This window comes from Bos grunniens, chromosome 15 (genome assembly GCF_055505025.1).
Source record: "Bos grunniens cultivar Pamir isolate PY7600 chromosome 15, Bosgru_T2T1.0, whole genome shotgun sequence".
Classification (NCBI taxonomy): Eukaryota; Metazoa; Chordata; class Mammalia; order Artiodactyla; family Bovidae; genus Bos; species Bos grunniens.
This window is the reverse complement of record NC_141179.1, coordinates 29,957,843-30,097,843: the sequence shown is the minus strand read 5'-3', so window position 1 is coordinate 30,097,843 and position 140,001 is coordinate 29,957,843. Positions and strand designations below refer to the sequence as shown.

General features: G+C 49.7%; 4 protein-coding genes and 3 long non-coding RNA genes across 26 annotated transcripts; 3 read left to right on the top strand and 4 right to left on the bottom strand.

The window, feature by feature from the left end:
• Positions 1-771: 771 nt before the first annotated feature.
• On the bottom strand, positions 772-10,996 carry FOXR1 (forkhead box R1). 3 transcript variants are annotated; one of them, XM_086339585.1, is made up of 6 exons: positions 10,427-10,996; positions 3,350-3,424; positions 3,011-3,255; positions 2,546-2,772; positions 1,315-1,553; positions 772-850 (listed from the first exon to the last, which is right to left on the bottom strand). In XM_086339585.1, the coding sequence occupies exons 1-6, from the start codon at positions 10,485-10,487 to the stop codon at positions 822-824; spliced, it is 876 nt and encodes a 291-aa protein (XP_086195711.1). In that variant the 5' UTR covers positions 10,488-10,996; the 3' UTR covers positions 772-821. The 3 variants fall into 3 exon arrangements, 2 of the variants coding, with proteins under 2 accessions (XP_086195711.1, XP_086195712.1); XM_086339586.1 differs by having other exon boundaries at positions 3,086-3,255; XR_015141945.1 differs by lacking the exon at positions 2,546-2,772.
• Positions 10,997-20,316: 9,320 nt separating this feature from the next.
• Positions 20,317-23,261, bottom strand: UPK2 (uroplakin 2). 2 transcript variants are annotated; one of them, XM_086339582.1, is made up of 5 exons: positions 22,452-23,261; positions 21,843-21,977; positions 21,518-21,656; positions 21,206-21,276; positions 20,317-20,824 (listed from the first exon to the last, which is right to left on the bottom strand). In XM_086339582.1, exons 1-5 carry the CDS (start codon positions 22,525-22,527, stop codon positions 20,688-20,690), a joined length of 558 nt encoding a protein of 185 aa, XP_086195708.1. In that variant the 5' UTR covers positions 22,528-23,261; the 3' UTR covers positions 20,317-20,687. The 2 variants fall into 2 exon arrangements, with proteins under 2 accessions (XP_086195708.1, XP_086195710.1); XM_086339584.1 differs by lacking the exon at positions 21,206-21,276 and having other exon boundaries at positions 20,686-20,824; positions 22,452-22,606.
• Positions 23,262-37,933: 14,672 nt separating this feature from the next.
• LOC147357557 (uncharacterized) lies at positions 37,934-43,863 on the bottom strand. 4 transcript variants are annotated; one of them, XR_015141942.1, is made up of 3 exons: positions 42,989-43,740; positions 38,509-42,579; positions 37,934-38,012 (listed from the first exon to the last, which is right to left on the bottom strand). It is a non-coding gene; the product is annotated as an uncharacterized LOC147357557 (long non-coding RNA). The 4 variants fall into 4 exon arrangements; XR_015141940.1 differs by having other exon boundaries at positions 37,934-42,579; positions 42,989-43,863; XR_015141941.1 differs by having other exon boundaries at positions 37,934-38,778; positions 42,989-43,863.
• On the top strand, positions 42,315-43,968 carry LOC147357556 (uncharacterized). Its single transcript, XR_015141944.1, has 3 exons — positions 42,315-42,453; positions 43,625-43,738; positions 43,847-43,968. It is a non-coding gene; the product is annotated as an uncharacterized LOC147357556 (long non-coding RNA).
• Positions 43,969-46,935: 2,967 nt separating this feature from the next.
• BCL9L (BCL9 like) lies at positions 46,936-75,324 on the top strand. 6 transcript variants are annotated; one of them, XM_086339576.1, is made up of 10 exons: positions 46,936-47,673; positions 53,882-53,944; positions 62,451-62,552; positions 63,792-64,177; positions 64,870-64,989; positions 67,972-68,182; positions 68,338-68,422; positions 68,523-70,806; positions 71,243-71,524; positions 71,959-75,324. In XM_086339576.1, exons 3-10 carry the CDS (start codon positions 62,527-62,529, stop codon positions 73,050-73,052), a joined length of 4,488 nt encoding a protein of 1,495 aa, XP_086195702.1. In that variant the 5' UTR covers positions 46,936-47,673; positions 53,882-53,944; positions 62,451-62,526; the 3' UTR covers positions 73,053-75,324. The 6 variants fall into 6 exon arrangements, with proteins under 6 accessions (XP_086195702.1, XP_086195704.1, XP_086195701.1 ...); XM_086339575.1 differs by having other exon boundaries at positions 46,937-47,673; positions 53,882-53,937; XM_086339577.1 differs by lacking the exon at positions 46,936-47,673 and adding an exon at positions 48,093-49,038 and having other exon boundaries at positions 53,882-53,937.
• On the bottom strand, positions 74,711-88,704 carry CXCR5 (C-X-C motif chemokine receptor 5). Its single transcript, XM_086339581.1, has 2 exons — positions 87,682-88,704; positions 74,711-77,895 (listed from the first exon to the last, which is right to left on the bottom strand). Exons 1-2 carry the CDS (start codon positions 87,736-87,738, stop codon positions 76,828-76,830), a joined length of 1,125 nt encoding a protein of 374 aa, XP_086195707.1. The 5' UTR covers positions 87,739-88,704; the 3' UTR covers positions 74,711-76,827.
• LOC147357553 (uncharacterized) lies at positions 82,878-127,965 on the top strand. Of its 9 annotated transcripts, none has more exons than XR_015141933.1 (5): positions 82,878-83,219; positions 84,465-84,564; positions 96,333-99,464; positions 99,999-100,075; positions 127,787-127,965. It is a non-coding gene; the product is annotated as an uncharacterized LOC147357553 (long non-coding RNA). The 9 variants fall into 9 exon arrangements; XR_015141934.1 differs by lacking the exons at positions 82,878-83,219; positions 84,465-84,564; positions 127,787-127,965 and adding exons at positions 95,408-95,961; positions 120,242-120,348; positions 120,475-121,402; XR_015141932.1 differs by lacking the exons at positions 82,878-83,219; positions 84,465-84,564 and adding an exon at positions 95,408-95,904.
• Positions 127,966-140,001: the final 12,036 nt, after the last annotated feature.

Here is a 140,001-nt window from a genome sequence, read left to right as displayed (position 1 = left end):
GCTGTACTCTAGAGCCAGGGAGCCACAACTACTGCAGCCCGCCCACCATAGAGCCGGTGCTCTGCAACAAGAGAGGCCACCACCATGAGAAGCCCAACCACTGCAAACAAAGCGTGATAGTGCAAGTTGCTCAGTCCTGTCCGACTCTGTGAGAGTCCTTTGTCCACAGAATTCTCCAGGCCAGAATACTGGAGTGGGTAGCTGTTCCCTTCTCCAGGGGATCTTCCTGACCCAGGAATCAAACTGGGGTCTCCTGCATTGCAGGCAGATTCTTTTCCAGCCTAGCTACCAGCCCTTCCTTACTTGCCACAACTAGAGAAAGCCCAAGCACAGCAATGAAGACACAGTGCAGCCAAATATAGTTTTCAAAAAGAAATTCTTCCCTCTCACCTTTCTCATTGCTACCTCGTGGCCTCCCAGAAGGTATTCCCTTCAACTATTCCATAAACGATACATTTCCCTAGGCCTCTCCTCACTGTCCCCAGCTGATTACATCCACTCCTGTGGGTGGGTGGTGATTTGGGGGGCCCTTTGCAGGGCTGGCTGCTTTATGCTAGCCATCTTCCAAGAAAAAAAGATATCTCGAACAAGGTTGAGTATTTTCTTCCTTTGAGGAAAGAAGAGTATGGGCTCCCTTTGCTGCACACCAGGCAACCGGCCCATTGCCTCTGGAGCATCCAACAGCTCTGAGGGCAACCCATGTCCAACCTCAGAGCTGACCTGCGCCTCCCGTGCTACCTCATCCTCAGACCACACACACACACACACCAGGCTGCTGCAGATTCTTTAATAAGGCATGGGCTGATGGCTGGTTCTTGGAACTAAAGGTCAAAGAGTGAGGACATCACATCTGAAAGGAAAGAAGAAAGTCAAAGGGATCTGTCTGCCCCCTGCAGCTGCCCTTCCCTAAGCCTGGACCTATCTCTCACGGCAGATGACGTACATACTTCTCTCTCAAGCTCAAATGCCACCTGGTCTCCAAGAGAGGAAAAAGCCCCCTTTTGCAGAAAATCTCCCATACCATGTTTCTCACATCGTGTGGTCACCACTTCCCCAGGCTGCGGGGCTGTGAGCAGCGCCAGCTGTTTCTGCCTCAGCTCCTGATACCTCACGTTCCATGTTTGTGTAGGTGAGGACCCCTCAGGCAGGCACCACCCCAGCATCTCAGAACACCTCTGGCTTCTCCCCTTCCTCCAGAAGCTGCCCCCCAACCTCCACCTTGGTGTGACCCTGGCTCCTTCCATGCACACCCAGCCTCAGGTCAGGATCTTCAGGTCCCCTCCCCTGGGCCTCAAGTGTGACAAGGCCTCACACCTGGCTGGCTCATGCACTGCTGGATCCTTTCCAGCCGGGTGGAGGCCAAGGCACGGGCCTCTTCTGCAAAGCGGCGGTGTCCCTCGTCAGTCAACTTCCAGAGGCAGGATCGGGGCCGTGAGCTGGCCCCACCCTGCATGCTGACCGGCACCTTCTCGAAGCTGTCTCGGAAACAGAGATTGTGACGCACGGTATTCTTCCAGCCTTCCGGAGCCGTCCGGAAAAAGGGGAAATGTTGTCTGCGGACACGGAGGAATGGTAAGGAGAGGGGTGGTCTTTCTGGGAGATGCGTCTCCTGGAGAACATTCTCACCCAGGGGCCAGAAGCCCTCAGCCCTCCTCTCAAGGTGGTGAAGCAGAAGCTGGCGCACGAAGCACTGTGCTGACCAGGCCTGTGGCTGCGCAGCTGGTAAAAGCCTCACCCTCTGAACTCAGTCCACTGCCCCTACACTCCCGGGCTCGCTTTCCTTCCTCCCTCCCTCCAAGGGCTCAGGACTGACAACTGGAACAGAGCTGAAATCAGGCCAACAGCTCCTGTCAGAGGAATCCTGGTCAAGGAGGACACCTCTTGAGGATTAATATTCTGTGACTCTGACTCTAACAAAGGGAAAAGGTCTGAAAAACTCATACTCATGGGTACCTGACTGTCAGAAAGCAACGTAAATCCTTTCTCAGCTCGGCTTCCCCGGGTCCCTGGGGGACAGGCCGTGCCAGATTAGTTTAGTCCAAAGGGAAAACGTGAGAAACTGCTGGGGGATCTTGAGAGGGAAGATGAGAGAATTTATGAAGCAGGTGAAAATATGTTTTGAAGAACTAAGATAGGGACTTCCCTGGTGCTCCAGTGGTTAAGATTTTGCCTTTCAATGCAAGTAGAGCAGGTTTGATCCCTGATCAGGGAGCTAAGAGCCCACATTCCTCATGGTCAAAAAACCAAAACATAAAACAGAAACAATATTGTAACAAAAACTTAAAAAAAAAAAAAAAAAAGAACTAAGCTATAAAAAGGTTGGAGTCTCTTAGATGTGAGGGGTGGTGGTGGCTATCCTGTCTATGTGAGGTGAGGACACATATTCGGGGACAACCTGGAACCAGAGCCTGGGGACAGAGAGGAATCCTCTGGGATACATATGGGGGAGCTGAGGCAGCAGCCCAGGGCCCCGGCCAACTGGAAGGTATCAGAGCAGGGCCCTGCCCCCTCCCTTCGCCCTCCTCACAGGGCCCCCTGCACATACCGAGTGAAACTGTAGATCTGTTGCACGTTGAGGCCACAGGGGGCACTGTTTCTTAATGCCAGTGCAATTAGGTGGAAGTAATTGAGAGGGGGCCTGGACCAGAGCCTCCCCTCCTGGCTGTTGGCTTGCCGAAGCCTCCGACTCTGGAGGGGGGCCGGTTTGTGAGAGGACGGGAGAGCCACAGAGGAGCGGTCATCCTGGTCCTCAGCCTCCTTCTCTTCTGTGAGCTGGAGGAGCACAGAGTAGGAACTGGTCCTGACTCCATGGTCTCAACTCCAGGGGTGCGGTGGCAGGAAGGGGTGGTGGGCCAGGGCCACCATCTGGGCTTCTCCCCAACCCAGAAGACGGGGGGCACAGCTAATTTCTGAACCCATTAACCCTTTGTCAGTCCTAAGAAAACAGAGCCCTCTGCTGCGTCATCCCTGGGCCTACCCCCTGCCTAGAGCCCACCCCAGAAATCCCTACCTCCCAGTTGCTGAGGGAAGTGGCAAACCGCTTCCAAGGGGAACACTGGTCTCCAGGGGGTGACAGCAACTCCACCTCTGTGGCCTCCGGACATTTGGCAAAGTCTTCTTTTGGGACTGGCTGAGGGGAGGGAGCTGTGGTTGTCAGATTCTTCCCCTTACTGGGTTCTGGGACCTCCAGCTTTCCAGGGGGGAACATGATGTTGGGGTCTACCCACATCCACAGGTTGGGCTCAAAATCTGGACCTGCAGTAGAGAAAAAAGGAGACTGTGGCCCATAGCTCAAGGACTTTGGGTGTCCCACCCAGGCCACAGGGCCATGTCACTTCCCTTCACTCACCATCTTTATCAGGGTTGGGTTTTTTTTCCAGAGGTAACATTGGTGGCTCAACTATTCGGAGTTTATATCTGGCAACTGGCAAAAAGAAAGAGAGTCAAAACATCCTAGAATTTCCATTGTGGCCCCAGAGTCCTGGGCCTTGAAGCCTCCCTGGGAGGTGGCTGTGGGCCCTGCCTGGGAAGCGATGTCTTATTCTATGGGTTTCCCCTTACCTCTCTGACCTTCTCATTATCCTCTGCATTCTTCTCACCCTACATTATGTCCTTGAACCATTTCATTAATGCCTGTTACTTCAGTCAGTCACCATCTATAAACTCAAAGCTTCCATATCTTTATTTCTAGCCTAGACTTCTCTGCTAGCCCTTAAGTATAACTGTCTATACAGTCAACAAGGTCAAAAAAGTCAGATACAACTTAGTGACTAAACAACACCACACATATATATGTATTCTTTTTCAGATTCTTTTCCATTATAGGTTATTACAAGATACTGAATATAGTTCCCTGTGCTGTACAGTAGGTCCTTGTTGGTTATCTATTTTATATATAGTAATATGTATCTGTTAATCCCAAACTCCTAATTTATCCCTCCCCTCACTTCCCTTTTGGTAACCATAAGCTTGTTTTCTATGTCTGTGGGTGGAAATCATTCTTGTCTCCTCTTTCCTCTAGAGCCACACCCAATCAATCACCAAGTTCTACCATCCCAGTCCAAGCCTGTAACCTAAAAGTTCTGTTTACCTTTTCTTTAACTTATCATATTGCAGTTTTGAGCCAACTCATTGGAAAAGACCCTGATGCTGGGAAAGATCGAGGGCATAAGGAGAAGGGGGCGACAGAAGATGAGATGGGTGGATGGCATCATCCACTCAATGGACAGGAGTTTGAGCAAACTCCAGGAGAGAGAGAAAGACAAGGAAGCCTGGCATGCTGCAGTCCAGAGGTGCTAAAGAGTTGGACACAACTGAGCAACTGAACAATTGCAGTTTTGAGTGATCTCCTAAAACGTTAATCCAATTTTTCCACCCTTCACTGTAAACCTTTGGATGGCTTTCCATTGCCATTGGGCCAAATCTAAATTCCTTAAGATAGCCTATAAGGCCCTGGCTCCAGGCTCTCAGGCTCACTCAGTTGTGTCAGACTCTTTGCAACCCCGTAGACTGTAGCTTACCAGGTTCCTCTGTCCATGGGATTTTCCAGGCAATAGTACTGGAGTAGGTTGCCATTTCCTTCTCCAGGGAATCTTCCCAACCCAGGGCTCAAACCCGGGTCTCCCGCATTGTAGACAGATGCTTTACAGTCTGAGCCACCAGGGAAGTCTAAGATAGTCCATAAGGCCCTGGCTCCAGGCTCTCCACCCATCTCCAACAGACCTTACCGAGGAAGATCCTAGGTCTTCCCATAAGCTGTTCCCTTTTTCCTGGAAGCCCTCTTCCTGCTTGCCTCATTAATTGCTACTCACCCATCAAGTCTGTTTAAACATCTTTCTAAAGCAGCCTTCTCTGACTATCTGTCCAAACACTCACATAGCACACATTTTATTCTAACTGCTTGCTTAGAGTCTGTCTCCAGGTCTGTTTCCCTCACTGCCTGGGACATAGGAGGAGCTCAATTTAAATTAATGAATGGATACATGGTAGGCTCAGAGTAAATCAGGTATATATTAGAGCTAGCTGTGTGGTATGAATCTGGCTTCTGGTCCAGTTAGGGGGAACTGCTTTTGTCTCCCTCATTGTCCCCATGAGTGTCATATTACAGAAGAATCTAGGTCTGTGTCTGGGAAATGATGATATACTTATTGGAAAGCTCAGTCTCTAGAAAGGAAAAAGTAGTAAGAGATGTAATAAAGAAAAAGGAAAACTATAATCATTTACAGGGAAAATAGATTAGCATAGAAAACTATATAAAATTGATATAGTAATAAAAATTATTAGAACTAATAAGAGTCCAGCAGGTTTGATAGATATAAGAGCAACATACTAATCACGACTGTTCCTCTATACCAGCATTAAGAAACTGGAAAATAAAATTTTTTCCAAAAAGATGCTGTTTACAATAGCAATCAAAGTTATAATGTGGACCTTTATGTGAAAAAAATGTAATTACTATTTGAAGACCTAAAAGACTTCAATGAAGTAAGACATATAATACATATTATAAAGATGCCAATTGGCTTCCCAGGTGGCACAGTGCTAAGAAACTATCTGCCAATGCAGGAGATGAGGGTTCAATCCCTGGGTTGGTAAGATAACCCATTCCAGTATTCTTGCCTGAGAAGTCTCATGGACAGAGAAGTCAGAGCAGGCTATAGTCCATGGGGTCGCAAAAGAGTCAGACACTACTTAGCAACTAAAAAACAATAATAAAGCTGCCAATTATTCTCAAATTAACCTATACATTTAATGCAGATATTATAACACATAAATTAGAAGGGTCTGCACAGTAAAACTCACAAGGGAAAAAAAATCAATAGATAAGAAACCAGAAAAAAAATAATCTCCCAAACTCTCAATTCTCTGACAGACAACTTCTACAAATCAAAAAATAAAAAGCTAAGACAAACCTGTTTGTGGGTAAAAGATACGAATCAGTATTCAGAAGGAGGGGATACCTGAAGACGCTCAACCTCACTCGTCAGAGGAACACAATGAAAGAATAAGATAATACTTTACATGGAACTGACAAGAATTATAAAGACAGGCAAAAAAAAAGCATTGGCAAAGATGCAGCAAAACCAGATCCTTTATTACACTGCAGATCTGAATAGCAACTGGTACAGGTGAAGAATAATCAAGCAGCACTATAGATTACTGTCTGCCACTGGGTGTGTCTATTCTAGTTAACAGAGGAATTTATACACTAATCTTCACTGTTGCCATCATCTACCAAACTCTGGTCCACTCATTTAGAGAAATTTAGCTCCTGGCTCACAGTCACTAAAGCTACTCCTGCCTTAAATCTTGGCTATTTCAACTGATACATAGATGATTCTCCAAAGACCCTGGCCTCGAAGTTTTTTGAATTCGTCTGCTCCCCAAATTTTGCCTTCCATCCCAATATAAACAGTCCTTCTCATTGTAATAACCTGAACCAGTAACTGCAACCTCTCCATAACCTCATTGCTGCACCCTGTAAAAGGGTTGCATCACCTCCCCTTTCCAGCCATCTTCTTCTCAACCCCAACCATCTTTTGATACCAGTGATAACACCAATCCACTGATCTACGGCTTTGGAGCACTGGTTTGGAAGAGCTGGATTTAATCAGGGTTGTGGTTTGACGTAGCAAGTGTTCCAGAGCCAAAGGAATTGACGTGTACGCAAGAGAGTGATTGTGTTTGACTGCGGGATTCCAGGTTAAAGAGAGGACTTCCTAACTCCACTCTTTGAGAGCAAGAAAAATGGTGACAGGATCAACAGACTGGTAACCTCAGCGGATCAAAGGATAAGGTCTCTGTCTCTTCTGTCCTTGCTCTAACACAGGTGGCTCTGTGCCTCCTCAAGCATACACAATGTACCTATTTTTTTTTTTTTTTTGTCAGCGGGGAGTTCTTAGAGGTTTGTGGGATCTCAGTTTCCTGACCAGTGGGCAAATCCAGCCCTGGCAGTGAAAGTGCTGAGTCCAAAAAACTGGACTGCCAGGGAATTCCTGTCTCCTCTCTTTCCTGATGCTGGGAAAGATTGAAGGCAAGAGAAGAGGGAGACAGAGGATGACATGGTTGGATGGCATCACCAACTCAATGGACATGAGTTTGAGCAAACTCTGGGAGATAGTGAAGGACAGAGGAGTCTCACGTGCTGCAGTCCATGGGATCGCAAAGAGCTGGACATGATTTAGCAACTGAACAGCAAGAGCAACAACTCTTTTCTGTTATTAATTTCTGTCTCTGGACCATATCAGCATTCAAATATGCTGTTAATTCTCTGATCTTATTAAAAAGAAGAACTTGTTGGGACTTCCCTGGTGGTCCAGTGTTTAAGACTTCACGCTCCCAATGCAAGCGGCTGGGTTTGATCCCTGGTCAGGTAACCAGATCCCAAATGCTGCAACTACAGATCCTGCATGTGTCAACAAAGGCCAAAGATCTCGCAAACTGCAACTAAGACCCAGTGAAGTCAAATAAATAAATACGAATATTAACAAACAAGAATTCTTGTTCCCACTTTCTGTGCCAGGCCAGTACTCCATTTTTGCTTGCTTTTGAGGCAGAACTCCTTGAAAAAATTGTCTGTATTTTCCGTCTTTACTTCCCCTCCCTTCCACTCTTATATCCTTGCCAATCAGACTCCTCCACCACTCCCCCGAAACCACAATGCTTAAGGTTGCACTCCACCAAAACCATATTATCAAGACTCTGCTTTGATAACTCCAAGTCAGCCCATCCCTGATCTGATCTCTCCTGTAACCACTCCTTCTTTGAAACACTTTCTTCATTTGGTTTCCAGGAAAAGACAATCTCAGTTTTGATTCTCAATGGTCATTTCCTCATTTCCTCAGTTTTTGTTGGTTATCTCTCTTCTCTCCAATCTCTTTAGAATGGAATGCCCCCTAGGGCTCACTCTATTTTCTCCCCTTAAATGCCACATGTGTATCAAGGACTTTCAAAATTCCTCTCTCTCTCCACAATTAAAACATATCTACCAGCTTACTCAATATTTCTACTTGGATATCTAAGAAATATCTCAACCTTGGCATAGTAAAGAACAGAATTCCTGGTTTTCCTCCCCAGATCTTCCACATCTCCGTACAAGACAACTCAATCCTTGAACCTGGTCAGCCAAAAGCTCTGGAAGAGTCATCCTCTAATCTTTTTTTTTTTTTTTAACATAATACATCCAACCCATCAAGAGAATCCAGCTGGTTCCTTCTCACCACATCCTCCACCACCACCCTGGTGGTCCAGTCCACCATCAGCTCTTGTCTGGATTACTACTATAGCCTCCTAAATAGTTGCCTGGTTCCCAGTCTCTCTACACTTCAACCCAGCAGCCACAATGATCTTCTCAGACTATAGATCATTCAGGATAAGCTGTGTAATCTGCAAGTGAAAAGTGAAAGTGAAGTCGCTCAGTCATGTCCGACTATTTGTGACCCCATGGACTGTAGCCTGCCAGGCTCCTCCATCCGTGGGATTTTCTAGCCAAGAATACTGGAGTGGGTTACCATTTCCTTCTCCAGGAGATCTTCACGACCCAGTGTTTGAACCCAGGTTTCCTGCATTGTAGGTAGACCCTTTACCCTCTGAGCCACCAGGGGAGTCAAATGTAGGGTTCCTTGTTCAAAAATTATTAAAAATCTTGACAGTGATGGCAGGACATTAAACTCAGTATAAACACCCTATGTAATGGCACAGGTCACTCACTATATTGGCAATCAGGTCACTCCACTGTTCTAAACTTTGTCAACCGTACTAATCTTACTGAGTCAACCCTAATGTCCTGAGAGGGGAAGAGGGCTCTTCCTGACCTCTGCTCCACGCTCCACACCCTCTGAACTCTTCTCTTTATTTACCTTGATCCAGCCTCACTAGCCTCTTTACGAGTTCCTCAAACACTCCAGGCATATTTCTTTCTGAGAGCTTTTTACATGAGCTATTTCTCCTGCTTGAGAAACTTTTCCTCTTAAGTATGGTCTAGCTCACCATCTCACCTCCTTCAGCGGTGCTCAAATATGTTCCTGGGACTACCCTGGTGGTCCAGTGGTGATCCATTGGCTAACACTTGGTGCTCCCCACGCAAGGACCCCAGTTCAATCCCTGGTCAGGGAACTATATCCCACATGCCGCGACTAATATATATAATATATATATATATATATATACCCATACACACACACACACACCATGTGTGTGTGTATATACATATTAATATAAACTGCCTGTGTGGTCTCAGTAGAATATCAGCTCCATGAAGAGTTGTCTCTTTTGCTCATGGTGTATCAAGAGTGTCCAGAATAGTGCCTGGGAAAATTGGAGGTGCTCAATTAATATTTCTCTTTTTTTTGGCCATGCCTGTGGCATGCAGGATCTTAGTAACCAGGGATTGAACCCGGGCCCCCTGAATTGTGGAATCTTAACCACTGGACCACCAGAGAAGTCACCTGATAAGTAAATATTTCTTGAATCAAGACACAGGAATGTTCAGCATTACTCATGGTGACAAGGAGTTCCAATGGAGTTTGTGTCTCCGTCAGTAAGGAAAATTAAAATACAAAAAGATAATATATGCAGATGATAGAATATCACACAGCTATCAGAAATGATGAATCAGATCTTCATTTAGCAACCCCAAATTACTCTCAAAAACAATGTGAATGGGGGGACGCAAAGAGTATTATGTATAGTAAGGTTACCTATAAAAGCAAAATAATGCTAAACAGTTTTCAAAGATACATTTGTCTATAAAGACATTAAATGGATTGGGAGTGTGGGAAGTGAGGAAAGAGGGTGGGGACTGAAGGAAGAAAATGAGTTAATCCAACTACTCTGCCCAAATAGATGGCAGTCATATATCAAGAATGTAGTAAGCAATTACCTCAACTCTCAATACCTGAGAAACACCTGAGAACCCCCAAACTAAAAAAAAAAAAAAATTTAAAGACAACGGTCAACTATCCATTCAGCAAATACTGAGCGGCTCTAGGTGTCAGACAATGTATTAAGAGGGGGATACGGCCACAGACAAAATTGATTTTAAAAATCTTTTTAAAGAGAAAGATGATCGAAATCAGTAGTGGGCCCAAACGGCCTGGGCGCCACGGAGAAAAGGCTGAAAAGAGACCTAAAAGTTTTGCGACGGCGCCCGTGAACGAGGGTGGAAAAGCAGTGTTCGGGCAGGCCCCTGCCTTCCGTGGGCTTCCAGTCGAGGATGGGGCCCCCTCGCCTCTTGGGAAAAGTAGGGGCGGGGCAGGGGCGCAGCAAAGGGGGCAAGGAGTCCAGAATCGCAACATCGTAACGGGGCCCGTGAGGGCGGGCGGGGAGGAGGTCCAAGCGCCGGAGCCTCGGGCCTGGCGCGCCCATGAGCGCCCCCCTCAGCCGTCGCGGCGCGCCCATCCCCCACGACCCCGTCCAGGACACTCACGGTTCTGTTCGGCTAAGGGCAGGTGCGACGTGGCGAAGGCCAGAAAGGACTCGTTCCCCATGTCCCAGTCCAGCAGCCCCGGGACCTGGCCATGGAGGCTGGCCCAGAAGTCGACGTGCTGCAGTTTCAGGTCCACGGTTAGGAGAGGAGGGCCAGCCAGCACAGGGTGAGAGAGTCGGGAGAGACTGAGGCTGAGGCCTGGGAGGCACGTTCTTAAATCCCCTGGTGCTGATTGACTTGAGTGGAGCCCGCTCAGGTGTGCCTCATTTGACACCCTCGACCTCTCGGGCCTATACTGAGCGCCCCCCCACCCCGCCTTTTCCACAACCCCTCACGCTTTCACTTTGGGGTTTGGGGACCTTGGGGATTCAGAAGGGAGGGATCCCAGGCGCTCTTTCCCCTCTACATTTACCCCAAGCTCTTTTTTTATTTGGTAAATCAGTCTACCAATCAAGAATGATCCTGTGATGGTATTAGTAGCTACTTTCTAGAAGTTTGGAGGATTTCATGGTTTATCCAAGATCGCATCTGTAAGTGTAAAGTGGAGATGGAATTAAATGGTGGTTTTTATTATTTTATGTCATTTTTTTGGAATGGTGATTCTTAAATTTTGTTTTTCATACTTTCAAATTTACAGAAAAGTCCCAAGACTGCGATAAAAAAATTCCAGTATACCTAATTGGTTAAGTCCTCTAACCAATTATACCAATTATTAACATTTTATCAGATTTTTGTTTTTCTCTCTGTGTAAGACATACATTATCTTTTTCTGAACTACTCAAGAGTAATTTGCTGACATCCTGCCCCTTTACCCATAAATACTTAAGTGTGTATTTCCTGAAAACCAAGATATTGGTTTATATAACCAGAAAATCAGAAATGAGAAAATTAAAAAACTTAACAAGGATTCAATGAAAGTGAAAGTGACTCAATCGTGTCCAAATCTCTTTTTGTTTGTTTTGTTTTGATAGGTAAGGAGTAGATTTATTCAGATTCAGAGAGAAGCACACTCCAAAGACAGAGTGTGGGCCATCGCAGAGAGGAGTGCAGCTGTGTCTGACTCTGTGACCCAGGCCAGAATACTGGAGTGGATAGCATTCCCTTCTCCAGGGGATCTTCCCAACCCAGGGATCGAACCCAGGTCTCCCGCATTGCAGGCAGATTCTTTACCAGCTGAGCTACCAAGGAAGCCCTTATGGATTCAATACTGTATTTAAAATACAGATCCTATTCAAATTTCACCAATTGCTCCAATAATGTGCTTTATATGACTTTGCTTTATTATCTAGAATCCATTTCAGGATCATGCAAGGCATTTAATTTTTATGTCTCTTTAGCCTCTAATCTGGAGTAATTTCTCAGACTTAAATCTTTCATAACATTGGCATTTTGAAGAGTACAGGCCATTTATTCTGTAGAATGTCTTTTAGTTTAGGTTCCTGTTTCCTCATAACTAGATTATGTAATTTTGGCCAGAATGTCAGAGAAGAGATGTTTCCTTATTAGTACATCACATTAAGAGACCCGTGATGTCAGTTTGTCTCATTATTAGTGGTATCCATTATGTTTTTCAACTGTGAAGGTACCTTTTTTTTTTCTGTTTTGTAATTAGTAAGCAATTTGTGGGGACCTTGTTTCTCATCAAATTTGTACCCACTAATTCTAGTGTCCATTTATGATTCTTGCCTAAATCAATCATTACTATGATGCATGTGAAATGATTTTATTTTATATATATATTTTTGACTGCACCTCCAATCTTGTGGGACCTTAGTTCCCTGACTATGACAGTGAAAGCACTGCGTCCTAACTGCTGGACTGCCAGGGAGTTCCCTGATTTTTCTAAATCTATCGTTCTATCTCCATTTATTTTAGTTGGCATTTTTTTGTAAAAGCTTCCCTGGTGTCGAAGTGATAAAGAATCCACCTACCAATGCAGGAGGTGTAGGTTCAATCCTTGGATCAGGAAGATCCCCTGGAGAAGGAAATGGCAACCCACTCCAGTATTCTTGCCTAGAAAATCTCATGGACAGAGAGGAACCAGAGCGGGCTACAGTTCATGGGGTTACAGAAGAGTCAGACGGGACTAAGCACAGCACAGCACATTCTTTTGTAAAGAAGAACTTTTCTTTATCACATATTTGTTCGTTATCAGTATGGACTCAAAGGATTGATTCTTATGTTACAGAAAGTGAAAAGTGAAAGTGAAGTCGCTCAGTTGTGTCGGACTCTTTGCAGCCCCGTGGACTGTAGCCTACCAGGCTCCTCCATCCATGGGATTTTCCAGGCAAGAATACTGAAGTGGATTGCCATTTCCTTCTCCAGGGGATCTTCCCAACCCAGGGATCAAACCCAGGTCTCCCACATTGTAGGCAGACGCTTTACCGTCTGAGCCACCAAGGAAATCATATGTTACAGAGTGGATTATAATTCAGTACTGTATTTGTTTTATCCTTAAATTATTCATATTTGGCCAGAGGGTGAGGCAGCCCCCTCTTTGTGCATTCTGGGTTTTCCCATCAGAGCCCATCCACCTTGTACTGTGTTGCCAGTTGCTTGCTTACTAGACTGGAAACTTTGAGAGTAGTACCTGGCATGTAGGAGACCCTCAATAAATGTTGTTTTAACTATGGTGAAAACAACAACTTTTAAAAAATTTATTGGCACCCTACCTTTAATATCAATAATAACAGTAATTTTATGATAATTTCCCTAGTTATAAAAATAATACATGCCTGATACAGAAAACTTGGAAATGTAGAAAGCACAAAGAAAAACACAAGAAAACAAAAATCATTCTTGTTATCCACAAGAGATAATAATTAATTACATTCTGATGTATAGTATTCCAATCTTTTTCCTGTGTTTCATTTTGTTTTATATAAAAAGTTATTGTAATGCATCTACCGTTTTATAGCCCCTTTTAAATTAATGTATCATTTGAAAATGTTAATATCATGTAAATCATATCTCTGATGAGGTTAACACCCAGAATGTATAAAGAAATCCCACAAATCATCAAAAAATCCAAACAACCCAGTTTAAAAATGGGCAAAGGACTTGAATAGACATTTCTCCAGAGAAGAAATACAGATGTCCAATAAGCACATGAAAAGATGTGCTTTTATATCATTAACAGTAGAGAAATGCAAATAAAAACCACAGTGAAATACTACTTCGTATCCATTGGGATGGCTATTATAAAACTAAACAAAGAAAATACAGGAAATAACAAGTGTTGACTAGGATGTGGAGAAATTGGAATCCTTGTGAATTACTGGTGGGAATGTAAAATGGTGCAGGCTCTCAAAAAAAAAAAGAAAAAAATAAAAGAATTACTCTATGATCTAGCTGTCTCATTTCTTGGTTAATACCCTGAAGAACTGGAATCAGAGGTTTGGATAGATATCTTTATACCCATGTTCAAGACTGCCTATTCACAGTATTTAAAATGTGGAAACAGGGAATTTCATGGTAAGAATCTGCCTTGTAATGTAGGGGACTTGAGTTGCATCCCTGGTTGGGAACCTAAGATCCCACATCCCTGGGGCAACTAGAGAGAAACCCACATGCCTCAGTGAAGAGCTCACAAAAGATCCCCTGGGCTGCAACTAAGACCTGAGGCACCCAACAGATGTATTTTAAAGATGGTTAAAGTTGTAAATTTTAAGTTTGTATTGTGTGCTTTGTCACTCAGTGGTGTCCGATTCTTTGCCACCCCATGGACTGACTGTAGTGCAACAGGCTCCTTTGTCCATGGGGATTCTCCAGGCAAGAATGCTGGAGTAGGTTGCCACTTCCTTCTCCAGGGGATCTTCCTGACCCAGGGATTAAACCTGCATCTCCTGCATTGGCAGGCAGATTATTTACCACCGAGTCACCAGGGAAGCAAAGAATGAATGTGCTGTGCTGTGCTTAGTCGTTCAGTCATGTCCGACTCCCTGCAACCCCATGCACTAGAGCCTGCCAGGCTCCTCTGTCCATGGGGATTCTGCAGGCAAGAATACTGGACTGGGTTGCCTTGCCCTCCTCCAGGGCATCTTCCCTACCCAAGGATCAAACCCAGGTCTCTTGCACTGCAGGCGAATTCTTTACTATCTGAACCACCAGGGAAGCCCTTTATGTTTGTATTATCATGATTTTCAATTCAGTTCAGTTGCTCAGTCACGTCCAACTCTTTGTGACTCCATGAATCCCAGCACACCAGGCTTCCCTGTCCATCACCATCTCCCGGAGTTCACCAAAACCCATGTGCATCAAGTCTGTGATGCCATCTAGCCATCTCATCTCTGTTGTCCCCTTTTCCTGCCCCCAATCCCTCCCAGCATCAGGGTCTTTTCCAATGAGTCAACTCTTCGCATGAGGTGGCCAAAATATTGGAGTTTCAGCTTTAGCATCAGTCCTGCCAATGAACACCCAGGACTAGTCTCCTTTAGGATGGACCGGTTGGATCTCCTTGCAGTCCAAGGGACTCTCAAGAGTCTTCTCCAACACCACAGTTCAAAAGCATCAATTCTTTGCTGCTCAGCTTTCTTCACAGTCCAACTCTCACATCCATACATGACCACTGGAAAAACCATAGCCTTGACTAGACAGACCTTTGTTGGCAAAGTAATATCTCTGCTTTTTAATATGCTATCTAGGTTGGTCATAACTTTCCTTCCAAGGAGTAAGCGTCTTTTAATTTCATGGCTGCAATCACCATCTGCAGTGATTTTGGACCCCAAAAAAATAAAGTCTGACACTGTTTCCAGTGTTTCCCTATCTATTTCCTATGAAGTGATGGGACCAGATGCCATGATATTTTTCTGAATGTTGAGCTTTAAGCCAACTTTTTCACTCTCCACTTTCACTTTCATCAAGAGGCTTTTTAGTTCCTCCTCACTTTCTGCCATAAGGGTGGTGTCATCTGCATATCTGAGGTTATTGATATTTCTCCTGGCAATCTTGATTCCAGCTTGTGCTTCTTCCAGCCCAGCATTTCTCATGATGTACTCTGCATATAAGTTAAATAAGCAGGGTGACAATATACTCCTTTTCCTATTTGGAACCAGTCTGTTGTTCCATGTCCAGTTCTTCCTGACCTGCATATAGGTTTCTCAAGAGGCAGGTCAGGTGGTCTGGTATTCCCATCTCTTTCAGAATTTTCTACAGTTTATTGTGATCCACACAGTCAAAGGCTTTGGCATAGTCAATAAAGCAGAAATAGATGTTTTTCTAGAACTCTCTTGCTTTTTCCATGATCCAGCAGATGTTGGCAATTTGATCTCTGGTTCCTCTGCCTTTTCTAAAACCAGCTTGAACATCTGGAAGTTCACGGTTCACGTATTGCTGAAGCCTGGCTTGGAGAATCTTGAGCATTATTTTACTAGCGTGTGAGATGAGTGAAATTGTGAGGTAGTTTGAGCATTCTTTGGCATTACCTTTCTTTGGGATTGGAATGAAAACTGACCTTTTCCAGTCCTGTGGCCACTGCTGAGTTTTCCAAATGTGCTGGCATACTGAGTGCAGCACTTTCACAGCATCATCTTTCAGGATTTGAAATAGCTCAACTGGAATTCCATCACCTCCACTAGCTTTGTTCGTAGTGATGCTTTCTAAGGCCCACTTGACTTCACATTCCAGGATGTCCGGCTCTAGGTGAGTGAGTGATCACACCATAGTGATTATCTGGGTCCTGAAGCTCTTTTTTGTACAGTTCTGTGTATTCTTGCCACCTCTTCTTAATATCTTCTGCTTCTGTTAGATCCATACCATTTCTGTCCTTTATCGAGCCCGTCTTTGTATGAAATGTTCCCTTGGTATCTCTAATTTTCTTGAAGAGATTTCTAGTCTTTCCCATTCTGTTGTTTTCCTCTATGTCTTTGCATTGATCGCTGAGGAAGGCTTTCTTATCTCTCCTCGCTATTCTTTGGAACTCTGCATTCAAATGGGAATATCTTTCCTTTTCCCCTTTGCTTTTCGCTTCTCTTCTTTTCACAGCTATTTGTAAGGCCTCCTCAGATAGCCATTTTGCTTTTTTGCATTTCTTTTCCATGGGGATGGTCTTGATCCCTATCTCCTGTACAGTGTCAGGAACCTCTGTCCATAGTTCATCAGGTACTCTGTCTATCAGATCTAGTCCCTTAAATCTATTTCTCACTTCCACTGTATAATCATAAGAGATTTGATTTAGGTCATACCTGATAGCGTATTGAAAAGCAGAGATATTACTTTGCCAACAAAGGTCCGTCTAGTCAAGGCTATGGTTTTTCCTGTGGTCATGTATGGATGTGAGAGTTGGACTGTGAAGAAAGCTGAGCACCGAAGAATTGATGCTTTTGAACTGTGGTGTTGGAGAAGACTCTTGAGAGTCCCTTGGACTGCGAGGAGATCCAACCAGTCCATTCTGAAGGAAATCAGCCCTGGGATTTCTTTGGAAGGACTGATGCTAAAGCTGAAACTCCAATATTTTGGCCACCTCATGCGAAGAGTTGACTCATTGGATAAGACCCTGATGCTGGGAGGGATTGGGGGCAAGTAGAACAGGGGATGACAGAGGATGAGATGGCTGGATGGCATCACCGACTCAATGGACATGAGTTTGAGTGAACTCTGGGAGATGGTGATGGACAGGGAGGCCTGGCGTGCTGCGATTCATGGGGTCACAATGAGTCGGACACGACTGAGTGACTGAACTGAACTGAACCGAATGGTCTAGCGGTTTTTCCTACTTTCTTCAATTTAAGTCTGAATTTGGCAATAAGGAGTTCATGATCTGAGCCACAGTCTGCTCCCGGTCTTGTTTTTGCTGACTGTATAGAGCTTCTCCATCTTTGGCTGCAAAGAATATAATCAATCTGATTTCGGTGTTGACCATCTGGTGATGTCCATGTGTATGGTGATGACCATGATTTTAAAAATGTTTATATCATCCCCCTACCCACATCCATTTGACAGAACTCTAGAAGCAGAGCGCAGGCAGGAGGGAAACTGAAAATTAATAAATAAATAATGTATATATCAGTAATTTCCAAACTTTGCTGCATGTTGGAATCCCCTGGGGATCTTTAAAAAGTACTAATGCCTGACTCCCACCCTCAGTCATTCTGATTCTGGTGTAGGATATGGCCTGAGTGTTGGGATTTTTAAAAGTCTCCTGCTGCTAAATTGCTTCAGTCGTGTCTGACTCTGTGAGACCCCATAGACGGCAGCCCACCAGGCTCCCGCATCCCTGGGATTCTCCAGGCAAGAACACTGGAGTGGGTTGCCATTTCCTTCTCCAATCTCCTGGATGATTCTAATGTGTGGCACAGTTTGGTTCCCTGTGTGGTGCTCTTGTTGTTGTTGCTGAGTCGCTAAATCGTGTTCAACTCTTTTGGGACCCCATGAATTATGGCCTGCTGGGCTCCTCTGTCCATGGGATTTCCCAGGCAAGAATACTGGAGCGGGTTGTCATTTCCTTCTCCAGGGGATCTTCCCAACCCAGGGTCTCCGGCTTGACAGGCAGATTCTTTACCACCATTGGTCACCTGATACGAAGGGCCAACTCGAAAAACACCCTGAAAGACTGAAGAAAGATTGAAGTCAAAAGGAGAAGCAGGCAGCAGAGGATGAGATGGTTAGATAGCCTCCCAGACTCAATGGACCTGAATTTGAGGAAACTCCAGGAGATAGTGGAAGACAGAGGAGCCTGGCATGCTGCACTTCATGGGGTTGCAAAGAGTCAACAAGACTTAGCTACTGAACAACAAGGACAGCTGATGCTCTGCCCACAATACAAGAAGAGTGGGCACCATACCTCCCTTGGCTGGTCCAGTTAGGATGGGAAGAAGGGCCTGATGGATTCTCCCTGACCCTCGTTCCTGACTTCAGGCCTCAGGGGAGCTGGACCCACCCAAACTAAGGAGGGTCCCGTGTTCACCTCCTGTCATCTATCATGACACTTATTGAAATTTTATTTACCTGTTCACACTTCGGGGAATCTCTCTTCCCCTAAATTCTCTGTAAGTTCCATAAGGGAGGAAGAGTGTCTTTTCACAGTTTATTTCTCGCACCTGGCACACAATAAATGCTAAGTTAGTGTTTGTGGAATTAATAAATGCTGTTGTTCTTCTCTTCCATTGCCTCCCTCTCCAGGATCTTCTAGCTCTGTGTCATTTATTATTGCATTTTCAGAATTTTTGGCACTTTTCCTAGCCCTCACCTTCTCTTCAGGGGCTTGTTGATTCATCAATTTGCTCACTTGTTCTACAATATGTATTGAATATCCACCATGTCCCAGGCACCACAAAGGTACTATAGGCCCTTGGGAGCAAAGAGACAACTCTCAGGGAACATAAAGTCTGGAGGGAAGACCACTGAATAATCACATAAACATAGTAATAAACAATAGTAATGCCATGAAAGACAAAATGGGAGAACCCAACCTAATGGTGGGGTGGAGGTCAGAGAAGGCTTCCCTGGAGAAGCTGGGTTAACTATGCAAATAGAATGGAATTGAGGGGGGGGTGGTCTTAAAAGCAGTGTAGGCCTAAGGAAGGGGCTTCTGTGTGGCTCAGATGATAAAGACTCTGCCTGCAATGTGGGTGACGGAAGTCTTCCCTGAATTGGGAAGACCCCCTGGAACAGGAAATGGCAACCCACCCCAGTATTCTTGCCTGGACAATCCCATGGACAGAGGAGCCTTGTGGGCTACAGTCCATGGGGTTGCAAAGAGTCAGACATGACTGAAGCGACTTAGCACACACACAGGCTTAAAGAAGAGTCTGTGCAAAGGCCTCGAGGCAAGAGGGAACGCAGGACATTAGAAGGGATATAGTGAGAGCTGAGGGGTAGTTAGGGGACAGACACCGGGCTGGCCTTGAAAGTCACCACAAAAATTTTGGTCTTTACCCTAAGAGCAAGGCAAAGATCACTGATCCTTAGAAGGAATAACATACTGGAGAGAACACAAGTGACCACTCCCACTCTTTCCCCTTGGTTACTCACAGTACCACTTTTGCACCCTCTGGCAGGGTGTTCCACTTCTTCTCTCTTCTCCTAGTGCCCTTTAGCCTGTTCTTCACTCCCCCTGTAATTGTAACCCCTCTTCCCCGCTCCCTGCCCCATCCCCAGCACCCTGTCCTTGGGTTTCACTCTGGTAGCCTTCTGGCTTTTTTCCCTTCACTGTGCTGGTTATTCATCATGATGAAGAAAGCCAGGGCTTTCTCTAGTTGCAGAGCACAGGCTCTAGAGTGCTTGGGCTCAGTAACTATGGTGCTTGGACTTCTCTAGTTGTGGGATCTTAGTCCCCCCAGGGATTGAACCAGCTCCCCCTGCATTGGAAGGCAGATTCTTAACCACTGGACCACCAGGGAAGTCCTGGCCCTCTGGGTTGTTTTTTTGGTCAGAGCCTCTCTTTCTGCAGCACTTCTCCTTGGTCTCCTGGCTTTCACAAAGGCCCTCAGGCCTCTGGGTCCCATGTGGTGGACCAGCCTCGGCTTCACTCCCACCCCAAGGCCCTTGGATGGTGTAAAACCCACAGTCCAGGTGTGGGTCTGAGAACTCTGACTCTTGGATTCTTATCTCATCCACACCTTCCTACTTCCTGGGAAAAGTAACTTTGGGGTTCCAGGGCAGAGAGAGGACTGGGAGCAGCCGCAGCCTGGACATAGATTCTATACGTTTGCCCATAGTGAAAGTTAAGTGAAAGTTGCTCGGTCGTGTCTGACTCTTTGCGACCCTATGGACTATACAGTCCATGGAATTCTCCAGGCCAGGATACTGGAGCGGGTAACCGTTCCCTTCTCCAGAGGATCTTCCCAACCCAGGGATCAAACCCAGGTCTCCCACATTGTGGGTGGATTCTTTAGCAGCTGAGCCACTGGGGAAGCCCAAAGTGGAGCCCATTGAAGAGAAACACACACAGCAACGTGGCATCAGGCTTTATTGTAGGGGCTAAATTCACTGGGGGAGGGAAAAATTCCTGTCTGTCAGGGGTAGAGCGGTTAAAGAGGTGAAATGGGAGAAAAACCAATTCTGACAGGAGTGGGGTGAGGGCAGTAATAGGGAGTGTTGGGCCAAGGGGACACCTTAGGGGATGAGGAGGGGACGGAGGGAGAAGAGGGCTGTAGTGGAGAAGGGAGGGGAGGTGATGGCACTGAAGGATCCCAGGCCTGGTGCCTGTGGCCTGGGAGCAGGCCGTCTTCTCAGCAGTGGAGATAAGAGCAGACGCAGAGCCCCGGGCTGAGAACACAGACAGTGCCTTGGACTTGCTGCCTGCTCCCCGGGGCTGTCCTCCTCACTTGCGGGCGCCCAGTGCTAGGGCAATGATCAAGCCCAGAACCAGCAGGAACATAGCGACCGAGAGCAGCACCGTGATGACCACCATGCCCCCTGTCCGGGCCATTGCCAGCCCAATGGATTCTGCCTTCCTTCCTGTCAGAAGAGAGGAGGGAGGCAGTTCTAGGCAGGAAGGGCCCCCACCCTGCCCAAGGCTCCCAGCCCAGCCCCTCATCCATTCATCCAGCCAGCCATCCCCTCATCCGTGTATTCATCCAACCAACCAACGAATCATTAGATAAACATTTATGAAGCATCTCCTACGTGAGGCACCGAGGATTCAGAAATTAATCGGACACGGTCACTACCCACAAAGTTTAGTGGTGCAGGGAAATGTGTCAGCAGCCACTTAAAATGCCAGGGGCTCAGTGTGAGGATAGAGGAAGGAAGAGAAGCTAAGGGAGGATAGGAAGGGGCAGGTGGGGGATGGGGCAAGAGGGGCCAGGGAAGGCTCTGGGGCCCTGAGACGTTACTCACGAGGAAATGTGGACATTGGGATTTCTCTGCTAGACTCGGTGGATGCCCCCTTTGTCACGAGGTAGGAAATGCTTTTGCGGTGAGGTTCGGGAGAGGAGAGAATCCTCAGTCAGTGTCCAGGACTTAGAGTATGAGGGAGTCCAGGCCTCCCACTCCACAGCTGTGCCCAGGAGAGGCCTGTTCTGGTAGCTGTGCCCCCATTCTCTCCCCCATACTCACCACATCCCACCACCACCGCCACCAAAGTCAGGGCCCAGCTCCTCTTCCTATAGCCCTTCCCACCCGTGCCCCAGGCCCGGGCCTGGTACTTACTAGTATTTGGTTCCTGGTGCCAGGTTTGTCACCTGGTATGCACTGAGCCGGGTGACCGTGAAGCCAGACCCGCTGTCCACCACGCTCACCAGCTCCCTGCGTCCGCGGCACGGAGGCACCACGAAGCTAGATCTCACCACTGGGTGGGAAATTGGTGATGAAAGGCAGGGACAAGCCTCGAAAGGCCCCAAGGAGAAGGGCAGTATTTAGAGTATGGATGGTGGGGAAAGGGGGTCAATAGGAAGGGAGAGTGGGAGGAGGGATGCCTGAGTATCCTGGGAAGGGATCTATGGGCACTAGGGGGTGCTGGGAGCGAGAAGCAGACCTTTGCTGTCATTGGCTCTCCGGACAGTCAGTGTGGCGTTGCCCCCTGTGAGGTGACATGGGGGCAAGGCAACTAGCAGGCTTTCCGTCATCACTGGGGACAGCAGACCAGAGAGGCTTGAGATGTTGAAGTCAGCTAAGGGGCCAGGAAGGAGTTCAGGGGAGGATCAATTCCTTTCTCGCCAACAGATCGGCCACCCCACTCCACCCCTGGGGGTCCTCTCTAAGGATGAAGAGTCCCTTCCACTCTGTGGTCTGTTTGCGGAACACGAGTCTTTGCCCGTATGACCACCAGGTGGCAGGCTTGGGCTGCAGAAGCTGGGTACTCCTCCAAGCCTCCAGATGCAGGGGTGCTAGGAGAGGGCAGCTCCCAACCCCACCCCTGTCCAAAGCCTTGGTCTCTTCCCCACTCCTGCCTGCCTCCTGAATCTGGAAGGGAACAGGAATGTGCCCTGGGCCCAGTGACTGATGCCTGGTCACCGCCGTCACCAGTTTCCCAGCCCCAGCTGGCCAGACCAGCCCCTCTTTGACAGCCCTGGAAGGCACAGTTCCTCCTCTCCAGAACCCCCCTTCCAAGCCCCTCCCCAGCCTGGCCAGAGATGGCAGAGACCTGCAGCCCCGGGGACCAGGACAGCCAGCAGAATCAGGATCCAAGACAAGGTCCACACAGGCCACGGAGATGCCATCGCTGGGCTGGGAGCTGGGGTGGGTGCTGGCGGGCTGTGACTGCCTAAGGCAACTGAAGCCCTTCCCCTAGGGCTGCCTGATTTTGTCTTGGCGGGGTGGGAGGAGCTCGAGGGGAATCCTGCCCAACCTGCCCCTTGGGTACCAACAGCCTCAGGGGAGGCCCCCAAACAGGTTTTTCAGGATGGGGAGCTAGCCCTCAGGCCAGGATGGGGAGGGCCTGGCTGGATCTCGGTGGCTTAGTCACCGCAGAGGGGCAGGGGAGCTGAGGTGGGGGTGGAAAATCCTTCTTCTGGGACACCCACATGTAAAAGCATTCCCGCCTGCAAGGGCATCTGGAGCCCGGCCTGTAGAGGACCACCCCCCCATGTGGTGGGGGTCTTCCCAGGAGGGTGGCAAGTACTGAGTTTGCCCTGGTGTGTGGAGAGAGGGGAGTCACCCTGAGGGGCTCCTGAAAGGGCCTTGGCTGGGCAGGAACGGGAGAGAAACAGAGAAACCGGCAGGACAGGGTCGGGGCATCAGAGCCCAGGGCCTCAATTCTTGGCATCCACTGAGGCCCAAGCACTGAACTCTGGGAGGGGCAGAGGGAGGGGTATGGGTGCCAGGAAGCACACAGGGCTTCCCATCCTCCAAGGATGCCATGGAGGCCTTCCAGAGATCGGAGAGGTGGGCACTGACCTGCCCAGTAGGGGTGGGGGAGGCATACCGTCAGCCTTGGTCAACAACATTTGCAGAACTGTTTGAGAATAAAGGAGAGAGAGACGGAGGGAGAAAATGAAAGAGAGACACAGCTTCTCCAAAGGCCCTCCCACCCCTGTGCTCGGTTAGAGAGCCCTCAAGGAGTTGTGAGCAGAGACAACAGACAGGAGGAGAAAGCACCTCTCCTGGGCCCGGCAGGCGCTTTGCTTGCTCTACACTCAAGCTCACCGCCAGCCCGGTCGGTGGACGTTATTGGCTCCTTTCGTGGATGTGGAAACTGAGACTCAGAGCCACTTGTGGAACATGGAATACTTTGTCAGGAGAGGTCGTAGATCTCCACAGGGAGCATTTATGTGTGTCTTTCTGCTCCTGGAGCCACTCTGGCTCCCCCAGTCCCAGAAGAGGGCCAGGGTCCCACCAGGGAAGTGAGGTGCTGGTGAGGGTGTGTCCGTGAAAAGGTCAGCTCCTGTCCTGGGGTTTGAGCAGGGGGTGACAATAAAGACCAGATTCCTGGACCAAAGCGGAGAGTGGGAGGGCCTCAGACCAGCACTTCTCCAAATTGAATGTGCATGTGAATCACCGGGGATCTTATTAAGATGCAGTATCTGATTCAGTGGGTCTGAGGTGAAGCCTGAAATTCTGCATTTCTAACGAGCTTCCAGGTAAGGTTGATTGATGCTAGCCTGGGAGGCACACACTCGAGTCACCAGGTGCTCAGTATGGCCTCCTTCTCCGCCCCCGCCCGTACACACACACTCTGGATCCTCTGCTGGAGATCAGGGTCAGGTGTTTTTCCCCTGTCTCCCAGCAGAGGCTGCCTTTGGGCGAAGAAATGAATTCTGTTTTCCCTGCGCCTTGGCTTTTGTTCCCTTTTAGATAAGATCCAATCATAATTCTGCAAAATGAAAGAGGATCTTTGGCACATTGAGAACTTTGGAGAGAGGGAACAGACTAAATGGTGGAATTCCAGGGTGAGGGATCTTCTTAGTACTCTTCAAATCCCATCCCCAGCCAGGAGGATGTTTACACTTGGGCTTGGGAGAGATCACTTCCCATCTCAGTCACAAACCAGCAGCAGAAAGGAGAAGAGGTTGGGTTTATTGCAGACTGGGTCATGTTGTGTCTACTCCTAAGCTCCCATCTCCATCTGAAATTATGAGTGGGACAGAGTTGGGTAGGGGAGGACAGAGCTCTGACCAGATTTTAAAAGGATAAGAGGGGCCTGTGCCTTTAAACCCTCCTTTCTCTCCCTTCAGTCCTCCCCCCTTCCCCACCCTTGGCCCTCCCCAGGTTTCTGGAGGAGCTGAGAGTTGCGTCTTCTCCCTGCCCTGCCGAGCTGCTCACTGGCTGCTCTGGAGGCTGTGCTTTGGGGTCTCCATGGAAACCATTAGTTGCTAAGCAACTGGAGCATCATCTGTGCTGAGCTCTCGCATCTAATTATCCCATCACAGCCGCGGAGAAGGGTTTGGGGAGCTGAGAGGAGGGGGAGGACAAGCACAGGAGCAAGAGGATAACTCTTTTAGCAGAGCAGATTCATTGACAACGCTGAAGTCATTTAAAGCCACAGCACTCTTGTTCCTCTGGAGGATTTCCTCATGGCTTGGAGAAATCGAGCCAGGGCCACAAATGCCTGGAGTCTCTCTCTTGGACCCACTCTTTCTAGGCTGTCTCCCTCTTGGTTTCTCGATTCTCAACTCACTCAAGTTTCCTCCCTTGCCTCCTTCCTTCCAAATAGCAAATAGTTATTAAATACCAGTTATGTCCCTGGAACTGTGCTAGGCACCAGGGATATGAAGGTAAGATAAATTTTTGCCCTCGAGGAGTTCCTGATTGTTCTATTCTGCTCCAAAGATTAGCTCCTGAAACAGACCTACTCTTTCTAAACTGTGGTTCTTTCTTTCTTCCTCTCTTTCTCCCTTCATTGCTTCCTTCTTCCCTCCCTCCCTCCCTCCTTTCTTTCATTCTTCTTAAATTGAACTATGGTAGTTTTGCAACCAAAAGAGCTTGGATCAGAACCCAGGTCTGCCTGATATATTATACTTTTGTTTCTCCTTTGGCAATGCCAGTCTTAGTCACTTAGAGGAGCACGGCCACTTGGTTTTGTGGGCATGTCAACCTCTGATGGGCACTGCCATGGAACTTTAGGTGAGTCACTTTGAACCTCAATTTTCTCACCTAGAAAATGGAAAGACTCTTTCCTTACCATTTGTCTAGCAACATATGGCAGATGTAAAAATGCTTTAAAAATAAAGGTGCAACAGGAATGTAGAGACCATTGTCAGAATCTATAGTAGCAGACTGGGGGAAACCCTGGCAACTTGGATCTAGAGGTCAGATGCAGTGCTCACCAAATGTTGGTCCAGTGATGAATGGTAGAGCATCTGTCCTTGAGATATGAGGCTGGAAAAGGCTGTGAGAGTCAGAAAATCTCAGTTGTTCAATGGTAGAATGCAACTGGATGCGTCTTTATTATTTTTTTCTAATATTGCCCATGGCACAACGACTTCCCTCAAATCTTTCAGCTTTCTGACCTTGACCAAGTTAACTACCTAACTACTCTGAGCTGCAGTTTTCTCTTCCGTAGAAAGGGTATAAAATCTGTCTCATCAGGATACTATGACTATCACTCAAGATAATTTATTTAAGAGTGCCTAGCACTGTATCTGGTTCAATAAATATTAATTTAAGTAATTTATCTTATCCTCTCTTTTTTATTAACCCTTGGTGCAAAAGAAGACTAGAGGCTCAGAGGCAATAAATAACATTCTGAAGGTCTCAGAGTGAGCAAAAAATGAGGTGGGATAGAATTCAGAATTTGCTTTTCCAACCATGTCATTGATGTAAGGGCTTCCCTGGTGGCTAAGTGGTGAAGAATCCGCCTGCCAATGCAGGAGATGTGGGTTCAATTGCTGGATCAGTAAGATTCCCTGGAGGAGGAAATGGCAGCCTGCTCCATTGTTCTTGCCTGAGAAATCCCATGGACAGAGGAGCCTGGTGGGCTACAGTCCATGGGATTGCGAAGAGCTGGACATGATTGAGGGACTGAGCATGCACGCATTGATGCAAAGGAGATGGCTGGTCAGGAAAGGTAGTCTGGGATCAGGGTAGGGGGTGAGTGACTGTGGTGGATCAGCTATAACACATGTACTGAAGGGGTACCAGGCACGAGGGAACAGCCTGCTCACACACTTATTCATTCAATAAATATTTGTTGAACAACATCTCTGTGGTGGGTATTACACTAGGTAATGAAATACAGAGATGACAAGACACAACTCCTGCTCTCAAGTTGCTGATTTTTGGAGAGTTGCTGAGTTAGCCTTCCTAAGTGGAAAGGGATATTCCAAAAAAAGAGAACAGTACATGAAAAGACTCAAAGATGTGAATTATCCTGACACCTCCTGGAACTGTGAACAATACATCTTGGCTAGAAAGACGTATTCAAGGATGAACATGGTGAGAGCTCTAGCCATCGGTTAGGCCACCAATGGCTTTGTAAGCTATGCTAAGGAGCCTGGCTTTTTTTTTTTTTTAGATTTATTTACTTTTGGCTGTACTGGATCTTTGTTGCTGCTTGCAGACTTTCTCTAGTGCGGCGAGCAGGGGCTACTCTGCAGTTGTGGCGCGCAGGCTTCTCATTGCCGTGGCTTCTCTTGTGCAGCACAGGTTCTAGAGTGATGGCTCAGTGGTTGTGCTGCACACGCTTAGTTGCTCCGTGGCATGGAATCATCTCTGACCAGGGATCAAACCCATGTCCTCTGCATTGGCAAGTGGATTCTTAACCACTAGACCACCAAGGAAGCCAGGAGCCTGATTTTTTTGCTGAAGAAAACAGGAAGCCTGTGAAGAGTTTTACTTGTTTAAAGATCTTCCTGGAAACAGTGTGGGGAATGGATTGGTGGCAGGTAAGAGACTGGTTCATTGTGTCCGGGTTGGTCTATGTGGCCAATAGAATAGGACAGAAACGACAGTAGGTCACTCCTGAGGCTCCGTCCTAAAAGGCATTGCACCTGCCCCCTTGCTCTAATGGACTGCTCACTCTGGAGGATATGGGAGCACCTCCATGGGGAGGTCCACGTGGCAGGGACCAAGCAATGGCAGCCCACTCCAGTACTCTTGCCTGGAAAATCCCATGGACAGAGGAGCCTGGTGGGCTGCAGTCCATGGGGTGGCTAAGAGTCAGACACAACTGAGCAACTTCACTTTCACTTTTCACTTTCATGCATTGGAGAAGGAAATGGCAACCCACTTCAGTGTGCTTGCCTGGAGAATCCCAGGGACGGGGGAGCCTGGTGGGCTGCCGTCTATGGGGTTGCACAGAGTCGGACACGACTGAAGCGACTTAGCAGCAGCAGCAGCAGCCAAGATCCAAGGAGAAACTGAGGCCTCCAACCGACAGCCATGTGAATGGGTGAGCTTGGAGACAGATCCTCCGGACCCAGTCAGTCCTCCAGGTGACTGTGGCCCAGGCTGACACCTTCACTGAAACTTCACGAGACAACCGGCTAAGTCTTACTCAGATTCCTGATTCTCAGTAAATGTTCGTTTTTATAAGCCACTAAATTTGGAGATTAGCTGCTATGCAAGAATTGATAACATTCTTTCCTGGAGAATGCCACGGACAGAGGAGCCTGGTAGGCTACAGTCCATGGGATCACAAAGAGTCAGACATGACTAAGTGACTAACACTTTCACTTTTTTCACCAATATCTTGGGCAAGTCAGATGACAGCGATGTTTTCATGTGAAGTGACGTGAAGTGAAAGTATGTAAGTCTGGAACACAGGAGAAAAGTCTGGAACACAGGAGAAAAGTCTGGGATGAAGAAAGGGAAGGTGGACAATGGCTAACATCATAAATGTAAGGACTTCCCTGGTGGTCCAATGGTTAAGAATCTGCCTTGCAATGCAAGGGATACTTCCCTGATCCAGGAAGATTCCACATGCCAAGGGGCAACTAAGCTCGTGAGCCACAACTACTGAAGCCTACATGCCCTGGAGCCTGTGCCCTACGACAAGAGAAGCCACCGCAGTGAGAAGCTCTTGCACTGCAACAAAGATTAGCCCTTACTGGCCACAACTAGAGAAAGCCCACAGCACCGCCACACAATAAAAAATAAACAATTTTTAAAAATCAGAAATGTGGAAGAGTCCTGGAAGACAGTGGTGGAAGGGAAGGATAAGAAAGCCAAGTACAGAATACTTGGGAACCCAGTGTCTAAAGGACAGATGGAGTGAGAGGAGCCGAGGAAGGAAGAACGAGCTTTAGGAGAAGAACCGGGAGAAAGTGGATGGATGGTTTTGCAAAGGAAGTGTCAGACGGTATGAAGGTCAGGATTGGAGTCCAGGACTCAAAAATGTCCCTGGGGGACTTCCCTGGGGGTCCAGTGGCTAAGACTCTATGCTCCCAAGGCAGGGGGCCTGAGTTCCATCCCTGGTCAGGGAAGTAGATCCTACATACTGCACCTAGAGATCCCGACTGTTACATCTAAAACCCAGCAGACCCAAATAAATAAATATTTTTTTAAAAAATGCCCCTAGGCCTAGCATCTTGAGGGGTGTTGTGTGTCCTTCAGAGCGGGGCAGCAGCCAGATAGGAAGAGTTCAGGGATAATTGGGAGTAGGTGGAGTTAGAACTGTGTAGACCTCTCTGAAGAAACTTGGCTGCAAAGGGAAGGAGACAGATAACCAGAGGGAATTGTGGGTACAACCCGGAGGGAACAATCTCTTCTGTTTTGTTTTTAAAGTTGAAGAGGGAATTCCCTGGTGGCCCAGTGGTTAAGACTTCATGCTTCCAATACAAGGGGCGCAGGTTTGATACCTGGTTGGGGAAATAAGATCTCACATTATTGTGCCGTGCTGTGCCTTGCCATGCAGCCAAAAAAAATTTTTTAATAAAGTAGAATAAAGCATGTTTAAAACATAAACTAAAGATAAAGAGAACGGAAGGTATAATTTATGGGGAGGGTCCTGGAGGAGGGAGAGAAGATGGCACTCAGAAGTGGAGGTATTAGCCTGTGGCGGTAGGAACGACACTTTCCAGCAGAGAAGAGAATAGGAGCAATGGTGCAGAGAAATCTTATACCTTTGGCGGGGGCGGTGGGGGGGGTGCAGGGGTGGGGAGAAATGGGTTGGGGAAGGCTGGGAGATGAAAGAAGAAAGCTAAGGGAGCTCCCTCCTGAATATCTCTGCTTTCCCTGGAAAGTAGAAAGCTCACTGGGGAGGGAGGTTTGGGGCCTGAAGAGCTGTTGGGGGAGAGGAAGACACAGCTACCAAGAACCCTGAGGAAGACTGTGTTTGGAGGAGACGGACAGCTGAGAGTGGGGACCACTGGTCTTCAGGGCCACGGACTGTGTTAGTCAGGGTTCTCCAGAGAAACAGAACCAACAGGATGTGTATATATAGACAGATTTATTTTAAGGAATTGGCTCATGAAGTTGTGGAGCCTTGGCAAGTTCAAAATCTGATGGGAGAGGCGGGCAGGTTGGAGACTCAGGAAAAGAGTTGCAATTTTGGAGTCCAAAGGGAGTCTTGTTGGCAGAATTCCTTCCTTCTAGTGGGGAGAGGGTGGAGGTCACCTTTGCTACATTAGAACCTTCAACCTTCACCCATATTGTGAGAGAATCTACTTTACTCAAAGTCCACTAATTTAAATGTTGCTGCTGCTGCTGCTGCTAAGTCGCGTCAGTCGTGTCCGACTCTGTGCAACCCCATAGACGGCAGCCCACCAGGCTTCCCCGTCCCTGGGATTCTCCAAGCAAGAACACTGGGGTGGGTTGCCATTTCCTTCTCCAATGCATGAAAGTGAAAAGTGAAAGTGAAGTCGTTCAGTCGTGTCCAACTTTAGCGACCCCATGGACTGCAGCCTACCAGGCTTCTCCATCCATGGGATTTTCCAGGCCAAAGTACTGGAGTGGGGTGCCATTGCCTTCTCCGAATTTAAATGTTAATCTCATCCAAAAAACACCATCACAGAAATATCCAGAATAATGGCTTGACCAAATATCTGGGCAACATGGCCCAGCCTGGTTGACACATACAATTAACCATCATACAGACCTTGACATGTTGGGAGTTTTTCAAATTACTCAACAGCTGGAATGTAGAAATGATAAAACTGTCTGGTTGTGGTGACTCAGGGTTAGGGTTTTCAAGGCATGGAAAGTTGAGGGTATTGGCAAGAGTGGCGGGATGGAGAAAAGATCTAGGCTGGTTTCAAGAAGGAGCAATAGATAGGACAGGAAAGAGGATGGAAGGATCGGGTGTTCAGTGAGGTCAAGGTAGAACAAGGCGTGGGAGAGGCGAAGGAGCAGGGCTTCGTGGACGTGGCAGGAGGTGACGTGGGGCTGAGGCGGGACTAGGTGGCGGCTGAGGAGACAGAGCCAAGGTCTTCACTGCAGCTGGATGGGATCAAAGTGTTGTGAGGCTGGCAGGGGCTGCAGACCCGGTGTCTCCAGGGTCCAGGCAGATAACAGAAGTAGTAAAACCAGGTGGGTGAGACTGGGGCCAACCGGAGAGAGTGTAGCAATACGAACTCTGTCTACTGAAAGAGTTGCTCTGGGGAAGGGGGAACATAGTATGGTAACGCCTCCGCGCTTTTTCAGGAGAAGCCATAAATCTGAATTTTTTTGTAAAATGATCATATTTTTAAATTTTAAACTACGTATATATTAGGAAAATGCATTTTGTGAGCCAAACAATATATACCTCCGAGGCCAGCTTTGCCCTGGGGTCCCCAGGTTGTGTCATCTGGGACACAGGATGTTGGAAAGGTATTTGAGGCTGGGGCAGAAAGGCTGGAGGGTGTGGAAGCAACCCTTCCAGGGGTTGCTTCTAGGGGTTCAGTGCAGCCAGTGGGTGGGATCCTAGGCAGGAGGGTTTGCAGTGGAAGGAGTGGGTGCAGAGGTGAAGGAGCAACTGCCCTGCCACTTCCACAGACAGCAGGAGCCTCCAGCAGGGTTTGAGCAGGGAAGTCGCATAATTCATTCTAGTTGTAGAAAAATTACTGAAAGAGTAGGTGGAGGCTTGATTGTGGGGTAATTAAGCTTCTCCTTAGGCTGAAGGAGAGCTAATCCATACAAGAAATAATGATGGCCCGAATTAATTTATTCAATAAATGTTTATTAAATGCCTTTGCATCAGTCACTGTGCTAAGTGCTGGACATTCAGAGGTGAACAAGACATTGTGCTCCCTTAAATTATGGCCCAGTGGGAGATACTGAAGAGGCCACTACTCACTGTATCAGGGTTTTAGTGGAAGATGTAACAATAACAGCTATTATTTATTGAGTACTTACAACATGCCAGGCACTGTACTAATCCATTATGTTTATTTTCTTGTTTATCCTCATGACAACCTCTATTAATTATTGTCCTTATTTTATTTTTTATAATAGTTAAAAAATATTTATATATATGGCTGTGCCTTGTCTTACTTGCATCATGAGGAATCTTTTATTTGTGGCATGCAAACTCTTAGCTGTGGCATATGAAATCTAGTTCCCCAACCAGGGGTTGAACCAGAGCCCCCTGCACTGGGAGCGGGGAACCTTAACCACTGGACCACCAGGGAAGGCTCCCTCCTTATTTTATTAATGAGGAATCTAAGGTCAGAGAACTTAAGTGACTTGCCAGAGAGACACTTCACAGAAGGGGCCTGGGCAGTTCCAAAGGGCTTCCCAGAGGAAGTGGTGATTAAGTGAAGACCTGAAGGTTGAGTAGGAATTAGCAGTGTGAAGGCAGTGGGGGAGGAGTGGAGAGGGGAGATTGTTCTAGGCTGTTAGGGACCAAAGTTAGGGAATGGGCCCATCAGTGGGGGGCAAGGTGGGGGTGTGTTAGAGTGGATTTTGAGAGAGTCACTGGAGAAGTAACTGGGATCAGATAAAAAGTTTTGTAAGCCCCATTAAGCAATTTTAGTTTTTTAAAATATGATTTATTTTTGGCTGTGCTGGGTCTTCATTGTTGCACGTGGGCTCTCTAGTTGTGGTGAATGGGGGCTCCTCCAGTTGCGGTGCATGGGTTTCTCATTGCGGTGGTTTCTCTTGTGGAACTCTGGCCCTAGGGTGCTTGGGGTTCAGTAGTCATGGTGCATGGGCTTAGGTGCTCCAAAGTATGTGGAATCTTCCTGGACCAGAGATTGAACCCGTGTCTCCTGCACTGCAGGTGGACTGTCAACCGCTGGACCACCAGGAAAGTTCTAAGCAATTTTAATTTTTATCCTAAGGCTAAAAGGAAGCCCTTGAAAGGTTTTAACCTGGAGAGCATCATGATCAGATTTGTATCTTATAAAGATGGCTTTTGCTGCAATACAGAGATTTTGTTGGCTGAACAGCTGGGAGATATTTTGGACATCTCTGATATGCTGTGGAGATAAGATTCCAGGCAAAAGATGATAGAAGAGGAGATTTGGGGGTGATGGTTGGGCTGGGAAGGCTGTGGAGAGGGGTGAAGAACAGAGTTAATTAATGATGCTTCCCAGGTCCTGGCTGGGGCATCTGGGTGGAGGATGGCAGCGTCACTAGCTGGGCATGCGTCGGGGTGGGAGGGGCAGATTTGTGGAAAGGGGGTGGAGATCACTGAACTTGCTGAGTTGAGGTGCTGGAGGACACCCAGGTGGAGTGTATGGAAGGTGGGCGGGTGCGTTTTCTGGAGCCCCGAGGGTTGTCGGCTCAGGTGTAACAGCTGCAATCTTGGAGAGAAGGATGTGCCAAGTAAGAGGACAAGGTCAAGGAGAGAAACTAGGGAACACCAATACTATGGGCAGAGGAACAGAGGAGCCTGCAAAGGAGATTGAGTGCGTGAGTGCACGCGTGCTCCGTAGCTTCAAATGTGTCCGACTCTTGGCGACCCTATGGACTGTAGCCCGCCAGGCTCCTCTGTCCATGGGATTGTCTAGGCAAGAATACTGGAGTGGGTTGCCATTTCCTTCTCAGGGGAATCTTCCTGACCCAGGGACTGAACCTGAGTCTCTTTTGTCTCCTGCATTGGCAGGTGGATTCTTTACCTTCAGTGCCAACTGAGGAGACTGAGAAGCTTCCCAAAAGGAAAAGAGAAGAACCAGGAGAGGTATCCCAGGTACAGAAAGGAGAACATTTCTAGGAGGCATGCTCCCCATCTAGTTGGTGCTCAGCAAATAAAGAGCCATGACGTGTGCTCTTTGCATGTGGCAAGTAGGAGTCATGGGGACTGCTTCAGACTAGGGGTACTCCTGAGTGAGGGGGACTGGGCTGGGCATGAGGGTGTTGAAGGCTGGCAGGTCTGGGAGGAGTTGGGTCTGAGGCTCGGCAAAGGGCTAGTTGACCAGACAGTCTGGGGAGGGCTGGTGTGAAGGAGGACACCGAAGAGGCTTTTTCTTACCCCCCACCCTCCTTCAGTCCAAACCCTTTTGGGTCTCGAACCTGTGGGGTCAGGAGGGCCATCCTGGATGTTGGTGGCTTGTGGAAGAGATGGTGTGAAATGAAGCAACAGAAGTGCGTTGATCTAGATCAGCTTTCCCTCAGGCCTCAGGAGGAAGGAGCTTTACCCCCGCCCCCGCCCCCCTCCTCAACCTCCTCTACAGGGGTGGGGGGCAGGGACCTGGGATCTCCAGCTCAGAGACAAGCTGGAGCCATTACAGGCACACACACATTATACACACACACACACACACACACACACACTTCCTGGTTAGGGTGTGGCTCAAGCCAGCCCCCAGAGAGAGTTGTTTCAAGGTAGCCAGGTGGGCCAGAGGGCCAGAATCCCCTTGAATCCCAGGGCACCCTCCTGAGGGGGAGGGGTGGTCTTGGCAGAACTGCCCAGGCCACAGCCCCAGACTTGGCCTTCTCCCACCTCCCCAGGCCCTGTTTAATATGCGCATCAGCTACGGTGCCCTTTGCAAAACTGTTATTTGTACAGAAGCCCGAGGGAGGGGGAGGGAAGCCGCGCCCCGCTTCGCCCCCTCCAGGCACTTCACTTGCAGGGACCTGCAGTCAAATACCAGCCCCCGGTCCCTCTGGCTCACTAGCTCAGAGACTTGCAAACCGAGACCGCCGGTTCCCCGGCTCCCCACGTGGCCGCACTGGAGTTCCCCCGCAGCACTGCCGGAAATGGTCTGGCCTCTGCGCTTCCCCCACTCCCACGGTCCTCCCCGCCTCAGCCCGTCCTCCCAACCTCAGCCCTTCCTCCCGACTCCCGCAGCCCCGAGCTCAGAGCACCCCGGCGCCTCCCACTGAGCCCAGAGTCTGGCCGCTGTGGTGTATTTTCCTCCGGTTTCCCCAACTCTATCTCTCAGAACAGGATGAGAGCCCCTAACTCATCTACCCCTCCCCTCCCCAGCCCCAACAGCGCCCATCCTGCCCCGTCCAGTCCGAAGGGGGTGCAGGAAAAGCCAGGGACCTCGACACAGGTTCTACAAGGTAGGCAGAGGGCTAGGAAGGGAGGAAATGGCTTTGGAGGAGATAGGCTCCACTGTGCCCCACTCTGGCTGCTGCTTGCCAGCCTGGGGCCTTGTTCGAAGTTTCCTGCCTACCAGTGGAGGCGATCAAATCTACCTCCAAGGGCTGTGCTGCAGACGTAATGTAACAACGCCTGAGGTGCCCAACACAGTGTTTGGCACATAGTAGGTGCTTAAAACAAGTTCCCTACCCTCTCTTCACTGATGAAGAGTTAGAATGACAGAAACTAGGGTCTATGGAGCAAACTCTCCAAGAGCCTAGGAAGCCCGGGGTAGAGGGGTGCCTGGGGCCCTCCTTCACTCCTCGCTCCCCACTGGCCTCCCCACTGGCCACACAAGACCTCTGAGAAAGGCATTCCTATGGATTAAGGAGGTCTGGTGGGGAGGGCCTGAGGTGGGGACACTGTCTCTGGATCTTGAGCAACCCCCCCTCTTCACTCCCCCAACTCATAATCCAATTTATATTCCTACTCCCTCCTCTGGACCCATCACCATGGCAACAGTTTTCTCAGTTGCACTTCATCAGTTTCTCAGCAAATCTTTTTTTCTGCCCCCCTCCTTGAGTCTTGTTTTCTCTTCTATCAGTCTGCCTTTTCCTGTACCCATGGTGCTCACCTTTCCCCACTCCCCCACCTCCCCCACCCCACCCTTCAGCTTTTCTGTTTCTCTCTTGCAGCTCACTTTGTCCCTGCCTACCCCTGTGTCTACACCTTCCCCTTTGTCTTTTCCTTCTCAAGTCCAGGATTATAGCAACAAGCTAGAGTCTATTGGCTGGACAAGAGCTTGAATTCCTTCTGACATCAGGGTAGAAAAGCAGAGGGTTGTGGAGGGACACAGTTTGGGTTCCCGTGGGCTCTGGACAGAGGTCAGTGATGCGAAGGTGGATGGAAGGTCTCCTCTCTATTCAATTCTGACCAGGGGGCAGGAAATGGGAGTAGGGGCACGGGATCAGACAGTTTCTTCAGTCCCAAACAGAATCAGTGTGGCTCTGGGAGGTCCTGCATGGCACAGTTCTTGGTTCACTTCCCAACTCACCCTCAGAGACCTCACGCCATGCCTACAACACCCACTGGCATGGGGTGTGTCCCAAATACATGAATCTGGCTCTGACTTCTCTCCAGGCTTTACTCAAGTCTCTTACATCCTCGGGGTCAGAACCAGGGTATACATCTCATCATGCTTGATTCAACAACTCTAACCATGAACCTGTCTTCTGAACACCATCACCCCTCCTTACAGTACTTCCTCATCACCACCCAGTGTAAAAACATTGGTGCTACCTGTGAGTCCTCTCTCTCTGCCATCCTCCATATGTAACTAGAGTTCAAGAGGTATCAATTCTTTGTAAGAGGAGAATCTGCTTCTATCCCTGTACCCTTTCATCTAGATGACCTGAGACCAAGTGCCCAGTGAGTCATTTGGGGCTCTCCCTAGAGCCTCATTCTCTCCTGGGCCTCCTAGAAAGATAGTCTCCTCTTAGAAACCAAACCCATCTGAAACATGACTTTCTTCTCTCCTTTTTTTGTCTACCTGATTTGAGTGTGCGTGCTCAGTTATGTCTGACTCTTTGCGACCTCATGGACTGTAGCCTGCCAGGCTCCTCTGTCCATAGGATTTCCCAGCAAGAATACTGGAATGGATTGCCATTTTCTAGGGGATCTTCCCTACCCAGGGACCAAACCGACGTCTCCTACGTTGGCAGGTGAATTCTTTACCACTGAGCCATCTGGGAAAGCCTGATTTATTGAACACCCATTATGTATTAGGCTCTTCATATATGTCATTTAATTTAATCTTCACCCTAAACTATAAAGTAGGTATCATTTTACAGAAGAAGGAATTGATGCTCAGAGTGGTTAATTTGTCCAAGTTCTACAGCTAGTAAGCAATAAGGCTAGGACTCAAGTCCAGATCTGTGGAGTTCCACAGTTAGTGTTTTATTCTGTTGCTATACCTATAGTCTGCTTCCATGTCACTCTTCTACTCAAAAACTCTGTTGTGGTTCTGAGCCTTCTGACTTTCTTAATCTTCTATTAGGCTTGTGAGGTTCATTATGATCTGACCCATTCCACCTACAAGACCCTGGATCTTGCTGCTTCTCAGTATGACATGGACTGGTATCAACCAGGAACATTTGTTTGCTTTAGGACTTGCTTTCATCTCTGTCCTGTTAAATATTTTTTAGATAGTGTATATGAAAATATAGTATCACATTTCACAGAGATAAACCTCAAGGTATAGTAAACGCTTTGAAAGACAGGGTAAGGATCCAAATATCATCTCCATGCGTAGGATGGTAGGAAAACCTAACAAGATGAAATGATCAGAGATCTGTGTAAGATCTCAGCAACACACAGAGACTACACGTGTCTTAGAGGCAGTTCAGGTAAAACAGAATCGGGGGGGTTAGTAAATTCAGTCCGAGTCATCATCGTAACATGGTCACCAAAAGTGAATCCAAGTTTAAGCCATATTAATAGAGGTATAGTTTTTGGAATAAAGGAGAGGATTGATAGTCCTGCTTTACTTTAAGCAGGCCAGGTGTCATTGTGGGCATAACATTAGTGAACTGGGAATGTTTAGGCCAGAGAAAAGAAGAGTCTGAAATCATTAAAGCTTAGATATATGAAGGGCCAGGAGGTAATTCATGGACTAATGAATAGAGACCACTAGGAGATAGAATTCAGCTCAAAGGAAGGAAAAACAGATGTTCGTAAGTGGAACGGACTGTCCCATTACTAGAGATATTCATCAAGATGCTGATATACTGCTTGCTTGGGATGTTAACAGAGAGTTGAGAATCAGCAAGAATTAGAGTTAGGTAGTTGGTCTTTGACAGAGAAGGCAATGGCAACCCACTCCAGTACCTCTTGCCCGGAAAATCCCATGGATGGAGGAGCCTGGTAGGCTGCAGTCCATGGGGTCTCGAAGAGTTGGCACGACTGAGCGACTTCACTTTCACTTTTCACTTTAATGCATTGGAGAAGGAAATGGCAGCCCACTCCAGTGTTCTTGCCTGGAGAATCCCAGGGATGGCAGAGCCTGGTGGGCTGCCGTCTATGGGGTCGCACAGGGTCAGACACAACTAAAGCGACCTAGCAGCAGCAGCAGCAGCAGTTGGTCTTTGAGACCCCTTCCCACCAGGATCTGTGATTCCTCCTGCTTCAGCTCCATCTGCACCCCTCACCTCTGTGCTCCCTGGTACCTGAGGTCAGTTTCCTGTTTCTCTTCCATGTCGACCAAAGGACGAAACCAGTGCAGGTTGCATCAACCCCGCATCTTTTAATGCTTTAGCATCTTTTATTGTTCTTTAGTTGTCCCCATTTTATAAGCTTCTTTAGGGCAGGTGCCTTTATTATCTGTTACAGGATAAAAACTTATTAACCAATGACTGTTCTCAGACTCCCTCTGCCCTGCAGCCCCTCACCCCCGAGATAATTTTATCCCTCATTTGTTGTTGGAAATCTTGTCGTGGCCTGCTCAGGGCTTTTGTAACATAGAGCTGGGAGAATAGGAGGTGACAGATAAGACTAGAGAGACAGAAGACAGGTAACTTTCTTGTGTGTTAGGGAGAATCTGGGTAATGGGTGAAGGAAAAAAGGAAATAATGAAACCTGAGAGGCTAAGCTACTCTAGGAAAAAGTAAAAAGAAGGTGACTGGTGAAAGAGACAGAAAACCTTTTTGAATATAAAGAACAGAGAGAGGCAGAGAAGGGGACTGATTTTGGGTTTGCAGTGAGCAATTTAACAAGGTTTAGCAGAATAGAAGAGGAAAGGGAATTTGAACAAGATGTGCTGTAGGTTAAGAACTGGACCACCTTCAAGAGATAAAAGTAAATACTGCTCTGTGGTTACCTGAATGGGAAGGAAGTCCAAAAGGGAGGGGCTATATGTATACATATAGCTGATTCACTTTGCTGTACAGTGCTGTGCTAAGTTGCTTCAGTCCTGTCCGACTCTTCAGGACACCATGGACTGCAACTTGCCAGGCTCCTCTGTCCACGGGATTCTCCAGGCAAGAACACTGGAGTGGGTTGCCATGCCCTTCTCCAGGGGATCTTCCTGGCCCAGGGATCAAACTGGAGTCTCTTACATCTAACCTGCATTGGCAGGTGAGTTCTTTACCTGTAGTGGCACAGAAGAAACTGAAAGAACATTGTAAAGCAACTATAGTCCAATAAAAATTTAAAAAAAGAAAAAAAAAGAGATACAAGTAAAAACTGTGATTCCTTTTCAAGATTATTCTCGCTATTTTGGACCCCAGAATACACTCAGGCTACACATTTGTCACTTTCATACAACCTGGCATGGTATCAAGGTATCAGAGCCTGCATCAAGCAGCACCTAGTTTCTGCAGATAGAGCGGACATAGTCCTGGGGTTATGGGGTCCTGCAAAAAGGCAGAAAGTGAACTGAAAGTGTTAGTTGCTCAGTTGTGTCTGACTCTTTGAGACCCCATGGACTGTAGCCTTCCAGGCTCCTCCGTCCATGGGATTTTTCCAGGCAAGAATACTGGAGTGGATTGCCATTTCCTTCTCCAGGGGATCTTCCTGACCCAAGGATTCAACCCAGGTCTCCTGCATTGCAGGCAGACTCTTTACTATCTGTGCCACTGGGGAAGCCCGAAAAGGCAGAAAGGTTTAAGCTTTTACCCTACTTCAGAGTTATAGCTTTAAAAAACACATCCTAATCTGAGATTTCAAGTTACAAATGCTCCTGGAGTTAGAATTTGCTATAGGTCTCGACAGATGGTGAAAACAAGGCCCAGGGAAGTTAATCAACTTGCTCAGAGTCACAGAGCAGATTTTAGGCCTGGGAATATGCCTGGCCCAAGGCTTTGTCTACAATCCTGGGATGCCTTTTTAGATTGAGTCAGAAATCTACGTGCATGTAAATAGGGTCATGATGAGAGAGGAAAGGGTGGCTGGGAGACTGGGAGTTCTGAGTACCCCTCCCTCTGTTCAGAGCCATGTACCAGGCTCTGGGGGATGTCCAGATAAGGAGGCCAAGCCTGCCTTCCCAGATCTTATGGCCTCACAGGGAAATGAGCCAGACGCAGGAAGAAGTCCAATGGAAAGTTGGAAGCAAGTGCTGCAGTGGTGTCGTGGAAAGAGTCTGGACTGGGAGTGAGGAGACCCGGGCGCCCCTTCCAGCTGTCACTCACCAGCCATGTGATTTCAGGCCTGTCCTTTTACCACCCTCTGCCTCAGTTTCCTTACCTCTGAACATCCTATCTCTTCAAAATAAAAGCTCTGTGGTGCTACATGGGCTTCCCTAGTAGCTCAAATGGTAAAGAATCTGCCTGCAATGCAGGAAACACAGGAGATGCAGGTTCCATCCCTGGGTCAAGAAGATCCCCTGGAGAAGGGAATGGCAACCCACTCCAGTATTCTTGCCTGGAGAATCCCCATGGACAGAGGAACCTGCAGTCCATGGGATCACAAAGAGTTGGACATGCCTGAGTGAGGGAAGAGCAAATTAATGCAGCTTCATTATATTGATATTTAGGGGGTGCTGTCCCCCAGGGCTCACCCCTTCTAGCACAACCTCAGAAAGGTTCTTGCTTTGAGTTGATGACAAGAATTAAATGTTCCCAGGACTCACAACTGCCAGGCAACCTGGTAAGTGAGTAGGAGGTGACTCAAGTGGCTTTCTCTAGGCCCTGCCTCCACCAGCCTTTCCTAGGATTATGAACTCTGCCTTCTATTCCCAAGCTGGCCAGAGCCACGTGATTGTTTTTCTCTGAACAAACTAAGCCTGCTATTTAACTGCTATCTTCTTGATAAAAAAGAGCCTGGAGATAAGCGCATCCAACTCCCTTGTTTTTTGAAGAAACTAAGGTCCAGAGATGAGGCTGACTAGTCCAAGGTCATATGCTCTTGGCTTTCCAGCTAGTCTCCTTTCTTTTGGAACTTGGAGAACTTAATAGAAATGGATTGTTGGGGAATGTAGCCTTGGCGATCTCTCTCTTTTTTAAAAAAATATTTATTTATTTTTAAAATTCATTTTTATTTTTATCTGGCCTGCGTCTTTGCCACTGCGCATGTTGGCTGGTGAGCAGGGGCTACTCTGCTAGTTGCGGTGGGCGGGCTTCCCTTGTTTCAGAGCAAGGGCTCAAGAGCACTGGCTCAGGAGTTGGTGCACGGGCTTAGTTGTTCCGCTGCATGTAGTATCTTCCCAGACCAGGGATCGACAAGCAATAAAACCCATGTGCCCTGCCTTGGCCTTCAGATTCTTAACCCCTGGACCACCAGGGAAGTCCTCAATAGATATTTTTTGAACAAATAAGTAGATGTCAGAGAAGGATTCCTGGAGGAGTCAGGTATCATAGCCTCCAAGTAGAACAGGATTGTCCTTGGTTGGGTGAACTGCTTATGGGAAAGGAAGTCTTAGATAGAAGATAATGGGAAATGGGGGAGGGAAGGAAGTGAGGCAATTAGGGGGAAAAATGGAGAAAGGAACCCTTGAAGGTCACAGCCTTTGCTAACCTGGGAGGGTTTCTGGGTAGAGGGGAGGAAAGGTGTTAGCCCTGCCTGCGATAGGAAGAAATGGTTGTCAGCACCTCAAATCCATCAAGAGGCCTCCTTAATGGAGGAGAAATCTGAAGGCAACTGAGCTTGGGGGAGGGACACTGATGGGGGAATCATGTAGCTGATAGGAGTGTTGAAGCCTGGCTAGAGGTCTGCTTTTGCTGCTGGGGTCTGGAGGGAAGCAGACTGCAGGGAGTTCTGGGAAGGCCTGGGACATAGAAAAGAAGATGAGGGACAGCTTCCCTCTACTGCCCCCCTTCATTAGGCTGAGATTCTGGCAGGATAGGGTGTCTTCTATTTTTTCCTATCCTCCTCCAGGTGTCTGGGCACCTGGGACCCACAAGTAGAGTCCCTAGGGCAAACATCTGGAAGTTACTGAGGCAGCCTGATAAGTGAGGATGGCATGGCAGGGATTGTGGAAGCTCCACCAGCCTCCCCAGAGCATCCTCTGTCTCTCCGAAGGTGCTGCTCCTGCAGAAGGAGTACTCGAGCAGTCTCCAAAGTTTTCCTTCCACCAATCCCCACCTGAGTGCATCTTTTGCCAGGGACTGCTAAGCCAGGTGTAGCCACCAGGGGGCAAAAGAGCAGCCCTGAGGTCAGCGTCCCTCCGCTTCCCCACAGGCACACCTGAAGGCCAAGATGGGCGGTGCCTCACCTGGCTCTCACAGGGCGCCTGGGAGCTCCGTTAACCCCTTCCTGCCTAGACTGAGGCACTGCCTTCAGGCAGAGTCTTCCTTGCCCGAACTGGGCGCGCAAATCTGACGGCGGAGGAAGTGCTGCTTAGGAGAGGGGCTAGGGTGGAAGTGAAGTCAGGGTTTCGGCTCCTCGGGCTCTTGTCCTAGCTGGGGCTGGGGGAGGCTAGCATTCCCCGCCTCGGTTGGGTAGCTACTCCCCGCAGATGGGTGAAGGCGCCCTCTGGAATCCAAAGAGGCCCCGGGCTGCGGTCACCTGTGCGGGGCCTCGCGGGCGGGATGAGAACGCCGAGGCCACCACGGCACCCAGACTTCCGGGTTCCCTGCAGCCTTCTATCAGTCAGGGCTCTTTGCAGCAATTAGTCGGGGTGGCGGCGGGAGGGCGGCCAAAGGGAGGAGGAAGAGGCACCGAGGGTTAGGGTGGCGGGGGAGGGTAAGACAGTTAAGATTTGGCAGAAGAGCGGACTGGGTTACGCAGCTCTCAGGTGCCGGTTTTTGTGGGTCGCTTTTCGAAGATTAGGCAGCTTTCCAGGGCTCTGACAAGACCGAGTTCCAGAGACTGCGTTCTGGGCCACAAGGTGTTAAGCCGTGGGTGGGAGTGGGGTCTGGAGTCCCTCCCTCTTGCCCTCTCTCACAAGCGTCACCACCTAGGAGTCCACCGGGCTGGCGCTCAAGGAGTTAAGTCTGCCTGCAATCTGCAAAGACTGGAGCCAGGGAGGGGGAGGAAGGGGGGAAGGAGGGGGTAGAGGACAAGGGTAAGCAGACTGCAGGGAGACAGCGCCAGGAACCCCCTCCCCAGGGACCTGGCCCCTAGGCCCCCAGCCCCAAAAGAGGCCCTGCCCTCCCCGGGGTCGTGCTCTCTCCCCCGCCGCCCTGCCTCCGCCCTCCAGCTTTGTGTCCCCAGGAGGGTGGGCTGCAGAATTTCCAGCCAAGCCTTGGCTGCCTGCTCAGTTTTTCCAAACCCTCCAGTCGGGGAAGGAGGGAGCCCTGTCAGGATAAGAGTCCCTCCCCCACTGCCCCTGTCGCCCCCTTTCCCAGCCTCCCTCTCCCTGCCCCCGCACGTTTTCCAAACTCCCCCAATCCGACCCTGGTCCCTACGCCCCCAATCCCCACCTCTATTGGCTCCCAAGTTCCAAGTTCAGGTTGGAAGGGGCCAAGTGGGTCCCACAATTCTGGAGAGGCGCTGGTAACACCGTACTCCTCAGGCCAACCCTGAGACCTGCTGGGCGCCCGCCGGACTCCCAGCCTGGCGCCCGCCCCGTCCCAGGACGTGGCCCCAAAGGCCACCGGGGAGGGCGGCCCAGGGGTCTCCCGCCCCGGAGTGGAGGCGGTGCCGGGGGCGCCGGTGGAGCTGGGCGGCGGGCCCTGTGCTGCTGGTGCCAGGCCCTGGGGCAGGCTTCGAGGAGGGGCAAAGTGTTCCGAGCTCTGGCACGGCTCTGTCCAGCAGGTCTATTATATAATAATCACCATCTATCAGGAAGCCAGGCAGCTGGAGTGAGTGGAGAAGCCAGGATGCCCAGATCCGCTCCTTCTCCAGGGCTCAGGAAGGTGTCTTCATCAAGGTGGGGGGTGTGACTGCAGCCCAGAGGTGAAACCAAGTTGGGGGTCTAGGGGCAAGTGAGGGGCGCTGGGCAGTCTGAAGGCGGCCCCCACAAGCCCCGCCCCAGGAAGCTGACTGACAGTGCTCTGAGCCAATGATTGAAGTCACTGTGGGGGTTCAAAGTTAACCCTTTCTTGGATTTTTTGTAGCTTAGGGGATAGAGTCCCTTCCCAGGAACTGTTCCCCAGTTCAGAATTCCTCCCATCTGCCCGAGATCGGCGATGAGTACCAGCTGGAGGGTCCTTTCATCCTCGTCATCCCAGGTAGAAATCTCAAATAATCAATAGCCCTAACACCGCCCACCCACTACCCCCACCCCAAAAGTTAATTGCATTACAAAATGTTGTTGTGTGTACACGTTGTGGTTCCAGAAACAGACCCGCATAACGCTGGCTCACCCACACTGCACCAGGAACAGGCACTCTCACACAACGATACCCGTGCCCGAACTTCCACCGACACTCGCTGACACACCTGTGACACTCCTCGTGACATAGTGACACAGAGATATGGGAAAACAAACGGTGATTCCCCGAACTTGCCAGTAGAGGGAGCCACTCTATTCCAGCAATGGGCCACCGGCCTCTCTCCTCTCCTCCTCGCTCTCTCCAGGGTTCCACCCAGAACTCGTGGCTGCCCAGAGCTGGGGCTCCGCATCCCAACCTGGAACCTACGCTGGGGCAATGAGTCACAGCCCCACCCAAGGGAGTGCTCTACATGGCACCTCCACGGACATGCCGAATACACTGGAACTTACAGTGTGCCACAATTAACTGACCCCTTGCAACATGGCCATCATTCCCTGCTACAAACATTGTTTTCTGGACCTGCTATGAACCCACATGGTGCCAAATAGATAATCAACCCGTGTGTCTTGTCATGTATGTAAATGGGAAACTGACCCAAGTAATTGAATGGACCCTTCCTTCTAACAAGCAAATCTTCTTTGAGAAATAACCTTCTTGTCTTGTGGCTCATCTTATACCCTCAGGACCTAGAGAGGGGAGAGGAGATGAAACCCTACTTCTATGGGTCAGGTACCATCCTAGGCTCTGAGATCTTTTATACCAGAGCTGAGCCTCTCTGGGCTTTAGTTTTCTTTTTGTTTAAGTGAGAATAATACCTACCTCATAGAGCTGTGATGATTCAATCCCTGACCCAGCTTGATCTTAGCATAGCAGATAATAGATACTTGTCAAAGTTTTGTTGATTGGCTCAAAGCAGGATCAAGAGATAATGTGTATGAAAATGCTTTGTAAATGTCAATGTTAGGCACCCACAGGGAATGTTATCTTCTCTCAGGGTTTCTCCCCCTTTTCTACCTGTGCCTCCCCAGACCTTGCTCAGCGCTCAACTCCAGGTACCATCAACCCATCAAGTGAGTATTTCAGTCAGTTCAGTACAGTTCAGTCGCTCAGTCGTGTCCGACTCTTTGCGACCCCATGAATTGCAGCACACCAGGCCTCCCTGTCCATCACCAACTCCCGGAGTTCAGCCAAACTCATGTCCATCGAGTCGGTGATGCCATCCAGCCATCTCATCCTCTGTCGTCCCCTTCTCCTTCTGCCCCAATCCCTCCCAGCATCAGAGTCTTTGCCAATGAGTCAATTCTTCGCATGAGGTGGCCAAAGTACTGGAGTTTCAGCTTTAGCATCAGTCCTTCCAATGAACATCCAGGACTGATCTCCTTCAGAATGGACTGGTTGGATCTCCTTGCAGTCCAAGGGACTCTCAAGAGTCTTCTCCAACACCACAGTTCAAAAGCATCAATTCTTCGGCGCTCAGCTTTCTTCACAGTCCAACTCTCACATCCATACATGACCACTGGCAAAACCATAGCTTTGACTAGACGGACCTTTATTGGCAAAGTAATGTCTCTGCTTTTGAATATGCTATCTAGGTTGGTCATAACTTTCCTTCCAAGGAGTAAGTGTCTTTTAATTTCATGGCTGCAATCACCATTGCAGTGCTTTTGGAGCCCAGGAAAATAAAGTCTGACACTGTTTCCACTGTTTCCCCATCTATTTCCCATGAAGCGATGGGACCAGATGCCATGATCTTCGTTTTCTGAATGTTGAGCTTTAAGCCAACTTTTTCACTCTCCTCTTTCACTTTCACCAAAAGGCTTTTTAGTTCCTCTTCACTTTCTGCCATAAGGGTGGTGTCCCCCTGCATATCTGAGGTTATTGATATTTCTCCCGGCAATCTTGATTCCAGCTTGTGCTTCTTCCAGCCCAGCGCTTCTCATGATGTACTCTGCATAGAAGTTAAATAAGCAGGGTGACATACTCCTTTTCCTATTTGGAACCAGTCTGTTGTTCCATGTGCAGTTCTAACTGTTGCTTCCTGGCCTGCATATAGGTTTTTACTGGATCCCTATTATGAACCCAGCACTTGAGTGCTGTGGGTTTATGTAGAGGCATGGAAGGCATGGTCTGGGCCCTCAAGAATCTTTGGGGCAACGACATGCACACAGGAGAGTGAAGATAAAACATGCAAGTAGGTACTCAGCTGGGTGACATAGATGTAATAGGTGGTCAAAAGAGTAGGAGGTCAAGAGCAGGGGAGAGCTCAGAGGAATCAAATCGCATGAGCAAAGGGGCTTGCTAGTGTCCTTCCTTCCTGAAGTGTCCATGCTTATTCCTTCTTGGTATTAATTCTGGGTGCTTGGGTACAGTGGGATCCAGGGAAAGTGCCCTGGGATAAAGAGACCCAAACTCTAGTCCTTGGCTTGCCACTTTCTATCAGTGTAACCCTGAGGAAGTCCTTAACTAATGCAAGCCTTGGTGTCCTCATCAGTGTGCGGGGGCCATAACATTTCTCACAGGTTTGTGGCAAACCTTGATATAACATATGTGAAATGCTTTTTTAAAGCCCTTTACTTCTTTTTCATTGGATCTATTCTCCTGTAAGGTCTTGGGTGTTTTTGCATAGCACTTTGGGATAGAATTCTTTTAGGAAAACAAAGGTTTCATTTTCACAAATACTTTATTAGTATCCACATTGCACTCTGCTGAGGATTGAGATGAAAAAATTCAGTCCTCATCCTCAAGGACCTCATGGTCTACTAGGAAAGAGCGATGAATAAAGTGAATAAAGAGATGTTCAGCGCATGATGAATGTGGGTGGGTACGATGAAGAGGGGACTTAGTGGAGTGTGTGTGTGTGTGTGTGTGTGTGCGCGCTGTGGGGTGGGGAGGTCTAGGCAACTCCCACTGCTTCCAATCAGTGTAGATAGGCAGGTAGGCTTGTCAAACCTCTCCCCAGCCTGAGATGTTGTTAGCACGTCTCCTGCCCAGTCCTTGGGAATGGGGTGGAGGGAGGGAGAGAAACCCCCACCCCGCCCCCCGGCCAACCAGCCTCCCGCTAGCCGGCCGGGCGCCTTACCGAGTCAGACCACTGGGAGGCTGGGGGAGCCGGGTTGGGCGAGGAGGCGAGCGAGATGGGGGAGCTCTTATTTTGACAGGGGCCTCTCCGGGCTCTGGTATGAAGGCAGAAGGAGGCAGCCAGAGAGCCCCGATGCTTATTCAGGCTGGGGAGCGGAGCCGAGTGGAGGGGCGCGCGAGGCTCCGGCAGCGCAGGGGAGCCCGGGGAGGCGGCGGCGAGCGGCGGAGCCAGTGGCCGGACATGCCCCGGACTCGGGGCCGCTGCACCACCGCCGCCGCCCGGAGCCAGCCGGCCGGACACCCGCACGCCTGGGTCCCCCGGCGCCGCGCCGCCCGGGGGCTGCGACCCGGACCCTCCGCGTCCGACCAACAATAAGCGCCCAGACAGACCCCTCCCCGCCCCGCGCCCGCCTTCCCCGCGGGCCTCGGGGAAAGTGAAAGGAGGAGGCGAAGGAAGGAAGGAAGGAAGGAAGGGAGGAGGAGCAGGAGCCGGAGCCGTGAGGTTGGGGCCGAGACCCCAGCCCCGAGCCCCGAGCCGGGCGGGTGCGCGCGCTCTCCCGCCGCTGCCCGGCACCCACGACCATGCTCCGCGGTTGGGAGGCAGGAACCCAGGCTCCCAGCGACCCCCGGATACCCACTCCCGGGCCGGGCTGGTATTGAGATCAAGGCGTCCAGGATCAAAAGATCACCACCTGCCCGCCTTCCTCCGCACCTCCAACTGGCGAGCAGGAGGACCCCAATCCACCCACCGACCCTGACCTGGTCATGGCGTCCAACTCCGGCCTGGCGTGAGGACCCCCGACCCGCGCGAGGTGAGGGGTGGGCTGGGACGGAGGGCGAAAAGTCATGCCAGGCCAGCTGAGGCGCGAGGAGGGAGATCCAGTTCGAACTGGGGAGGAGGGACACAGTTTGATTGTCTTTGGCCCTCTGGCACGCACCCTCAAGCTGTATAAGGGGTGGGAGACGCCCCCAGGGTTAGCGGAGGCTACTCTTGGGTCCCCAATCAGGTTGGCAGCCCCAGAGCACAGGGGGGAGGGCTTAGGGGCAGCCAGGGGACCCTGCCACCCTAGCGCAGAGAACAAGGCCGGCCTTGGGCCAGCTGGAGCAGCAACCCTGCCCTGGGGGCTTCTGGGAGTTGTAGTCCCCCTCTCAGGCTCGCCAACCCCTTGGGTCTCAGCCCCCAGCACTCCTCTCCTGGCTGATAGGAGCCTCCGGAAGGAGGTGCACTGGGATTGGAGATTGCTGGGGGTCCCCCTCTGCCCCCAAGCACTGTCTAGGAGCAGCAGGGGCTGTGACTAGAGAAGTCTCCCCAAGACTCAGTGGTGTGGGCTTGGTTGGGGGGTGGGGCAGTCACACAGTTCCTTGGAGGTGTCTCTGCACAGGCTCAGAGGAGATGGCCCCTGCCTTGGTCCCGAGAGCTCTTGGGAGAGTAATGTGAGGAAGAGAAGGGAGGCTTAGGGCTTCTTGCTTGGCTGGAGTATGCCCTGTCCCAGGGCTGTTGGAATTTGGTTTCAGGGGACACTGAGGTCCTCTTAGGAGCTGAGAGGGAGGGTGTCCCTGACGGTCAGGGAGTTTGGAGGGTGTCTCTCTGGAGCAGGGAAGCCAGGATCAGCTTCTGTCTGTCTGTCCAGCTTCCTTCCTTCCGGGTTTTTCTGACACCCCCTCCTCCCTCCTCCTCCTGTTTGTCTGCTGCTTGGGGTGCGGGTCTGTGTCTGTGTCTGGGGGGGCCTCTGCTGCATGGAGGAAAAGTGTTATTCTGGGAGAGGTGAGCGGGGCATGTGATTGGGCCCTGGGAAAGGGGCTTGGAGGCCCCCTTGATCTTTGGCCTTGGTTTCCTGTTTTACCTAGGAAAGCTGTCTTCACACAGTGTCTGCTGTAACCCTGCTGATGTCTCTGGAGGAGGGCAGCTCTCTGAATAAGACCTGCAGGGTGGGTGGGCTTCCGCTTCCCTTGCTCTCCCCCGGCCTCAGCCTCTCCAAGGATCAGCCACTTCTTCTGGGCTGGGGCTGCCTGGCTTGTCTGCTGCCCCCCAGCACTGGCTTGGCTGCCTTCTCTAGGTCAGGACCGCGATTTCATGGCCCCAGGGGAAGAGCATGTTCAGGCCCTGTCTTTCTGGTATCAGCTCTGAGGCGCCTGCTGCTAGAAGCCTCAGGACAGGATGAGAATGGGAGAGAAAGGTAAGGAGCAGGGAGGTCTGGTATCAGGACGGAAGGTGCTGCCCTCCCTCAGCTGATCAGGCTCCTTGGCCTTAGAGCACCAGGCCTGGAAGATCAGCCTTCTGGCCACTTCCCTCTGGAGGTTCTCTGCTGACCTGTGTTGCTCCAGATTGGGGTGGGGCAAGGGCTAATGTTGGGGAGCACTCTCTACTGAAGGAGAGAATATATATAGTCTTGGATCCAGAGTAACCCCTGTGTTTGGGCTAGCAGGGCCCTCACGCTGGACACGGCTTCTGGAGGGCCATATGGAGACTCACAGTGAGTCTCCAGGTACTGAGGTTGAGGGTCCAGGTGGGAAGAGATGACAGAGTCCCGGAGAGGGACTAGTGTTTGTGATCACAACAGTGATGATGTGGGACCTAGTGAACTTGGCTTTTTGAGTCTGTGTTGGGCACTCATGCTTTCTTTGGATAGTTTCTGCCTCCCAGTTTCTGGGTACGTGAATTAAACAGGAGCCCTGGGCTGGGGACTCAACTTCCATGAACAGGCAGGGCAATAGCCTTCTGGGCACAGGCCTAGTGGGTGGCAGTGTCGACTCAGCAAGGCTGGAATGCCTGGCACCTGCTTTAGATTAAAGGAGATGCCTGCAAAGGGGGCTGCCTGCCTGCAGGGGGAGGGGCTGGGATGGAGCTCCGTGGAGCCCAGGAGTTGGGTGGAAGGAAAGGACCAGGGTTGCAGGCAGCTCTGGCAGGAGTGGAGGGAGCCACCCAGAACAGCAGCCCCACCTCCAGGGAGTCTAAGGCGGGAACTGGGGGCCCTCCACACGGCCTCTGGCGCCACAGGCTGCCACTCTGTCCCAGCGCCCTGGGGGGGCAGCTGCGGGGAGCCAGGGTGTCTGGGTGTCCAGTCTGCTCAGGACTGGAAGAGGCTTCCAAGGAGGGGGGGTGTGCTTTGGGGTTCTCCTTGGCCTGATGCCACGTTGACTCTTCTAGGGGCTCCTGGGTTGCTGGTAGTGAGGCACCCCAAGAGCCTGGGCACCCAGGGGTGCCGGAAAACAGCACCCTTTCCCAGTGCCAGGAGCCCTGGGCTCTGCTAGGTTGCCGACTTGTGGGGGAGGGGGCAGAGGGGATGACACCGTGGGAAAGTGGGCAGCCGTGGGAGCCAAGCGGGTACAGGCTGGGTGCCGCGGGCAGGGAGCCTCTGCCAGGCCTGCTCTCCCCGGGGTGGGGCTGGTTGTTCCAGGGACTGGCTCAACCTGTTGAGCGCCTGGCTGCTCTAACCTGGCATCTGTGTCCCTGCCTGCCAGCCCCACCGGCTGCCCACCTGCAGCCACACTGTGGGGGCTGCCCCCGAGGATCTGGGGCCAGAAGGCTCTGACAGGCCAAAGGGCCAGTCAGGGCTCCTCCAGAGGCTCTTTCAGGGTGTGCCGAGTTTCCCCAGGTCCTACTCTCTAACTCTTAGAGCCGGGGCTGAAGCCAGTTGGAGGGCCAGGTAGCCAGAGGCTAGGAGCAAAGGGGCTAGGTGAAGAAAGCCACAGCGCTGGATCTGCTGCTGGTCACTCAGGCCGCCCTGAAGGCAGCCTGGAGTTACCGCCTGGAATTTCCTCCGCTGGGTGCCAGGGCCGGGCCTCCAGATCCCACCCCCAGCCTGGCCTGACCTCCCCTCCTTGGGAGAGACTTTCCCTGGGGGTTGGGGGAGGGGCTGTAAGGACATTCTGGTGCCCTGGGAGGAGAGGGGTGACTTCCTGGGTGTGGGGGTCTGTAGTACTGTGTCAGCCACCTAAATAAGGGCTGGCCCTCCCCATGGAGAGGAGGAAGCTCCGGGTTCCCTGGGAGATGTCCCCCATCCTGACCTGAGTGTGTGTGTGGGGGGGGGCCTGGGTCCCAGGGAGGGTCCCTGACCCGCTGCAGGCCCTTGCTGTCCTCCCACACTCTCTGCCCCGTAGCTTGAGGCCTGCCTCGGGGCTCTGCTAGCCAGCAGCCAAGGGGAACCAGCTGCCACTCTGCGGGGGAGAAGGTGGCCACCACCGCCCCCAGGTAGGGGGAGGGGCCAGGCAGTCTCCCCTGCCCGCCTTCCAACTTCTCTAGTCCGCGCCTTCCAACTTCTCTAGTCCGCGGCTGGAGCAGAGGCCTCCCCTCCTCCGCCTCCTTTCCGCCCCGGGCCCTCCCTGCTGGGCCCTGGCCACCTGCCCCTCCTAACCTTGGTGTCCCCAGGGGCCGGGATGCCCTCTGTCCAAGTCCCTCCTCCCACAGGCTGGTGGCCCTGTGCTGGCCTGTCTTCCCCTCCCCCCACCCCCAGCCTCAACTGAGAATGGCCCTGAATCCAGCATTTCCAGCATTTCGAAACCAGGATTGTTTTGAAATCCCTGAGCACTTCTCCACCCTCCTCTGACTCCCCTCCTCCCCACTAGCCCAGAATTTAGTGCTCTAATCTGGCTTCATGCTGTGCATTGCCTGGGTGTGTGTGAGAGAGAGAGAGAAAGAGAGTTTGTGCTAGCACATGGCCATGTGCATACTACTCAGTGTCTCTGTGTGTGTGCATAGTATATTCCAATGTGGGTCTACCTTCTGTCAGCAGTTCTGTGACCGGCCGACGTCATTTGTGTTTCCTGGGCCCCCTTGGGCTTTCTCTATGAGTGTGGGCACTTCTGTGGGTCTGAGGGAGTCAGTTTTGGAGAGTTTGTGTTATTTTAAAGAGGTATCTTGGATGTGTGTGTTTGGGGGTTGTGTCCGTTTCTCTCTCAAGTACACGTGTCAGAGTATCTGAGAAGTGTGTGTGCCCGGGGTTGTGTCTTTGATGCATGTGTGTGTGCACACGCGCACACTCTGTGTGCTCTGTTCCCGCCTCTTTCCTCCTCCCTTGGAACATGTCTGGGGGTGTAGCCACAGGTCTCCCGATGGCTCCCTGGGACATGAAGTCCTCTGTCCTTTGAAAGGGAGGTTTCCTGGAGGAAGGCCAAGGCTTCTGGCAGTTCTGTGGTCCTTGGAGAGAAAGTGCGCAGTGGGGAGACTTTGGGATAAACTGTCCCCAGGGCTGGACTCTCCTCCTCTGCCGTCCCCAGACACCCGGCATCTCAAGGGGTCTGATGCTCCCAGTCCATCCTCTTCTTGTCCTGGTGCTGTCGTAGGGGCTGTGACAGGGAGGCCCAGTGCTCTTCAGAAAGGCATGGGGGAAGGGACTTAACCCCCCGCCCCTGGGGTGGCTTGCTTCATTGGAGACAAGAAACAGCCAGCCTCACCAGACCTGGGAGCTTTCAGAAAAGTTGACTTAGCTAGTTAGGGGCAGACAAAACAAGACACTCATGTTTCCAGCCTGAGCAGAAGACAGAGGGGCCTGGTCTCTTGGGGGGTTATACCACCCCAAAAATATGAAACATTGGCTGTGGGGCCAGCTGCCATTGTAGCCTTGACCCTGAGAAGTCCTTCTTGTTCTACAGTCCTTTATCGTGTTCTACAGGATGAGGGGTTGTTAGGGGGAGCTTTCTTTCCTTCCTTCTTCTTTTTTTTTTTTTTTTGCCAAAGCTAAAATTGTGATGGTCATGTCTGCATGGGACACAGGCACTTGGAATCCTGATGCCTCGCTATGACTCAGTTTCCCATCCTGGGACCTCAGGCTATAATTGACGACTTTCTTCTAGAACCACTTGTAGCAAGTCAGTGAAGAAGAAGGGGGCTGGGGCAGGGGCTGGTTGTCGGAGTCTAGGGCCTAAGGAGACAGCAGCAGAGGTGGGCAGAGAGAGAAGCTGTCTCCTTCTAACCCCCCTTCCCATGGCCTCTGGTCCCAGGACCCGGCGGGAGGAGGGGAGGGGTAAAGGCACAGGTTGGTACAGTGCTCAGTGACCCAGCAGGGGGAGGGCCTTGGCAAGGAATCTTCAGTTTGTTTCTCAATCTCTGTCTCTGAGACCTGCGCATGCACGTCACTGCAGACACCTTCAGGAGATGAGCCCAGAAAAGTCACCCAGGTGATGGTAGGACAGGGTGGTACCAGATGGAGACAGGTGGTACCATGTTCTGGCAGGCATGTTATGCTTGCCCCCTAGAATGGGCAGTTGGGCCCAGCACGAGGTTCCCTCCCCAGTTCCCCTGTCCTGGGCCTGGGCACACCACAGGCTGGAGAGGGTTAAGTCTGGTTGGCAGGGACAGCGCCCCCCCCCCCCCCCACCCAGTGCAGTGAGAGAGAGAGGGAGGGGTAGTTAGCAGCTTGCTCTAGTTGGCTTCTTTCCCAGAATTCTTCGGAAAAGAACTCCCCTTTGACCCCCAGTACAAACTGAGCCGAGCCACCAGCCTCCCTCCCGCCTGCCTGCCTGTGGGAGCTTCACCCGGCCCCCTCCTACTGAACTGCTATGCCCGATTCTCTCCCTCCAGGCCCTCCCAGCTAGGCCCAGTCCCCAGGACTTGAGTCTTCCGGAGACAAGGGAGACCACACAGGGACAGAGGACCCACACCATTCTTTTCCCTGACACAGGATAACCCCGGGGTGGTGGGTGCTGGAAGCTGGGGTCCTCAGGCCTCTCATCCATCCCTCTACCCGAGTCCTCAGGCCAGGACGTAGGAGTCCTGCCCACCCCACCCCCGACCCTGGGGCTGAGCCCTAAGGCATCTCCAGGGCCTTCTCCTTTCCTGCTTCCAGGGGAGGGAGGGGGAGCCGTGCGGTGGGGCGGCTGGGTCAGGCCTGGCTCCCGGCCAATCCACAGAAGTCGTGGAGGGGGGGTGGTGTCCGAGTAGCTCAGGGACTTCCTGGAGCTACAAGCCTGTCTGTGTACATGCTTAGTGGTGTGCGTGCTGGGGGTGGGGCTGGGGTTCTGGGAGGAGCAGGGGTAGAGATTGCTGGCCCGGGGCTTCGAGCTGTGACCCTCTCTCCACAGGGAGCCCCAGCCCCGACCGCACCCTTGAGCCCGAGCCCGACACGCGTTATCCCGAGGTGAGAGGTCCGTGTGCTTGTGTGTTCTCACACCCTCCGCGCTCAGCTCTGCCTGCCTCTGCCGGAGCCTCCTGCTTGGCTTTTTGTCTTGGGCGCCCTCCTCCTGGCTCTCTGCCCCTACTTCTCCTTTCATTCTCCTCCCCCAGAGGAGGGGGTGCTGACAGCTTACAACCTGGGACCCAGTGGGGACGGGGGCGGGGCCCTGGCAGGAAGGGTTAAAGCGCCGACCGCAGCTCCAGTGAAAGTCCCAGCCGGGGTGGGCGGTGGGGAGCCCCAGCCCAGTCACCCCTGGAGGGCAAGGTATGGTTTCTTTCCTGGTCATCCCAAGCGCCTGCTACCCTCTGCCTGCTGGCTTTGGCCTCAGCTGGCTGAGTCAAAGCCAGGGTGGCCACCAGCCACGGTAATGTGGTTTCTGTCCTGACCCCTAGACACACACGCGCGCACGCGCACGCATGCACGCACGCAGGCACACGCACACTTTCTCCCTACTGCCACCCCACCCCCTCCTTGCCCCCTCCCTCCCTCCCTCCCCTCCTTCCCTCCCTCCCCTCCTTCCTTACTTAGCAACAACTCCCTGAATTCACAACAAACACGCCTGTAGAATCCCAGACTGGGGAAAGCTGGAGAAAGTACAGGACTGGGAGGAGGCACTTCTAGACTGTCCTCAGGAGGGGAGGGCTTCGAATCCCCCCACCCTCCCTGTTGGAGGCAACCACCCGCCAGGGACTGGGAGGAAAGAGGTCCTGCTTCCAATCAGGCAATGAAAACACTTGGGGGCAGCGGCCAGGTGTGGCCGAGAGGGTGGGGGGCAGGGCTGAGACTCCACCCATCACTAGTGGAGTCCCACTTGACCTTTGACCCCACCTGCAAAGTGGGAGGGGCCACAGACTCCTGCCTCTGGGCCTCTCAGCAGGGGCCTGTGCTATTGTCATGGTAACTTGCTGGGCTCCCTCCCCAGACTCTTAGGGACCAGGATGGGTGACGGGTGACGGGTTGGGGGTGGGCGGGGCTGGGGTGGCCCAAGAACTTTACTCTCAGAGCCCCAGCGGGCCAGGCACCTGTGTTGAGGGGGCGGGGAGTTGTGGCCTCTCTTTGATCTTGTCCCTGGGTAGGAACTGTGGCCTCTGGCTAGGACCTGGTGCGCATCAGGTTTGGAGGGAGTCTGGAATGAGGGAGTGAGGCACCATTCTTTCGTCAGAGCACAGAGGGCTGCTGCCAGGGCGAACTTGTATTGTGAAATGGTTAAGAGCAAATGGCTGGAGTATCTGGGTGCAAATCCTGACTCTTCTAAGTTTGGACTATCTGCCTTAGGCAGTTATTCAGTGTCCCTGTGCCTCGGTTTTCTTATCTGTAAAGTGGGGATAAGAGACTTTTCTTGTAGAGTACTAAATTAGAGAATTAAATTAGATAATGCCTGTGATTAGCAGCTTGATGTTACAGGGTAAATGCTCAATAAATATTAGAGATTTTCCTAATTATTATTAGTCATAGGAACTCCTGATCCTCCCAGAGGCTTTAGCAAGGGAGATGGGGGTGGGGAAGAAACAGCCTTTCCAGTGCTTGAGACTCCTAGATTATAATACCCTTCCAGACCCACCTTCTTGCTGCCTCAGTTTCCCCACTGCTGGTGCTGGCAGGCATCATGATTGCAAGCTTGGGAAATAGCTGTGGGCCTACAGAAGGGTCTGAGGGCTTAGGGCCTGCCTACCTCCCCATCGCCCAGCACTTCTCAGGGCTGAACCCCTCCTCCCGCAGGCTATTAGCTCAGATCAGCTTCAACACCCCTCCCACCATCCCATCTCCTGCTGCTCTGTTCCTTTACCAGGCTGAACAGCCATTAAGACACTCTGTCCTTCAGTGGCTTAAATGGCTGCCTCCTCTCTTTCCTGGCCTAAGGGGTCTGGGATCTTCCTTAGGGAGAAGAGTAGCAAGGAGGAGCTGTGACATGGATGGCAGCTGTCAGGCTTGCCTTGGGGCCCAGGGTCTACTGGATTCCCTGTACCCTGCCTGGGCATTTTCCCTGAATGTGGCAGGGCAATGCCAAGGTCTGTGATATGTGTAGAAGCCCAGACAGGCAGGCCCAGCACCTGCCGCACACAGATGGGCAGGAAGTCCATCCTGAAGCCCAGAGGAGGGCTGGGGTCATATCGGCATCCAGAGGACACCCCCGGAACCCTTTCCTCTGCTGCATGGGTACATGTGGGCAGGGCTGAGAAACGTTCTGTTTCGACCCTGTGTGCCCTGGGGCAGGTCAGGGGAGAATGCTGAGTGACTCTGGGTGAGCAATGCTCCCAAAGGCCCTGGGATGACAGCAGGATGATTGACGGGCTAAGGCTTGGGAACTTCTGGGTGAGGATCCCAGGACAGGGTAGCAGGCATGCCGGCCAGGAGGGAAACTCTACAGACACTTGGTTTGGTCTTCTCAGGAGTAAAAGTGATCAGATGTGGCAGAGTGCCTGGGATTCCAGGACTCCTGGGGACCTGCTCTGGCCTGGTACTAAGGGGGTTGGGCTGGAGCCCCTGGCTCTACTCACCACTTCTTTCTGGGAACAGAGGGATCTCCTCCCTTCCATGGGCCTGGGAGTGAGGCATCAGTGTTGGCCTGAGCCATGCCTGACTGCTGGGCCGGCCATGCTGCCTTTGCCCAGCCCCTGGGGCCTGTTCCTTGGGCAGGCTGGGGCTATTTTTGGGATCGGGCTGGGGCTCTGGGGCTGGTTTCAGATGTTCCAATGTGAACAGGAGAAAATGGGAACAGATGGCTGGAGGGTTCCAATCAGGGGGTCCTGCTGGGAGCAGGTTATTTTTAGGGCCTTGTTAACCCTTTGGGGGCTATGGAGCCACCCCAAGAGGGACAGCCCTCTCTAGCTGAGAAGAGGATAGGTCTTCTCTCTGGACCTCTACTTTCAGAACTGTGTGTCCCAGTTGCTCTTCTTACCTTCTCAGACCCTCCACTCTTTAAAGAGGCCCATGGCAAGAAAGTAGGCTCCTGCTTCCTCCCAGCCTAGACCCTGCAGGGAGACTGCCAAGGGGTGGGGGTGGCTGGTGGAGGGGATGTGGCCACTGTTGAAAGGAAACTCCCCTTTGCTTTTCTCCTGCTGTCTCCTGAGACAGCCCTATGGCTAAGAGAGTGGATAACTGCTCTCTGGATTCATGCTCTGGGTTTGAATGTTGATAAACCCAGTGAGGCCCAGAGGAGTCCTCGCCGGGGGACCTGACCTCTGTGAGGACAGAGGAGGAGCCAAGTTTTTATACTTGATACCACTGAGATGATGCCTGTGGGCCCAATGTCTTGAAAGTCACTCAGTCATATCCGACTTTTTGTGACCCTATCAACTATAGCCTGCCAGGCTCCTCTGTTCACGGAGTTCTCCAGGCAAGAATACCGGAGTGGGTAATCATTCCCTTCTGCAGGGGATCATCCTAACCCAAGGATCGAACCCAGGTCTCCTGCATTGCAGCCAGATCCTTTATCGAATGAGCTATTAAGAGCAAATCTCTCGACCGTGCCCATCTTTACCAAATGCCCATGGATTTGGGTGCCACGTAGGAGATAAATAAGGGGGCATCATGGCCCAAGGTGGTTTGTTGAGGGCCATGTCACAGGCATTCTGTTGGCTAGTTTCGCTATTAGCATCTCACTTGATATACTGAGCCTCATTTTGCAGATGAGGAAACTGAGGCTCTAAGGGCTGAAGGGACGGATAAAGTCCTGTCATTCAGAGGGGGTGGGATGTGATTGGCAACCTTGTCAGCCTGACTACAAGCCCACTGCTCATTCCACTGCATCACTCATACTGCCTGCTGTGTCCTGGCCCCAGAGGGCAGCTAGGCTGCCAGGGCTGGGCCTCCTCCGGGAGCTGAGCATAGGAACTGAGGCCTGGGGGCAGGGGACCCTGCCTGTCACCACTCTCACAATCCCCTAAGCCCTTCTGGCCTGAGGGTGCCAGGACTGACACCAGAAACCCCATTTGGCCTTCCTGTCTTCCCTGCAGGAGGATCACAGGCATACATCCTGTCTCGTCAGCCCCCACCCCCACCCCGTCCTGGTCCACATGCCCCTGCTTCCTGTAGGGTCATGGCAGTCTGGATGGCAACGTGGGCAGAGCTGGAGGGCTCTCCAGGTGCTGCCGGTGCCAGGAGTCTGGGCCCGGCCGGCGAGGTGAGGGCTGGGAGGATGTCTGTCGCTGGCAGCACCTGGGGAGAGAGCCGGCGGGCAGGCGGGCTCTGGGTGAGGTCCCGCCCCTGGTGCGCTGCCTGTGCCAGCAGCCTGCCCGCACTCCGCAACTCCCACAATGGCCCCATTGTTCCCAGCCGCCAGGCAGTTTGGAGGAGGTTCCTGGGCCACCCCTAACCACCCCCCCAAAAAAGGGTCCGATTAACCCCTTGGAGGATAGAGGCCAGGTGAGGGTCCCCAAGGAGCTACCCTGTCCATTCCTCTCTTCTGGGGATCCGGGCTGGGGATGCCACCTCCTACCACGTGTCCGCAGCAACAGGGCACCTGGAGAGCCCGGGGTCCCCCACAGGGGAGGGAGTAGCCCCTAGACCCTCTCCCACCCCCATGGTGGTGCAGGTGCCAGGGGGCAGGAAGTGCCAGAGGGGTGGCAGGCGGAGACCAGATATATTTGGGCTGGTGGGGCTAATTCCAGCCACCACCTCCTGCCCTACTGGCTCCTGAGCGCCTTTCCTTCCTGTGAAACCAGAGCTGGGTTGGGCCTAGCTCAGGATTTCGGTGGATTTAAAGAGGCAGCACCCTCCCTGGCAGCCCGGCTTCCTCTCCCCCTCCCCAGGTGGGGTCTGGGGCCGAGAGAAGGCTGGAGAGCCTCTGCCCCTCCCTTGCCCCGGGCTAACCCCTGGCCCTTGCCCCCGCTGGGGTACCAGGCTTTTGGCACTCCTTTCTCCCAGAGCTTTGAGCGGGTGGGGTGGGCGGGGGTGGGCTGTGGTTTCCTGTGTTGGCTGTTTGTGCCTGGCCCAGAGTGCCCGCCGCCTGCCTGGGCTTCCTGCCCTGTCTTGTTTCCTTGTGCCCCCCACCTCCTCCCCCGCCTCCCCCCTGGGGGAGGGAGCAGCCAGGGATTGGGCAGTAGCCTTTGGGGGCACCCCATGCCAGGCTATGACTGCTTCTTGAGGCCTGGCCACAGGGGCCCTGGCTACCAGAGCCAAGTGAGGCGACCTCCAGCTTGTCTAGGCAATGCTACTTAGCCTGATGGTCCCCACAAGGGCAGAATCCACCCCTCACCCCTGAAGCACCCTTCAAAGACCCCAGACTGGAGGGTCTGGGGCCAGGAATTTCCATGTCCCAGAAGGGCTGGGGTTGCCAGACATCACCCTGGGGCTGCAGGTGGGGTAGGGCTGGAAACTCCCAGACAAAAATGGTTGATTTGCATGGTCTCCTTTGGCAGGAGGTGGGGGGAAGTGGGGAGAGCTGCTAGGAACCAGGGTGAGGGGAAGGCCCCCCAACCCTGGAAGTCCCCACACAGAGGGTCCCCAGCAACACCTTGGTTCTTGAGCAGATTTCCTGCTGGGTGAGGAATCCTTGACCTCCCCACCCCGCTGAGTCACCACCTCAGGAAGAGGAAGTGACCTGAGTGATACAGGAGAGCTTCTAGGGACCCTGGAGAAAGGGGACTCAGGACCTCGTTGTCTTGGGGGCTGCCTCTCCCTAGGTCAGTGGCGGAGGATCCCACGCCTAATACTCCCGGCAGGTCTCTATTGTTTCCAGCCACACAGGGTTCCTAGCTGCCCATTTCCTCTCTAGGGGTGTCTGCCCACTGCCTATGGAAGCATGGACCCTCCAAGCAGTGTTCTCAGTGCCTCTTTGTGGTGGTTTTGAGCTGGGCTTTCAGACCGGTGTGCTGGTAGGCAAATCAAGCTGAGGCTCCCAAGTTGGGAGCCACTGAACAGAGGCAAGTGTGCTATATGTGGCAGTTCTGTGCTGAGCAGGGAGCTGGCCTGTCCCACCTGGAGGCCCTGGGCATCCATCAAAGCCTTCCTGATCTCCCTCCCCCAGCTGAGGTCAGGTCCACTTTGACCCTTAGGTCACTGCTTCTTACCCTCCCCCCCCCCCGCCCCCACCTGCCCCCCAACCTTGCACCAGGAGGGCAAGATCTCAGGCAGGCTTTGTTTCAGCAGCCTCCTGGGCTCCATTCTCATGGGTCTGCTCCGGGCCCTTCACTCAGGTGACTGGTACCTGCTCCCTGTTTGTGAGCATGTCACTGATCCTCACCCCACCCCATCCCCTAAGAGGAGTCCAGGTCTGTGTTTGCAGAGCTGCATCCCTTTCACCCGTCTCAGGGGGCTCCTGGCCTGGTGCCAAAAAGCCCCCCTCACTTTGTTTGTTCATTCCTGCCTCCATCCCCAGGGCTTTCCAGGTCTCTTCCGGGGACTCTAAATATATAGAGAAGGAGGGTCTCTGTGATCTGGCGAGGGTTGCTGAGGGGCAAAAGGGGGAGGTGTGAGATGGGAAAGTCCTGACTCATCTGTACTTGACTCAGCTCGTCCTGCTGGGTGGGAGCGAGGGGGTGGAGTTCTAGAGGGGAGGGCGACTGGAAGATTCTTCTGGAGAGGAGCATTGGCCCCACTAGGTACCCTGGACACGATGAATTTTCTAACAGCCCCTTCCCAAGTTACTAAATGCCCCAATATTTGAAGCTGTAAACAGAGGAAAGTGGGTAGCCTTTGCCCTGCTGGAAGCCCATCTGTCTGATGCAGGCACAAAGTGTCATGACTGGAGGGGAGGACACTGCGGTGTAGGGGAAACACCGGGGAATAGGGTCTTGGTAGGCCCCTGTAATGGTCATGCGACCCATGGGCCTCTGACTTCCTTCTCCCAGATCTCAGTTTCCTCATTGTGAAATGGTGATAGAAATACTGCCGTCGCAGGTGGTTGGTAGTTTTGAGGATCAGCGAGGTGGGGAAAGGGGAAGCCTGGGACACTTGTCAGTCATGGGCCTGCCCCTAAGCCCAGGTGCCCTCCGGCTCTTCCCACCTCACCTCTTCCCCGGCGTGATGCAAGCCTGGGGACTGGCCGCTGGCTTCTGTTCAGCCAGGCCTGGAACCTGAGGAATCTTCTGCTGAGAAGGCCAGTGTGCCTGGGGTTAAGTTAGGGTGAGACTCCCACAGGGTCCCTGGTGTGGCCCCCTCCCCGCCCCCCAGGCCCCAGGCCGGCCTGCAGCAGCCCGCCAGGGAATGTGCCCCGGTGTCTGGCTGGGCCTGTCACCAGGACGGAGCTCCCGGCCCAAGGCTCCTCCCCTCCCCCACTCCTTCCTGGGATCTGCGGGAGGGGCGAGGGGACAGGACCGGGGGCAGTCGGGTGAGGCTTCCGTGTTTGTATAAGTCTGTTGGTTGGTGTATCTCTGGCCCCGTGTGTGTTTCTTTGTCACTACCGGGCTCAGCTCTCAATGGCTCCCTTGTTGTCGGGCCTCAGTCTTTTCATCTGTTCAATGAGTCGACGCGCCCCCTCTCTGCCTCTGGCCGCCTCTGGAAACGTGCGCCCCCGGCTATTTCTGCGCTCCTGCTTCGGCCAGCGCCTCCCTAGCGGTCCCGCACACCTCCGCGGGCCGGCGTTTGAGCGCGCCTCTAGTTTCCTGGGCTCCGTGCGTGTCTTTGTCTCCCCGTCCACGTGTGCGCTGCGAGTGTGTGTGTGTGTGTGTGAATCCAGAGTTCGGGTGCTGGTGGGTCCCCGGGGCTCCTGCCTGGCGGCGTCCGGCGCAGAGATGAACCTGGGCCCCGCCGTGGCGCGCGCCCGGCCCCTCGCCGCACTTGGCCGTGGGTCTGTCGGGGAGGCGCGTGCTGGGCCGGGAGAGGCACGCTGCAGCCCTGCCCGTGGCCCGCTCCCCGGCTCGCTGGCTCTGTCGCTCGCTCGCTCTGCCTCTGCACTCGGGCTCTGCCGGAGGGGGCGGGGTGGGGTGCCGGGGCGGGGGGAGGGGAGGCTCCTGCATTCTTGCGGTCGGGGAGGAATCTGAGCCAGCGTTACTGGTCTCCAGAAGAGCCCAGCTGCAGCCCCGAGGCCCCGCCAGGCCTCTCGCTGCCCGCCCGGGCCTGCTGGGATGGGCACAGGCTAGGCCTCGAGCTGGAGGCGGGGCATCGCCCCCACCCCCGGCCCCCTTCCCGCCCTGGCGCCCGGGGGCAGGGCGCAGCACTGGGGCGGCGCCAGGGGTTCCCCCGCCCCCCTCCCCCGGGTGAGGGGCGTGCCTGGGGGGGCGGGAGCCCCCCCCCCACCCCCCGCCTCCGGGGCCTGACAGACCTCTCAGCCGCCCCACGCGGGCACCTTGGCAACCTATCTTTTTAGTGAATTCTGCCCCTGCGGCCCCGGGGGCCTTGCTAGAGACTGCAAGCTCCCTGAGGGTAAGGTGCGGGAGGGATGGATTCAGACCCCGACCTGGAATCCTTCCCGGCCGTTCCCACCCTACCCTGTCCAGTACCCTAGTCCCAGGGCTGCTGGGTCCTCCCGTTTCCCCTCCCCTCCTTGCACCCCCTCCCCAAGTCACAAGTTTTCTCTTTGGGGCTTGTTGCTGCAGTCCCTGCTCCAGCACCGAGTACCTGGCTGGGCCCTGGGCACGCACAGGGGCCGTAGCCCCACTGTGTGTGGGAGCCATGAGGATCCTGGCTAACAAGACAAGGTGTGTGGGTGTCGTGGAGGGCGGGATGTGTGTGTGGAGTGAGGGGAAAGGGTGGGCTCAGTGTTGATGGGGCTGAACCGTGCAGGCTTGGAGAGCAAGCCCCCACCTCCGCCCCCGGGTACCTGGCTTCCCGGCCACCGGTGGGCTAATGGGGGTCAGAATCGGAAGGCAGGAGCCCACAGCTTTAGCGCCTGAGCCCAGGGGACAGAAGGGAATGGCAAGCGGCTAAGCCTGCTGTTCTAGTCCCTTCCAGTCCTTTCCTCTTAAAAACGGTTTGAGCAGACCCCCGCTGGCCCCGCTGTCGGGTCCGCTGGCGCCCTCTGGCCTCGGTCTAGCTGGGGGTGGGAACTGGAGGGGCGGTGCCTGCCTCCCTCCCCTTCCCCGGGAGAAGCCGGCAGACAGGGCCAGGCGGCAGCAGCAGGACAGCAGAGCTGAAATAAATCTGAGCTGGTGTGGAATGAGGGGGGATAAATATCCTCTCCCGTGATGTGATCTTTCCAGCGGCTATTAATAGGTCTCCGGGGAGGGGGAGGCCGTGGGGGGAGCGGGCTGGAGCTTAAAGGGCCCGCAGCCTAGGCTGCAGGAATCCTTGGCTTCAGTCTGCTCCACACACCAGTCCCCTCCCCCTTTCCTCTTGCTCCTGCCTGCCGGCCAGACCTGCTGGTGCACCCTCTAAAGGCATTGCCCTCCTGCCCTGGGGAGCTGTCTGGACCAGTGGGCACCGCAATCTGGTGTGCTTTCTCCCACTTCCCCAAGGGGAAATGGGGCTGGGCCAGAAGCAGTGATTCCCAGGTCCTGGGTTCCTTCCCTGCTGGTGTTGGGACACATGGAAGTTGAGGTTGGGGGGCCTAGGAAGGAGTGTGAAGACAGCAAACCCTTGAAGAGAGAATGCTTAAGAGTTGGCCGGGTGCTAGTGGAGGGGGTTGCCATGGAGGCTTGCAGTCTGATGGATGCTGGGGCTTAGGGGCCGGGTTGGATTCAGCCAACATAAGGCCTGGGTTTTCATTTGGGGACTGGAGGGTGAAGGGGATTGGCCCTTCTTCATTCCCCAAGTGGAGAAGGGCATGAGCCCTTGTCTGAGGAGCCATGGAGGGAGATAGGGGATAGCTGGTGGTCCTAAGATGCCACTCAGCTCCCACCTCCCCAACTGTTAGGTGAGCCAGAATGGGGTTATTAAAATCCAGGCCTGCTACACCCCTGGCACTGCGATTAACTTTTCATGTCTCTTCCACCTCCCAGGTTACCCCACCCCAGGAGGAGAGAAGCTCCAGGGAGCCCGCCGCTGTCCCCCCGCGGCCACTGCCCCCCTGCCCCAGCCAAGCCAATGCACCCAGAAAATAAGTTGACCAATCATGGCAAGACAGGGAATGGCGGGGCCCAATCTCAGCACCAGAATGTGAACCAAGGACCCACCTGCAACCTGGGCTCGAAGGGCGTGGGGGCGGGGAACCATGGGGCCAAGGCCAACCAGATCTCACCTAGCAACTCAAGTCTGAAGAACCCCCAGGCAGGGGTACCCCCTTTCAGCTCGCTCAAGGGCAAGGTGAAGAGGGAGCGGAGCGTGTCTGTGGACTCCGGAGAGCAGCGAGAGGCTGGGACCCCATCCCTGGATTCAGAGGCCAAAGGTACCACATTTCCTGATCCCTAAGACCCCAGCATCGTCCATCGTCCTAGACACACAAAGGCTGGGAGAGCATCTTTCCGCACCCCTGGCCTAATCCTCACTTGCCATTCCTCTCCAGCACTTATGCAGGGGCAGCCTCTTTCTCTATCCTCCCCACCCCCATTATGCCCATTCTCACCCATCTGCTCATTCTCAGGACTGGGTGGAGATGTCTCATCCTTAGGGCCACACAGGGTGATGGGGCCTCTCCTCAGGCCTCTCTTGCTTTCCCACCGTAGCCCCCAGAGGGGGAACAGGAGGTGCTCTGGGGTGAGGCACAGACCCACACACCTCCCAGGAACCTCCTGGTGTTCCAGCTGGTGGGAGCAGGCACTGGGGCCTGGAAGAGTAGCAGCAGCTTCCCCCTCCCCCCCCCCCAGCCCTAATTAGAACCAGTTGTGGTTGGGGATTACGTTGGGCTTGGTGCTGGGTGGGGGAGGGGAGACAGGCAGCAGGGCTGTAGAGAGAAATCAGAAACAAATGGTGTTGTGGTGGGGGTCAAGGGCTGGCAAAGTGCCCACTGTGGCCTTGGCAGTGCCCACTGGGCACTGGGGCATCTGGGGGAATGGGCTTGGGGAGGCCCCAGGTGTGGGAGGACGGGCCCTCCTGGGGACTCGCTCACTCACTCTGACCCCTGCCTGCCTGCCTGGGCAGAGGTGGCACCCCGGAGTAAGCGGCGCTGTGTGCTGGAGCGGAAGCAGCCGTACAGCGGGGACGAATGGTGCTCAGGCCCAGACAGCGAGGAGGACGACAAGCCCCTTGGGGCCGCCCACAGTGAGTGCCCATGCTGCCAGGATGCTGTGCCTCATGGTGTCCCTGGGGAACAGTTGCCCTGAGGGAGCCTCCTCTCTTCACCTAGGGCTTTCGAGGACCCAGGCTGGGCCAAAAGGAGCAAGGGATCAGGAGCCTGGGCTCCTCCTCTCCCATCTCCCATTTCTGACTCAGTCCCTCCCGGCACTGACAGTTCAATCCCTACCTTCCAGGTGCTCAGTAGCCCCCTGTCCTTAGGGACCTGGGTGGGGTAGGTGGAACCTTAGATGGCCTCTCAAGCCACACTGGGAGGCCTCCTTCCGTGAATTCCTGGCCTCTGCTGCCACCTACTGGTCAGTAGAGGAAGGGCAGTGAGGGTTCAGCATCCCTGGGAGCTGGACAGCTGGCTGGACCCTGCAAAACTGTGCGGAAGAAGCCTGGGTGTGAGCTGACATTGACTGTGTCTCTGGTGCCCTTCCCTAACCTCTAATTGATTTCTGGAGTGCATCACCAAGACGAAGAGTGAGTGTGGGTGGGCACCCACCTCTCTCATTCTTGCACAGATCAGCATATATTTGGGCCTTGCACAAGTGATGGGGGAGAACCAGACATACTCCTGCCCTTGGGAAGCCTGTACATATTGATCTGATGCTTTTCCTCCAAGCTTGCATCTGTGTGTGGGGAGAAACAACTCAATGCCTAAGAAACTAGTCAGAGAATATTACACTGAACTTTTCCAAGGCTGCGACTGTAGAAAGGAAGAAGAGAAATTATGCCGGACACTTTGCTACTTTGTTTTATTTAATTCTGATAACAGTACTGTGAGGTAGGTGTTATTAGGAAGCAAAAGAGGAGACAGACTCAGCAGATGTTTTTAGAAGGAGCAGATCATGTCTGTGGAGATGGTGTTTGGGATCAGACACAGCCTGTGCAGCTGGCCGGCACTTTAAACATCACCTGGTCCCAGCATCCCCGACCCCTCAGGGGACTGACTGGTGGTTCACAAACCCTGGCCAAAGCCTTAAGTGGTAGATGGGGGTAGACACTGCTTCCCAGGACAGACCCTCCTCGGTTCATTTTTACAACTAGACTGTACCATCGTAGAAGCATGAAGACACAGGGAAATCAAAGAGGTGGCTAATATCCCATACTGAGTACCAAGGCAATGTTTTAGTTACACTGACATTAGATTCTTGAAGAGTTCTTAATGGCAGCGCAGTATAATGTACAAGTTAAGAGCACAGACTCTGCAATCAGACGCCCCTTGGTTTATATCCTGGATCTTCTACTTATCATTTGTATAAGTTTGGGAAAGGGCCTCAGTTTCCTCATCTGTAAAAATTATATTTCCCTCTTAGGGTTGTTATGAGGAGTCAATGAGTTGATACATGCAACACACTTAAAACAGTGTTAGCTTTTTTGTTGTTATCATTGTATTAGAAGTTTTCATATTGAAATAAAGCCCGGGGACGTCCCAGTGGTTAGGACTCTGCACTTCCAACGCAGGAGGCACAGGTTTGATCCCTGGTCGGGAAACTAAGATCCCACATGCTACGTGGCACAGCCGAAAAAACAAAGAAAGAATAAAACAAAGCCTGCCTCTCTCCCTATAGCTTTTCCCCAGGAGTCCCAATTCTGTGTGTTGAATATGCACCTTCTTCTCCAGGGCAGTCCTCACACATTGAGGTTGGCTCTCAAGCCCCCTAACACCCCAAACTTTTGGCTCTATGTAAAATTGGAGGGACAGGGTCCAGTTCAGGGCCGTTATGAGTTAGGAGAGTCAGAGCAGATTTCTGCAAGGAGAGGAGCCTGCCTCTAAGCCGTGGGAAAGTGGCTACTTCCCTGGTTCAAGGGAGTCCACTTGGAATAGTAAGTCCTGGCGCTGTCGGAGGGCTACATGTTGACTGGTGGCAAAGGGCCCACCCACTCACTAGACCCAGTAATGACCAATTGAAGTGAAAGTCTCTCAGTCGTGCCTGACTCTTTGTGACCCCATGGACTGGTCCATGGAATTCTCCAGGCCAGAATACTGGAGTGGGTAGCCTTTCCCTTCTCCAGGGGGTCTTCCCAACCCAGGGATTGAACCCAGGTCTCCCACATTGCAGGTGGATTCTTTACCGGCTGAGCCACAAGGGAAGCAGTAATGACCAAGTGTAGATATCTTTTCTAGGCTAGGACTTCCTGTCAAGCTGGTGACCGTGGATGAAAACCTCCGTTAGTGCTGTGGGTGGCCAGTCCACTGCAGGGAATGAACCCAGTGTGTCAGGCATTTGTAACTTTCTTTTCTCCAGTTTTTTTAGTTTGTGACACAGTTGTGAATTTGCTGTAAAAATAGATTTCTTTGACCAGCTCCTCACCACTCCTGCCGGACTAGAGTTTAGTGTTTCCATTTTACAGATGAAGGAATGACGCCTTGAGGAAGTATCTTGTTGATATGGTTGCCGGTCAGTTAGTGGTAAGGCTAGGATGAACACCATTCAGCTTTTGGACCATCAGTTGTACAAGCTCATTGCCTGCTTCCCTTATCTGGCCAGCGTGCGTGCACACATACCCACACCCGCTGCACAGACCACAGTGAGCAGCCGGAGCCGAGCCAAGCGCAGGGCTCTGCACTGCCTTTCTGTCACCTTTGGGGAGTAGTGTCACCCTTCTGAGGCTGTTTCCTCCTCTCTCGAGTGGACTGCACCGACTCCTTCCTCCCAGGGTGTGACGATGGTAAGGTAGAGTCACTTCCAGAGGCGTAGTCAGGGCTCCAGGCACGTGCGGGCCTGTGGGTTTCCGTCTCCTCTCTGTGTGGTCCACACAGTTGCCGTCCTTGTCAAAGACTGGGCTTGGGCAAGTTTCTGAAAGCTAGACTGGAGAAAATGCCAGATTGTGGCACCAGATGACCCTGTGGGCACGAGCCTGTCTATCCCTGGGCATCTCTGGGATGGGACAGTAGGGCGTGGACTCCCTTCTGGCTCTCCTCTCTAAACCTGGGCCTTTTCGCTTTCCTCTCTTGTGCAGATTGTAATGTAGCAGACCCAGCCATGGCGGCCCCACAGCTGGGTCCCGGCCAAGCCCCGCAACTGCCCCTCAGTGAGAGCAGCGCGCCAGGCCCTCCGCATGGGGCCCCGCCCGGCCTCCGGCCTGACGCCCCCGGGGGCGGAGGCGGGGGTGTCCCCGGAAAGCCCCCCTCCCAGTTTGTGTATGTCTTCACCACCCACCTGGCCAACACGTAAGTGCCCCCAGCCATTGTTTGCCCAGCACCCCTCAGCCTGGGGTCCTGACTGCCTGCAGGGGGCCAGGGCTGGCTAGGGCTGGGATGGGTGAGGTGGAGGGCTCCCTCCTGCTCATCACTCTGAGCTGGTTGTGCCCGACCCTCCTGTGCAGGGCTGCGGAGGCTGTGCTACAGGGCCGAGCCGACTCCATCCTCGCCTACCACCAGCAGAACGTGCCGCGGGCCAAGCTGGACCAGGTGAGTGTGTCGCCTGGTCCGGGCACGGGGCTCCATGAGCAGTGGACCGGCCACTGCATCCGCTGACCCATCTCATGGGTCTGTCTTTGTCCTCTTGCAGGCCCCCAAAGTGCCACCCACCCCGGAACCGCTACCCCTGAGCACGCCATCAGCAGGCACCCCTCAGACCCAGCCTCCTCCTCTGCCGCCACCGCCACCCCCAGCTCCGGGCAGTGCCCCCCCTGCTCTGCCTTCTGAGGGGCCTCCTGAGGACGCCAATCAGGACCTGACGCCCAACTCGGTGGGAGCTGCCAGCACGGGTGGCGGAACTGGGGGGACCCACCCCAACACCCCTACAGCTTCCACCACCAACAACCCACTGCCTCCTGGAGGAGACCCCAGCAGCGCCCCCGGCCCCGCCCTGCTCGGGGAGGCCCCCACCGGAAATGGGCAGCGGAGCCTGGTGGGCTCAGAGGGCCTATCCAAGGAGCAGCTGGAGCACCGGGAGCGCTCCCTCCAGACGCTTCGAGACATTGAGCGGTTACTGCTCCGCAGCGGGGAGACTGAGCCCTTCCTCAAGGGGCCCCCCGGAGGAGCGAGTGAGGGGGGACCACCAGCACCAGCCCCTCCCGCGCCCCAGCAGCCACCCACGGCCCCGCCTAGTGGGCTGAAGAAATATGAGGAGCCCTTGCAGTCCATGATTTCACAGACTCAGAGCCTCGGGGGCCCCCCGCTGGAGCATGAAGTGCCGGGGCACCCCCCGGGTGGGGACGTAGGGCAGATGAACGTGATGATGCAGAGGCTGGGCCAGGACAGCCTGACCCCCGAGCAGGTGGCCTGGCGCAAGCTTCAGGAAGAGTACTATGAGGAAAAACGGAGGAAGGAGGAGCAGATCGGGCTGCACGGGGGCCGCTCGCTGCAGGACATGATGGGCATGGGGGGCATGATGGTGAGGGGGCCGCCACCCCCCTACCACAGCAAGCCAGGGGATCAGTGGCCCCCTGGGATGGGCGCCCAGCTGCGGGGGCCCATGGACGTCCAAGATCCCATGCAGGTCCGGGCCGGACCCCCCTTCCCTGGCCCCCGTTTCCCAGGCAACCAGATGCAGCGGATGCCAGGGTTTGGGGGCATGCAGGGTATGCCCATGGAGGTACCCATGAATGCCATGCAGAGGCCTGTGAGGCCAGGCATGGGCTGGACCGAAGACTTGCCCCCTATGGGGGGACCCGGCAATTTTGCCCAGAACGCTGTGCCCTACCCAGGTGGGCAGGGTGAAGCGGAGCGGTTTATGACCCCTCGGGTTCGTGAGGAGCTGCTGCGGCACCAGCTGCTGGAGAAGCGGTCGATGGGGATGCAGCGGCCCCTGGGCATGGCCGGCAGTGGCATGGGGCAGGGCATGGAGGTGGAGCGGATGATGCAGGCGCACCGGCAGATGGATCCGGCCATGTTCCCTGGGCAAATGGCTGGCGGCGAGGGCCTGGCGGGCACTCCCATGGGCATGGAGTTTGCCGGAGGTCGGGGCCTCCTGAGCCCCCCCATGGGGCAGTCTGGGCTGAGGGAGGTGGACCCGCCCATGGGGCCCGGCAACCTCAACATGAACATGAACGTGAACATGAACATGAACATGAACCTGAACGTGCAGATGACCCCGCAGCAGCAGATGCTGATGTCGCAGAAGATGCGGGGCCCTGGGGACATGATGGGGCCGCAGGGCCTCAGTCCCGAGGAGATGGCCCGGGTGCGGGCCCAGAACAGTGGTGGAATGATGGGAGGCCCGCAGAAGATGCTCATGCCCTCGCAGTTTCCTAGCCAAGGCCAGCAGGGATTCTCCGGGGGCCAGGGACCCTACCAAGCCATGCCCCAGGACATGGGCAACACTCAAGACATGTTCAGCCCTGACCAGAGCTCAATGCCCATGGGAAACGTGGGTACCACCCGGCTTAGTCACATGCCCCTGCCTCCTGCGTCCAATCCTCCGGGCTCTGTGCATTCAGCCCCAAACCGGGGGCTGGGCAGACGGCCTTCAGACCTCACCATCAGTATTAATCAGATGGGCTCGCCGGGCATGGGGCACCTGAAGTCGCCCACCCTCAGCCAGGTACACTCACCCATGGTCACCTCGCCCTCTGCCAACCTCAAGTCCCCCCAGACTCCCTCACAGATGGTGCCCTTGCCTTCGGCCAACCCGCCAGGACCTCTCAAGTCGCCCCAGGTCCTCAGCTCCTCCCTCAGTGTCCGTTCGCCCACTGGCTCGCCCAGCAGGCTCAAGTCTCCCTCCATGGCGGTGCCTTCTCCAGGCTGGGTCGCCTCACCCAAGACAGCCATGCCCAGCCCTGGAGTCCCCCAGAACAAGCAGCCGCCTCTGAACCTGAGCTCTTCCACCACCCTGGGCAACATGGAACAGGGTGAGTCAATGGGGCTGGGCAGGTGGGCCCTGGACTTGCCTCCCAGGTGGGTGTGTTCTTGCCTGGCTGGGGTGTGTGTGTATGAGTTAAGGGGTCTGTGCCGGGGCCCGGAGGCGGGACGGCTCTGCTGGAGGAGCAGCCACTGGCCCCCATGTGTGAGCTTCCATGGGGAGCACCGTGTTCATTGGGCAGGGATTTCGAGGGGAGTTTGTCATATTTAGGATCTTTCTGTTCAGAGCCCTGAGGCTACAGGAACTGCCTGGAGATGGGTGGGCTGTAGGGATCATGGGGGAACCTGAATTGACGGGCCATCTGTGCCTGAGAGTCAGGTGGAGGTCTGGGAGCTGACCTCTTCCCAAAGCCCCAGTGCGAGCGGCCAAACTCACCCCGGCCTCCCGTCACCCCCGCCGCTCTCTCTGTCTCCCCACTTCTGCAGGTGCCCTCCCGCCCAGCGGCCCCCGGAGCAGCTCCTCAGCGCCCCCCGCTAACCCCCCCAGCGGCCTCGGGAACCCCAGCCTGCCGTTTACGTCCTCCCCAGACCCCACGCCCTCCCAGAACCCCCTGTCTCTGATGATGTCCCAGATGTCCAAGTACGCCATGCCCAGCTCCACCCCGCTCTACCACAATGCCATCAAGACCATCGCCACCTCAGACGACGAGCTGCTGCCAGACCGGCCCCTGCTGCCCCCGCCGGCACCGCCACAGGGCTCTGGGCCAGGTGCAAGGACAGGGAGGGGGTCCCCGGGAGAAGGGCCCACACGGGCTCTGGGAGGGTGAAGAGTGGCTGTGGCCAGCGAGAGCCCCTGCAGTCACGCTGGCTTTTTTTGTGCTTCCAAGGGACCCTGGGCGTTGGGGGTTGTGATGTCCTGGGACACAGTTCCCACTGGTCATTCAATGAAACCAAGCCCAGCTCACTGGAGTGGTCTTTCCAGCATCTACTGATGTGTCCCTGGGTAACAGGGCCAGAGCTTGGGTCTCTTGGCTTCTCACCTAAATGCCTCGGGTCCCTGTCCTCGCAGCTAGGGCAGGCCAGTGATGAAAGCCGTCACCCCTGGCACCAGCCTGGTTGGGGCATGGAGAAAGGACTGAGTTCTGCAGCCTGCGCCAGCTGTGTGCACACGGTTCCTGACCCCCGTTTCTCTTTCCCCTCAGGAATCAGCAATAACCAGCCCAACCAGATGCACCTGAACTCAGCTGCTGCCCAGAGCCCAATGGGCATGAACCTGCCAGGCCAGCAGCCCCTGTCCCATGAGCCCCCACCTGCCATGCTGCCCTCCCCCACCCCTCTGGGCTCCAACATTCCACTGCACCCCAACGCACAGGGGACAGGAGGGCCCCCTCAGAACTCGATGATGATGGCTCCAGGGGGCCCAGACTCCCTGAGTGCCCCCTGCGGCCCGGTGCCCAGCTCCTCCCAGATGATGCCCTTCCCTCCTCGGCTGCAGCAGCCCCACGGTGCCATGACCCCTGGTGGGGGCGGGGGCGGGGGCCCTGGCCTGCAGCAGCACTACCCCTCAGGCATGGCCCTGCCCCCAGAGGACCTGCCCAGCCAGCCGCCAGGCCCCATGCCCCCCCAGCAGCACATGATGGGCAAAAGCATGGCCAGCCGCATGGGCGACGCGTACCCCCCGGGCGTGCTCCCCGGGGTGGCATCAGTGCTGAATGACCCCGAGCTGAGCGAGGTGATCCGGCCCACCCCGACGGGGATCCCCGAGTTCGACTTGTCCAGGATCATCCCCTCGGAGAAGCCAAGCAGCACCCTCCAGTACTTCCCCAAGAGCGAGAGCCACCCCCCCAAGGCCCAGCCCCCCAATCTGCATCTCATGAACCTGCAGAACATGATGGCGGAGCAGACCCCCTCCCGGCCCCCCAACCTCCCGGGCCAGCAGGGTGTCCAACGGGGGCTCAACATGTCCATGTGCCACCCTGGACAGATGTCCTTGCTGGGCAGGACAGGCATGCCCCCGCAGCAGGGCATGGTGCCCCACGGCCTGCACCAGGGGGTCATGTCCCCCCCGCAGGGCCTCATGACCCAGCAGAATTTCATGCTGATGAAGCAGCGGGGCGTGGGGGGTGAGGTCTACAGCCAGCCCCCCCACATGCTCTCCCCACAGGGCTCTCTCCTGGGTCCCCCGCCCCAGCAGAACCTCATGGTGTCCCACCCCCTGCGGCAGCGCAGTGTGTCTCTGGACAACCAGATGGGCTACCTCCCGGCCCCGGGCGGCATGGCCAACCTGCCTTTCTAGCAGGCCCGGCAAGGGGCTGGAGCTGGGGCCATGTTGCAAATATGATAACCTTAAAAAAAGTTTCTTCCCCTCCAGTGTTGGGATGGCCTGGGTCAAGGGGTGGGGTGGAGGGGGCTTGTGTGGGGAGCGGCATTTGTGGAAACCAGATGTGCTGGCAGCTTAGGGAGAAGTGGCAGAGTGGGGTGGGGGATCGGGGGGGTGGGTTTGGTTCCATTTTGGCCGCCAGGACCGCCGCTCCCCTTCTCCTCCCGAGTCCTCTGGAGCCTCTCCTGTTTCTCTGCACCCACCCTCTTCAGCTTTGCTGTCCGAGTCCTGTGTCCCTGTATCCCTGTATCGAATCCTTGGCCGGATTGGAAGGAGAGAAGTCTCCCCGTCCTCTGTTTCCCCATCCCACTGCTCTCTCCTCTTGGCGCTTCACTTTCCTCCTCTTGGTTTCTCTGCCCTCCTCCACCCCGTCTTTTTCCTTCTGTCTTCTGCCTCAGTTCCTCTCCCTGCTGTGGCTGACCCCCTCTCCCACCCCAACCTGCAGGCGGCTGGCCAGGTGGGCAGGCGCCAGCTGTAGCTGTAAATAGAGCGCTGCGCTTTTGTGCCGGTTTGTGCGTGTGCTGTATTTCTGTGTTTGATAGAAGTCACTCAGAAAAAAAAAAGGATAAAAGAAACCCTCCCCGCGCCCCGCACCCCCGCCCCTTCAAATGATTGCCCCTTCCATTTCCCCTGGACCCAGGGGCACGCAGTCTGACACACCTACCCGCTGCAGGGCAGTGTCTCTGGGTCCAGAAAGGATACCATTCCCGTGCCCTCCTCCAGCGGTGAAATGACATAGCTGCCACCCCCACACCTAAACTGAGGTCAGACCACCTTAGGCTTCCACCTGGTGGGCCCCAGCAGGGCTGAGGCCTCCCAGGGCGGCAGCCTGTCTGCTGCTGAGCGATTCAGGAGCGCGCGTGCAAGTGCACGCGTGTCTGCCCCACACAGGCGACATGGGGGCCCTGGCTTCCCAGCTGTGGCTGTCTGGTGTCCCCTGCTGCTACATCTTAAGCCAGAACTTGAAGTCCTTGGTCCCCAGTCTGGGCTGAAGGAAAGAAGGATGAGGCGGAGGCTGAGTGGGAGGCCCCCCGGCGTGGAGGGGGCCATGAGGGTCCCCTGCCTGCTGCAGTGGCTCCGGGCCAGGTAGCCCCCAGGGCCCCAACTCTTTCCCCAGGCTGCCACCTACTTCCTATCACCAGAGGAGGAAGGAAAAGGGTTAGGCCCAGTCAGTCTCCCTCCCTCCACCTGCTGAGGACAGAGTAGAGAAAGTGTTTGGCTCAGAGCAGGGCCTCTGCGTCTCTGCCTCCTCCGCGGTTCACTGGCACGGTCCCTCTGCCCAGAGCTCGGGGCTCCCTGCCCGCCCAGGCACAGCCACTGCCTTCCAGTCAGCCCCGGGCCCTTTCCCAGAAGAGCTCCCTCCTCCTCTGGTCAGAGCTGAAGCCATACACAGTTGGGTGTTTTGCCCCCACCTTGGCCCCAGGAGTAAAACACTTCTCCTTTTCTCACTTCCTTTCTTGCCTTGTGAGGTGGCGGGGCAGTTCCCTGGCTGAGGCCTTCCGTGCCCGCCCCCAGGACCCAGGGCCATTTCTCGGCGAGGGGTCTTCTGCCTGTCCCTGGCCTTCCTGACCCGAGGGGGCCTGGTCTCCCGTCGGCAGCTGTGATACAAAGGGAATTTGTCCTCGCTTCTCCCAGTCTGGTGCTGTCCTCAGTCCCCCGTCGGCCAGGTCAAGCGCTTCCTCCAGGGCTGGCTGTGGGCTCCTGCCTCCCCAGCCCCTCCCCGGGGACCAGGGCCCGGGGCTCTGGGTTCAGGGGCCATGCCCCCCGCCCCGCCAGACGTGTTCCCTCCCTGTGTCCAACCTGGGCCCCGTGCCCTTGAGCCTCCCACCCCTGACCCAAGACTCCCCAAGCTGACTCTTAAGTGTTTCCTGCCCAGAGGAGAGACGGGTCAAACTGAAAAGGGCCTGACGCCCTCCCCCTGCCCCTCTCGTCCCACCTCTGCCACCAGACTAGCTTTCCAAGGTGAACTCCACAGGCCAGCTTCCCTCCATCCGTGGCCACACCCCCAGCCATTTTGTACCATTATATAAATATATATATATAAATATAAATATATAAATACAATATGTGAAGACATCTTCGTTTTTATTTTGAGACAATTTTTAGGCTTGTTCCGGGGCTCTCTGTGCTGCCTGTACTGTATTGACCTGTTTTATAGGTGCCTTTTTATTAAAAAGACAAAATTAAACATCTAGTTTCTTGCTTTCTTCTTTGATGTCTGGCTCCTCCATTGCCCAGCTTCCTACTGGAGGCTGGGAGGAACAGGGGACCCCAGGGTTCTCCAGTGTTCCATGGTGAAGACAAGAGTCCCCTGGGTCATAGATCTAATATTCCCTGCAGAGAGGCTTCTTAAGGACCTCCGCTGACGGGCTTGAGTGGGCCTGAGCAACCAACGTGTGCCCTCGGCAAGTGCGGGAGTCCCTGATGTCCCATTCTGGTCAGACCAGAGGCCAGGGTGGCAGGCAAGGGGGCAGGAGCAGGACTGGCACGGAGCAGCTTCCTCCGGTTCCATATGAGTAGTACCCTCTCGGGACAGGGCTCAGCTTCCTGGAGCCTGAGGACTTCCTTGCCCAGGCCTGCTTGTCACACTGCCCAGCCCAAGGGGGTGCTCCTCCGCTCTCACTGAGGCACAGAAAGATGGCCCGGCCTGCAGGCAGGGGGCTGGATGAGATGACCCCCAGGGACTCTAAATCTGTCTCCTCAGGAGGTCTTGCTCCACCAACTCTTGGCTAAGTGCCCCCTCTGCTGCAGCTCCAGGGGTTTCCCTGGCAGTGTAGTTTGTGGGGAGAGGGGTGGGGGGAACGTATCCATCTCCTTCCCCATCAGCTCCCACACCCACCAGGGCCCTGGATCATACTGGGAGCTCTCTGCCCTGGGCAGAGAAGACAGCTGGCTTTGGTGAAGATGTGTGCCTCCTTGGAGTTGGGGAAGAAGAATCTTTCCTTTCCTTGGTTGGGTTCCTCTCAGCTGTCCTCACATCTTCTCTAGGACGCTGGCTTGTCTCCGAGGGTGCCTGGAGTCTGCCCTGAGTCGGTAAACCTCCCAGGGCCCAGTGATGTGGGGCTGGCCCAGCGCCATTTTCAGCAGAGCCAGGCAGCCACATGGACCGGGTCGGCCTGAGCGTTCCGCCTGGTCAGAACACCGCAGGGCTGGTGACCTGAAAGAATGTCTGGGCTTGTTAGTCACTGAGACATGTCAAGGCCACACATGCTCTGTTGCCAGCTGACCTTTCTTTGGCTTTAACCTCCATCCGACCCCTGGTGCTCAGCTTCTAGTTTCTTTTGGCAGGTGAGGTGGGAGGAGATGCGGGCGGTTGTGGAGGTATGTGGTCCATAAGATGACAGACCATGTTCTGGAAGGGGAATGACTTTCCCTATTGGCAGGGGCAGAGGTAAAAGTTGTTCCTCGAGCTCTGGGTGGTTTAGATGAGAGAAGGCAAGTGTGGTCCTCAGCCCGAGGGCACAGGTATCCTTGGCTCTGCCTTTGGGATCCTTTCCCCTCCCCGGACCCCAGCCTAGATGTGAGCCTGGGAGAAGAGCCGGCAAGGATGTACTGGAAGGAGGGGTTGGTTCCGCCAGCTGCCCTGTGTGAGGATACTGGCCAAGGCAAGCTCTTAGGATCTCAGCTCCTGCGATGCCAGCGTCACTGCCTGCCCCGAGGAAAGCTGAAACAAAGGGGAGGGGGCTGGGACCTAGAAGGTGGTGAGGGAGGTGGCATTCTCTGACTCTGAGAGGCTGCTCTTGCGCCAGCTGGGGAAGAACTGGCAAAGGGAGGCAGGGCCCGGGCAGCCCAGCTTGGTCAGGAGCCGTGACAGGTCACTGCGGAATTTCACGCCAGCAAAGGTATAGAGCATGGGGTTGAGGCAGCAGTGGGCCAGGCCCAGAAACTCGCTCATGGTGATGGCCATGGAGAGATAGCCGTCCAGCTCACAGCTGCTGCCCAGCATCTTCAGCCTCGCTAGGGTGTCCAGGAAGATCACGACTTGGTAGGGTGACCAGCAGAGAAAGAAGACGCTTGTCACCAGGATGGCCACCCTGACCGCCTTCTGCCGCTGAGGGCGCCGCTGGGCCTGGCACAGCCTGTGCACCACCCCAACGTAGCACCAAGCCATCACCAGCATCGGCAGCAGGAATCCTCCAATGTGGTAGAGAAAGCGAGAGGTGAACCAGGCGTTGGTTTCGGCTTGGTTCTCCTGGGAGAAGGTGCAGTGCGGCAGGGAGTCATTGTAATGGGGTTCACTGACCTTGGCGAAGAGGATCTCCGGCAAGGCAAAGAAGAAGCCGGCCAGCCAGATGGTCGCACAGGTGATATGGATGGAGAGGAGGCGGCGGTGGCGGTAGGCATGGACGGCGTGGACGATGGCCAGGTAGCGGTCCACGGCGATGCAGGCCAGGAGCAGGCTGCTGCAGTAGAAGTTGATCTTGTGCAGAGAAATCACGGTTTTGCAGAGGAAGGTGCCCAGGACCCAGCCCACGGAGCTCTCGGCCACGGCGAAGGGCAGGATGAAGACCAGGAGAAGGTCTGCCACCGCCAGGTGAAACAGGAAGGTCTCAGTGGAGCTGCGCGTCTGCCGGTGACGCTCCAGGATCACCAGGACCAGAATGTTGCCCATCACACCGAGGAGGAAGATGAGGCCATAGGCCACGGGCATGAACACGGCCTTGAAGGAGGTCAGCAGAGGCCCCTCGACGGTGAGGCAGAGATGGTTTTCCTTTATGGGGGTCTCCGTACTGTCATTGTAGCTCCCTAATTCCTTGTACTTCAAGGACAAGGAGACAGGAGAGCAGAAACTGAGAACCAGTCTTTCCTCTCGGAGAGGGATCCTGACTCCCTGATAGAGTTATCCTGTTCCCCTCTCCCGCCAACCCTGCAAGCTAACTGTTCTTGTCCCTGTGCCTCCAGGCCGCCCACAGATTAAATCCCAGTTTCCCTTCATGTTCCTCCAACAAATCACTTTGCCTTTTCCAACTTTATTTTCGTCTGTAAAACAAAGACTAAAGAGGGAACGTGGCGTGGGAATATGAACTCTGGAGGGCTGTGCACCTGTAAGTCATTTCTCATTTCTGAGTCCTCAGGTGTGGAAGGCTGAAGGCTCGGAGGACTGGGATCAGGACTTCCATTTGGGGAATGAATCTGGTTGGGATAAGGAGTTCCAGTTCTGGACAGGACAGAGGGCACTAAAGCCTGCGTGCGTGTGTGCTCAATCGCTTAGTCGTGTCCGACTCTTTGTGACCCTGTGGACTGTAGCCCACCAGGCTCCTCTGTCCATGGGATTTCCCAGGCAAGAATGCTGGAGTGGGTTGCCATTTCCTTCTCCAGGGGATCTTCCTGACTCAGGGATGGAACCTGCATCTCCTGTGGCTCCTACATTGGCAGGTGGGTTCTTTACACTGAGCCACCTGGGAAGCCCTACTAAAGCCCAGGATCCTGCTGAAGGGCTGAATGCTGATATGGGCTGTTGGCTTCCTCTCATTTTGTCCCCTTTTTCCTGAGTGCCTTCCTTATAACTGAAATTGTTGTGGGAGCCCCTTGTTTTGTTTAACATGCACAACAAGCTCAGGTATGTAATATCTGTTTCACCGATGTCTTGCTAGAGAGCGGGTCTGCTTGAACCCATGTTGATGTAACTTCCACCAATACACGGCAATGCCTGGGCTGCCCTGCCTGCTACTCTGCGCCCTTCCCACTTCGGAAGCAGAGGGCCCAGAGGCAGAGGAGAGTGATAGGAGGAAGTAAGGGAGGCACAGGGGTGGTGGGGAGTGGGGGTGAATACCTGCGGCAGGGGTGATGGTGGTGGGGGACTGGGGAGGGCTCCAAGTGAAGTGTGCCCACTCTGTTTCCGGAAGCTCACTCCTCCCCCCTCCCTGCACCCCCCCCTCCCCCGCCCTGCCAGCACTCAGGTTGTTTACTGAGCAAACCGCAAAGGAAGGCAGGGTGCCTGTTTTCATACCTTTCACTCACAGCTGTCCCCCTGCACCTGCTCCTCCTCACTTCCCAGCTCTGTTCTTCCTACCCCTCCCCTAACCAGACCCCCCTCCACGGCATTTCAAAACCACTTATAACCAACTTATGTGGGCTCAAAAAGACATTTCTAGAAATGATGAACCCCTGGGAGAGAGAGGATGGGAGCAGGGACTCGGCACCCAGGCTCTGGGTGCCCTCCTTCCTGGAGAGTGAGGGTCCCCCCACAAGCGGGGGTGGCTGCACTGCTAGCCAGGACCCCCGCTGGGGGTCATCCACTCGCTCTCAATGGTGGGAAGGCCTATTCCCCAGCCTGGGTCTTTCCTTCTGGTTCCTGGGGCAGGTGGTTCTGGAAGAAGGGGTTGGGGGGATACATAAGTTTAGTGGCAGAGCCATAGGCTCGCCCGGATCAAAGCTCTAGCCCTTCTTCACGCTCATGCTGTGAAGGTCTACTGTCTCCCCACAGTCCCATTCCCACTAACTTCTCCACTCTTGTCCAGCTCCTACACAGAGGGCAGGATGAATTTTCCAACCCACGAACCTCATTACATCAGTGTCCTGCTTAAAATCTTTTACTGTTCCCTGTTATCTCTAAGCAGTGATTTTCTTATCTTATCAGTTTAATACTTAAAAAATTTATTGGAGAATAGTTGATTTAAAATGTGTTAGTCTTATTTAATAGCAAAGCAAATTATAAGAAAAAGTCATGTTTGGAATCAAGTTCCTCAATAGAAGTTTGGAAGACGCCAACATCCATGCATTCACACAGCAGACTACAATGCAGCGCTCAAAACCAGATGAGGTTTATCTGTATGTTCTCTTAGGGAGAGATGTTCACCTTACATCACTCAATTTCAGAACTAATTGGAGGGCATCCCATAGGGGATGAGTCCATAACTTTCTTTGCAGGCTTTACCAGGGATGGGGTGGAGGGCAAGGAGAGAGTCTCCTTGAAACCAGGACACCCTTGTCTCATGTAGCGTTTGACATACTAGATTTTGTTTAAGAATATGCTTTTGCTTTCATTCAAAAGCCATAAGCTCGTAGTGCCAGTGTGCCAAGTCACTTTAGTCATGTCTGACTCTTTGTGACCCTCTGGACGGTAGCCCGCCAGGCTTCTCTGTCCCTGGGATTCTCCAGGCAAGAATACTGGAGTGGATTGCCATGCCCTCCTCCAAGGGATCTTCTCGACCCAGGGATCAAAACTGCGTCTCGTGTCTTCTGCATTGGCAGGCGGGTACTGCTAGGGGCACGTGGGAAGTGGGGTGAGGTCCAAACGCCCCTACAGGACCTCTGCATTGCTGCAAAATGTATATTTCCCTGACCTTTCAAACCTTATCTCTTCCTCTTCACAGCTTTATTCCTCTCCAGGTTCATCGTCCTCCTGACTGCCTGCCCCCATCACTCCAATATAGTCCTGTGTCTAAAATTCTTCCTTTTGCTGAGGAGTCTTTTCTTGCAAAAGCTTACCTGTTCCTATGCTTTTCTCAATGCCCCACTCAATCCCACCTTCCTATGTCCTTCCTAACTCTTCTGTTTGGAATTATTGGGTTGGCTTAAAAGTTTGTTCAGGTTTTTCTGTACTATTTTATGGGAAAAGCTGAACAAACTTTTGGGCCATCCCAGTCCATTCTCTCTCCTTTTGTCACAAGTGCCTTTATTACATCACTCAGGCTGGGATGTCCATGGCCTCAGTACAGGGCAAACTCCTGGAGGCAGGCCTTCTGTGTCCCCCTTACAAGGCCATGTATTCTGCACATGCTGGATGGGCTTCAGAGAGCAGTTTCTAAAGAAGACCAGAGACCCTCATATTCCAGGACTTCAAGGCAGTTCCTCTCTGTGCCCCAGCAGAGACTCAGACACTCCTCCTTACCCTTCTTCAGGTCTTGCCTCCTTCCAAAGTTCTTGACAGCCTCAAGCCTATCGAGTTCTCTATCCATACTGGGAGCTATTTCCAGCATCGTCATTGACTACAACCCTTTGATTTATCCTGAAATTCAGCAGGAGTTAAGGAGAAAGCAGTGAGATGAGCTGTCTTCATGCAGAACAAAGCAATGGAGACAGAAGCAGAGGTGCAGGGTTTGGCAGTCAGTGGGACTAGGCTGGACTCCATCTACCTCGTGGTGGGAGCCTGGCAGTCCCACCGCCCAGCGGAGGGCTTCAGTGCAGCCAGCCTACCTGGCCCAGGACCACTCAAGACCTGCTGGCTAAAGCATCTAGGTTGACGGGTTAAAGTCAACACAGAGAGACGTGTCCCTTGGACTCCAGAGCCCCCATCCCCTGAACCAGGTTTAGAGAAGGATGGCTGGGGTGGGGGGATTGGGGGGAGGTGCTTCCCAGGTGGCACTAGTGGTAAGGAATCCGCCTGCCAATGCAGGAGATGTAAGCGACCTGGATTTGATCCCCTGGAGGAGGGCATGGCAACCCACTCCAGTATTCTTGCCTGGAGATTCCCATGGACAAAGGAGCCTGGTGGGCTTCAGCCCATGGGGTCATGCAGGGTCCGACTGAAGCGACTTATCACGCACACATTGGGGTAGGGGAGTCAGGGGGGTGGGGGGCTGTCTCTTCCTTCTTGCCGAGAGGTGGTTGTTCAGCAGAACGCTCAGGCAGAGAAGAGAAGATGGAGGAAGCTGGTTTGAGGAGTGCTGAGAGGCTGCGATACCGCTCAGCAGGAGGTGTCAAACAGACAGGTTTTTGGGGTCCGGGAGTGGCACGTGTTAAACCATTTCCCACAGCCAGGGGATCCGGCACCCTCACCCTTCCCCAAATCATGGAGAGAGGTAATCGCACAAGGCTGACTCTGGCCCAGCGGGAAATCAGAAATCGGGAATCCTGAATATCATGGGAACGGGGACAGAAGGGCCCTTCAAGACTCACACCCAGAGGGAGTTCATTGTGGGTGATATGGCCTCATTCTTTGCTATGACAAGTTTCAGGAACCCACAGCCCTCAGGCACACACACTCTGACAGCAGTGTGTACCCTGAATAGCCTCAGACATGAGCCAGGTGGGGCCATGACCGCATGTAGCATGAGCAGGTACCCAGTGGATAGTAGCCCAACAAAGGCTGGGGACCAGGCCTCAGAGGAAGCAAGAAAACACAGTGACGGTGATGAAGCCAAGCAAAGAGCCAGGAATCTAGGTAGAAAATTGCTATGACCACTGGGGAGGGGCAGGAGTGGGGGCTAGAACATTCTGTGTCCTGGTACTGTGGTGCCAGGAGAAGGGAGGATGGGATTGCAGTGCTTGGGGTTCCAGACTTGCCTGGTGGTCCAGTGGTTAAGCATCCACCTGTTAGTGCAGGGGACATGGGTTCAATCTCTGGTCCCGGAAGATCCCACAGGCTGCAGGGCAAGGAAACCCGTGGGCCACAACTACTGAGCCCACGAGCCGCAACTACTGGAGCTCAAGGGCACTAGAGCCCACGCTCTGCAATGAGAGAAGCCACCGCAATGAGAAGTCCTTGCACCTCAACTATAGAGTAGCCCCCACTTACTGCAACTAGAGAAAGCCCATGCAGCAATGAAGACCCAGCACAATAAAAAGTGAATCAATACAAAACATTTTTTAAATGCTTGGGATTGCAACTGTTACTCTTCCTCCGCTGCTCCCCCTTTCTTTCCTTCTGGATCTCCTGTAGGACCCAGGCCTCTCCCTGGATAATTAAGGCCCCCAGGCCCCATCTGACTTCTTTAAATAATGAGGCTACCTTGCTGCCCTTTCCTGGCCTGTGTGAAGCTCACAAACATTTGCTGATGGGTCTCTGTGTCAGCAGGTGGGCAGCGGGGGGTTGTCTCAGACCCTCCCCAGGGGTCTGCCCTGGATCCTTTCCTTGTTTTCACTCAGCCCTGTCCTGGGTGACACAGCTGGGGGACATTTTCAGATGATGCAGAGTTCTCTACAACCCAGAACTACAGGCCCAAACTGACCAGATGGAATTGATCAGGAAAAATGTAGAGACCAAGATGGGGTTTCAAACTTTAACTCTTCAGGGACAGATGAGGGAAGACCCGACTTAACTGTTTATGAGAAAAAAGACTCGAGAGTTTGTTGACAGCAAGCTTCAGATGAGTCAACAGAGTGACGTGGCTGCCAGGAGGGCTCCGTTACCTTATCTAGGTGAACAGAAACCTGTAGGTGGGCAGCTGCCACCAACCCAGTTCCTTTGGGCTAGACCAGGGTGGCCACTGGTTAAGGGGTCCGGAAATCCCCGCCCTGGTAGGAAGCTTCCAGGTCGCTGGCTGTTGGCATCCAGGGAAGAGAAGACTTGAGTCAAAGACAGCTGGGTCCTTCAAGGACTGTAAAGAATGCCCTTGGTGAGAGGGTAGGATGGACTTATTGTGTGAGATTCTAGAGGGTAGACCAGGAGGAATGGGCCGAGGTTGGGGTCAGGGGTGTTTCAGTCAAAGCAGAAAGAGCCTTCTAACAGGTTCTAGCTTTCCAACAATGAGTTGGGGCACTTGGGAGGAAGAGGAATATTTGAGGCCAAGTGTGTGGAAGGCATTCCTGCCCTGGAAAGGAGGCTGGGCGCTGCTCTCAGATGCGCCTTGCTCACAGCTCCCAGATGCTCCACATCTCGGGCTGTCATGCCCTGCCCTGAGCTGGTTCTCAGCCTTATCTTCATTTGCTTGGGAGCCATTGCTTCTCCAGGTTGTCTGGCCTGCAGGGAGGGAATGGCTCAGCCTAACTTTGCTTCTCAGCCCCCAGGAAGGGGGCAGGGCTGCTGAGGGCTTGGCTCGTCCAGGCCCAAGTCCAGGGCTCCAGGGGCCTGAGTCATACAGACTGCAAGAGGCGCGGGGAGCACACACAGGCTCCATCTCCTTTTATGTCCCTGGCTGGACATTCCCAATCCAGAGTCGGGAGCTGTGATCAGGGCCAGCCAGGGTGTCTCTTATTCTGGCTTTCAGTGGCTTGAGGGATGCCAGAGGTGTCTTGAGGATGGAGGCTGGGCTGAGGGGCAAGGGTGGAGGTCTGTACCCCCTCTTCCTTTAGAGGGCCCACACTCCCTAAAGACCATCTGAGACTCTGGCTTGCCATTTGTCACATCTCCCCACCTTTCCCCACCCCTAGCCTTCAAGAGTGACCTGCCAGGCTGCTCTTCCATCTCCACCCAAGGGTTTTGGCCATGAGGAACAAGACACTACTCTGGGTGTGGTTCTGGGTGGAGACTTTAAGCTACCCCTACCTCTGCACTGAGTCTCTAGGCTTCAGTGGGTCCCCCTTGGTGCCCCAAATCAATGTACACTTTGGGGACAGAGCCACACTGTGCAAGGGACAGGTGGACATGTCACTTGGGTGTATATGATACCACATCCCGAGTTAGTACTGATTGGAAACATGTTGTCCCATCCTTCCTGAAAGAAGACTCATCCTTATGTCCTGATTGTCAGCGCGAGTTCAGGGCCATTTTTTCAGCCAGTCTGCCAGAGGAGTGGATCAGCCACAGTCTGCTTCGTCACTGAAGGTGAGAATTCCTGATGGAGACTATGGTCTATGTGCCCGAGTCCAGGTTTCTAGCACACTGACCTCTCCCCAGGCTGGCCCTTATCGGACCCTACCAATCACCCCCAGGTGGGGCCCCTTCTACTGGGGTTCCTCTGGGAATTTCTGATTGGTTTGGGAGGGGGGTGAGCCTCCCCTCCCCCAAGGTAAACCCCAGAAACAGCCTGAGCCGGTTTTGGTTCCTCTTCTTGACACCTCCTTGATGAAATGGGACAGCGCGTGTGAACGGCCTTTGCATCCTGTGATGCTCTGATCACGCTGAAGTCATAGTTTGTGGGGGTCATCCCTGGGGAGGGGTCGGGGAATCCAGGCCCTGGGGCTGGGCCAGGTTCCCCCTACTCTATGGCTGGTGTGCTGGGTGGGGCTGGAGATGCAGCTTATGACTGGCCCCTGGAGGTGCCTCAGGTCCTAGTTCTAGAGGAGGCTCCATGCTTTCAGGTCCAGCTTCCTGTAGACAGAGGTTTTTCCTGGTCTGCCTAGATCTGCCTTCCCAGCAGGATGGGTCCCTGGCATGCCCACCCCAGGGACCTGGCTACTTCTTTCTGGCACCTAGCCGTCTAGATGTCTTCCGTTTGGATCCTCCATTCGTGGCAATTAGCAATCCATCTCAAGAAAATGGACATTTAAAACAGTTGATAGATGTTTAAAATAGATGCAAGAAGAGGGAGGGAAGACGGGATGGCCAACACTTGGTTTATGGCCAAGAGCCCCCTCTCCCCGCACCAATCTTAACCCAGCATTGAAGTCTAGAATTCAGTGTTCTGGGAAGCTGAACTGATACTTGATTTGGACAAGGAGAAGGAAGGGAACAGGAAACAGAATAGAAGCCAGACTAACTCCAGAGAGAGATGGGGAGCTGAGACCCCCAGCAGAATAGCATGAATCAGCACACACTTGGTGAGAAGCATGTGCATGCAAGCCTCTTCTGCCGCCCTGCCGTCCCAGGGCTCTTATGCGGGGAGACGCTGTGGGGGAGGCTGTCGAAACTGCTCAAGGTCCTGCTGTGAGGGGTGGGGGTGGAGAGAGGGTCTGTGCTTCTGAGGAGACAACAGCCCTAATATATAGGAGGTGAATATATAGGAGGTGAGCATAGGTGGGATGAAGCACTAGGAGCTGGCTAAAGACGAGTCCAGGGCCTGGGCGGTCCTGGGATTCCTGGCTCCTGGCCTGACTCTGATGGGGATGGGGTGGTTCAGGCCCACTGGGTTCCCAGGCCTGAGACCACCCAATTGAGGTATGACATGAAGTGAGTCACCGGTTTCTCTCCCCGGCCTGTTGGTTTTCTTTGGTATGTGGGACGTGCCCCACTGTCCCCCTGCCCCCTGCCACCACCTGTCTCTAGTAGGTCACGCAGTGGAGTGAAGCGTGCTGTTAGGGGAACTCTTGAGGTTTCTCAGAAGCCAGAACCAGCCAGGTCTTGAGTTGGTTACTGTGATATCCAACTGGGTCAGGGCTCGTGGTCAGCTTGAAGCTGCAGGCAAAGGAAGATGCCCTGTAACCTAATCAGGGAAGGCAGGGGCCAGAGCTGGGGGCCAGGGCGAGAGCACGTTGCCTTGTCAGGGCTGTGGGGTTTTAGCCTGATTGGACTCAGGGCCAGCTTTATGGGCGTGCTACCAGGACAGTCACGCAGCACCCAGCACTTAGAAGCGCCCCATGCTTGGCTTGGTGCTCTCTTGTCACTGTCTTGAAATTCTTAATAGGATCCCTACACATTTAGGTTGCATCAGGTCTCTTAATAGGAGACCTACATGTTTGGGTTGCATCGGGTCCCCCAAATTAAGCAGCAGGTCTGATCAGACTGATGGTTCTGACTCTGCTTTTATCTGGGGGTTAGGATCCGAGAAGCCAGACTTTGGGTAATTAGCCCTTCCCCCACCTCCCCATGTTCTACGTATACTTCCAAGTCTTGGGGTCTAGGCAAGTGAGAGGCAGAACTTTCCAAGCAAGTGTGGGAACACGGTTGATGGAGTTACAGTATAGACTCCAGTCAGGGGAGTGAGAGGGAGTCAGGGATCATCTCAGGGTGAGTTTAGGGCCAGGAGAGCTGGAGGGTAGAGGAGAAAGGGTTTGGACCTTTCATGATCCAATCCAGACTGAGTGAGAAATTCTTCCCCTAGAAGTGTCCTCGGCCATGGGGGAAAGGAAGAAAAGGCCGCAAGGAAGTGTCCAAAAGATCCTTACAAACCATCCTCTACTGCCCTCACACAGGCACCTCCTGTCTCTGGTTGAGTGGTCCCCTACATACATCTTTCGGGGACCCAGTGATGACCAAGGCAACTGGGCCCCTCTGCTTCACAGGACAGGCATGGTTGGGCGGCAGAGAGTGATGCTGGGGACTGTATTTTTCAGCCCACCCAAGAATACCTTGTCTCTAGAGAGCCCAGTCTTCAAAGGGAGACCACAACATATTCTAAGACATTTCTAGGATTAACACAAGATTCTTCCATGCACTTGATATTAGCTCAGCACCACCTGCCCCAGCCCACTGGGGTCCTCTCCCTTGCCAACCATCTCCTCGGTTTAAGCACATAATCCTTGTCTACAAGCTTCCAGTGAGTCATTTTTACTTCTTGGCTAGCCCATAAGCTATTTCAGGGTCAACACCAGGCTCTCAACTTCTCTACCCAAGAGAGAGTGTCGTGCCGCAATGACAGTCATATAGCAAGAGCTGACTAAATACACACTGATCGGTCGGCTAATAGTGCCAGCCCCTGGACATGAAGAAAGGCTCCAGCGTACTTTCCCACGTACCCCTTATTTCAGCCCTAAGAGATGAGGAGAGGAGATCCTATTGAAGAGTTGAGAGGCAAAGTGACTTGTTCTAGGTCCCAGAACACACCAGGGAGGATGCAGGACCTAAACCCATCCTTCCAGTCCCCTCCAAATAAAGGATGTCTATGTAAGGCATCAGCTCTATTTATCTGCTGCATCCATGGAATGAGAAATCAAACCTTAAAAGGCAGGAACCAGGGAACCTGTCTAGAGTCTGCCGATCCACTGTGGGAGGGGACTATCCCGTCTTCCCTTGGGCCCCGGGCCCAAGGCATTTCGAATTCCTGGGCAACCTGTCTGTACTCACCAGGTCCTCCAGGTTGTAGTTCATGAGGTCCATGTCCAGAGTGAGGGGGTAGTTCATGGTTGTAGCAGTATGTCAGCCGACTGGCCACTGTCTGATTTTGAGAGGTTCTCCGCTCGGTGCCTATAGCGAGGTGGCAGCCGTCAGCTGCAAATTTAAACAAATGAACTGCGCGCTGTCTGCTGGGGCTGCGTAGGGCCCAAGGCCTGTCTCACAACTCATCACTTTTTTTTTTTTCCACTTGGTCTTTTCTGTTTTTTTGAAGAAAAAGGGAAAATCCCCACAGCATCAGTGCTAGTCAAGCATTTCAGCTTCTTTCCTGGCAATAGTTATCTCAGGTGGGGCTTATGACTGGTCTGAAGGCTGCCCCTCGCTTCTCATCCCTGTATCTCCACCAGCCTCCCAACAGGGAGTTAGTTACGCCTTGTAATGAAAACCACCACACCGGTTGGTCGGGGGTGCTTCGTGGGAAACTCCACGTAGAAAGGGAACAGGAGGCGAGCTCTTGCAGGCCCCCTCCTCCAAGCTACCTCCCAGCCCCAGTCTTCCCCACCACTATGGCAACCCAGCCTCCAGCGTGCCTGGGACCGAAAGTCCCTGGTCCTGGGAAACCCCTCAGTCCAAGGCAGACTGGGACACCCTATTTGCCAGCATCCTTTTGTCCAGGCAAGGGCAAAAACCCTTCTCTTTCCAGCTCAGTTCAAAAGAGATAGGTTAGAAATTTTCAAAGGGAACAACACTAAAATATTACTGGCAGACAAAAATGAAATTACCCAAATCACCAAGCACAAAAACAGCCACAGAAGAGTCATTTTCTGACTCAAAAATAATGATGTTCCAGCTATAAATGAACTTGGTTGGCACATAAATGATAAATGTCATAGACTTCCCAGCTAGAGTAGACTTTTACACGGGAGGACCCTGATGCTCAGAGAGGCAGAGTGACTTCCTTAGGACCTACAGGTAACCAGTGGCAGAGCTACGACTTGAAACCCAGGCTTCCTGACTCCATATTCAGTATTTCCTCTAAGGCACCAGGCAGCTGCTCTTACAGGCTTGTCAGAACCCTTTTCCTTTCCTTCAACTCTACCCTGAGTTGAAGGGCAGTTGAAGGGTTCTGTGGATCCCTACCTTTAAGAAGCTCCTTTGCAGACATGGATCAACTTCTCCTCCAAGGCTCACCTCTGTGCTTTTTCTTCCAGGAAAGGTCCACGATGATACAGAATCAGTGAGAACACACACAGAGGCACCTACACGTGACGTGCTCTTTCTGGCCCCACCTCATCCTCCCCTTCCAGCCGAATTGCCATTTGCTGGGATTCTACTTGTTCTAGTGTCCTCCTTCTCTTTTTCTTCCATATTCACCTTCCCCTTTTCTCTCCCCCACACCATCCCCAACAGATACATCTTTCTTGGAATTCAACAACCTGAGGAGTTTTCAGCCTCTCTATTTAATGTTGAGATCTTTCTTGCCTCAATCTCCATTCAGTGCCTTCAGTAACAGCTTTTGAAAGAGGAAGAATTTCAGGACAAGGGGCCAGAGTTCCTCTTCTGCATTTCCGTTCCTGAAACCATTAGGAGGAGGTTGCTCTGGTGTTCCCTGTGTACTTCTCATTCCTCCAGCCCCTCATCCCAATATCTCTGTCCCTCCAGTCCATTGATATATTCCATTTAGCTTGTGCTACTCTAAGGAAACTGATCAGAATCTCCCTGGTGACTCAGTTGGTAAAGAATCTGCCTGCAGTGTGGGAGACCCATTTCAATCCCTGGGCCAGGGAAGATCCCCTGCAGAAGAAATTGGCAACCTACTCCAGTATTCTTGCTTGGAGAATCCCATGGTCACAGGAGACTGGTGGGCTACAGTCCACAGGGTTGCAAAGAGTCAGACACAACTGAGAGACTAACACACACACATGTACAGAATCATGTAGGAATAGGAAGGGAATTTGGAAGTGCAACCATTCCATTCTCATTCTCCCCTCCCCCACCCCCAGCAAATTCATGTTCCCTGTCACTACGTCCTCATCAGATGGTCACCCAGTATTAGTCAAACATCAACAAGGGTGAGAAGCTTGGTCCTTTCAAGAGATCGTGTTTTAATACAGGATGACGTAATCAATCTGTTCTTTGACCTCTGTGTGATTTCTGGTTAATGGTCTTGATACAATCTCACTAGGACAAAATACAGGAAGATAAGTTTCCTTGTGCCATACTTACATAACTGCAATTAAAGTGGCCCTTCTAGGGGGCTCCCATTCCCCTGGACAAAATGCCTAACAAATTTCATTTCAGTAGTTTTAGTCCATCACCTTGGGCTTCCCTGTTGGCTCAGCACTAAAGAATCCACCTGCAAAGCAGGAGTCGCAGGAGATGCAGTTTCGATTCCTCGGTCAGGAAGATCCCCTGGAGAAGGGCATGGCAACCCACTCCAGCATTATTGCCTGGAGAATCCCATGGATGAGGAGCCTGGTGGGCCCCAATCCATAGGGTCACAAAGAGTTGGACATGACTGAAGCGACTTAGCACACGCACACTCCATCATCTCAGCTTATAAAGGGAAACTTGAAACCCTGATTCAGTCCTTTGTTGACATGATGCTAACTTAGATAAGCCTGTTATCCTTGGGCCTATCCAAGTCCTGATGGGAAATATTGACAAAACAATGCCACAAACAGAACCCTGTTTCATGCCATTAGAGACCTACCATTCTCAAAAGTCAGGGAAGATTTCAGGGATGAAGAAGGACATGAGCTACACTCTGGAGGGTTGGATAGAGTGACCTGATGTGTCTAGAGGGGAGGGTACAAGGTAGGGGGCGGGGGAGATAATGAGGACCGCATGAAGAAGTGTGTGGAAATAATTATTCAAGATGCAATGGGTGTGGTTATGATGGTGGTGATGATGATGATGGTATTGCGGTGGTGGTGGGGGGGGCGGCAGCAGCAAGAAGATGGAGGAGGTTGGAGTATACACTGGACAAGGTAGGAATTGCTCTCGTGGCCTTCTCCTCGCTTATTTTTCCCACGGTTTTCCATTTACTTTGATGCATGACAGGCTCAGAAGAGGGGTTTGGTAAGAGGTTCAGGATGACTCCTCAGATGTGGTGGCAGGCTATGGCTGTGGTTGCCCCATGATGCTGTGGGCAGCAACGCATCTAACTTCTCAGTGACTGACCTGGGTTTTATGGAGAAGAGAAAGCTGTGCCTGTTTCCTGAACTCCTCTCCAGTCCCTGAACTTACCGTGCATCTTGGGCCATTCAGATGGCCCTTCCTGTCTCTCCAGATGCAGGGAGATACTGCAGGTGCCCAGGGCCTACTTGTCCCAGTCACTGACCTTTGATAGTCAGCTGGGTTTGCCCTAAATGAGTAAATACCTGCTGACTATGAGTTCTAACGTTACCTTAGAAGGTTCAGAGAGTAACTGCCTCTAGGAGAAAAGACGATCTTCAAACAGATAAAGTCAGACTAAGCCCCCTAGAATAGAGAGGGCAGTGCCTAGCCTGTGACCCCTTGATTTTAAAGAGGAGACGGCTGGAGTTCCACTGGTGTGTGAGGGAGACATTCCAGATAAGGCAGCCCAGACTTTATTTCAGCATGCAACTTGCTTATATTTCTTCCATGTGGGATCCCAGTCCCTACCCATGGGTAATCTACCCAAGGCAATGTTGTTTTCCAGGCTTCTCAACAAAACAACCGCTGATGGTTCTGACAAGAGTAGACTTGTGTCTGCCTTAGGCAAGCTGGTGGCTTAATATCAGCTCAGGTGGATTTTTCTCAGTGCTTTTTGCTTCACAGTTCATGGATTAATTGCTTCGCTTTATTTCAGATATTAGACTCCATCACTTGCTTGGAGTTCATTTCCTATATTCCACAGAAAAGTTAAGTTGTGCAGCAGAGTGTCTGAGGGGCAAGGAATGGGTTGGGGTTTTCCCCTGTTCTTTCACTACCCCGGGATGCTGGCTCTGTTTGACCTGGACTGAGATCTTGTTCTCTTCTTTCTCTGGGTCTCCCCCAGCTGTTCAGAACAAAGCTCCACAGGTCCCCACCTAGCGAATCAGCCCAAGGAAGTGTTAGGTATCTGTCTAGGATAGGACAGTAACTTTGGTCCAGTATTTACCAATCTACAAAGTCGCACAGTTTTAATAATGTTTATCCTTACTTTCACATTTAACTCTATTTAATCCTCAAAACTCACTGTGCAGGTATTGGCATCGCCCGTGGTCATGTTTTCGGTGGGGGAGGTATGAGGAGACAGAGCCTCAGCCCCTCCCTCATGAGTACAAGAAGAGTAATGTCTGAAACCAAACCCGGGGTCTCTCCACCCGACCACACGACCTTCTCTCAGAGATTCAGTTTTGTTAAATGACGGGCACTTCCCTGGCCATCTGAGGGGAAAATTCTGTCTAAATGTACGGGCTGTTTATCAGATACTTATTGTATGCCATGAACTTCTAAGCTCTTTGCACACATCACTTCCTATGGTCCTCTGAACAGTCTTTATGTGTTAGGTATTTTTATCACGTTATCACACATGTGGAAACTGAGCTTCAGGTAGTAGTGGGAAGTAGTTGTGAGTGTTAACAGCTCACTCAGTCACCAGTGACCCAAAAGCACAATAAAAATCAACACAGGAAGTGGGGTGGTAAAGGTTCTCAGCGCTGGAGCCAGCACCCACGCATAGCTCCTCTCTCTTTAGGTAACAGGTAGGAGTCCTGCGGGGAGGAAATGAGCTGCAGGTGCTGGGGAGGTACATCAAGGTTGCCTCAAGGTTATAGGGGCCTTGAGCGTGTCTGGGAAACTTCGGTCTGGGGCGGGCTCTGTGGCCAGGGTTAGAGAGGGAGTCAGGTGCCTGGACCAGGTGCTTGCATGCTGAGCACAGCTGAGCCCCATCCAGAGGGGTGATGTGAAGGTGGAGGGAGGTAGGAGTCAGGCTCTGCGCTGGGAGCACCTTGTCCAGCATGCACCCAAGTCTGCACACTCATCTGCATGTGTAACTTGAGAACATTTTCAAAGCAACATACATGCCTGCATCTGAACCCAGTGCAGGCCAAGTCCAGCAGAGTGGAAGGTACACAGTGTAGGGAGTATACACCCAGTCTTCCTTTACACGTCCTGCGTGGGAATGTGCTGTGTAGACTGTGGTAGGAAAGCCAGGTTTTGTAGCAAAAGGCCTGGACTGGAGGCCCAGCATTTCTATTTTCCAACAAGGCTGCTTTTAGACCAGACCTGCCTAGATATTCCAAGACACATAAAATACAGAATGCCTAACAGGGCATCCTTAGGAAAGTGGTTCTTAAACATTCTGCCTCAGAGTCACCGGGAAGGCTTGTTAAAAAGATGGCTGGGTCCGCCCTCAGGTTTTCTGATTCCCGAAGTCTGGGATGGGACCTGGGAATTCGAATTCTTAACAAGTGACCAGGTGATGTTGAAGTTGCTGGCCTGGGAACCACACTTTGAGAACCGCTGCCCTAGGCTACACGGCATTGGCACCTGGAGATGGCTGGCCCTGACCCAGCCCGACCCACCCAGCACGGCTCTCAGCCTCTCCACGCAAACACTGCCATGGCTGAGGCTTCTCTAGAACAGCTCACCTCGCACAGTAGGAACCACAACCCACAGATGGCTTCCCCCAGAGCGCTGGCTTCCCTGGGCCCCAGGCTGGCACTGCTGAAATTTAGGTCATGGCTCCCATCTCTGGCCTCTCTCTTGACCATCTCGGCCCCCACATGAACTGGCGAAGCTTAAGTCCTTCTGGGTAACCCTTCAGCACACTGTGTAACCCAGGCACTTTGCCCGTGGCCCATCATATGAAATATGTCTTATGTCACAGACTTGTTGGCATGTGTACACACACACACATGTTTTCCCAATACTGCTTATTCTTTACTTATTCTTAATCTTAGTGTGACATATTTTCTACCCTTCCTTTCTTCCTCCCCACCTCCGTCTGGGTCTCTTGCCTCTGTCTCTGCTTCTCTCTCAGTCTGTTAGTCTCTCTCTCCTTGTTCCTTTTTTTCTTCAGTGGAACTTACTCCACCAAATTGCTTTAATGGATCCACAAGTTAAGTACAATCCCTGGGTATAGAAATTACAAATAAAATTTCTCTGAGCCTAACTTCCTAATCTGTAGGCTTATAAAGTGCCTGCACTGCCAATCTTGCTACTTTTTATCTTGAATGATATCATATATGTAAAATGTCTTTTTTTCCAAATAGAAATCCTGCATAGGTACAAACTGCTATTAAACACACATACTCTGACTTCCTTGGTGGTCCAGTGGCTAAGACTCTGTGCTCCCAAAGCAGACGGGACTGGCTTTGATCCCTGGTCAGGGAACTAGATCTCACATACTGCAACTAAGAGTTTGTGCACTGCAATTAAGACCTGGGGCAGCCAAAACACACACGCACGCACGCACACACACACACATGCACACGCGCGCACACACACACACACTTGTCAAAGGGGCTTGGAAAGGAAGGAGGTTTAGGCAGGACTTTGAGGGAAGGGAATGGGGAATGCTTGAGCCCCAGCAGTGGTCTGCAGGTAGGCACAAGCATATCTTGGGGAGAGGATGGTGGGCAGCTTGTCTGGACTGGAGTCAAGGAAGATGTGTGAGGACAAGAGGCCGGGAAGGTAGGTTCTGAGGGGGCACAGGGAGCCTCCTTTCTAGGCATTGGGATCACAGATGGAGAAACTGGGAAAAGTGATAGCTTCTTCAGCAACAGAACTTCACAACGAAGATGGAATTTAAGGAGGTTTGTTTGTTTCAACTTCCAAAAAACACTTAATCGTCTACTACATGCCACGGGGAAGCAGCGAGCAAGACAGGCCAGCCTCCCAGGTCTCTCGGGAGAATGGGTAATGAGTCCTCAAATCATTATTCTTTAGGCTTGCACTGCATCCGATACTGGGAAGATAAAAAGAAACAACCCTAAACATGATTTCTGCCCATTGCACACGTAACGTACACTCTGGAAAGGAGGTCGGCAGTCAACAAGCCAACAATTTGCTCAGTAGTTATGGTGTCTTATAAGAGTCTGTAGGTGCTCTGAAGGAAAGGAACAAGATTCCCGGAAAGAGAACAATAATGTGAACTCAGTCTCCGCCAACTAATAATGGCAATCAGAATACTCCCAGATTAATTTACAATTTATGAAGTCCTTTCCCATGCTTTGTCTCAGAAGGACCTCATCTCAAACTTATGGAGAAAACCAGCCAGGAGTTCTTCAACTCTTTTTTTTTTTTCCTCAATTACTTTTTAATTATTTATTTTACTTTTATTTTTAAATTAATTTTTATTGGAGTATAGTTGCTTTACAGTGTTGTGTTAGTATTTAATGTATGGCAAAGTGAATCGGCTATGGTGGTGGTGGTTGATTTAGTTACTAAGTCATGTCCCACTCTTGTGATCCCCATGGACTGTAGCCTGCCAGGCTCCTCTATCCATGGGGATTTCCCAGGGAAGAATACTGGTGTGTGTTGCCATTTTCCTCTCCAGGGGATCTTCCTGACTCAAGGATGGAACCGGTGTCTCCTGCATTGCAGGCACATTCTTTTACCCTGAGCCACCAGGGAAGGAAGACCAAGTGAATCAGCTATACATATACATATATCCCCTCTTTTTCGGATCTCCTTTGCATTTAGGTCACCACAGAGCACTGAGTAGAGTTCCCTGAGCCATATAGTAGGTTCTCATTAGTTATCTAATTATATATAGTGTCAACAGTATATTTATGTCCTGAGAAAACCCAGGCTCAGCCAGTCTCATGAGTTGCTTGAGTCTGTCCAGTAGGAAAGGAAGCCCAGTCAGTTCTTCTGACTCCAGACCCAGTGCTCTGCCCTCCAGGGAGCAAGAGATGAACCGGCCCCCAGGGGAGCAGTTAGCCTGCTTGTTCTAGAGATGAAAAGTGGCAAAAAGTTCATTTTCCCCGCCTGCACGTCCTCAGAGCCTCTACAGTGAGGCTAGAGCAAGGAACTGTGGTCAGTAAGGGGGTAGATGAGGGGCCTGGCCTGGGATGGCCCAGCATAGGGCGGGCAGGACAGAGCAGCCTTGAAAGGCGAAGGCAGGAAACGAGAAGCAGGACCCTGAGCGGGCATCGTCAAAGGCATCCACATCACACCTTCTCTGTCTCCGTCTCCGGCAGTGAAAGTGAACCGGGCCGAGGCGGAGGTGATGGGCCAACGAAACTCACCGCCGCGTTCACCTCCGAGACTGGGGACACAGTGAGGCAGACCCACCTGCCGTATCAGCACCTTGATCACGGAGCTCATCAGAGAGAGGTTTCCAAATGACTCGGCCCTGCTGCCCCAGGAAGGAAGCCTTCTGGGCTTTTGTGTGGGGGCTGCTGGGTGTAGGCCAGGCACTTAAAAGAGAGTAAACGATGACACAGCAACGGGGGACAGGGTTGCTGACACTGTGGTTCCAGCTGCTGAGGAGGAGGTTGGGAGAGGCCAAGATGGGGCAGACACCTGGCCTTACCCATCAGAGGGGGATGCTGGGAAAATCCCGTAATGGCTCCCTGTTAGCAAGAAAACAAGCACCAGATTCTGTCATTTGGCATTTTTGGTCTCTGTAATCTGGCCCAAATGTACCGTTTTTCAGGTAGTAAATATTTAGAGAATGTCCACCGTCTATTTCTTTTTTTCTACAGGTGGGGCGCATGCCACATGCCATGTGGGATCTGGTTTCCTACTGGAGAGCAAATCCACACCCTCTGCGTTAGAAGCACAGATTCTTAACCAGTGGACCACCGGAGAAGTCCTTCCACCGTCTATTTCTAAAACTCGAGCCTGCTATTATTCCCCTTCAGGCACATCATCTTCCAACCACACAGACTCCTATAGTTTTTTCCCTTCCTTTCTCCACCCCTTCCTGCCTCCACCTTTTATTGAATGTGTTTCCTTTAATCTCAGCAGTCCTTCCCCCGTATCTCTGCTGGACCCAAAACTGAATATCCTCAAGGCCCATCTCAGTGCCCCTTCTCCACAAAGATTCTCCTAAATCAGAGCAATTTTTTCCTCCTTGAACTTGATCTAGCACTTTATCTACATTTCTTACTTTTCACCTGGTGTCATAATTATTTATGTATACTCTTCTATTAGGCTATGAGAGTTTTTGGTGACTAAGTCTTTTATGAGCCATTTCCCTACTGCCCCAAAGAGCTTTGCACCTAATAGGTGCTCAACAATTGTCTGATTGACTGACTCACTGAATGAAGGAATGGAGAGGGAGTGAGAGTGGGGCCAGTGGAGGAGAGGTGGGAAGTCTGGGTAGGGCCCCAGGGGGTTGGCTTTCCCTGAGTTTTTCTGTGGACTGAGCCTGCAGTGTTTATCCTGGTACTGCCAGCAAGGTCAGGAGAAAGAACACAGGCTCAGTAGCTGTGTGACCTTAGGAAAGTCTCTGTCTTCTTCCCCTTGTGCAAGTGATCTTATGTGTATAGTCACTCAATCGTGCACTCTGTGACCCCATCGACTGTGGCCTGCAACGTTCCTCTGTCCATGGGATTCTAGCCTCTGTTCAGGTCAGAATACTGGAGTGTGTTGCCATGTCCTTCTCCAGGGGATCTTCCCGACCCAGGGATCAAACCCATGTCTTCTGTGTCTCTCACATTGCAGGTGAAGTGATCTAATACCTACCTCAAAATTTTATTGTGAGGGTAGCTATATGATCAATACAGGAAAACAGTAGTGTTCAATAAAGTCATTGACCACTTAGCCAAGTGAGAGTGACTTTTTTTTCTAACTGCTTCTTTTAGGTGAGGTGGGGTGGGGCGGGGCATTTGCCTTACTCCTCTTTGTAGCAGAGGCATCCGCACAAGGGTCCTGCTAGATTATGACCTAGCACAGTGCCAGGCACACAGGCAGTGGAGTCTGTAGTCCACAGAGGTTTGATGAACGATGGATGAACACATGCACGATAATTGAGTCAATAGCCTCTGAAATCTAAAATTCTACTTCTAGAAACTAAAGGAATGTAAGCTGTTGCTGTTACGGTTGTTCAGCTTCAGGCAGAGAAATTCTTTTCCTAAGTGGTTGATCCAGCCCTGTGATCTTCCAGGGCTTCTGGCTAGATGCCGAGGGGAGGCTGTGGAGGCAGGGGTGGAAGAGAGGCTCAGCTTGTGCAAAGGGGCAGTCACCCTGTGCTTGACGGCTGAGCCAGAAAAGAAACAATGCTTTTTGTCCTTATCGGGTCTAGGGTGGGGAAGAGAAAACCACAAGTCACTGAGTCTTATGAATCAGTGCAGTGCCCAGAAAATGGACATTGGCCAAGGCTGCACAGCTGTAGAATTCTCTGTCCTGGAGATTGGCCAGGGAGCCTGAGCCCTGGTCAGCAGCAAAGAGAGGGCTCCTCAGGCTGAGCAGTGGGGAAAGACAATGGCTGGGGAGGTGACTGGGGATAGGGCAGAAGGAGGCCAAACTGGCCTTAACAACTTCCATGTGAAACTGGAGGGAAGGGGGCAGGGTGCGACCTTTAAAAGAATATCCTAGCCATCAGTTCAGTTCAGTTCAGTTGCTCAGTTGTGTCCGACTCTTTGTGACCCCATGAATCACAGCACGCCAGGCCTCCCTGTCCATCACCAACTCCCAGAGTTCACTCAAACTCATGTCCATTGAGTTGGTGATGCCATCCAGCCATCTCATCCTCTGTCGTCCCCTTCTCCTCCTGCCCCCAATCCCTCCCAGCATCAGAGTCTTTTCCAATGAGTCAACTCTTCACATGAGGTGGCCAAAGCACTGGAGTTTCAGCTTTAGCATCATTCCTTCCAAAGAAATCCCAGGGCTGATCTCCTTGCAGTCCAAGGGATTCTCAAGAGTCTTCTCCAACACCACAGTTCAAAAGCATCAATTCTTTGGCACTCAGCTTTCTTCACAGTCCAACTCTCACATCCATATATGACCACAGGAAAAACCATAGCCTTGACTAGACGGACCTTTGTTGGCAAAGTAATAGGACGTGACAAAAACTGGTTAGAATCAACTGGGCCAGGATGGCGGAAGATTTGACTTCCAGTGGACCTTGTTGTTGTTGTTTAGTCACTAAGTTCTGTCTGACTCTTTGCAACCCCAGAAACTGCAGCACACCAGGCTTCCTCTCCTTCACTGTGTCCTAGAATTTGCTCAAATTCTTGTCCATTGAGTCAGTGATGCTATCCAACCATTGCATCCCTTTTCCTCCTGCCCTCAGTCTTTCCCAGCATCAGGGTCTTTTCCTGATCAGAGTCAGCTCTTCGCATCAGGTGGCCAAAGTATTAGAGCTTCAGCTTCAGCATCAGTCCTTCCAATGAATATTTAGGGTTGATTTCCTTTAGGATTGACTGGTTTGATCTCCATGCTGTCCAAAGGATTCTCAAGAGTTTTCTCTAGCAGCACAACTCAAAAGCATCAATTCGTCAAAGAAAGCACTCAGCCTTCTTTACGGTCCATCTCTCACATCCATGATCTTGAGCCTCTTTATATCCTCATTGTAATACATTAGCATCTGAATGACCCACCCACAGGTGACAGTCCTGAGCTAACCATAAAAGGACAAAAAGTGGGTGGTGGCCCAATTCTGCAAATCCCCACCCCTTCCCCCCAGATAGCTGGACTACTCCTCCCACTCATTAGCCTATGAAATTACCCACCTTTATAAAAACTGACAACCCCATACCCTGGTACCTCTTGCCCACACTTTGTGGAGTCTTTCTCTCTAAATAAATCCACTTCTTGCCTATCAGTCTCTCTCTGCATTATTTCTGTGATGAGACATCAAGAACCTGAGCTTTGTTAAGGCCTCAGACCAGGTGAGTGATTGTAATTAAAAGATCATGGGTTCAAGCCCTAGTCTGGGTTCCATGGTTTCACATGCGCCCAGTTCCTCCTGTGAGATGGGCCGAGTTTGGAACGCATCACAGAAGGTTCTCGGACCGGCGGCACAGGAGGCTGCTGAGGGTCTCCTTCCTATAATCTGAGACTAGGGCATCGGGATGTGGCACGTGGGGGTGCGCCCTGGAGCAAAACCTGCCTTGCTCTGGCCAGAGGAACCTTGTGAAACCGTATGCTCACACTGAGACTCAAACCCAATCACACCTCAGATGGGACTTGAACCCAGCCAAAACTCAGATTGGGACTCGAACCCACTGTCTTTTAACTGAAATTGCACTCCTGGTTTCGGGACTTAAAGAACGGGAGTTTTGTTTCATGTTGGAGTCTCCCCTATGGACCAGACTTTTTTTTTCTAAGGAGTCTTCTTCCAGGCTTATTTTTTAAATCTAATTATACAGTATATGAACACTGTATATGGTTATTTTACAGTTATTTTTATAAATGATTTACAGAAAATCCCTATGATCAAGACCAACAATGTGCTTTCCCTTCTCTCCAGACCTGTTCCAGGTACTGCCAAAAAGATAAGGTAAGCTTTGATTCATTTTTCTGTAAAGGATGTCATGTTGTTCCTATTTCAGTAAGTCAAACTTTTGTTTTAGAGACAATTTTAAATGAAATTGGAAAATAGCAAGAAATTCCTTGTAATGTTACAATGAAAACTAATGCAACTTTTTCTTCTACATATCTTGCAAATTTGTAATCATAGTATCTGTGTGATTTTGTAGCCTTTTCATTTAGCACATTGTAGATTTTTAGCAAGAAATGTCAATGCTTAAGATTGTTCTTTTCCAGACTCTTACTGTTTCCAAAATGATAAAAGAATAATTAGAGTGACTAGATATTAACTAAATGTATTCACAATTATTATCAGGAGTGTATTCAGTACTGTAAGCCAGGTTTTGTTTTAGGATGTAGCAGTGAACAAAACAGACAAGGATCCCAGTCTTCACAGAGCTTACTTTCTAAAGGTGAAAGGCAGAAAATAGGCAAAATAAATAAGAAAATTAGATGGTGCATTAGATAGTTTGTGAGAAGGACACATGTACTATTAAAAAAGGTAAAGCTGGAAAGGAAGACAGGGAGGGCTGGAGCTGCCAGGAAATACGTAGCATTTAGAAGGGGACTTTTGGGTGAAGATTTGAAGGTTACAAGAGTGAGCCAAGAGGATGACTTGGGGTAAAAATGTTCCAGGCCTCTGCTAGCAAATACAAAGATTCGGGGGTGTGGAAACATGTAAAAGGCTGGGCTGACTGCAATAAAGTGAGAAAAGTGTAAAGAAGATAACAGCAGAGATGGTGGGACCAGATTGTATACAACTTCATAGGTCCTACAAGGACTTTGAGTCTGACTCTAAACAGGGAGTCTACAACCATACAGCCCTGAACGCGCCTGGTCTCGTCTGGCCTCAGAAGCTAAGCGGGTTTGGGACCTGGTTAGTACTTTTGGAGGCTTCCCTGGTGGCTCAGACAGTAAAGAATCTGCCTGCAGTGCAGGAGACCTAGGTTCAATCCCTGGGTCAGGAAGATCCTCTGGAGAAGGGAATAGTTACCCACTCCAGTACTCTTGCCTGGAGAATTCCACGGACAAAAGCAGACTACAGTCCACGGGGTCGCAAAGAGTCTGACATGGCTGAGCAACTAACACTTTCACTTTTCACTGAGCTGGGAAGTACTGGAGAGTTTGGGGCAGAAGAGTATAATAATATGACCTTTATGCTGCTGCTACTGCTGCTGCTGCTAAGTCGCTTCAGTCGTGTCCTACTCTGTCTGACCCCATAGACGGCAGCCCACCAGGCTCCGCCATCCCTGGGATTCTCTAGGCAAGAAAATAGGCTTACCCTGGGTGCTATGTTAAGAATAGACTTGGAGGGACTTCCCTGGTGGCGTAATGGATAAGAATCCACCTGCCAATGCAGGGGACGTGGGTTCGATCCCTGGTCAAGGAAGATCCCACATGCTGCAGAGCAACTAAGCCCCTGGACCACAACCACTGATCCCGAGCTCTAGAACCCGCAAGCCGCAACTACTGAGCCCATGTGCCTAGGGCCTGTGCTCCGCAACGAGAGAAGCTATTGCAGTAAGAAGCCAGCACACCGTACCTAGAGGAAGCCCGTGTGCAGCAAATGAGGACCTAGCACAGCAAAAAGAAAATTAAAAAAAAAATTTTTTTTAAGTAGACTTGGGGATAAAAAAAAAAAACAAAAAAGAATAGGCTTGAGGAGAATAAAAATGAAAGCAGGGACACCAAGAAGCTATTTCATTAGTCCAGGTAAGAGCTGACCGTGACATGAACCAGTGTGGCTATAGTGAAGGTGGTAAGTGGTCAGATTCCAGGTGTATTTTGAAGGAAGGGCTGATGTAATTTGCTAATGGGTGACTCCAAGGGCTTTGGCCTGAGCAGGTAGCAGTGTGGAGTTGCCATTACTTGAGACAGAGAAAACCTGGGAAAAAGCAGGTTTAGGGAGGGAGATGAAGAGTTCAGTGTGGGTCATGTGAGGCTTAAGATGTCTATTAGATGTCCAAGAGGAGTAGTCCACCAGGCAGCTGAGTATAGAAATGTAGAGATCAGAGGAGAGGAAGGAGCTCAAGATGTAAATTTGGAAGGAAGTATTTAAAGCAGAGGTAGTAAGTGTAGGCAGAAGAGATGAATGATTCTGGCTTAAGGCACAAGGTTCAGAGGTCAGGGAAATGCATTCATTCATTTAACCTTCACGACAAAACCCTCTGAGGAAATTACTATGATTGTCACTATTTGGGGGTGGTTGTTTAGTTGCTCAGTTGCGTCCCAAACTTTTGTGGCCCCATGAACTGTAGCCCACTAGGCTCCTCTGTTCATGGGATTTCCCAGGCAAGAATACTGGAGTGGGTTACCATTTCCTTCTCCAGGGGATCTTCCTGACCCAGGGATTGAACCCGTAAAGTCTGTGTCTCCTGCATTGCAGGTAGATTCTTTACCGCTGAGCCACCAAGGAAGCCCTGTCATCATTTTACAAGTGATGAAATTCAGGCATAAAGACATGAAACAACTTGGCAAAAGTCACATAGCCAAAAAGCAGCAGTACTGGGATTTGAACCAGCCAGTCTGGTTCTAAGTACCATGCACTTAACTTCTAGGTTATGTGGGTGGGCTCTAGTCAGGAGCACAGGTGGAGAAATTGAGGCTTGGGCTAAGTAATTTGCTAACTGGTGACAGCTGGGATAGGAAATCTCTCATTGACTCTTTGCTTTGAGAGATCTCAGCCTTTTTAAAATCATCCTGCCATGGTGGTGGTTTAGTCACTAAGGTGTGTCTGATTCTTGCAACTCCATGGACTGTAACCCACCAGGCTCCTCTGTTCATGGGATTTCCCAGGCAGGAATACTGGAATGGGTTGTCATTTCCTCTCCCAGGGAATCTTCCCAACCCAGGAATCAAACCAGGGTCTCCTGCATTGCAGGCAGATTCTTCACTGATCGAGCTACAAGGCAAGCCCCAACATTTCTCAAGTTAAAGCCCTTAAACAACGGGCTTTCCTCCTCTCACACAAACATCTTTTGACTTGTTACTGTGCTTGGAAAAATGGGATGCCAGGTATAGCTGCCAAGGCAGCCTTGGACCCTGAGACCCTTCCCCTCCCCTCTCTCCCAATCAGGAAGCCCATGGTTGGATATGGTTCCAACTTCCTAAAGCTCAGGTCTTCAGGTGATTCCTACAGAATGGTTCTGTGTGGCTATTAGCAAGTTGCTTCCCTTCCCAGCCTCAGTTTCCCCTTCAGTAAACAAGAGGATTGGGTCAGGACAGTGGTTCCCAAGCTGGCTCCATACCTGATTCACCCACCTGGGGACGGTTCAGAGTCTGTATTGCCCACAACAGACCTATTGAATAAGACTCTTCTGGGGTGAGGCCCAGCCAGGAACTTGATGGTTCTGACACATCTCTGGTTAGGATGCCCTGGGTGAGATGATCTTGAAGGCCTCTTCTCAGCTCTGTGTGCTGATCTTGGATTGAGCTTCTCTGATGTCTCTCAGGCCAAGAGCAAGGTGGACCTCTGAGTAGAGGTCAAGAACTTGAGTTCTTATGCTCGTCAGGCCCATAATTCAGCTCAAACAGGACCTCCCTCTGGACCTCAGTTTCCCCATCAGCAAGCATAGTTTATTGAGGGCAGGGCATAGGATTGCCCCAGAGTCATTCACCCAGCAGGTATTCATTGAGCACCTACTGGACTCTCTACAATTTGCTGGGTCTGAGTCTAAATCACACGGAAGGGTAATATCACAAGAGGTGCGTGTGGGAGGGTGGCCGCTGCCAGGCAACTGGTCCCAGTTACTTAGACTTCCAGGCATGGATGCCATACATCCTTTTTTAGCATAAGTGTGATGGTCCCCTCTCCCTAGACCCTCTTCCTGACCCTGGCAGCTCCAGTTGGTCTCCACAGCAACAAGCAGGCCTGGCAGACTCTGGGAAGGAAGAATATGCAAAACTGGCCAAATAAAAAATCATTAGCTTTTCTAGAGAATCACAGTAACAGGTTCTAAAACATTAGATTAAATAATCCCGTTCCAAATAGCACAACCACAGTCTCAGTGATCAGCGTGCAGGCCCCAGCACCATAGCAGCATCACCCCAGAGCTTGCTAGAAATGCAGAATCCTAGGCTCTGCCCTGGGCCTGCTGACTCAGAGTCTGCTTTTCAAGATTCCCAGGTGATGGTATGCACATCAGAGTTTGAGAAGCACTAAACTAAAAATAAAATCACCTCAGAAAACCCCCTGACAAGAAATATGTGCGAGACCAGCATGAAGACAAGCACGTGACTTCCCTGACAGACAGCACGTAGCACATTCCTGGATGGGGCGACTCAGCGGTGTGAAGACGTCTGTTCTTACCACCACAGAATGTGTCAAAGTGATTTGTGAAATTCATGTGAAAGAATAAAGGGCCAAGAATAGCACTTTTTTTTTTTTTAAGAAAATAAAAATAATGAGATGAGATTTGCCCTGTCAGAGAGAAATGGGTGATAAGTAAGAATTCAGGTTCTGGAGGAAGCAGACCAGATATTGAATCTGGCTCTACCACTTCCTTGAGTTTCCTTCCTTGAGCAAACTTCAGGAGATAGTGGAGGACAGAGAAGCCTGGCATGCTGCAGTCCATGAGGTTGCAAAGGTCAGACACAACTTAGCAACTGAACAACTACAACTTCTACCACTTCCTGGACATGTCCCTGTTGTGGCATGGTGTCCCGCCAAAATTCACATGTCGAAGCCTTAACCCCCAGTGTGACTGCACTCAGAAAGAGACCTGTCTGTCTGTCTCCCTCCATGCCTGAGAATGAAGGAGAGGTCATAAGAGAACACAGCAAGAAGCAGGTCATCAGCAAGCCAGGGGGAGAGTCCTCACCAGAAACCAAACTCCGTCAGAACCTGGATCTTAGATTCTCCAGCTTCAAGAACTGTGAGAAAATTAATTTCTGTTGCTTAAGCCACACAAATTGCAGTGCTTTGTTGTAGCAGCCTGAATGGACTAATATAGTCACCTTTGGAAAGATTTCTAACATTCTGTAGCCTCAATATCCTTATCTAGGAGAGTGGGGAGAAGAATACCATTTAGAGTATTGTTTTTGTTTTTTTAACTTTTTGTCACAGTGTAAAGAATTCACCTGCCAATGCAGGAGATGCAAGAGACATGCTGTGATCCCTGGATCTGAAAGATCCCCTGGAGGAGGAAATGGAAACCCACTCCAGTATTCTTACCTGGGAAATCCCATGGACAGAGGAGCCTGGAGAGCTACAGTCCATGGGCAGAGTCTGGCATGACTGAGCACACGTCAATTAACAATGTTGTGATAGTTTCAGGTAGACAGCAAAGGGACTCAGCCATACACAGTACAGGTATCCATTCTCTACAAACTTATAATATTGAGTATCAGCTGGATGCAAAGCACTTAGCACAATGCTTAGCCCTTAACAGCTGTTCAATGAACAAGTACAATGATAACAACTGTGCCACTGGAGCAAGAATTCAGAGAAAGACCAGTGGAACAGAATAGACAGCTAAAAACATACCTCAGTATTTATATAAGCTCTGGGAGTGAGAAGAAGGACTATATTTTTATTCATGGTTGTTTCATTTCCCCCACGCAGTATAGGTATCACACATACTAGGTGCTAAAAATATTTTGTTGAATGCCTGAACTAGAATTTAGCACATACTAAAGGAGGACTCATGTTAATATTAATGGTGAAAGAAATTGAATGATCAGATCAGATCAGATCAGTCGCTCAGTCATGTCCAACTCTGCGACCCCATGAATCACAGCACGCTGGGCCTCCCTGTCCATCACCAACTCCCAGAGTTCACTGAGACTCACGTCCTTCGAGTCAGTGATGCCATCCAGCCATCTCATCCTCTGTCGTCCCCTTCTCCTCCTGCCCCCAATCCCTCCCAGCATCAGAGTCTTTGCCAATGAGTCAACTCTTTGCATGAGGTGGCCAAAGTACTGGAGTTTCAGCTTTAGCATCATTCCTTCCAAAGAAATCCCAGGGCCGATCTCCTTCAGACTGGACTGGTTGGATCTCCTTGCAGTCCAAGGGACTCTCAAGAGTCTTCTCCAACACCACAGTTCAAAAGCATCAATTCTTCGGCGCTCAGCTTTCTTTTCTTTTTTTTTTTTTGTGTGTAATAAAGTTTTATTGAAGTATAAAGGAGATAGAGAAAGCTTCTGACATAGGCATCAGAAGGGGGCAGAAAGAGTACCCCCCTGCTAGTCTTTAGCTGGATGTTATATAGTAAAGCACAGCAGAAAACGAGTTCGCTAAGAGAACAAAGAACTAAAGCTCCAAGCATCCTTACCTTGTCCTGAAGGATCCCGGACGAGCCCCCAAGATGAAAGGTTGTTGTTGAATCACGCGAATACACCAGGATTCTTGGCCCCCGGAGGAGAAGAATTCAATCCGGGGCCAGAGACGAGGCTTGATCGCTCAGAGCTTTTGTGTAATAAAGTTTTATTGAAGTATAAAGGAGATAGAGAAAGCTTCTGACATAGGCATCAGAAGGGGGCAGAAAGAGTACCCCCGGCGCTCAGCTTTCTTCACAGTCTAGCTCTCACATCCATACATGACCACAGGAAAAACTATAGCCTTGACTAGACGAACCTTTGTTGGCAAAGTAACGTCTCTGCTTTTGAATATGCTATCTAGGTTGGTCATAACTTTCCTTCCAAGGAGTAAGCGTCTTTTAATTTCATGGCTGCAGTCACCATCTGCAGTGATTTTGGAGCCCAAAAAAATAAAGTCTGACACTGTTTCCACTGTTTCCCCATCTATTTCCCATGAAGTGATGGGACCGGATGCCATGATCTTCGTTTTCTGAATGTTGAGCTTTAAGCCAAATTTTTCACTGTCCTCTTTCACTTTCATCAAGAGGCTTTGTAGTTCCTCTTCACTTTCTGCCATAAGGGTGGTGTCATCTGCATATCTGAGATTATTGAGATTTCTCCCGGCAATCTTGATTCCAGCTTGTGTTTCTTCCAGTCCAGCGTTTCTCATGATGTACTCTGCTTATAAGTTAAATAAACAGGGTGACAATATACAGCCTTGACGAACTCCTTTTCCTATTGAATGATATTTGAATTGAATGATAGATCATATCATTACAGTTTATAAAGAAGCTTTCAAACCATGACCCACAGTAAGAAATACGTGAGACATCTCAGCCAAGTAAATACACTCATAAATATAAATTCATAATTAAAGCAATAGATCATAAAGCATATTTATCCTTATTATGTCAGATGGGCTCTGATCTGTTCTATCCTATCCAATTCTAATCCTAGTCTACCCTATTAGAAAGAAAATTCTTGTCCCTACCCAGTAAGCTGACCTCACTATACTTATGAGTAGCCATCAACAGTTTGAAGAATACTACCTTGTAAGATTAATTTCCAGTTTGAAAAAGGAAAAGAAATTATAGCTAAATAATATAAAGTTTTGAAGTGATAAATGACTTGAGAATTAAAAATCGTTGAGATAGGTAGGGACTTCCCTGGTGGTCCAGAAGCTAAGACTCCAATCTCCCAATACATGGGGCCCAGGTTGGATCCTTGGTCGGGGAACTAGATCCCACATGCCACAACTAAGACCAGTGCAGCCAAATACATAAACATTAATATTAAAAAATAAAAGATATAACAAGGGCTTCCCTGGTGGCTCACGGGGAGAGAATCCACCTGTCAATGCAGGAGACACGGGTACAACCCCTGGGTCAGAAAGATCCCACATGTCTCGGAGCAACTAAGCCCCTGCACCTCAACTCTTGAGCCTGTGCTCTAGAGCCCAAGCTCTGCAACAAGGAAGTCACCAAAAAGAGAAGCTCGTATACTCTGATGAAGAGTAGCCCCTGTTCGCTGCAACTACAGAAAAGCCCATGCAGCAATGAAGACCCAGCACAGCCAAAAATAAATACATTATTTTAAAAAAGAAAAACGATATAAGGAATTTACAGTAGGTCCTTGTTGGTTATCCATTTTAAATATAACTGTGTGTACATGACAATCCCAAACTCCCTAACTATCCCTCCCCTTGCCCTGGACAACCATAAATTTGTTCTCTAAGTCTTTGAATCTCTTTCTGTTTTGTAAGTAAGTTCATTTGTATCATTTCTTTTTAGATTTCACACATAAGGGATGTCATAATATATTTTTCCTTCTCTCACTGTAAACTCTTTTTTTTTTTGGAAAGAAAATGATGGGAAAAATGTCATAGAGGCAAATGTTAACAGGTTTGACTATTTAAGCCTTTTAAAACATCAATCAGAGGGACTTCATGGGGAAGAGGCAGCTGTGACTGAAACAGGACATGTCTGTGAAGGGAGGGAAAGAGGCTATTTAATCTTGACGCTTCCTTCTTCCTCAAACTCACCTGTTAGATTCGGCCTCCGTCTGTGGCCTCAGCTCCCTCCCTGCAGCCTCATCTTACTCCTGCCATCATTATCTCTCACCTGAGCTGCCGGCTCCACCTCCTAACTGGTCTCCCCACTTCCACTCTGCACCCCACAATCCTTTCTCCTCACAGCAGCGAGAGTGAGACTTTTAAAGTATAAGCGAAGTCTCACACTTCTTAATACTCTTGAAACTCCTGGATGTGGCCTGGCCGCTGCCCATCTCCCGCCTCATATACAGGCGCTCCCCATTCTCCTCCCTGCATACTCCCCTCTCAACTCTGGCCTGTCCTCGGTTCCATCTGAACTCAGTACTCTTCCCTCTACTCCCTTCTCCCCTGGTTTCTCATCCCCCGTTCCTCAGCCTGGGTCACTTGCACCCAAACACAAGCAGCTCCCTCTCTCATAGTGTGTTTTTCCCCCCGAATGTATAAATATTTGCTATCTGTTTTCTCCTTTCTTTACTGCTCAACTCCCCTGAATAGTCTAAGCTCCTTGAGCAGGGACCACTCAGTCTTCTTGTCTACAGCAGCTTTGATACACAGCACAGTGAACTTCCTGATGTTCAAGCTGGTTTTAGAAAGGGCAGAGGAACCAGAGATCAAACTGCCAACATCCACTGGATCATGGAAAAAGCAAGAGAGTTCCAGAAAAACATCTATTTCTGCTTTATTGACTATGCCAAAGCCTTTGACTGTGTGGATCACAAGAAACTGTGGAAAATTCTGAAAGAGATGGGAATACCAGACCACCTGATCTGCCTCTTGAGAAATTTGTATGCAGGTCAGGAAGCAACAGTTAGAACTGGACATGGAACAACAGACTGGTTCCAAATAGGAAAAGGAGTTCGTCAAGGCTGTATATTGTCACCCTGTTTATTTAACTTATATGCAGAGTACATCATGAGAAACGCTGGGCTGGAAGAAACACAAGCTGGAATCAAGATTGCCGGGAGAAATCTCAATAACCTCAGATATGCAGATAACACCACCCTTATGGCAGAAAGTGAAGAGGAACTACAAAGCCTCTTGATGAAAGTGAAAGAGGACAGTGAAAAAGTTGGCTTAAAGCTCAACATTCAGAAAACAAAGATCATGGCATCCGGTCCCCTCACTTCATGGGAAATAGATGGGGAAACAGTGGAAACAGTGTCAGACTTTATTTTTTGGGGCTCCAAAATCACTACAGATGGTGACTGCAGCCATGAAATTAAAAGACGCTTACTCCTTGGAAGGAAAGTTATGACCAACCTAGATAGCATATTCAAAAGCAGAGACATTACTTTGCCAACAAAGGTTCGTCTAGTCAAGGCTATGGTTTTTCCTGTGGTCATGTATGGATGTGAGAGCTGGACTGTGAAGAAGGCTGAGCGCCAAAGAATTGATGCTTTTGAACTGTGGTGTTGGAGAAGACTCTTGAGAGTCCCTTGGACTGCAAGGAGATCCAACCAGTCCATTCTGAAGGAGATCGGCCCTGGGATTTCTTTGGAAGGAATGATGCTAAAGCTGAAACTCCAGTACTTTGGCCACCTCATGCGAAGAGTTGACTCATTGGCAAAGACTCTGATGCTGGGAGGGATTGGGGGCAGGAGGAGAAGGGGACGACAGAGGATGAGATGGCTGGATGGCATCACTGACTCGATGGACGTGAGTCTCAGTGAACTCCGGGAGTTGGTGATGGATAGGGAGGCCTGGCGTGCTGTGATTCATGAGGTGGCAAAGAGTCAGACACGACTGAGCGACTGATCTGAATCTCTGACAGTGTCCGGCCTATAGTAAATGGTCAATAAACAGTCACTGAGTGTAATGCATGCAAAGCCAAGAGCAAGGGGGGCTCCAACTTTGGGCCTGCACTTTAGAGGCCCCTGCTGTGGCCCTCCCATACTCTGCCCCTCCCTATAGGAAGCAGAGAATATGTGTCCACCAGGCTTCTCCCCTCAAGTCCATGTACCTGGGATCCTAGAATTTCTTTCGCAATGCCCCTCACCCTCCTCCATGGCCTTCAAGGGCCTCTTTCCTGGGCCCATCATCCCAAGGACAGGTTGGCTCATCTATGTGTGCATCCCTAGGCCTGAAGTTTGGGTGTGTAGTAGAACCTAGATGTGCTGGCTGAGGTGGTCACAAGCATGTCCCTGAGACCCTGTGCAGGATGGGGTGGAGGTGTGGGGTTAGAAGAGCGAGAGGCCAGCCCTGCCTCCACCTCTGCATTCTGGAGAGAAGCTCTAAGTCCAGGAATACTAAATTAGAGCCAGGACCTCCTGGTTGTTCTGAAGGTATATTTCTCAAGGTATGAGGATAGAGTATATGTATGTACATACATATTTAAATGTATTTTATTGAAGTACACTTCATTTACAATGTTGTTTCTGCTATATAGCAAAGTGATCCACACATACACACAGATATAAATATATATATATACTTTCATTTATTTATTTTTAATCGAAGGATAATTGCTTTACAGTATTGTGTTGGTTTCTGCCAAACATCTGCCAAACATCAGGAATCAGCCATAGGTATTCATATTCTTTGGAGAAGGCAATGGCACCCCACTCCAGTACTCTTGCCTGGAAAATCCTATGGACGGAGGAGCCTGGTAGGCTGCAGTCCGTGGGGTCGCTAAGAGTCGGACACGACTGAGCGACTTCACTTTCACTTTTCACTTTCATGCATTGGAGAAGGCAATGGCACCCCACTCCAGTACTCTTGCCTGGAGAATCCCAGGGACGGGGGAGCCTGGTGGGCTGCCGTCTATGGGGTCATACAGAGTTGGACACGACTGAAGTGACTTAGCTTAGCTTGGCTTAGGCATATTCTTTTTCATGTTCTTTTCCATTATGGTTTATCACGGGATATTGAATATAGTTCCCTGTGCTATACACTAGGACCTTGTTGTTTATTCATTCTATACATAATAGTTTGCATCTACTAACCTCAAACTTCCAAACCATCACTCCCCACCCGCCATGCCTTGGCAATCATGTTTGTTCTCTTTGTCTGTGAGTCTGTTTCCGTTTCATAGATAAGCTCATTTTTGTCATATTTTAGATTCTACATGTAAGTGATACCATATGGTGTTTGTCTTCCTCTTTCTGACTTTCTTCACTTAGTGTGATAATCTCTAGGCACAGAGGATAGACTATATTTTATCGAATAAGTCTCTTAGCTTGACTTATGACGTCTACTTATTTATTTAATTTTCTTTTCAAATGATAATTTTATTTTTTAATTGAAGTATAGTTAATTTACAATGTTTTATTAGTTTCAAGTATACAGAAAAGTGATTCAGTTATATATATAAAACTGAATATATATATGAATATATATAAAACTGAATATATATGTATATATATAAAACTGAATATATTTATATATATATAACTGAATCACTTTTCTGTACACTTGAAACTAATAAACATTGTAAATTAACTATACTTCAATTAAAAATAAAAATAAAAAATAAAATTATAGGAATAATTTGAAAAGAAAAATAAATAAAAGTGTGTGTATATATATATATAAAACTGAAAAGTGAAAAGTGTTAGTCACTCAGTTGTGTCTGACTCTTTGCTACCCCATGGACTGTAGCCTGCCAGGCTCCTCTGTCCATGAGATTCTCTAGGAAAGTATACTGGAGTGTATAGCCATTCCCTTCTCCAGGGGATCTTCCCAACCCAAGGGTCAAACCCAGGTCTCCCACATTGCAGGCAGATTCTTTGCTGTCTGAGCCACTAGGGAAGCCCCATATATAAAACTATATATATATAAAAATAACCATACATATATAACTATATATATAAGAATATATGTTAAAAAATATGTATTATTCTTTTTCAGATTCTTTTCCATTATAGGTTAATACACAATATTGAATACAGTTCATTTCCCTGTATTGACTGATAACTTAATTCAGTTCCCTGTATTGACTTACAACTTTTAAATGTTAGATATATGGTCTATGGACGTCCATTTGCACTTCTGCCCCAGGCCTGGCTGGGTCAGGCACAGGCATGGCTGAATGCATGGACAGCGACTTCTTGGGGCTGAGCTCTCCTTCTGTGGTTAGTGAGTGGGGACACACACAGACCCGGTGCTGGAGCTCCATTGAAACTTGACTCTCAAATCTCTGATGCCTTGATAGGAGGGGAGGAAATGAAAAACTGTCGTTTCAAAGCTGACGTTAATCCATTTTCACTCTAGGGAAACCACTTAGGGGACTTTTAGTTATGCAAATATAGAGCAGAACTACCCCTCTGAAAAGGAGATGCCTCTGGCCCACTGGCCCAGCGGTCCAATGGCCCAGGAGCACCTCTTCTGGTCAGGTAACATTGATGGCCTTTGTTGTAGGCAGAAAGGCATCTCTTCAGTTTCTATTTCCAAAAAAAAAAAAATTTTTTTATATAAAGTGTAATGTATACAATAATATTAAATGAACAATCACGTGTCAGATATTATGATTAGCGCTTTACATGGATTATCTCATTCAGTTTTCATGATACCCAATATTATCATCTTCATTCTATAAATAGGGAAGCTGAGGTTCATAGAGTTTGAGTAACTAGTGCAGAGGTCATGCAATTAGCAAGTGCAAAGCTGGGATTTGAACCTTCATCTGACACCAGAGACAGAACCACCTCTATCAACCTCTGGAATTGTTAATAGTCCTTTACTGTGGAATGCCCAGACTAGAAGGGTGTCCTCAAGACTGACTCAGACAAGCAGAGCAAGAGAAGCCATCATTTCCTATGAGGTGAATGCCAACTGGAGTCATCCTTCTGACTTCTAAATTTGTTTCTTGACCCAAGACGGAGAGGGTGGAACCACTTTACAACAAGGGCATAGAGATGCAACAGGCAGGAAGGAACCAAGGCCCTTTCCTACTCTGGGACAGGCCAGGAAGAGCTGAGCCCCACCCAGGTGATCAAGCCAAGTTCAGAAGGGTGATGTTGAGGACAGTTTCAAGGTGATGCTGACAGACCTAGAGTTTCTCCCAGAAGCACAGGGCCCACTGGACAGGGGCAAGTGGCCAGAGTGACTGCTGGGGTGATCCATTTCAGCAAGTCGAAGGAAATCTGAAAGCACCTCCCACAAGCAGCCTGAAGCCACCTCCTGGAGAGAGCTGCCCCTTTGATGCAGACTGGGACTGGGCACTGTGTTGGAGACCTGAGAGTCCAAAATAGAGGGATGGATGTCCTTATCCTTTTGGGTATGGAGGCCTGTAGGACTCAAGAGAACTTTTGTTTGTAGATTTAGCATTTTTTACTTTTTGCTTTTCAAACCACATTGTTAGCAGAGCACAAATGCCGCCTGCCTCCTATCCACTCAATTTGCATTTTTTGGGAATCCAGGTCGGAGGTTGAGCAAAGAAATTGTAATAACTCCATCCTCTCCCACCCCTCCCCCAAGAAAAGAACCCAGCCTATTTGTTGCAGCTCAATGATTGCACTTTTATCGATACTTCTTAACATTATTCTGTAAGCTGTTGGTTCATATTTAGCTTGTGGTTGACCTAAACCACCAGATCTTTTTCATACAAACTGCTGTGAGGCCAGTTTTTCCCAGCTTAAGCTTCTAGTACATGTGCAACTGATCAAAAATAAAGTAAAATGTAAATGCAGGACGTTTCACTTTTTAATTTTATTCGATTCTGGTCTGCCGAACTACTGTAAATATTTTACTCTGTCACCTTTTATAATAATTCCTTTGCAGCTTTGTATCACCTGCAAAACTGATGAGCATCAGTTACTTTGTAGTCAGTGAAAATTAATTACAAAACAGCATTAAAAATTAATGAAAATGAAAAATAGGGCAAAACAGAGCCTTGTGGCATAGCATGACATTGGGGGTTCTCATAGTGTGGTCCACAAATCCTGGAGTTCCCTGGGACCCTTTCAGAGGATCTGTGAGATCAAAACTATTTTCATAATACTGCTTAAATGTCTTTATCCCTCTCATTCTATCATGAGCAAACCTTGAATTTTCCAGAGGTTACATGACATATGATATTGCTCTAGACTATGCAGAAGTAGTTATGAGAATCCAGCTGTCTTCCATGATCCAGATGTTAAAGAGATTTGTAAAACTGTAGAACAAAACCACTCTTTTTTCACTATGTTTTTTTCTTTTTGGAAGATATAACCATTTTAAATTAAAATTTTATATAATATAAAATAGAGAAACAAGGACCTACTGCATAGCACAGGGAACTATATTCAATATTTTGTAATAACCTGTAATGGAAAAGAATCTGAAAAATAATATGCATATATGTATATAAATATGTATATAAAATAATATGTATATAAAATAATATGTACTGCGGTTCATGGGATCGCAAAGAGTTGGACACGACTGAGCGACTGAACTGAACTGATGTATATATATATGTGTGTGTGTTTATATGTGTGAATATATATATATATATAAAACTGAGTCACTTTGCTGTACATCTGAAACTAACACAACATTGTAAATCAACTATACTTCAATAAAAAAAATCAAGTCTTGTAGAGCCTGTCTTCTGCAATGAGAGAAGCCACCACAAATGAGAAGCCCACACACCACAACTAGAGAGTCTGTGTATAGCAATGAAGACCCAGCACAGCCAAAAAAAAGTCTAAAAAAATTGTTTAAAGGTTATGTAACAAAAAAAATAAAATAAAGGTTATGTAACATACAATAGATTTATTATTTTTATTTTTATTTTTTTATATTTATTATTTTTAAAGCAATAAAACATTTAATGTATTTTATGAATTTTAATTTCCAATACAATAATTTTCTATTAAGAGATATAATCCACATAAATGAAAGTTCTGAGAGTCCTCAAAAATTTTAAGTGTCAAGGAAGATCCTAAGACTACAAAGCTCAAGATTCACAATGTGAGCAATATCCCTACAGGCTGATAGCAAGCCCCTACTCTTCATAAATAGTGTGAGATTTGTAGAATTTCCCTAGCACTTTTCTTCTAAGGCAGAGGCAGTATAGTCAGGCAGACACTGACGATTAAAGAGATTGGAGCTCTAACTCTGGCTGTGTCACTAACCAGCTATGTGATTCTGAGTGCTGTGCTTAGTCACTCAGTCGTGTCCAGCTCTTTGCAACCCCATGGACTGTAGCCTACCAGGCTTCTCTGCCCATGGAGAGTCTCCAGGAAAGAATACTGGAGTGGGTTGCCCTCCCCCAAGGGATCTTGGATCTTCCCAACCCAAGGATCAAACTCCGATTCTTTACCATCTGAGCCACCAGGGAAGCCCATGATCCTGGGTAAATCCCCTCATTTCTCTAGAGAACTGTTTCCACATTTGTAAAATGAGGAGCTTTATGGGATTGACCTTTAGGGTCAATTTTTCAAAAACTAAAGCACTTCAGGGGGAAGGAGGAAGGGACAGGTATTTATTCTTCATTTTACCAATAAGGAAGTTAAGGTCAAAGATGTTAATGAGAAAGAAATGCTCAAGGACATGTCTTGAGCTGATATCAGATTCAGGATTGAAGTTGGCGTCCTTGTCTTCTGGGCTAAGACTTGATGCATTCAATTGGTAATATTAATAGTAATAGTGTTTGCATGTATATACCATTAAAAATAAATTCATATTCTGAAACAACTCCAAATTTCTAAAAGTTGGACAGACAGAAAGAACTTTATAATTTTCGTGACTATGGGAGCCAGCCACTGAGGTGGCCTGCAATAATCCTTTCTTCTGGTATTTGTGGGCTTGGGAGTCTCCACCCACATTCAATAGTGCTGACCCGTGTGACCAACAGAATATTGGCCAGTAAACTGAAGCAATAAGGTGTGTCATAACAGACATTACAGCTTCTACCTTGTTCTTTCTTAGATTGCTCTAGGGATATCTGAGATTGCTCTAGGGAAAACCAACCCCAGTGTTTTGTGGACATATAAGCATCCCTGTGGAGAGTCACATGTGATGAAGAACTGAGTCATCCTGCCAACAAGCAGCACCAACTTGCATTCGTGTGGAATGCAAAGGAGGTCAGAGGTCTTTGCAGACTGCTGCTGCTGCTGCTGCTGCTAAGTCGCTTCAGTCGTGTCTGACTCTGTACGACCCCAGAGACAGCAGCCCACCAGGCTCCCCCGTCCCTGGGATTCTCCAGGCAAGAGCACTGGAGTGGGTTGCCATTTCCTTCTCCAATGCATGAAAGTGAAAAGTGAAAGTGAAGTCGCTTAGAGTCGTGTCTGACTCTTTGTGACCCCATGGACTTCAGCCTACCAGGCTCCTCTGTCCATGGGATTTTCTAGGCAAGAGTACTGGAGAGGGGTGCTACTGCCTTCTCCGGGCTTTGCAGACTAGAAAATGACAAAGGCCGAGGAGTAGGTCGAGCCCTAGGATAGAGCGATGATGGTATACTGCTGGACCTGCCAGCTAAAAGAAAATTGCGTTGGATGGTCTCTTCTAAAAGGTATGGAGTAAAAAGCACTAGTCAAATCAATAGAAAACTAAGTACCATGGGATATGTTGATTTGCTTTAGTGAAGAAATCATACCTAGAATAGCAGTTGTGATTGAGTCATCAAGTTTGGATAATCCACTGTCATTCTCCAAGTTCCATCAGTCTTCAGAGAGACAAATAGGTGATCTGAATGGTGCATATGGTAGGAATAACTACCTCTGTATCTGTCAAGACCTTGTTGGTGACACTGATCTCTTCAGTCCATCCAGGAATGCAATACTGTTTTTGGTATCCTGTTTTAGGAAGTGGACACAGTTCTAGTGACTCCACTAAGCCTTTTCTTTTCTTTCTAAAAAATATGTATGTATTTGGCTGAGCTAGGTCTCAGTTGTGGCACATGGGATCTTTAGGTGCAGCATGTAAGATCTAGTTCCCTGACCAGGGATGGAACCTGGGCCCCTTGAATTGCAAGCAGGGAGTCTTAGCCACTGGACTACCAGGGAAGCCCACTTGACTTTTTCTGTCATGATAGCTTTAACTTCCTGGGTCAGGGGAATATCTACCAGTTGCTGATTTTATCTTCTCAGATACCTGCTGAGTATATCTAAGCTGCAGTATATATCCATCTATGTATTCTGGAACTGAGGAAAAATAATGGGATGGCTTCTGGGAACCACTGGGCTTGTTGTGATATGAAGCTAAGCCAAAACTCAAGATCATCTGACTTTCCTAAGCCCCCACTTTGACAGTGAATCACAGTGGCATTTTGAGTCTCCAGGGATTAGTATCAGTTCAGAGCCAATGTTCAGTAATCCCCTAAAAATCTGGTTATCTCCCCTTCCTAATGCACAGGTGCCATGATAAATGGTTGCAGGTTCCTTCAGGAGAAACGGTTGGTAGAAGATTTACAGTGTGACTTTTTGGCAATAGAGCAGGGGCCTTCCTCAAGTGGTCTCAGGCTTCCCTTCATTCCAAAAAGTTGGAACAGGCTCCAATCTAAGAACTGGTTGAAGGGCTCTAGCTCTATCATTAGAAGTCAGATTTCTGATCACAACTAGAGTATTTCACTCACAGTAACCAAGTAAAACTTCTGCCCCACTTTGCTTCTGATACCTGATAGCCTGTCATTCCCATTGAGTTAATTCAGGAAGCCCGTCTTGATGACTGTGTTCCCTACCACCATGCCTGCCTTTAGAGAAAAGCCACTGTAGCACTCTTCAAGGAGAAGGCAATAGCACCCCACTCCAGTAGTCTTGTCTGGAGAATCCCATGGATGGAGGAGCCTGGTAGGCTGCAGTCCATGGGATCGCTAAGAGTCAGACACAACTAAGCGACTTCACTTTCACTTTTCACTTTTATGCACTGGAGAAGGAAATGGCAACCCACTCCAGTATTCTTGCCTGGAGAATCCCAGGGACGGGGAGCCTGGTGGGCTGCCATCTATGGGGTCGCACAGAGTCGGACACGACTGAAGCGACTTAGCAGCAGCAGCAGCAGCACTCTTCAAGGATGCTGGTGTTCTAACCAATGTCTGTCTCAAAACCCTGGTGAAGGGAGTATCTTCTGGATCCTACCCAGGAAGACTGTACATTGGTTTTATGTTATCAACCTACTCTAGTGTTCAGAATACTTTCCTCCTCAATATTGGAATTTCTGACATCTCAGCTTCCTTCACTGAAAGCCCTTTTTGGGTTTAATCAAACTATTAGAACTATTCCCAGCCAACATGAGCAAATACATTAAATCCAGAACCTCTGTTTAGTGTACTCATGTAAACACATTCAGCCCAAGCCACAATAAATATTCCTTCCATCCTGACCCAACACCTTTAGGATCCATCCTCACACATTTTCTCTGGCTTTCTGTCCATATACATTGGCATCAGCGGGGGTCTGGATGAAAGGTAAAGAGTATCGTTTGTACTATTCTTGCAGTTTTCAGTAAGGGTGAAATTCTGTCAAAACAAAAAGCGAAACAATATATGAACTGACAAACTTTCAATATTCTTTTGGTGTGTTTGGCGCTTCCTCATGGGTCACGCTGGGGCCTGCTGGCACTTGAATCAGGTCACAGATCTAATAGAGGTGGTGGGGCTAGGTTTCTAGGAGGATGAGTTGCCTGCGAGGCAATGACTTCTGGGGAGATCATTACAGGTTCTTCAGGTAAAAGAAGAGTAACTTCATTTTTTTTACTGCCCAGGGAGGGTCAGCAGAACTTAGAGGTTAAGGACTTAGTTTCATCAGAATCTGTTCATGTGTCCCCATCCTAAGATTCAGGATCTCATTCCTTCCCAGTCAATGTCTTATTTTACATGAGACCCTGCTTGGTTATGAATTCAATTTGTATGGAAATTCAGTTCCCTGCCAAGTGAAAACTGAGGGTTTTGTTATCAGAAATCTTGACCCTGAGGCTACAAGAGATAAAAGTTTCCTCCATGGCAGTTAGAGAAAGTTTTTGGTCCCTTTCCCAGATTTTGGTCTGGGAATTTAAAGGCCTAGGTTCATTATTTTCTTTCTCTGAACTCTCCAGCACACTTAGAAGCAACCACCAAAGCTCACCGTTTGTACTAAAATGTTCTAGGACTGCAAATATTTGGTTACTCTAAGGTTTGCCTTCCATAGGCATTTATCACAGTGAGCTTTATCTACAAGTGGGAATTAAGTGACTGCTTTGCCACTGAATGCCTTGGAACACTGATGGCCCCTTTCCCACTGGCAATAATCATTAATGTGTTTAAATTTCATTAGATTAGAAAACCAGTTCCAGATTCCCATCCTTAAGAATCTATTTCCCTGAGACCAGTCAGAACCAGTAAGTGTATCAGTCAGGAAAGCTTAACCACTGTGAATTATGAAATAAGAAGTTTACTATGGGAGGGACTTCCCTGTTGAGTCAGTGGCTAAGATTCTGTGCTCCCAGTACAGGGGGTCCTGGGTTTGATCCCTGGTTGGAAACTAAATCTCACATGCTGCAACTACCTGAGTGCCACAAGTCAGAACCTTCGTGCTGCAACAAAGATCATAGATTCCATGTGCTGCGACTAAGACCCGGCATGGCCAAATATTAAATAAACAAAAGGCACCTCAGCCAATCAGAGCGCAAGACCGTTAATAAAAGTGTAGTTTTCTATGGGAATTAGAGCTTACACAGTTTTGGAAAGAGCTGGAGAAGTGAAGGGCCAACAGAGAAGTCAGAGGATCAGGAAAGGAGTCACGAATGTGGGAAACCCAGCACATCTAGCAGTCATGGGACACTGATGGGAAAGCTCATGAAAACTGCCACCTCTGCGGGTCTACCAGCAAGTGTCTGGAGGTGGGCCCAGGGCCACTGTTGGTCAGGAGGGTCAACAATTCGACTGCATTGCAGGACTCTAAGAAGTACAGAAGGGGACGACAGAGGATGAGATGGTTGGATGGCATCACTGACTCAATGGGCATGAGTTTGAGCCAACTCCAGGAGACAGTGAATGACAGGTAAGCCTGACATGCCGTCCACGGGGTGGCAAAGCATCAGACATGATGTAGCGACTGAAGGACAACAACAAAGGAGAACAAAGCAAGAACAGGCTTGAGTTCATTTTTAACACTTGTTTCTAATAGTCACCACGTCTAATCACAATGACCTTCAGAGAATCATACTTGCTGCTTCATTTCTGCCCTCCGAATCTCGTGCCCATCCCTCATTTGACTAATTCTAACCTGAAACCATCCAGCGAACAGGATTCTGGCAAACATAGCTCCAGCTGAACCAAGTTCTCACAGTACAAATCATTGCAGTACTGTGCAACGTGTGAGCCTGGACTGGATCCTGGACTGGAGAAAAACAACCCGTAACAGACATTTTGGGGGACTCCCCTGGTGGTCCAGTGGTTAAGAATCCGCTTGCCAATGCAGGGGACATAGATTGGATCCCTGGTCCAAATCCAGGAAGATTCTACATGCCTTGGGGGAACTAAGTCCGCTCGCTACAACTACTGAAGCCCGCATACACTAGAGCCCATGCCCACAACAGGAGAAGCTGCTGCAACGAGAAGCCCAGGCACTGCAACTCGAGAGTAGCCCCTGCTCGCGGCAACGAGAGAAAGTCCAAGTGTAGCAGCAAAGACCCAGAGCAGCCAAAACTAGAATAAAAGAGACAATATGGGGATATTGGAATGGTTTCTATATAGACTAGCTATTAGATGATTAATAGGGACTAGTGGGTGTTTTTCTGGCCCTGATGTGCGACTTGTGGGGTTTTTAGTTTCCCGACCAGGAATTGAACCTGGAGTTGTGGCAGTGAAAGTCCAGAATTCTAACCGCTAGACCGCCAGGGAACTCCCATTAAAGAGATTATGTTAATTTTTATGCTTGATCATGGCACTGTGGTTATGTAAGAGAATGTTATTATTAGGAGCTAGCTGTTTAAATATTTAGGGGTAAGTTTCCAATGGTTTAGCATTTATTTATTTTTATTACTTATTAAGTGACTATGGTAGATTGTTAATCATTGCTGAATCTAGGTGGTGGATCTGCAGATGTTTCAACTTTTCTGTGTGTTTGAAATTTTTAATAATTAAAATATTAAGGAAAAGAAAAGACTGCTGTGGTCATTACTTCTCTAGAAACCTTTCCTGCCCATCTCCCCTCTTCTCCTCCAAGGCGGTTATGTTGTTTCTTTTACTCTGCAAGTACCCCAGATGTAGCATCCAAGCATTTATCACATTGTACTTCAATTTCTTGTTTTCTCATCTCTCTCCCCCTCTAAACTTGAAGTCTTTGAAAGACACAGGTGGGACTTCCTCGGTGGCCCAGTGACTAACACTCCGCGCTCCCAATGCAGGGGGCCTGGGCTCCATCCCTGGTCAGGGAACTAGGTCCTACATGCTGCAGCTAAAGATCCGTCATGCCACAACTGAGACCTGGTGCACCCAAAGAAATACATATTTTAAAAAGGAAAGGACACAGCTGTCTCTGGTCTTTAGCTCTTCTAATGTTTCTTCCTGTTTCTAACACAGAGTAGGTACTCCCTTAATCTTTATTCACTCAAGAACAGAAGAAAGTCTAATTGAAGTATTGCTTCAGAGATACCATCAAATTAGGGTTCAAGTGAATCTAAGGAAAGCAAGGTTTTGAGTTTAAGATTTTTTGTTTCAAATTAAAAAAGTAATACATGCAAATAAAAATAATAGAGTAGTAAAGTGAAAATGAAATTATTGTTTCTTTCCTGTTTTATACATATACTCCAACCCAGGAGTCAAGAGTTTAAAATGTATCCTTCCAGACCATTTCTATGCAATTATAAACACCCCCCCCCCCCCCCCCCCCCCCCCCGCGCAAAATGTTGTTTGGTAACTTACTTTTTTCTTTAACTTGATGATCCACTCCTTGTATGGATAGATCTACATCCTTCTCTACACAGGCTACATTGTATTTCATTGTATTCATATGCACTTGCTTATATAACAACCACATTTAAATAAGCATGTAGACAGAGGAGCAGTTTCTGCATGAAACCAGTACCGTTAACCAGGGGTCCCCAAACTCCAGGATCTAGTGCCTGATGATCTGAGGTGGAGCTGAAGTAATAATAATAGAAATAAAATGTACAACAAATGTTATGCCCTTGAATCATCCCGAAACCATCCCCCTCCCCCTGGTTCCTGGAAAAATTGTCTTCCATGAAACTGGTCCCTAGTGCCAAAAAGTTTGGGGATGGAGAATCCCAGGGACGGGGGAGCCTGGTTGGCTGCCGTCTATGGGGTCTCACAGAGTCGGACACGACTGAAGCGACTTAGCAGCAGCAGCCCTACAAAAAGGGATTTGGTAACTCCAGTAAACAAAGGAATAAGAATAGCTCAACGTTGAACTATGGGTTCAGAGACAAGGTAAACTGGCTAGGAAGGGACTTTACCAGTCTCAGCTTACAGAAAGACTTGGCCTTTTCAAGGAATAAAAGAGAGCGCAAGATGATAATGATCAGAGTGTGAAACTGAACTGAGCCAACTGACAAATGTGTGACCATGTAAGCCCCTAATCTGCATCCCCTGACACCTTCCCAGTAAATTAACTCAGTCCTTCGCAGACTGAGCACAGCCACCAGGGAACAAGTGAAAGTGGCCAGTGTATGGGCCTGGCTCATCTTGGAGGAGAAAGTCCCCCAGGTTTCCCAGTGACAACAGAAAGTTACTCAAACAAGTGTTGATGAAATCCTACCAGAAGTTTGTTTCGTGGGCCTTTCTGATCTCATCAATTGGGCCCCTCCGCTGCTTTCGCTTTCCATACTTGTTCCTCTTGCGCAAAAACACGCTTGTTTTGTCCTGTAGTTCGCCCCCCCTCTTTAAGTGTCCTCATGCTCCCTAACTATTCAATCTTATCTCCCTGTAAATTTCTAATGCCCACCTTGTGTTCCACTTAGACTGTTACAGTGTCAACAAAACGAGGCTGGAATGCACTGAGGCTGTTAAAATGTGTTGTACCGTCTTGTGGTGATGACCTAAACCAAAGCACAGCATGATCCCATTCACATCAATTTACCTTCACTACCATCTCAAAAGTGTGTGTTTGGGGTTCTTTCTGCTGCTAACGGCAGGTATTCACATTCTCTCCAGCAAGAATGCTGACTTTCATTCAATAAAAAAAAATTTTTTAACATTTATTTATTTCGCTGAGCTGGGTCTTAGCTGCGGCACTCAGGATCTTTGATCTTCATTGTAACATTCAGGATCTTTTCTTTTTTTAGTTGTGGCATGTGGGATCAAATCCAGGCCCTTCCATTGCAAACTTAGCCCTTGGACCATCAGGGAAGTCCCAAGAATGATGACTTTTAGATACTAAATATTGGTAGCATTATCTCTCAATTTTTAAGATGATTTTTTGGGGGCATTTATTTTGTGTTAACCTTTTAGAGTGTCATTCAGTGTTTTCTATTATCAAATGTCTGTATCAGAGATCATGTTAACATGTTATTGACATACATAATCTTGTCACAATATGTTGGTTCATAATAATAATAAATGTGCATTTATTATTACATTGCTTGTTTGTAGCAAGCTTCTGAAATGTTTAGTATAACCTCATTACAGAGAACTGATTAAGATCACTCACTGTTATTCAAAACATGTAAATAAAGTGTTATGAAAAATACAGAACAGTTTATAACCTCAAGAATTCCTGGGGATTTTTATTTCTTATTCCCAGATCCAGAAGGTTGTAAGTTGATAACTTTTGAAGCTGTTCATATTGTGAAGGGGTTCCTAATACTGCTATATGTTGTCATATGTGTTTAAATTTTTCTGTAATAAAAAGTAAAACAAAACTGGATCATGCTACATTCCTGCCTAAACTTCAAGGGCTTTCTCGTGCCTTTAGGACAAATGCCAAAAGCTTTTAAAACTTGCATAAATTTGACCCTTTCAGCTCTCTGGCCCCAACTCATCTTATTCTCCCACTACCTTCCAGAAACGGTAGCCTTCTTTCAGTTCCTCAAACTTACCAAATATTTTCCTGACTCAAGATCTTTGTCCATTCTGTTCACTCAGCTTAGAACACTCTTCCTGGCCCTATTTCCCTGGTTAACTCCCACTTATCTTTAAATATGAGCTCCTGGGTGTCCCTGGTGGCTCAGTGGTAAAGAATCTGCCTGTCAACGCAGGAGACGTGATCCATGGCTCATGCCACGGAGCAAGTGAGCCCTTGCACCACAACGGCTGAGCCTGTGCTCTAGAGCCTGGAAGCCACGACTACTGAGGCCCACATGCCCTAGAGCCCATGCTCTGCAACAAGGGAAGCCACCGTAGTGAGGAGCCCAGGCACCATAACTAGAGAGTGGCCCCTGCTTGCCGCAACTAGAGAAAAGCCCGCACAGCAACGAAGACACAGCACAACCAAAAGAAAACAATAAATAAATGAATAAATAAAATCTCTTGGAGGCTTTACTTGGAGCAACCTCCCCTACCTTGCACCCCAAGTCTACATGAGGTCACCCTGTGATAATCTTACACAATTTCTTCATAGCACTCAATACATTTTGTGTTGAATATGTCTGTTCATTACTTATTGTTTAAATGGCCATCTCCCTCAATACACAGTAAGAAGAGACGGTGTGTCTATTTTTCTCACCTCTGTTTTGCCTGCACCTAGCATAATGCTTGGTACAAAACAGGCCAACAGAAAATATGAGTTTAAACAATCCCAACTGTGCAAGGGAGGTAGGTATATAACATCTAGAAAATAAAGTAAAATTGTTCTTAATGAATATACAACAGCTCTCAGTGATCACCAAGTTTTTTGTATTGCTCACAAACATGTTCTAGAATCTCACCCAAGATCAACAATGAGCTTGCTTTTTGTTGTTTCTGGAGTCTGCCTTTCTTCCCAACAGCTTTAATTGAGCCTAAAACGGATCCTTCAAGGTTGACTGAGAAAAGAAAATAAGCATAGGAGACCTAAGAGACATAGCAACCAACGGTAATGTGTGGACCTTATTTGCCTACAATTTGAAGTCTGACTCTTGTCCCAAGATTTAGTTTGGGGTGCAAGTAAAAAAAGATGATTTTACTATAGATCTTACAGATTTTTAAAAGACAGCAATGGAAATACGAAAAACCTTATTCCAATAAAAATTTGGCAACTTAGATGAGATGGAGACAAATTATAACAACTGACTCAGGAAGAAATCAAGAACTTGAATTGTCCTATATCAATCAAATAATTGAATTTGGAGTGGAAAAAAAAAAGTCTTCCCTTAGGCCCAGATAGCTTCTTTGTTAATAGAATATTAGTAAATGGAATTCATCAAGAGGATAACACAGCATTCCCAAGTTTGGTTTGAAATCAAGATTGGTTTGAAATCAATTAACATAACTTACCGTGTTAATAGAACAAAGGAGAAAAGCCATGTGATTATCTCAATGGAGGCAGAAAAAAGCATTTGAACAAATTCAAAATTAATTTGTAACAATAGCTACAAAACACTCACCAAGTTTTGTTTTGTTTGTTTGTTTTGTCCAAGATTTACTGTGTATGTAGCCTAACTTTCATGTGATTTCACTCTGCACTGAGTCTCCCTCTACAGCCAACCCTGAGGGAGTCAACACACAACCTTGAACAAATATTTGTGACACAGGAGAGAAAGGGACAGGGTGCGACTTTTAAAAGGATGACATAGCCGCTGAGGATACAATATGTTGGTTAGAACCAATGAGGCCCAAGATGGCAGAAGACTCGACTTCAGTTGCCTTGAGCCTCATTATACATTCATTGTAATATATTACCATATGCTAAAATGCACACCCATAGGTGCTGTGACAGTTCTAAGGCTGAACATAAAAAGCCAAAAAGTGGGCAGTGGCCCGGTTCCTGGAAATTCCCAATCATTCCCCCAAATAGTTAAAATAATCTTTCCACTTTTTAGCCTATGGAATTACCCAGCCCAGAAAAACTAACCACTCTGGCACCCGGAAGCCTCACGCCTTCTGAGTCTGCTGACACTCTGTCCGTGGAGTGTGTGTATCCCTGAATAAACTTGCTTTCATGTTGGTATGGCTTGCTCTTAAATTCTTTCCTGTGTGAAGCTGAGGACCCTTACTTGGCGGCCTGCCCCAGGAACTCACCCAAGACCTGGGACATGACCACCATCCTCTTGTGCCCCATTCTCTTACAACATTTGAGTGCCTATAATGGATTAGTTATGTTCTAGGAGCCGAGGATACAGATGTGAACCAACAGAAGAAGTCCCTACCTTAAAGAATTTGGAAATAGGTTTGATTTTATTAAAGGTTCTAGGAGAATTCTCTTTCCTTTCATCCTACCCAAACCACTTCTGAAAAATCAGATCTGTGCCTGTTTCAAAACTTCTCATTCCATGGGACTGCCCCAGTGGTCCAGTGGTTCACTCCTTGCTTCCAGTGCAATGGGTGCAGTTTCCATCCCTGGTCAGAGAACTAAAATCCCACATATTGTGTGGCCAAAAAAGGAAACAAAACAGAAACAACCCCCTGAAAGAGCCCCATGATAACATAAATAAAAACCATATTAAAAAAAAAAAAACTTCTCTTCCCTCCCCAATTCTCCAGAATTTCTCTTAGATTATGGGGTAAATGGGCTTTCCAGGTGGCACTAGTGGTAAAGAGCCCACCTGTCAATGCAAGAGACATAAGAGACTCGGGTTTGATCCCTTGGTTGGGAAGATCCCTGGAGAAAGTGATGGCAACCCACTGCAGTGTTCTTGCCTGGAGAATCCTATGGACAGAGGAGCCTGGTGAGTTACAGTTCATGGGGTCGCAAACAGTTGGACACTACTGAAGCGACTTAGCACATGCACACAAGCGTGAGCTAAATAGTGACTAGTTCTAAATTTCTTTCAGTGCCCTAGGAGTAATCTATTGGGGTTTGGAGTCTTTAAAACACAAAGAGGTTCACTTATTATCTTTCCCGTATCTCAGACTTCAATTCACGTTTAACTCCATTGTCTTTAGTGGCGCTTTAAATAGGAGATGCATGTTTTTCTGTCTGCCACTTGCAAATCTGGAACCTTATGCCTGAGCACTAGTTAGTGATCCTCTTCTTCTAAATACTTTTAAAAAACAGCTTTATTAAAGTATGATTCATATACAGTTCAAAGGGTTTTTCTGTTTAAAGTATATAACTCAGTATTTCTTAGTATATTCACAGTGATCTAATTGTATATTCACAGTGATCTAATTTTAGAATGTTTTCCTCTCCCCTTAAAGAAATCCCATACCTATTAGTAATCAGTCCTAAGCACCTTTAAAGTGGCTTTATGACTGTCCTTAGCTGGTTTTCTCAGGCTTCATGCTAGGAGTGGTCTTCCTCCCCGGCTTCAGTGTCTCTAGGACAGCACCCGTAACTGGTGCACATGTTTCCTCATATGCATATTTGAACTTGCCCTTCTTCTGTTTTCTTCCCTTAGGATCATAGTGGATGTTTTCTTCACAATATCCAGCCCACCTCCCCCACTTATGCAGCAGCAAACATACGTTGGAGTTCCCGCTCCTGGTGAAAAGAGATTCTGACTAACCTGCGCTTAAAATCTTTACTTCCTCTGTACTTTTCAGTTACATGAGTCAATAAATTTCCTTTATTAAGTCAGTTTGAATGGGATTTTTTAATAAAACTGATTATGGGATCCTACTTACCTTATTCACATTAATTTTTAACAGCTTTATTGATATAGAATTTTTTAAGATACAATTTATGTACATATGATCCGTCCATTTAACGTGTATACACAGATGGATGGTTTTTAGTATAACCACAAAGTTGTGTGACCATGACCAGAATGAATATTAGAATACTTTCATCACTTTTAACAGAAACCCTGTACGCAGTACCAGCCACTCTCCATTTCTACCTGTGGTGGACTTCTGACTTCCACAGCTACAAGATAATAAATGGCAGTGACAGAAAGTGAATAAGCAAATTAGAAAGAATGACATTTACAATTCTTCTCTAGAGAAATGTCTATTCAAGTCTTTGGTCATTTTTCAACTGGATTATTTATCTTTTTATTGCTGAGTTATAAGAGTTCCTGGCTTCCCTGGTGGCTCAGATGGTAAAGAATCTTCCTGCAACGTGGGAGACCTAGGTTCAATCCCTGGGTCAGGAAGATACTCTGGTGAAGGAAATGGCAACCCACTCCAGTGGTCTTGCTGGGAAATCCCATGGACAGTGGTGCCTGGTGGGCTACATTCCATGGGGTTGCAAAGAGTCAGACACGACTGAGCGACTAACATTTTATAAGAGTTCTTTATATATTCTGGGTACAAGTCCCTTATCAAATAAATAATTTGTAAATATTTCCTCACATTCTGTAAGTTGTCTTTTCACATTCTTGGTCATGTTCTCTGATCCGCAAAATATTTAATTTTGATAAAATCCAATGTATCTATTTTTCTTTTATTGTCTGTGCTTTTGGTGTCATATTTAAGAAGATTTTGTCTAACCTAAAGTCATGAAGATTTACTTCTATGTTTTCTCTTAAGATTTTATAGTTTTAGCTCTTACATTTAGATCTATGATCCAGTTAAATTTTATGTGTGGTGTAAAAAAGGGGTCCAACTTTATTCTTTTGCATGTGGATATCCAGTTATCCCAGCATTGTTCATTGAAAAGACTATTCTTTCCCCCACTGAGTTGTCTTACCACCTTGTTGAAAACTGATTGGCCATAATAGGAAGAGTCTATTTCTGGATTCTCAAATCTGTTCACCTTATATGGTTCTCCTTATATCAGTATTACCCAGTCTTTTAAACTTTTTTTAACTTAATTAATTTGGCTGTGTCGGATCTCAGATGCTGCATGCAGGATCTTCACTGTGTTACGTGGGAGCGTTTGCTGGGCTCCAGAGCAGGTGGACTCAGTAGTTGTGGCACTTGGGCTTAGTTGCCCCATGCCCTGTGAGATCTTAGTTTCTCAACCAGACTGGAGCCAATCAAAAAAGATGTTCTACATCCAAAGATATAAAGAAGTCACAAGATGGTAGGAGGGGCATACTTGTGATATAATAAAACCCATATTCCCAAGGTGGGCAACCCATAAACTCGTGGTGGTTTAGTCACTTCAATTGTGTCCAACTGTTGCCACCCCATGGACTGTAGCCTGCCAGGCTCCTCTGTCCATGGGATTCTCTAGACAAGAATACTGGAGTGGGTTGCCATTTCCTTCTCCAGGGGATTTTCCTGACCCAGGGATTGAACCCAGGTCTCTAGTATTGCAGGCAGGTCTTTGACTGACTGAGCTACGAGGGAAGCCCAGCTGGAAAACAATTATATTGCAGAACTTCTCCCATGGAAATTAGAGTTATGAGCCCCACGTTAGGCTTCCTAGCCTAGGGGTCTGGCATTAGGAGGAAGAGTCTCCAGGGCATTTGGCTTTGAAGGCTAGCAGGGCTTGATTGCAGGAGATTCTCAGGCCTAGGGGAAACAGAGATTCCACTCTTGGAGGGTGCACATAAAGTCTTCCATGCACAGAAACCCAGGGCAAAAGCACTGACCTCATAGGAGCCTAGGCCAGGCTGGTCTTGGAGGGTCTCCTGGGGAGGACCTAATTAAACTTAAAAACTTTTCACACAGCAAAGGAAATCATAAAGAAAATGAAAAACAACCTACAAAATGGGAGACAATATTTGCAAATGATACTACCAAGAGATTAATTTCCAAATATATGGTTTTTACAGCTCAATATAAAAAAATCTCAAACAACGCAATCAGAAAATGGGTAGAAGATCTAAATAGGCAGTTTTCCAAAGCAGATATGCAGATGGCCAACAGGAACATGAAAAGATGCTCCATCTTGCTAATTATTAAAGAAATGCTAACCCAACTACAATGAGGTATTACCTCTCTCCTGTCAGAATGTCCATCATCAGAAAGTCTACAAATGGGGGGTTCCCTGGATGCCTAGTGGTTAGGATTCCAGGCTTTCACTGCCATGGTCTGAGTTCAATCCCTGGTCGGAGGAACTGAGATCCCTCAAGCTGCACAGCCCAGTCTAAAAAAAAAGAAGAAGAATTCCATTTTTCTCTATGCAAAAAGAAAAGTCTACAAATAATTAATGCTGGGGTAATAAATGTGGAGAGGGTGTGGAGAAAAAGGAACCCTCCTACACTGTTAGTGGGAATGTGAATTGGTGCAGCCACTATGGAGAACAGTATGGAGGTTCCTTAAAAAACTAAAAATAGAGCTACCATATGATCCAGGGATCCCACTCTTGGGCCTATATCCAGAGAAAACTGTAATTCAAAAAAGATACATGTATTCCTACTTTCATAGCAGCACTATACACTATAGCCAAGACTTGGAAAAAAGCTAAATGTCCATCAACAGAAGAATGCATAAAGAAGATGTGGGGTGTGTGTGTGTGTACGTGTGCCTATATATATATATATATATAATAAAATATTATTCAGCCATAAAAGAATGAAATACTGTCATTTATAGCAACATGGACCTATAGGTCATCATACTAAGTGAAGTAAACCAGATAGGGAAACACAAATATCATATGATATCATTTAATGTGGAATTCGGAAAAAAAAAAAACAAAAAAAGATGCACATGAACTTATTTACAAAACAGAATAGACCCACAGACATAGAAAACAAATTTATGGTTATCAAAGGGGAAGGGGGAGGGGGATGCTTAGGAGGATAGGATTAACAGATACACACTACTACATATATAATAGATAGACAACAAAGACCTACTGCATAGCATGGGGAACTACACTCAATATTTTGTAATAACCTATAAGGAAAAAGAAACTGAAAAAGAATCTCTATCTACCTGTCTGTCTGAATCATTTTGCTGTACCTGAAACTAATACATTATAAATCAAAATACTTCAATTGAAAAATTTTCAAAAAAAAACACACCAAAAATTAAAACAAGAAATCAAAGCATTTCCCCAATTTACTAGATACTATGCAAAGCATCTTTTCTAATGATTGCATTAATGTTCTACTGTGGGAATAAACTGAAATGTATTAAACCAGTTTCATTTTTTGGTACCTAAGATGTTTCTATTTTTTTCAGCCTCATATATAACACTGAATATTTGAAAATAACTCTTTGTATATATTTGGATAATTTTTAGGATAATTTAACAGGAAAATACTTGATATGCATCACCAGATTATTTCTCTAAAAGCAGTATCAATTTGCCTTCCCATCAGCAGGACATAAGAATAGCCTTTGCATTGCATGCTTGCCAGCACTGGATACTCTTTTTTTTTTTTTCTTTTCTTTTTTTAACTTTTGCAAGTTTTGATAGATAAAAAATGGTACCTGGTTTTAAAAATTTGCATCTCTTTTGTTATTAGTGAAGTTGTACATTTTCCCACGTGTCTTTTAGCCATGCATGTTTCCTCTTTTGTGAACTGTTCAAGTTCATTTACTTTTCAGGTGGGGTCCTTGACCAATTCTGACCAATTACTTTGGATCCTAACTTTCCTGTTCCTAACCACCCTCTTAACACACCTGGGTCATTTGCTCAGAATATACAGAAAGCGGCTTTCTAAATAAAGAGGATATTAAATACATAGATATCTAGAAATGGGCTTTTCTTTGTAAAGTGGAGAAATTGAAAAAGTGGGGTCAGAGTACAAATATCCATTTCTGAAAGGGCTATTAGCACTTTCTGACCAAATTCAACACCCTGAAAAGTTGACAAATGTAGCCTTGGGCAAAACACCATGGTCTTGAGAATTTCCATTCTTAAAAATCTCCAAATTTAAGTTCCCATTGTCTTACATACAACCTTAAATTTAAGTGCCTTAAGACTGTGGTGAAGATCTAAATGTGCTTCCCTGGTAGCTCAGACAAAGAATCTGCCTGCAGTGCACGAGACCCAGGTTTGATCCCTGGGTCAGGAAGATCTCTTGGAGAAGGAAATGGCAACCCACTCCACTATTCTTGCCTGGAAAATTCCATGGACAGAAGATCCTGGTTGCAAAAGGTCGGACATGAATGAGTGACTAACACACACAGAAAGATCTAAATGGTCTTGTATTTGGAAAAGATTTGGCATGGGGTGCCCTGCAAAAGTGAAGCAAAGTCATTATCTATTTATGCCCAAGGCAGGAAAAGAAAAACTAAACACAAACTGTCTTAGGACAGGTATGGTTTAAATATCAATAAGGATGAGCCAATTGTCAGCTGAGTGAGTTTCTGGCTCAGATCATTGAGAAAATCTGGTTATTTTGTAGGAAGAAATTGAGAATTCCTTGATAACTTTTTGGATATAATAAGCATGTCCTATGGGAGACTGGGATGGGTTAATTAATCTGGATTTCAGCTGGCCCGTGGAATGCAAAAGAGTATGATCTCAGAGGGCCGTGACATCATCACGTCATCCACCCATGGCTAAATTAGACCAGTCTATTAACATGCAGGAATTCTGGGCCTGAGTGGGAATCCCACAGAAGTCACACTACAACGTGAAGGTTAAGGGGGAATACCAGACCGGAACCTGACATTTCATTCTGCTTCCCTGGCAGGACCTTTTCAGAGAAACAAGAACTGAAATGTAGCTTGAGCTGGCATGCAAAGCAGGCCGCTATTTCAGTCTGAATCATGAGTAGGGGCCTCAGTGGGCCATGTGAAACTGAGGGGCAAAAGAAAGCCGAACACCAAGGCAGGAGCTGCACGTGATAAAAAAAAATTGAAACGGTCTGGGTGACCGGACAGTTCCAAGCATTAGCACCCTGGGAGCCGGGCCAGGAAGCAGAATTTTATAGCATTTCCTTTCTGGCTAGAATCGTGCACCAGTGGTATTCTCTCTCTCTTCTCTTTCCCAGGATTCCTGCAGTTACGCCCCTGATCTGCCGCAGGACTGCAGGACGGCAGGTCTCTGAGAACTGTTTGGCCATGTACTGCAGTGTTGCCACGTCACCTGGTGCTCTACCCCTCCCCCCGCCCAGCCCAGGGTCACAGCAGCCTGCGGGGTTGCCAAGGAGCTGGCATCACCCAGATCCAGAGGGCAGACCAGTGGCTGAGGTGGCCAGCCACGTCAGTTATCTGCAACCCAGAGTGTTTATGTTCCCTGCAGTCCAGCGACGCAAGAATCTGTCAACGGTCCTCATATTTATTCTGTTTTCTCGAGCCTTCAAGAACTGAAGAGCTGTCATGAGAACAAAGCAAAGAAAGCTCTGATGGGGAAAAGGTTCAGGCTGCCTTCTTGAATTACCTTTCCTGCCTTTTGCTGCTAAGTTGTTTTCTTCCCTTCCTCCTGCGTGTCTCCCCTGATGGAAAGCCTTCCTTAACTGTGGCTAAGACCTGCTCACTCAGGTTCCTGTTCATCTCTCCTCTGACCATCAAAAAAGAGTTTTAATTCAAGGTCAAGTTACCTCCTAACCAGGGAAGCTGAAAGAGTGTTTAGAGAAAATAAATGGATTTTACTATTAGCTTAAGTTAACACACATGTCTTCAGTACATAGTAAGCTGGGAAAGACTGAAGGCAAAAGGAGAAGGGTGCGGGGGGCAGAGGATGAGAGGATGAGATGGTTGGATTCGATGGACATGAATTTGAGCAAACTCCAGGACATAGTGGAGGACAGAGGAGCCTGGTGTGCTGGAGTCCACGGAGTTGAAAAAAGTATGACATGATTTAGCAACTGAAAAACAACACATAGTAAGCACCAAATGTATTTAATTTAATTGATAATGTCATAGGGCTTCCCAGGTGGTGCTAGTGGTACAGAACCCGCCTGCCAATACAGGAGACATAAGAGAGTCAGGTTCAATCCCTGGGTCAGGAAGATCCCCTGGAGGAGGGCGTGGGAATCCACTCCAGTGTTCTTGCCTGGAGAATCCATGGGCAGAGGAGCCTACAGTCCATAGGGTCCACAGGCAGGCTACAGTCCACAGGGGAGCTACAGTCCATAGGGTCAGAGTCAGACATGACTAAGGAGACTTAGCACTCACATGAACTTGAGAGCCAAGGCAGTTTTAATTTTTATATTATCTATGCACACACCATTATTGAAATCCCAGGATCTTCATTTAGACGACCTAAGTTTAACTCTAGGCTTTACCACTTAGCCCGTTGTGTCCTGGGCTTCCAGGTGGCTCAGATGGTAAAGAATCTGCCTGCAATGCAGGAGACCTGGGTTTGATCCCTGGGTCAGGAAGATCCCTGGGAGAAGGAGATGGTAACCCATTCCAGTATTCTTACCTGGAGAATTCCATGGACAGAGGATGTGACCTTGGACAATTCATTTCACTTCTCTGAACTGCTTATCACATGAAATGAAGATCCTAATCTGCCTCATAAGGCTTTTCAGAGCCTCTTTTCACAAGAGCCTCTTGTTCACACTTGTGAACAGTTAAGCAACAGCTGCATTACTATGTGTACATGTTATTTCATACCTTCTCTCTGTACACCTCTGCTTCGTGACCATGATCTCTATGAGGGTGGTGCCAGGCTCTACCACCTGAGTTGGTGGTTATCCAGCTGATTGATTCTACATACATCATGCCAAGAAAGCTGAGATACAGTCTCATGGTACTTGGGGTACCTTCCCAGGTGGCCCTAATGATAAAAAATCTGTCTGCAATGCAGGAGATGCCAGAGACACAGGTTTGATCCATGGGTTGGGAAGATCCCCTGGAGGAGGAAATGGCAACCCACTCCAGTTCTTGCCTGGAAAATCCTATGGACAGAGGAGCCTGATGAGCTATAGTCTGTGGAGTTGCAAAGAGTTGGACACGACTGAGCATGTACACAGGAGAAAGGCCTGGACCGTTGATTTTGAGACACAGGATTAATATCTGCATAGTGAACCAAGCGTGCTACGTCAGGCCATGATACATAGTTGTGAAGTTTTAGGAAACTCAGTTGTTTAATTATTTGATTATTCACCCACATATCTACTGAACATCTGTTATGTTGGAAAACATACAAGTTCTCTTTCCACCTAAGCTTAGAGTTTCATTATTTAACCTAAAGAAATAATGGGGCAATTTAACTAATTTTCATTGGCAAGCATTTCAACTATATAAGGGAACATTGTGGTTTATTAAAATAAACCAGAACCCTTGAAGCTTAGCTCTTGAGAGAAAATATCTAGATAGAATAACTGGCTGACCAGGGTCTTGACTCTGTCCCAGGTTCCCCCTCCTTCAAGTTTCCTTTGTCTTTTTTTTTTTTTTAATTGAACTATAGTTGATTTACAATGTTGTGTTCATTTCTGTGCTATCAGTAGGACCTTGTTGTCTATCAGTTTTCCTGTGTCTTTGCTGTTTCCTTTCTAACCCTCTGGCCCAAGCATAGATTATAAATCTTTTGCGTATTAATGAAATCAGCTGGAGTACTCAACAAAATACTCTATTAAAAAAAAGTATGGGAGGGGCTTCCTGATGGCTCGGTGGTTAAGAATCCACCTGCCAATACAGGAGACACAGGTTCAATCCCTGGTCTGGGAAGAACCCACGTGCTGTGGAGCAACAGAGCCCATGCGCCACAACTATTGAGCCTATGCTCTAGAGCCAGGGATTTGCAGCTACTGCAGCCTGCTCGCCCTAGAACCCCTGCTCCACAACAAGAGCAGCTACCGCAGTGAGAAGCCACACATTGAAACTAGAGCAGCTCCCGCTCGCCACGACAACAGAAAGCCGGCACACAGCAATGAAGACCCAGTGCTGCCAAAAATAAATAAATGGATTGAAAAAGAAAAAAAAAGAACAAAAGGACATTCTTAAAAACAATATGAAGCATCGTTATGACTTCGGACAATTGGTGGTATTTACTGAAGCCAATCACAGTCATATACATGCAAAGACTCAGCAGGTTCATTCCTAGGAATGTACCCAAGGTGCATTTTTTGTGTATATTTGTTCACTAAAACCATGTACTAGGACGATAATAGCAGTATTATGTGTAATAGCCAAATATTGGAAACAACCTAAATGTCCATGAGAAGTAGAATAGACAATTAGGGTATCTTTACACAATGGAATACTACACAGCACAACAAACTACAACTCTAGGTAAAAAAATGCATGGAGCTCACCAACACAACATCAAGGGTTAAACCAGGCACAAAAGAGGATCTGCTGTGTGGCTCTGGTTATCTACATTTCCCACACAGAGGAATCTGGGGTGTTTGCAATCAAGTCATTGTCACTGGAACTAGTGACGACAAAGGGCACAGGTTGCTAGCCCTGGAGGGCGAGTAATGTTCTCTCTCACTGATTTAGGTTCTGGTTACAGGGGTGGAAACTCATTGAGGTGAATTCATTCATTCACTTATTACTTCTGCACTTCTATATATACAGTATATTTCAATAAAATGATTTTTAGAAAACGGTATAGAAGAGTCTGATTTCCTGATCCTTTTCTAGCTAACTCATGGGCTTGGTCTGAGTGATCTGTAACCCACTCAGACTGGGCAAATACCCAAGCACTTTGCATATGTTCCTGTTTCCTCTGTCCCCTGAACACTCACTGGGAGCAGGTGTGCTTTTATTTCCCACCACACAAGAGCTAATGTCTAGACAGTTGTGTCACCTTGGTGGCTTAGCTTTCTATACCCCTGGGTCTTCTAGTCTGTTTCTGGTTCCCAAATGAGGGATTTTCCCGACCCCAGAAAATTGGCAGGACTACGGTGAATGATTCAATGAACGTGTGTGTGTGTGTGTTCAGTCGCTCAGCTGTGTCCGACTCTTTGTGACCCTTTGGACTGTAGTCCACCAGGCTTCTCTTCCATGGGATTTTTCAGGCAAGAATACTGGAGTGGTTGCCATTTCCTTCTCCAGGGGATTGTCCCCACCCAGAACCGAACCTGTATCTCCTGTGTCTCCTGCGTTGCAGATGGATTCTTTACCCGTTAAGCCATCAGGGAAGCCTGATTCAATGAATAGGCGTATCTTTTGGGTGAGATCCCAGCCCCTGTATCTAAGCATGGCTATGCCCCTAATATGGGCTTCCCTAGTGGCTCAGTTGGTAAAGAATCTGCCTGCAATGCAGGAGACCCGGGTTCAATCCCTGGGTTGGGAAGATCCCCTGGATAAGGAAATGGCAACCCACTCCAGTACTCTTGCCTGAAGAATTCCATGGACAGAGGAGCAGGGCAGGGATCAAAAAGAGTCAGAAATGACTATGTGACTTTCACTTTTTCATGCCCCTACTATAGACACAATAATAAAGTAATCCTGTAATAAAATAATTTTGCATTCATGCCATAATTTCTCCCCTTTGTTAGGAAAGAAGCTTTATGAGGGCAGAAATTTTGTTTGATTCACTGCCTTATTTTATTATACTCATGGCTGCTATAGCCCTAGCACCAGAATAGTCCCTGGCACATAATAGACACTCAAACTGTTTTGGGATTTCCTTGGTGATCCAGTGCCTAAGACTCCCAGTACTGGGGGCCTGGGTTCAATCCTTCCTCAAGGAACTAGATCCCACCTGCTGCAACTAAGAGTTTACTTGCTACAACTAAAAAGATCCTGCATGCTGCAACTAAGACCTGGCACAGCCAGATAAACAAATAAAAGAAAATATTTTTAAAATGTTTTGAATGAAATAATTACTTTCAAAGAAAAGAAACATACACAGAGGATCAATGTGTGTTCTAGAATTAGACTGCTTAGGTTCAAATCCTAGTTCCACCACTTGCCAGCTATGAGATATTGGACAAATTATTTATTCCATTCATGCTTCATTTTTCTCATCTGTCAAATGGAGGAAGTACTAGTATATCTTTTTCTTAGAGTTACTATGAAGTTTAAAGAACACATGTAAATATCATGTATAGAAACAGCTTGGTGACCACTATGCCAAAAGTGGGCTTGTCCTATCTCTTAAAAATGCAAGAAAATTGAAGTATTCTGACCATCTGTGGGGCATACAATAGAATAAGTAATAAATAGAAATTTAATAAAAACAAAATAAATGAAGAAAACACATAAAAATGTTAAAATTCAAGATCCAAGCAAGATTCTTTTTGTAGGTAGAGACAAATTTAACCTAAAATTTATATGGAGTCCTAGAGCTAAAGCTGAAGTTTCTCAATTGTGTCTGACTCTGTGACTCCATGAACTGTAGCCCACCAGGCTCCTCTGTCCATGGAATTTCCCAGGCATGAATACTGGAGTGGGCTGCCATTTCCTTCTCCAGGGAATCTTCCTGATCCAGGGATTGAACCCAGGTCTTCCGAATTGCGGGCAGATTCTTTATCATCTGAGCCACCAAGGAAACCAGAGTTAAAACTAAGAGACTGAAAAAATGCAGACCACCAGGGCACTACTTATTCCTCCTGCTCTGATCTGCTCTTGTACCAGGTCTAATGAGTCCTGTGTCTGACTTCTTCAGAGGTCCCATTTGAACAGCCTTCCTACAGCAGTGTCCCAATCCAGGTGGCCAGGCGGAACTTGGCTAGACAAGACATTGACACAGTGGCCAAGTTTACTGGTGGTGTGGCTGCCATAATTGGTGCGGCTGGTTCAGGGGCCAGCTTTGGAAGTGTTTGGCAGTTTGATCATTGGTTATGCCAGAAAACTGTTTCTGAAGCAGCAGCTCTTCTGTTATGCCATTCTGGACTTTGCCCTGACTGAGGTTATGGGGGTTTTCTGTTTGAAAAACCCTCCTCATCCTCTTTGACACGTGAGGCTCCATGGAGATTACCTACCCACCCCTGCTTCTACAATTCCATGCCCGATGCTGGAGAGGGCTAAACTTTAACATTAAATACGATGTTTCTCTAAAACAAACAAATAAATAAAATAAAATTTATGTGAGGAGGCCAAGAAGCTAGAACAGTTAAAACAATTTTGAAAGAGTAAAGTGGGAGGAATCACCATCTTATGTTAAGGCTTATGGGCACATAGATAAATGGAACAGACCAGAAGACCCAGGAATAAACCCACACAACTATGCCCAACTGAATTTTCACAAAGGGACAAAACAATTCAACAGAGAAAGAATATCATTTTCAATAAGTGGTGCTGGAGAAATTGAATATCTATAGGCAAAAGAAAGAAAAAGAAGAACCTTAACCTAAATCTCATATCTTATACAAAAGTTTATTCAAAATTAATCATGAATTTAAATGTAAATATGATATCTGGAAAAGAAAAAACCCTAATTAGAAAAGATACATGGGAACTTTCCTGATGGCCCAGCAGCTAAGACTCTACACTCTCAGTGCAGGGGACGTGGGATGGATTGCTGGCCAGGGAACTAGATCCCATATACCACAACTAAAAGTTCACATGCTGCAACTAGAGCCAGCAGCAGCCAAAAAAGAAAAAAGATACAAGTACCCCAATGTTCATAGCAGCACAGTTTACAATAGCCAAGACACGCAAGTAACCCGTCTATCAACAAACAAGTGGATAAAGAAGATGTGAAATATACATGTATGTGCGCTCAGCCATAAAAAAGAATGAAATAATGCCATTTGCAACAACATGGATGGACCTAGAGATTACGATGCTAAGTCAGACAAAGACAAATATATGATATCACTTACATATGGAATCTAAAAAAAAAATGATAGAAATGAACTTATTTACAAACAGAAACAGATTCAAAGACTTAGCAAGTGAACTTATATTTACCAAAGGGGAAAGTGGAGGGGAGAAGGGAAAAATTAGGAGTTTGGGATTAACAGATACATATTACCAT

Bases quoted from the DNA above. Each gene is read 5' to 3' on its own strand.
- FOXR1 (XM_086339585.1), bottom strand. From the start codon at position 10,487: ATGGGGAACGAGTCCTTTCTGGCCTTCGCCACGTCGCACCTGCCCTTA. The intron at 2,773-3,010 runs GTAGGGATTTCT...GTGCTCCTCCAG, and splicing joins CTTCCCTCAGCAACTGGGAG to CTCACAGAAGAGAAGGAGGC. The intron at 1,554-2,545 runs GTATGTGCAGGG...CCGTGTCCGCAG, and splicing joins CAGATCTACAGTTTCACTCG to ACAACATTTCCCCTTTTTCC.
- UPK2 (XM_086339582.1), bottom strand. From the start codon at position 22,527: ATGGCATCTCCGTGGCCTGTGTGGACCTTGTCTTGGATCCTGATTCTG. The intron at 21,978-22,451 runs GTCTCTGCCATC...CTGGCCCCTTAG, and splicing joins CCTGGTCCCCGGGGCTGCAG to CTGACTTCAACATCTCAAGC. The intron at 20,825-21,205 runs GTGAGTAACGTC...CTCTTCTGACAG, and splicing joins CCCAATGTCCACATTTCCTC to GAAGGAAGGCAGAATCCATT.
- BCL9L (XM_086339578.1), top strand. From the start codon at position 62,527: ATGAGGATCCTGGCTAACAAGACAAG. The intron at 64,178-64,869 runs GTACCACATTTC...CTGCCTGGGCAG, and splicing joins CCTGGATTCAGAGGCCAAAG to AGGTGGCACCCCGGAGTAAG. The intron at 64,990-67,971 runs GTGAGTGCCCAT...TCTCTTGTGCAG, and splicing joins GCCCCTTGGGGCCGCCCACA to ATTGTAATGTAGCAGACCCA.
- CXCR5 (XM_086339581.1), bottom strand. From the start codon at position 87,738: ATGAACTACCCCCTCACTCTGGACATGGACCTCATGAACTACAACCTG. The intron at 77,896-87,681 runs GTGAGTACAGAC...TTGTCCTTGAAG, and splicing joins ACTACAACCTGGAGGACCTG to TACAAGGAATTAGGGAGCTA.